The 144102-nt window shown below is 45.7% G+C and overlaps 1 protein-coding gene across 5 annotated transcripts; it reads left to right on the top strand.

Moving 5' to 3' along the window:
• Positions 1–25914: 25914 nt before the first annotated feature.
• Positions 25915–63998, top strand: BCL6 (BCL6 transcription repressor). Of its 5 annotated transcripts, XM_061637606.1 has the most exons (11): positions 35861–37384; positions 42379–42455; positions 43225–43263; positions 45074–45254; positions 46478–46699; positions 47687–48676; positions 51342–51523; positions 52846–53013; positions 56085–56215; positions 56364–56501; positions 62642–63998. In XM_061637606.1, exons 4-11 carry the CDS (start codon positions 45094–45096, stop codon positions 62783–62785), a joined length of 2136 nt encoding a protein of 711 aa, XP_061493590.1. In that variant the 5' UTR covers positions 35861–37384; positions 42379–42455; positions 43225–43263; positions 45074–45093; the 3' UTR covers positions 62786–63998. The 5 variants fall into 5 exon arrangements, with proteins under 5 accessions (XP_061493593.1, XP_061493589.1, XP_061493590.1 ...); XM_061637605.1 differs by lacking the exons at positions 35861–37384; positions 42379–42455 and adding an exon at positions 25916–26221; XM_061637607.1 differs by lacking the exon at positions 42379–42455.
• The last annotated feature ends 80104 nt before the right edge of the window (positions 63999–144102 follow it).

The following is a 144102-nucleotide window of genomic DNA, read 5'->3' as shown; positions in this document are numbered from 1 at the left end:
AGTTCCCCTTCCATGTGTTATTCTCACATGAACCTGAAGAATGGCCTAAAAGGTCTTAAGTGATTCTGTGTTGTGTGAAAAAAATGCTTTCTGTCCTGAATGCATTACATATCCCTGTGGAGCAACTCGGTCGATTTAAGTAATATTACTGGTAGAATTGTATATATGTATATTGCTTTTAGAAATGGTTTTATTGTTTTTGGAGTTTGTATCTTTTCTATTTTATCTTCTTGTACCCCGCTTCAATAGTTTCTGGCTGTGAAGTGGTTTATAAATCTGTACAATGATAAATAAATAAATAAATAAATTTAGAATTATGGGAGAGAGAGAAAAGCCTATTTTATTTTCACATAAGTGAAATGATTTGCTAATGAGAGGCACTTTGTTCAGGGCCTTCACAAGCCATGTACAAAATGTGTTCCTAGAAAGGCACATTTGTCCAAGTATCTAGGGCTGTCTATTGATGTATTCCAAAGCCATGGGGTACAATAGGGCACAGTTCGACCTTGTCTTTCCTCCCACGCCAATAGGGCACTTAGTTTTGCTCTATGGACTGCTTATTCATCATAAAAATCAGAGACTTTGCTCTGGAATGAGTTAAAAATTGATTTAGAAGGCAGGTCATTGAGAGAGATTAATTGCCTTTGATTGGCTTAACACCTGCTAAGAGCCGGGCTTGTTGCTTCCTTATTAAGTCTGCACACTCAGAGAATAGCAAGGACCAGTTAGCACTGTGATAAGACATGTTAATCCATATTTGTGGGCTTGCTGAGTGATATTTAAGACAATAGCCGCATGGAGCGATGAGCAAAGACGGGCAGGCAGACAGAAGGATGGATGGATGGAGCCTGTTTGTCAACAAGGACTAGAATTTGGTTACTGGAATGTTATTTATAATAATATTGATAAACTGCCCAATCATGTAAAACAGCTTAGTTCTGTACAACGGTGTCATGCAAGTACAATACAATGGAAGGCACTATAAACATGATACAGAAAAATGATCAGCAATGGCTTGTAACACTGGAATAGGCCTGTCAGCATGAAGAGATATGCTTGAAAGTTAACAGCAAGGAATGAATATGAAGCCCTTCAAACATTACAGATATAATGGGTAGAGCATACCCCATGTGCATTCCAGGGGCCATCCCATCAGGCTAGAGCAGGAGATATGGGTTTCCCCATCAGCTCAACTGAAAGACCACCAACGCTTGGCTCCGCCTCCTTCAATTCTTTCTATTACAGTTGCCCATGTCAAGAACTCTGTACCTGAACTGGCTTTTTTTCTCCTCCTCCCTTCCAGTCGCTTTTCCTTCTATGTTGTGTCTTTATTTATTTATTTATTTATTTATTTATTTATTACATTTATACCCTGCCTTATGGCCAAAAGGCCCTCAAGGCAGCTTACAAAAGAAAACGAACATAACAATACATCAATAGAACATAATACATCAATCAAATAATACAATTCTCAAAATTAAATGTTCTCAAAATTAGATAACAAATAACATTATTAAAAGCAAATTATTGAGCAAGTGTTACTTTAAATACTTATACATGTCCACAAGCCAAGAACAAGAATAACGCTGGCAACTGGGTTCTTCGTTATCAAATTACTCGTCATTTCCACAGTCAGCTGGGTTCTTCCTTTTCAGACATTCAAATTCTTCGGTCCCCCAGGAATAAATGAGATAGGCGATGATGAAGGGAGGGGCCACCCGGAAGACCTGGGAATTAAACTGTCTCCAAACATTGAGAAACTCGATATCGATGGCAAATCGCTTGGCTTTCTCCAGACTGTGGAAGATCTCGTCTGATGAGCCGGCATTTCTTTCACCTTCCTGTGTGATCCCCTTTATGTTTCCCTTCTATGCTATTGTTTCCTTCTATGTAGACTGGCCACATGTCCTACTTTACAGGGCACAGTCCTCCATCTGAAGGGCTGACAGAGGCAACTTCTGTATTTAAAGGCACCCTCCATTTGAGGGGCCAAGTCTGGCTTAGAATAAGGAACCCCTAGGCTCCTACTGGGAGCAAGGGCAGGATAGAATTCAAATAAATAAATAATCCTTAGAAGAAAATGAGGAGACATGAAGTTGCCCCTCAGCAGCTAGGTCCCATTCACATCATACATTTATTCCACTTTAAACAGTCATGGCTTCCCCCAAACAATCCTGGGAAGTGTAGTTTGTGAAGTGTGCTGAGAGCTGTTAGAAGACTCCTATTCTCCTCACAGAGCCACAATTGCCAGAGTCAGCCCCCTCTTGTAGCTCTGTGATGGGAACAGGGGTCTCCTAACAACTCTTGGCACCCTTCACAAACTACCTTCCCAGGATTCCTTGGGGGAAGCCATGACTGCTTAAAGTGAAATAATAGAGGAATAAATGTATGGTGTGAATGTGGCCCTAGCATCTCCTGGATAGCAGACTCAGAACACATGCCTTGCATGCAGAAGGTCCCAGTGTCAGTCAGCATCTCAAGGTAGAGCCGGATATGCCCCCTGCCTGAAACCCTGCAGAGCCACTGCCAATTGGTGCAGACAGAACTGAGCAGGATGGACCACGGGCCAGACTCTGTTTGAGGCAGCTTCCTGTGCTGATATTTAAACAGCTCTTCATTGAGGACCATGAGGACCAGAATCTTATTTTATTTTGGGGAAGGGCCATAGCTCAGTGGTAGAGTATCTACCTCCTTCCAAAACTCTGGGGAGCTCCTGCCAGGCAGCATAGACAATACTCAGCATAGATGGACCAATGGTCTGACTTATCAGAACAGGGGAAGTTGCCGTGTACCCAGTCCAACCGTTGGTCCATCTAGCTCAGTACTGTCTGCACCAGGGATGGAAGGCTCTGTCAGTTCCGTTTCTCTTAGCTTCTCATTTTCCAACTCTTAAAGTTAGTTCTCCACATTTCTACAGCAATTTGCAATTTAAAAAAAAAATCCTCATGAAAATTGTTTAGCATTTTCTCCTAAGAAACACATATTTTGTAGGCAGTTTTGATGAGGGCTGTGCACCAGATTTGGCCGAGACCCAGTACAAATTGTGCCCATTTGGACCTCTGTGAGCCGAGTCAGGTTCAGGCAGCCGCAGATCAGTATGGGTCAGATTGGATGACCCAGAACGACCTGGGGCTCCCAGGGGGCAGGGCCATGGCTGCTCTCCTTCCTGCCTGGGTGCTGCCCCACAGGTTTGCTCCCTGTGCCCATCAGCTGTTGAGCCCAAGGAGCAATGCTGTGCAGAATTGACTCTGCAGTCGGTCTAGGAGCATGAATGCATACAACGCATGCACTTTGGTTCCACGTAGTGGCTCCTCACAATCTGTCACACTGGCGGCAAGAACAAAAAGGGCCTCCTTTCCCAGCCCCCCTGATAGTATGTTTAATTAGGGATTTTTACTATCATTAAACATTAGTCCACCCCTGAACTTAGTCAGGAATGCCTCCAAGCTGGGGTGGGTGGTCCCTGGATCAACCCAGGCCAGGTTGGCAGGATGGCCCCCCCGGACTGGAGCCACAAGGTGGATCGGTGGGTGTCTGCACAGCCCTAGTTTTGACTAAGGCACATATTTTTGTAAGCAATATCTCCTAATATAATGCATTTTTGTATGTGTTTTACAAATATATTCATTTTTATGCACCCTTCCCTCTAACATACACATTTTTGTAAACCTTGCTGGTTGGAGGGCTACACTGCAAACTTTGGATAAGTGTGAACTTCAAGGGATGGCTGCATTTTGGTTCCCATAGTGTGAATTGGATAGATTTGGCCTTAAATGTGAACTGACTCCAATTTTCCCCCCATCCCTCGTCTACACCAACTGCCAGCAGCGGCTCACCTGGGCTTCAGGTAAGGGTTCTCTCCCAGCCTTACCTGGAGGTACCATTGGGGCTGCACCTGAGACTTTCTGCCTGCAAGCAGGTGCTCTACTGCTGAACTACGGCCCTTCCCCATTATAAGGCAACTTCCTTTATTCCTCCGTCTTTCTCACTAGGGTGAGATGTACTGTGTTTCTATTTAAGTTATTGCCATTATTTCTAAACGTGCATTGAGACATATAAATTAGCACATGCAAATTTTATGCATATTGGTGCCTCTTTCGTCTTCCTTTTTGTGTGTGTGTGATGCACAAGTGGCTGCCCAAGTTCTCAGCCTGCCAGTGGGGATGGCCTTATTATTATGGAACTTTGTAAGCTGGTCTGGGAACATGGGTGGGGGGAGATAGGGGGGAATGCTGCAAATAAATTAATGTATGCAATGCATGCACTTGGGTTCCATGTAGTGGCGGCTCCTACAATCTGTCACGTTGGGTGCAAGAATAAGAAATAATATCCCTTCAAGCAAGTGGCATGACATCCTTCCCATACCTGGAAACCATACAATCCTCTTCCTATTTATCCTTTTTACTGAGGAATGGAAACATGGACCGCAAACAGAGGATTTATTGTGTCTGAGCAAAAGGGGAGTTGGCATGTAGAGCTTTGGATAATGAAGGTTAATTTAAGGAGGTTTTTCAAGGGTAAACTTCTAAATTAAGGTCAAATGGCTTTACACTGATGAAAAACGATGTATGGGGAGTGAAAATTGCCCACAAAGATATAAAACGGAAGGTGGATTTTGGAAAAATTTTGTGGCGTGCTATATGGATTGTTGCTGTTAATCATCATCATCATCATCTGCCCTTCCTCCCAGAAGGAGCCCATGGCGGCAAACATACAATAAAACACTAAAAACGTCTTAAAAACAAAACATCTTTTTTAAAAAGCTTTAAAAACATTTTAAAAAGCAAGTCCAGTACGTAAGCAGACTGGGATAGGGTCTCTACTTAAAAGGCTTCTTGAAAGAGGAAGGTCTTCAATAGGGACTGAAAAGATAACGGAGATGGTGCTGTCTAATATTTAAGGGGAGGGAATTCCAAATGGCAGGTGCCACTACGCTAAAGGTCCACTTCCTATGTTGTGCAAAACGGACCTCCTGATAAGATGGTATCTGCTGGAGGCCCTCACCTGCAGGGCACAGTGATCAACCGGGTATATAAGGGGTAAGATAGTCTTTCAGGTATTCTGGTCCCAAGCTGCATAGGGCTTTTTTCACCAAACCAGGACTTTGAACTTAGTCTGGGTTGAATGGGGATTCTGTAGCTATTGGCATGACTCTAAAGGGATGGAGAAATGAGCTCATGTTAAACAGTGTGAACAGAGATCTGTACACAGTGCTCATCATCAAGTGATGTTGGAGGATGTGATGATTTCACACACTGATACTTAAACATGTCCAAGTGAAGAGTGTACAATGTTGCCAGGCTTAACTAGATGAGAGCAGAGATGTGAAGGCCCAGAAAAAATCAGAAAAATTGGGGGAAAATATTTTTCCAGGTTTTTCTGAATTTTTTTCTGGGAAAAAAGTAAAGAACTGGTCCTTCTCGCCCACAATTTTTCTGTTTTTTTCCTGGACCTTCACATCTCTAGAGCATGCTCTGGTAACCTCTAAATTAGACTACTGCAATGCACTCTACGTGGGGCTGCCCTTGAAGACGGTTCGGAAACTACAACTCGTGCAGAATGCAGCGGCCAGACTGATAACTGGGACCAGGCGGTCCGAACATATAACACCGATTCTGGCCCGCTTGCACTGGTTGCCTATATGTTTCTGGGCTCGATTCAAGGTGCTGGTTTTAACCTATAAAGCCTTGCACGGCACGGGGCCACAATACCTGATGGAACGTCTCTCCCGATACGAACCTACCCGTACACTCCACTCAGCATCGAAGGCCCTCCTCCAGGTGCCTACTCAGAGAGAAGCCTGGAAGGTGACAACAAGAAAAAGGGCCTTCTCAGTGGTGGCCCCCGAACTATGGAATATTCTTCCTGATGAGGTACGCCTGGCACCAACATTACTATCTTTTTGGCGCCAGGTAAAAACCTTCCTCTTCTCCCAGGCGTTTTAGTTTTAGTTTTTTAGCTCTTTAGCATTTTAGTATTTTAGTATTTCAGCTTTTAATACTTAATATGCATTTGTATCTGTATACATATGCTTTAATTTTTGATATCATTAATGTATGTTTAAATTGCTTGATATGTGGTTTTAATTGTATATCAGATGTTTTACTTGTTGTGAACCGCCCAGAGAGCTTCGGCTATGGGGCAGTATATAAATTGAATAAATAAATAAATAATGTATGAAAAATCAAGTTCATGCCGTTAAGATATCCACATTTCTCAACGTTCATTGGGAACTATGCACATTGACTGAGCAATGTACACAATATCCTCTTTGTGTTGATAATTGTGCACCTTCTCTGTGATATCCAGCGAATGTACAGAACAGCCAGTTTTTCACTAGACATTCTCCATTCAGTTCCTCCCAAGTGGAATTGGGCATCACAAGTGGTGAGAGTTCTGCTATGTTCGGGTCCTGCTTGTGGACTTCCCGTTGGCCACCGCGAGAACATCAATATGGATGGTGCTTTGGCCTGATCCACCGGGACTCTTATGTTCATTAACACCATCAGGTTGTGTGCCATAAGAACGTAAGAACAGCCTGGCTGTTTGATCAGGCCAGAGGCCTAGCCTCCTCTTCTCACAGTCAGTGGCAGCTGGTGGCACCATGTCAGTGCACAGCTCCTTGAAAGTTCAGACTAAAACTCAGAGCAGGTTCCACTGCCCCACTGACATAGAGCCACAGCTCAAAGCAGTCAACCAGATACCTACTGGAAGCCCCCAAGCAGGGCCTGAAGGCAACAGCACACTTCCCACTTGTGATTTCCAGCAACCGACACTACAGGTAGAACAAAACCATCATGGCTAGTAGCCTTTGATACCCTGATCCTCCATGAATTTGTCTAATCCTCTTTTAAAGCCATCAAGTTGGTGATCACTATATTGTCTTGCCCAGGGCCGGTTCTAAAGGGCGGCCAGTTGGGGCACTGGCTCAAGGGCCTCTGGAGCTACAGGGGGCCCTGAGGGGCCCCTCCGCTCACCTTCTGCGATCCGCGGCAGGAGCCACGGATCACAGGGCAGGAGCATCTGCCTGCCCGCCATTCCCTCGCTCCACCTACCTGTCTCCTGCCTTTTAGCATTGCCCTTAATGAAGATGGCGGCTGAGGTTTCCCTAAGGTGCTGAAGCCCCTGCCCCCATCTTGGTTGATGGCAGAGATGCATGCCTGTAGCACACATGTGTGCCATCAACCAAGATGGCAGTGGAGGCTTCATCCCCTTAGGGAAACCGTGGCCACCATCTTGGTTACTGGCAATGCTAAAAGACAGGTGACAGGTAGGTGTGGGGTGTGGGGGGGCTGTGCGTGCGGGCACACACACACACACCAGGGCCTGGGGAAAGCTGATGCCCAAGGACCCCGGCATGCCTGGGGCTGGCCCTGGTCTTGCCACAGTGTTTATAAATGTGGGCCTGCCCCATTCACATATGATATGAAGTGGTGGCGCAATTGAAACAGTCTACAGAGTATACAGGTGGGTTGGGGGCTAAACCGTCTCCTCGTCCACCGCTATGACTCCCACAGTCCTTCCTTCCACATGACTGGGGGGAGGGGCTGCAGAGGGAAAAGCAGGCGAAGGGTTCAAAACTCCCTCCCTATATGTTCCAATGGCCCTTGAAAAATCTTTTTTTCCGCACTGAATGCCTGAATGGGACACACCTATCTGAAGGTGCAAGTCACTGGCACCTTAGAGACAGAGTGGACGCTGGTGACCACCTAAAAGTTAACATCATCAGTCAGAAGAGTACAACAACTGGGGGATACATAGACAAGCACCCACATTTATAGAGGGGCAGGAGAGACCACATTCTCAAAGGAGAACGTTCAGTTGAATTGGGGGGGTGTTCAAAAGTGAAATGGGTGCAACCCCCCTCTTCATTGTTAGAGGCTGAGAGGGTGAAATTGTGGGCAATGACATATTCTGGTAGGGTCTTCAGTCACCAACATGGTGCCCATGGACACACATGCACCCACAGTGGCTTCCGTTGGCACCCATGGGTCCTCTGCCCCTCAACCCACTGAGATTAGGCTTCAAAGAAGCCAATAAAGTAGGCTGCAGTGTGTGCTTGGTTGCGGGCTGTGTGTGTGTGTATGTGGTGCCCACAGGCCTAAAAAGGTTGGTGACATCTGGCATGTAGGCTGCAATGTGATTTTAGGTGGTTTTAAATTATTTTTAATGACTTGTTTTAAAACTGTTGTGACCCATCCTGGGTAAAGAATGGGCATTTAATAATAATAATAATAATAATAATAAATTTAGTGTTCCTGTACCTGGGGTAATGGCAGTGGGGTAGTGGAATCCACTCCAGGTTTGAGTTCAAATTTTCAAGGAACTGTTCAATGTGCTGAGAACATTGGACAGTTCCTTGAAAGTTCAGACTAAAACCTGGAGTGGATTACACTGCTCCAGTGACATCGGAGCCACCAGCGCCACTGGCTAGTGGACACCATTCTTGTTCATATTTACCCAGAAACTACAATGAAAAATGTTGCTGCCTCATATAGCTTAATTCTCAGGAGTTGCTGAGAAGAAAATGGTGGCTGCCAATCAGCAGATTGGGGGGGGGGAATCCCCCCCTGGATTTTGCCTCCCATTCCTAAAAAAAAACCCCAAATCCCCCCCCCCACACTTTTATTTATTTATTTATTTATTTATTTATTTTATTTATTTATTAAATTTATATACCGCCCGACTAGCAATAGCTCTCTGGGCGGTGAACATAAAATAGCATAAAAATACAATGAATAACAAAATAATACTAAAATACAATCAACAATCCAATACAATAAACATTTTTAAAAGTAAATCAGTGTAACTTAAAATGCTTCAGAGAATAGGAAGGTTTTGACCTGGCGCCGGAAGGAAAGCAGAGTCGGCGCCAGGCGTACTTCCTCGGGGAGACTGTTCCATAGTTCGGGGGCCACCACTGAGAAGGCCCTAGATCTTGTCATCACCCTCCGGGCCTCCCTGTGAGTTGGAACCCGGAGGAGGGCCTTCGTAGCAGAACGTAGTGCACGGGCCGGTTCATATCGGAAGAGGTGTTCCGCAAGGTATCGTGGTCCCGCACCGTATAAGGCTTTATAGGTTAATACCAACACTTTGAATCTAGCCCGGAAACATATTGGCAACCAGTGCAAGCTGGCCAGAACAGGTGTTATATGCTCGGACCGCTTGGTCCTTGTCAGCAATCTGGCCGCCGCATTTTGCACTAGTTGTAGCTTCCGAACTGTCTTCAAAGGTAGCCCTACGTAAAGCGCATTACAGTAATCCAAACGTGAGGTTACCAGAGCATGTACCACTGATGTAAGGTCCTCTTTACTCAAATAGGGACGTAGCTGGGCTACCAACCGAAGTTGGTAAAACGCATTCCTAACCACCGAGGCTACTTGAGCCTCAAGTGAGAGGGAAGAGTCTAAAAAGACTCCCAGACTACGAACCCGGTCCTTTAGGGGGAGTGTAACCCCGTCCAGGACAGGGTATATATCCACCATCCGATCAGAGAACCCGTCCACCAACAGCATCTCAGTCTTGTCTGGATTGAGCTTCAGTTTGTTAACTCTCATCCAGTCCATTGTCGCGGCCAGGCAACGGTTCAGCAAATCGACAGCCTCACCTGAAGAAGATGAAAAGGAGAAGTAGAGCTGCGTGTCATCAGCATACTGATGACAACGCACTCCAAAACTCCTGATGACCTCTCCCAACGGCTTCATGTAGATATTAAAAAGCATGGGGGACAAAACTGACCCCTGCGGGACCCCATATTGGAGAGCCCACGGTGTCGAGCAATGTTCCCCAAGCACTACCTTCTGGAGACGACCCGCCAAGTAGGAGCGGAACCACTGCCAAGCAGTACCTCCAACTCCCAACTCCGCGAGCCTCTCCAGAAGGATACCATGGTCGATGGTATCAAAAGCCGCTGAGAGATCAAGGAGAATCAACAGAGTTACACTCCCTCTGTCTCTTTCCCGACATAGGTCATCGTACAGGGCAACCAAGGCTGTCTCAGTGCCAAAACCGGGCCTAAAACCCGATTGAAATGGATCTAGATAATCAGTTTCATCCAATAGCGCCTGGAGCTGGCCAGCAACCACCCGTTCCAAGACCTTGCCCAGGAATGGAACATTCGCCACTGGCCTGTAGCTGTTAAAATTGTCTGGGTCCAAGGAAGGCTTTTTCAGGAGTGGTCTCACCACTGCCTCTTTCAGACAGCCCGGGACCACTCCCTCTCGTAAAGAGGCATTTATCACTTCCTTGGCCCAGCTACCTGTTCCATTCCTGCTAGTTTTTATCAGCCAGGAGGGGCAAGGATCCAGTACCGAAGTGGTTGCACGTACCTGTCCAAGCACCTTGTCCACGTCCTCGAGTTGAACCAACTGAAGCTCATCCAACAAAACAGGACAAGACTGTGCTCTGGACATCTCACTAGGATCTACTGCTATAACTTGAGAGTCTAGGTCCTGGCGGATACATGAGATCTTATTCTGGAAGTGATCGGCAAACTGATTACAGCGGGCCTCCAATGATTCCACCGTGTCCGGAAGGTTTGAATGGAGAAGCCCCCGGACAACTTCAGATTGAAAAGCCCATTTCAGACGCACAGAATAATCTGATGTGGTGAGCCAGCAAACTGTTGAAAGCTGGGGATAGGCCAAATCATCCATGTAGCATGTGGCATCATTGGAACAGATCGCTGTTGCCCCCAAACCTCCTGCAGTCCTTTGTGAGCTTTGGAAACAAATTGCACACAATTCCAAAATTTGTAGAGACGGGGATCTATCGATTCTATTTTGAGTTTCAAATTTCAGGTTTGTTTTTTAAATGGCTTTAGATGTTATGCACAAATTAAATTAAATTAAATTAAATAAGCCCTAACACCCTGATCATATGCATGATGATTTCCTTTCCTTCCTTTATTTTATTTTTCCACATTTTATTTTATTTTTAGCCGGTTGTCAAGATGGAAATTTCACTTTAATCTTTGCCGTTCACTTGCTTGCCATTGGGGACGGCAATATTTTTCTTTGCTGGTCTGCTTTTTTATTTTTGGATCAAAGTCATTTAATGATGTTTTATGAATGTTACTGTATTGCATTTTATTGCTTGTAACTTGCTTGGGGGGGGGGGGGGCAGGACTGCTATTCCAGGGAAGGAGCCTGCTGATTTAGAAGGACAGAAATAAAGGCTTCTTTTGCATCTGCATCCCCCACTCTTCAGAATCCATCCATCCATCTGGTTGGGCCTATTTTCAAACCCTCCCTGCCCCTTACCCTCTTATCTCCATTTGAGTAAACTCAGCGCAGAGGACAGGGATACCATGACAGCCGCTCACCCTGTCTAAAGGTTCCTGCTCGGCATAAACAGGGAACTCTGCTGTGGGCTGTGCGAGTGGAAAAGTACCATCTCTCCCCAGTCCCCAAAGCATGTTGCTGGCCTCAGCGCAGTGTGGAGCCCGCTCTTTGTGCAGCCAGGTGTGTGCATAGCATAGGAAGGAGGGTGTGTTGCACACAAACAAGGCAGGCCAGTCTGGTTTGTCTGCTTCCCTCACTTAGGCTAGAATGGAAAGATCCAGACCAGACACACTACCAAAACACTCCAGTAGTAGAATAAATAGGAAAGGCTAATGAGCAGAGATTATGTCACTCCCCCCTTTCTGCCTCCTCCTCCTCCTTCCCCCTTCTTTAGTTTACAAACAGTGAAGTGTTGTTTCCCCACCACCACCACCATACATGTTCAGCTTCTTTGTCTCCTGAGCGATTGTGTGCTTGCAACTCAGATCTTCCAGATGGAGTCAGACGGCTGGAGCATTTGTTGGAGTTGCAAGGCCTTGCCTTCTGGCAATGAAAAGAGGCACTCCCACCCAGCACAATCGGAACATTTGCGGCTCGCTGTGCAAAGCATTAGAATCCCTCCCCCTTCCTCTCCTCTCATATAACTTATTAAACTGAATAATGCAGAAGCTGGCATTTTTAAAAAAAAAAAAAATCTAACAAAATTCACGAGGGTTGGCTGCCAGTTTCTTCCGGGGACGCTTCTAGGAGCAGCTGCTATGAGCACTGCCAAACTTTATCCCACTGCACATTCTCTTTCTTCTTCCCCCCACACTCCTGCAAAACAAAATGTGCCTAGAAGAAGCCTGTAAGATCCATCGGTACAAGCAATTTCATTAGCGTACTTTCATTGGCATACATGAGGTGGTCACACAAAAGCCCGCTTTTTTGTCCAGATGAATTGATCTGGAACACCTATTCTTTGCCCCAGTTGTTGCACAGTGTGAGTTTGAAAACTCCCCTCCATTATTTAAATCCATGTAGGTCATTGAGAACCCACAATCAAGGGGAGGGGATGTATGTGTGGCTGTGTGCACGGTGGTGGGGATAGGATTTGTGGGGAAGAGTCCTAAGTGCAGGCTGTCTACCAATTATTTATTTATTACATTTATATCCCACCTTTCCTCCAAGGAGCTCAAGGTGGCGCATATGGTTCTCCTCCCTCTCCATTTTATCCTCACAACAACCCTGTGAGGTAGGTTAGGTTGAGAGGCTGTGACTGGCACAAGGTCAATTACAAGACTGTCAGTTATTTTATCATTTGTGTGGATTAATCAATCAATCCCTTAAATCAAAATGAACATGCAGCCAAGTAGCAAAATTCTCAAGGGTGGGTGGGAGAGGGCTGTTTCACTAGCGGCTCCCTATCGATGGAATGCTATCCCCAATGAAGTCTCCTGTGTGTCTACCTTTCCTCCAAGGCTTTTGGTGGTCTGAGCTGACTTTGTTCTGCTGTTAGTCTACTGCAAAAGCTTCTTGTAGCTGTTGTAGCTGTGTGTGTGTGTGTGTGAATTTTGTTTGTATGAGAATGTTAATGTTGTAATGTGTTTATGTTTTTAAATGTATATCACTTGGAGACATTTTAGGTAACAAGCAACTAATCTCTAATTAATAACAATTTACAATCTGATGCACAAAATACTGGCTAGAACAAAACTGGTGCCTTTGTTTTCTTTTTCAGTCCTTGATAGAGTAAGAAACCTGAATCAAAACAAGCTCGGAAGAATAAACTAGAATTAAATTAAATTAACCGGTGATAGGTTTCTGAGTGATTTTAGCTGATTGAACTGATAACTGTTCTTTATTTACCACCATTCATCAAAAGGCCTCAGGGCAGTTTACAACATGGTAACATCATAAATAACATACTAAGATAACATAATATCCATAAAATGTAAAAAATTGAAAGTTACATTAATAACAAAAATAGTAATAGTAATAACTCTAATAATGATTTTAAGGATTTTTTTAAAAATTGTATACCACTTAATCTTCAAAATTTCTAATAGGTTTACATAAAATATAAAATATACATTAAAATTATTGATAGAAATCAGATGCTAAAAACAAGTTAGCCTATTTTCTTTAAATAAAATCAGCAGTTTTAAAATATACATTATCAAATGTGCATGTCTAGACAACCTTGCTTAAATAGCAAAAAAAAAAGCTATTGGAGGTTGCTGATTCATAGGGTCTCCATAAGACGTGATCGACATGAAGGCACATAACAACAACAAATTTCTAATTTTGCTTTTAAGTTTGTATCTTTAATTTTGCTTTTATGTTTGTGAACAACTTTAAGACCTTGGAAAAATCTGCATAGAAATGCATTAAACATAAAATTCTGTTTAAGGGATGTGTCATCTTCTGTTATCAAAAGCGTTGCAAAGTGCTTTTTTTATCACAATGCAATTCGGGGGGAAATGCTGCCAGTCTTCTAATTAAGGAACTACTTCATTTGTATTTATCTGGTGTGTAGTAATTTTCAGCAATTATATTTTATATATGTATTTTAATTTTTGTGGCTTTTTATACTGATTTTAATCTTTTGGTCTGTGACCATAATAAATGATTCATTCATAAAATACGTAGATAAATAACTCAGCCCTACAGATTAAAATTGGCTCTACCCATAAATCCACTAGGGTTTTAGCTGAGTAAATACCGATCAAACTGATTCAGGCTTGCAGTCTTAGTCTCATAAACAATCTAATATAAAAACACTGCTGGATCAAACCAAAGGGCTATTTCCTCCTGCATCCTGTTTCCCAGTGACCATCCAGATGTCTCAGAGGGAAGTCTATAAGCAGGACACAAACAAAGAGCCTTCTCCCACTTGTGATTCCTGATAACTGGAATCCAGAGATATAGGGTTGCAGCCAATGTTTATCATACTCAGAGCAAACCCACCAAAATTGATGGAGATGACTACTTAGGTCCATTAATTTAAGTGGGTCTACTCAGAGATGAGAACTTTATTAGATGTGACCCATGCATTCTCCACATAGCCATCGTGACTAGAAGCAGTTAGTGCGGGCCTCCCATCTATGGAATGCTCTCCCTAGGGAGACATGCCTGGCACCATCTTTGTTGGTTTTTAGATACCAGGCCAAAACCTCTCTATTCATGCAGGCCTTTTGTTAATTAACTGTTGCCTCCTGTTGTGTTTTAGTGGGTAGGGCTTGATCCTAATTAATGTGTCGCTAGATGAGCATTTTATGTACTGTATTTCCATTGTTTTTATGTGCTGTGTTTTATTTTGTCAAGTCACTTTGAGACTTTTTATTATATTAAGTGACTGATAAATGAAATTATTATTAATGTTATTATCAGTGCTTTTTTTTTTAATGAGGTGCCGGTACTTGTATATTGATAAAAGTGCCATGGGTGCCAGCACAAAATGGCTGCTATGGGCAGCAAGAAAAGAAGTGCCAGTAGTCGACACCAGGGCATACAGTCGCAAAAGAGCCACTGTTGTTGTTGTTAGCCTTATATTCCATGAATGCATCTAATCAACTTTTAGTAACAGAATAAGCAGAGCATTTGCCTCCTTTCGATCTTGGGGGATTATTAAATGGTTAATGATTAAATGATTAATGATTATTAAATGATTAAGGACTGGTTGGCAAAACAATTGCCACAACAAGAATAATCATGGTAAAAACTGGAAATAGCACCACATGCTGAACATTCTTCCAGTTACTGAAAACAGAGCCTGCAAAATAGCTGAATAAAATCTTTTTCAAGTTTGCATAATGAACTTGGGATCCATTTTTCTCCTCATAATAATCATTAAGTTATCAATGCTGTAATCAATACTGCTTTTTAAGATGTTTTTAAGCTTTTTAAAATATGTTTTTAAATATGTAGTGTTTTTGTTTGCTGCTCTGGGCTCCTACTGGGAGGGGAGGAAGGGCAGGATATAAATTATTATTATATAATAAATAGTTTAGTATGTGAAACTAATAAAATGCAAATAAGCAGATGGAGAAAAATAACCATTACAGACAATGGGTTCTATCCAATTAAGTTATACTCCAAAGTCAGGTGTGGGATCTTTGACCCACCAGATATTGTCAAACTAGAACTCCCTTCATCTCTGGCCATTAGACATGCTTGCTGGGCTGATGAGAACTGTAATTCAGCAACATATGGAGGTCCCAAGGTTTCCCACACCTTCTCACAGTAGACCCATTAAAATGAATTAACCTGTGTCATAGCCATTAATTTCAATGGGTGTACTCTGAATAGGAGTAACATTGGCTACAACCCACTGTGGGGGGGGGTGAGGGAGCTCTGGCAACCCCTATAGGGAACCTGGGAAAGCCAGGGAAAGGGCGACCCATGGGGGGGAGCTTTGGTGATGGTAGGTGGGATTGGTGAGCGGAGCAAGCAGGGGTGGCAGCCCCTAGTATATCAATGATTGTATTAAGATCAGATATTCAGAACAGAACAAGGGAGCTGTAATATGTCACTCTCCCATCCTCCACACTTTGTTTAAGAGAATGTAAAAACCATTTCTATACTCCACTTTAGAGGTATGGTGTAAGTTTAATTCCCAGCTCTGCAACCTGAGTTTATGTGTCTTGGTGTGTGCTTGTGTGTAACACAGACACACACGTGCGAAAGATTGAACCTGGGCCCTTCTCCATGTAACACATGGTTATTAGGTTATCAAGCAACACATAAATACAATTAATAAACAAACATAGCTTGTCAATGAGGTCTCCACTGTGTTCTTTCATTTTAAGTCAACACTTCTGACTCCAATCAGCAGGAAAGGACAAGGAAGCATGTTAGCAGACTCTTCTCAGTGGCCAAAACACTCCCCTTTTTTACTGATTGGCTCATAGGATGCTGGAGACCTGTTTCCTCCAAAAGTAAGGGGTCTAAAACCCCTTGTGACCCAGACAAGTACACCCCTAGTTAAATATTTACCTCCTTTATGTCTCTGAGAATCATTAAATGACAAGGATATTACTTCTCATGAAGGACTGGCCAGTGTGTCAATTACTGCAAAAACTAAATAAATAAAAATTGAAACTTCCTTTCCCCACCTGCTGGATAGGCAATATGGTATAGGAGGAGTCAAGGATGTATTTCAAAAACCTCATTGCTTAATCAGTTATCAATTAATTACACATTTTATGAGAGGAGGGGGAAAACCCTGTTGATTTCAGTAATTTGAATATGGAGATCACCTTAATGATAGAACAGGAAACAAGATAGTACTCGTCTTTTTAACTGAATATGATTATTATCAGTGGTAAAGAATTCAAAGGGGTATGATCAAAGATTTATTCTCATAGGTGGTACATACATCAGTATCTGTCTCGAAATAATGTCAAGCAAAATAGGACATTGTGAGGAGGAGGGCTTACTGTGGAATCTGAGCGGCGCAGAATCTTTATGAAGGATTACTATCAAAGAGAAACCACTACAGGATGCTTTACAAATGATCTTTCATATCCCATATATTGGATAAAATATACAGAGACATCTCTAATCAATCCTGGTAATGCAACTACTTCTCTGCAGGTTCCTTACATATCTGAAGCACCATCTCATTAAATTTAGAAATTAACAGAGCAATGCATTTTTATTTGAGCATCCCACGGAGGTCAATAGGACTTACTCCTAGATAAGTGTGAGTAGGATTGCCGACAAAAGGAAATAAAACAAATGCCCCTGTAGGACTTCTCATCATATCCACTAGTTGTGTTATTTAGATCTATTAGACAGAGCGATAAGGGCTGAATACTCTTTTACTGATTTTCCAACCTTAAGACAGCAGCTGAGATAACAATTGCAAAGAACTAGTGTTGTGCTACATTTCCATCAAACTCAGAGAAAGAAGGCAAGAGGCAGAGAATTCTGTCAATATATCTCATATCCATTTATTTAAGTTTGGAATTCTAACCATAATATTTTGATTTCCACACATTTCTATTTTAATTTCATCATATTTTATCTTGAATATTCTCTTAAAGAAAAAATGTGTCTGTGACAATAATGTTGACAATATCTTCCCCCTTGCAAGGCTTAAAGCACAGGGTATGTAGAAAAAGTGGTTGACCAGCTCTAACACAGCAATTTATTTCTGTGAATTTGTCCATATCCTCCTAGGTTGCAATATTCTGTGCGGAGAGCTTTATTTCACCCAGACTTTATCAATAATGAGGTTAGCCAAAAAATGAAGGAGAGAGTGCCTTTCCTTCACAGGGACAGAACACTGGGCACACTGGATCAGGCCATGTGTCCATCTAATCCAACATCTTCTGCCCAAATGGATTCCCCACAATAGGATGTGAAGTCCCCAGTGCTCCCCTGTTGTTTGTGCCCAGCATTTGGTATTTGGAGGTATACTGCCCCTGAAGACGGAGTTTCTTTTTTTAAAAAAAACCTGTCATACCCAATAATAGCTATTACTAGATTGTCACCATTAAGCAGCCACAATTAGCCTCCACATCCCTGCAATACAGAAGGATTTTCAGATCTGGGAAAAAAACTAACTTCCAGGAATGCTCAAACCACCTTTCCTGTTTTTAGAAATGGATTTGCCATGTTTTCATGCATTTCCTTAGGAGAAAGTTATCACAAATGGTGGGGTTTGCTCACAGAAAGGGGAGAAGGGTGCATTGGATGGGCAAAGTTCTGCATGCATTGTCCTAAATTCAGCACTAATTTCTCCCGAGAGCTTTAGATCAGGGGGTGGGCAGGATCTGTGGGGCCCCCAGATGTTCTTGGCCATGGATGATGGCAGCTGGAGTCCAACAACATCTAGAGAGCCATGGACCTCCACCACCTCAGCTCCACATGTTCAGCCCCTGGCCGAGTCCACTGGGTTTTGTAAAGCAGCCATGCATCACAAGGCAGCCCAGTCCAGTGGCTTAAAATGGCCTAAAATCTTTGTAGCTTCATTGGCATTATATCGTAAGAAGATGCACATTATGCTGTTGTTTTCAAGTTCAGCTTCAGTGCATTACCTAAACCAAAACAATTCTACCTTCACTGATATTATTGACTAGCATGCCGGTCTGGAGGTTAACAGGAGGGTTGCTCTTAGCTAATTATCTAAGCACATCCATAGAACATACAAGAAGCAAAACGGGGAGCACTCGCAGTTGGAGACATGCATCGCAGATGATATAAAACCAAATACACATAATTAAAGAAAAACCATGAGCCCACATGATGTTTATGCACATTAAGCAAACAGACAGTTAAGAACTGGATGTCCGGCAGATAAGTTCTTGAATTCCTCCTGCAGTCTGCTGTGGATTATATTGACACTGGAAACAAACAAATAAGAAGAAAGGTGTTAACGGAAGAAAATTATATATCAGGCCTGCAAACAGCACGATTACTGGATGGGAAGCAGACATCCAGCCCCACACTATTAAAAGGGGGGAAAGTGCTCACTCCCGGCACAGTGCACAGCCCTGCCCGGCTTAAGTAAAACTCAAAAAGAAAAAAAAAGCATTTAAGCTATGCTACCCAGGAGGGAGCTGTTGCAAAACTGGCTGTGTTACAGTTACATTCTTTTGACACCTCAAGGGATGAAGGCAGTTAACAAAGGTGTGCCCCCTCATTTGCATTTTATGGGCATGTGAAAAAGCAGAGGAGATGGGGTTTTTTTAAAACGTAGTCCATAATATTCTTCAGTGCAAGGACAGAAGCATACGGATTTTATATCCATTAGATTATTTATATATTTATTATTTGATTTATATCCCGCCCTTCCTCCCAGCAGAAGCCCAGGGCAGCAAACAAAAGCACTAAAAACTTTAAAACATCATAAAAACAAATTTTAAAACACATTAAAATAAAACATCTTTAAAAATGTTTCTTAAAAAAAGCTTTAAATATACACAGAATATGCCCACTGTTCTTAATCTGAAGTAATCAATTATCTGCTTCACAAGTGCACACATATCCATATTGTACATATGTTTAGATGACAACACCACAATATATAGGCCCCACTGCAGATGCTAAGCACATCTGGTCAGTATCTGGATGAGACTTTTTAGGAGCCAGATGTGCATTGCCTTGGTTTCTATGACTGAATAGAGGTGGGATATAAATTAAAATGTGTCTTTTTAAGAATACATGGATTAGAATTCCAAATGTAACTTTCCATAAATACTTGAGATGTGTGTGTGTGTATGGACACGCATACATACCACTTTCTGGGTCTATAAAGCACAATGTAAATGTACAACAGGGCAGTGTGTATAACCAGGTAGGAGACAGGATAGCTTTGGAGTTTCTGTGTTCCCTGAATGGGTTAATATTTTCCTCACTAAAATTGTTGTAGCTGAAGATGTAATTGGGTTATTAAAATATACTTTTTTTAAAAAAAGAGCAAGGAACCTAGGTGGAGATTAATCTGGAAAATAGGAAGGAGGGGGAAAAAAACCCATCACAACTTAAATTTTGATATGCCCTGAAAGGTAGGGTTGACTGCATGTAATGAAAGCTGACTTGTTAACCAATAGGCCTGGCTGTTCGGAGGGTGGAAGAAAGCCTTCGGACACGTTTTGCACAACATTCCACCTCTGAGAAAAGACAGCTGCCTCCTCGCAGGGCACGAGGAACCCTCACAGCCAAGGACAGGATGATAGCCAGCATGAAGATAGTCAGCATGAAGATGTAAATTTCCTGTGGGTTGTCATGCAGGACAAAAGGTCCATTTGGAATGGTTTTACTTGCTTTTATATAATTGCATCCCTTCCATTTGTTTCCATAACTGTATATTATATAGCTATAACCTAAAATCTTATTAATAAATTAATTAAATAATATAGCTTTCATTCAGAATCTCAGTGCTTATCATATCTGAGGCCAGAGTGGGAAAAAAGTTCCTCCTGGTTAAATCCAACTGTGAGCCTTCACCGGCAATTTGTGTGGGGTTGGAGACGGTTGAGCAGAAGTGAGCTCCTGTTTACAAGAGTACAGCCTCAACATGAAAGCTGCTAAACGTTCTCCAAATACTAAAATATTTGCCAAATAATATTCACCAAGCATTCTGTACCTGCATTTAACCTTCCCTTGATATTTGATTTCAAATCTTTTGACAGCCGACAGTTGACGCGGTTTGATGGTTGACAAGCAAGAATATTTGTTAGATGACATGGCCCGACATTTGCACTCGACAGCTGACAGTTTATGAGTTTTTATATTTCATGCTTGCCGATGTAGAAACACACAGGTCTACTGTTTCAGATGTGGAAAAGCTCCACATTCAAATTTCTAATGCCAAAGATTCTCATGCAGAACTTGACAGAAATTTGGACATTTGCAAACACTCCTTTAAGTTCTAGGTGGCTACATGATAGGTCTTAAGCTTCCGTGTCTCTGCTCTCAGATTTTGGGGCACTCTGGCATTACATGTGATGTTGATTGCATCGGTTGATCAGTTAGGGGCTGATCTAGCTAAAGATTTGGCCCCCTCATACTGAACAATTCTATGGGGGGGGAGTCATCACTCATCTTCTGCCTGTTTGGCAAACCAGGAAATGTAACAAAATAGAAATTCTTTGCACTAGTCGTAAAAGCATATCAGGATTATTCAGTAAGAATCAATGCATCAATCACAACTTTAAATTGTGGATTTTAATGTGTGCTTTGGTCCCCCTGGAAAAAGACCCAGTGATGGGTGCTACTGTTACAAAATATCTGTGCCTTTTTGGTGATTCGGGCACCATCTTTAAAATATGTCCAATGCCTCCAATCCAAAAACAAGTTTAGTGACAGGATGCCGACTTATTTAAAGTGATGAATTTGAGGATAAATCTGCTCAAAAGGCAGCAGTCCTGCCTCTTCCAAGATCCGTTAAAACCAATGGGACTTTCAAGTAAACATGCTCAAGGCTCGACTGAATATCTGAATTTTCTCATTTAATTCATTTCAAAACAAGGCTCTCGTATCTGAGGAAAGCTTTGTTAAAAAGGTATATTTTGAGGCTGCTTATCGGGATTCTGTTGCATGTGTTTCAATTTGACTGCCAATCGAACAAGTCACTTAAAAACACAGCAATTAAATGGCTAAAATGTTTTCCCTGCATGTAGTCCCAGCATAGAGCTTTTCCAAGAAGGGAAAACAGCAGGCTAACTTCTCCGAACTCAAGGCCAGGGAGTGGGCAGACAGGAATGAGCCATTTGGTCTCAGAGCCAAGGCTCAAATGTGCCATTCGATCAGAAATAGCAGCCTCGACCCAAATGGGAAGCAGATGCACACTTTGTTGTTGTTTTGGGTTTTGCTGAAGCAGGACCGACCCAACCCAACTGGCAACGCTGAAAGCTGTCCCCACCCTCCTGATCTCCGGATTGCTACTGAATGAAACAAAAACTCCTTACCTACACGCTCCATTCACTTATATGGAAGAGGGTAAATGAGTTGCAGTCAGGAAAAGCCAAGAGGTGGAAACAACTCCCTCAACAAAATTGATTGGGGTGGGGGTGGGGATGCAGGAAGATTGATGGTGGGAGCTAGATGAAACTGTATAGATGAGCCAGCTGGAGATAGATCCAAGATTAAAAAAATAACAGACATTATTGATTATGGGTTAGTGTCGGGATGGACAAAACTGTCCATTTTAGTTTTTCTCCATTTCTTAGTTTTGTAATCTTAAACTCAGTTCTCCACATCCGTTTGCAAATATATATATATATATATATTTTACAAGCTCTCATGAAAATTCATTAGCATTTTAGTGTGAATTTCCCCTAATATACACATTTTGGTATGCAATTTTGCCTAATAATGTTTTTGTAGGCTATTTTCACTAATATATGCATTCTCATGCATGCTTTTACCCTTGTACATGCATTTTTGCATATATTGCTTCATCAGAGAACTGCATTACAAAATTCAAAGAAGTGCCAATTTCAAAGACAGCTGTGTTTCATTTTGCTGACAGTTTCACCAAGTGCAAATTAGGGAGGTTTGCCTTTAAATGCAAACTGAATCAAAATTCTCCCCCATCCCTAGGACGCAGGGTGGGCAATCATTTCTGCGATCTCTACCAACCCCTTTATACATTTTCATCCAATTTAATTATTTATTATTATTATTTATTTAAGTTTACTTAGCATTTGTATTGTGCCTTTTGAGGGTACTAAATGCTATACAGATAGGTATTTTCCAAGTCCTCCTACAGGGAGGAAGGGTGGGTTATAAATCTAATAAATAAATATGTCAACTGTGCAAGGTGGGACAACGTTGTTGTCCCTATATTACAGATAAGGAGGGGGGAAGAGGCTGAGGCACTGTGGCTTGTCGAACAGCAATTCTCCTCCCAATGTGTGGATAGTAAAGGACGAAACGGCACCCAGATCCTTATGGGGATGATATATTACATGGATATTTGCAAACATTAGGACGTCAGAAGTTATGTGAGGCAAAATGATAAAAATCGGCTATAACTCCTCTCCACCTTTTTGATTGCATAGGGGGACTGTTACCATTTAAATAAATAAATAAAACATAGATCATCCTTTCTGCACATATCCTTATCTCAGGGTCTCTCTACTAAGGCTTAAAAAACATGGAAGCAGGGATGACAAAAGAGTGTGAACCTGCTAAAATGATGGACTGGAATGGAGGAAGAATTGGGCCTCTCTCTGGAGAATAATTCTTGAGAAATAGCTAGGAATTTGGTAGAGAAGGCATAACCTCTTGCTCTGCAGTGCTCCCTCTGGTCACTTTTGGAATTGTACCCCTGAGCTCTGAGGGGAATTGTGTTGAAGAGTACACACCTCCACCTGAAATCAGGACATAGGAAAGGAGGGTGTGTGTGTCTGTGTGTGTGCTGAAGGAGAGAAGGGAACTGGGAGGGGCAGGTGCAAAAATGAGAGCATTGCAACACGTGAAGTCTGTATTACCTGGGGTTGCAGGAATGGATCCAAGTAAATAAGTAAATTTTAGCCAATATATTTTGAGTAATATATGTTTGTGCGTATCTTTTTTGGCTCCCAAATTATACTAGCTGACATATGACTTGTAATCTAGTGGGTGGAAGCATGGTTTGTAATAAAGAGAGTGATACAGTTTTTTCATTTGCCAAGGAAACATAATGCAATTTTTTGCAAGGAAGATCCCTTTGAACTGTGATTATGGCAGAACAGAGGGTGCCCAACTTCATGGCAGTCGTTTGGGAGTATTGCCTTTCAAACAGTACATTTAGAGCCTCAAACTCAAATATTTAAATTTCAGAAAACAGATGTTTTTATTTTCAGCAAAATAATTACATGCAAGTATAGTTGTATTCATTTACACACAAACACCCTGGTATACAGTCCCACCAATGTCTGGCTATCTTCAGAGACATTCACAAAAACAATCTGCCCTTCCTTCGGTAATCCACAAATAAAGAGAAATCTAGGTTCCTGAATTACAGATTATTTTAAACTGCTTACAGAGACTGGTTTCTCTGCAAGGCACTAATCGTTGGAAGGAGCATAACCTTTACATCACACTCAATAGTTCCTTTTTGAAAGATCTGAGCACATCTGTGCAAGATTTCTACCAAGAATTAAAGTCACACACACACATACACACACAGAGAGAGAGAGAGAGCACATAACAGAGAACTTGAAGTTACGGCTGAGTGTATCAAACAATCTGCATGTCATTTAATCAGTTTCCCTAAGCAATTTGATTAGCCAGTGTGACTACGCTGTGATTCAAACTTGGAGAGATTAGTGTAAACAAATCCCCATTCATAGTTTATCAAGCTTCTTGATTCCCTCCCCCTTCTGCCAGGTGTGAGGGGGGAGTCACTGAGTTATTTTTAGATCCTCCCATAATCTCATAACAATTAGGGGGTTATTATCATTAAATAAACAAATAATAGAGAACTCATTTTGATATGAGGGCGTACAGACTAGGCCCAGCTATAGTGACAGTTTAAAAGTCACTTGCTTATTTTAATTTGAAGAAACAACACCTTTGATCCTAACACTTTGGCAAACTCTCTTCTCAACACCCCCCCAGTCTCTATCTCTCCCCTCCCCCCACAATCCCAACAGAACCACACATCTATTTACAATATCTGTTTACAGGCCACACACTTCCAGGTCTAAAAGTCTCCTTCCCCGGTAAAAGGGGAGCCTTTCCAAGCGACAGGATCAAAACTTAGGTTCTGGGTTGCTTTCAAGCAAGCGGTTAATACTAACAATCCCTAACAATTGCTGTAAACCGCCGGGAGAGCTTCGGCTATGGGGCGGTATATAAATGTAATAAATAAATAATATTCCATCTGGGACTTCAGACGATTTTGCACCGACGATGGCGCAGGCGGCATGCTCCGTGTAAACGGTTCGCTTCTGATCAAGCGCAAACATTCAGGGCAGGCAACGGTTTTTGACAGGCTGGGCTTCCCCAACGCTGGTTTCATTTTACATTTGCTCCAGACGGTCAGTCCCCCCTCGCCCTTCGACGCCACGGATGGAGAGGCCTCGTCCGCCAGCACTCCCCCTGCATGGCACAGGATGTCTCCTGCCTGCCACCGCGTCTGCATCCAGACACGGGTGCTTCAGGCTGCCATCCCACCCCTCCCCTTAAAAAGCCCAGGCTGCCCCGAACGGACTTCATCTGTAAGCTTCTTCCCACGTCCCGGTCCCAACAGAGGGCGCCGAGCCGTTCTGCGGAACCCCGCCGGCCCCCAGACCCGCCGCCCCGTCCGGATCCTTCCAGAGGCAGCCGAGTCTTCGCAGTCCTCCCTTCGGTCAGGAATACTCCTCAGTCTCCAACGTAACAACAACAAAAAGCCACTTGACGAAAACGACCGAAGTTGAAAAACATTTTGTACAAAAATCTGCAAAGGAAACAAACACACACCAACCCCAAACAAGCCACGGCCTTGTTCCACCAACAGCAAGTCCGGTTCTTGTTTCTCTTCTGGAATCACAGGAGCCCAGAGAAGGGGGTTTAGGGTCTTTGTAAAAAACAACAACCCAAGCCTGTCGCAGCTCGCTCTTTTAAAGAGAACGTCCCAATAATGCACTCGATAAATAACAATAAAAAACATTTGCAGGCGCACAGACACACACGGCAATCCCCAGGAAGGCGCCTTGATTTCGGCAGCGGCGGCACCTTCCTCCACGCTCTCAGTCCGAGAATTGCGGCTCTCGGTTTTGCCCTTATTCCTTGTTTCAAAAAAAAAAAAAAAAAAAAAGCGAACCTTACTCCAGCCCCCCCCGCCTACTGCGTAAAGAGCATTTCTCTTCTCCCCTCCCCCTCCTTCGCCTGCTGTTGCGAGGCTTCCCCCCCGCAGGAAAAAAATCCGGGGGGAGTCAAGTCAAGCCCCACCATCCCAATCCGCCTCCGGCGATTCCTCTCCCTCCGCTCGGGCTCTGGACAGCATCGGCGGCTTCCAGGGCGGGGGGGGGGGGGAGGACCGAAGCCGCGAAACGGAATTCGCTCCGGCCTCCCGGATTTCTCTGATGTCACCGAAGGGCAAATTAGTTCTCAGAATTCCAGGAGGGAGGGGGAGGGGAGGCGGCGAGCAGCTCCGCAACATTGTATTCAGGCAGAGCCCTGACGTCACAGAAGGCAAGGCCCCCACGTGACTCCGAGCGAGCGGAGCCTACCACTGGCGGCGGGGGTGCCCGCGCCCGCCGCCTACCGCTTCGCCCCTCTCCCGCGGTTTTCTTGGGGATCCCCGCCCCGATCTCCTCTGGACGCCCCCCGGCTGCCGGGGCGGCCGCGCCGGGCGGGCTTCGGCGGGGCCTGCGGGGTGCCGGGGGGAAAAGTCCTCCGCGGGCTCCTCCCCGGGCTCCTGGCAATGGTACAGCCGGCAGCTCAAATTCCGAGAATTGAGCCGTGTTGATTCTTAGAACTGGGGTTCTTAGAAGTGGTGATGCAAGGAGTTTCTAGGAAAGCGCCGAGACCAGGTGATTCGCGAGCGCTCGCTTTGCGCGGCTGCCGCTGTCGCGGCTGGGCAAGGGTCGCCCGCCGCCGCGCCACTTTGGAGGAGGAGGGCGATCATGGCAATAATGGCAATAATGGCAATGGCAGTAGCGGCGATGACGGCGGCGGCGGGGCTCCGGGGGCGCGTTGCCCGCTTGCTTTTATTCATTCCGTCGCGACCGGCCGCTCTTTGCACTCGGGGGTTTGGAACTGGTTCGGTGTGTGTGTTTTTAGAGAAGGGGGGGAGAGAGAGGCTCTGGCCCCGTCGGGCTCCGTCGCCTTTGCAGGGAGGGCGCGCGCGCACGCGTTGCTCCTCCGTTCCCCCCCCTCTCTCTCGCCCTGGCGTGGCAGGTGGAAGATCGGGGCTGTCTCGCTCCCTTTCTTTCCAATCCCCCCTCCGCTCGCCGCCTCCAAGCCCCATCCCCGAGCAAAAGGCCGCCGAGGCTTGTCAGTTTCCTGCGGCGCCGGCTCAGGGGCGGCTGGATCTCTGGAGCGCGTCAGTTTCTCCTCGCCCCGGGAGGAGCGTCGCGTTCCCCGCTCGTTTGCGCTTGTCAGTGTCATTTTGGGAGGCTAGGGACGCGGGCGTCTCTTCGCGCCTCACTTTGTGAAGGGCTGGAAGTACCCGAAGCGGGGCCGGGCGGCCAGAGGGAGGGAGATGTGGCGTTTGTGTGGCTCTGACAGCGGGGGCAGCGAAGGGGAGTCGCTGCAGATTCGTGCGCGGGGCTTGAGAGCCGGCAAGCGGAGCCGGGAATCTCGGCGTCTCCCTCGAGTTTTCTCTCGCTTCCCTCCCCCGGTGCGTGGAGCCGGCAGCCTTGTTTGTGCCCTGGTGATTGCGAAAGGGTCTCAGTTTTTTTGGGGGGGGGGGGAGGCGGCTCGGCCCAAGCGCAGAGGCGCGCTCCTTTCCATTGAAACAAACCACTTTGCACAACTGGGTCTCCCGTGGTGTGTGTGGGCTCGCGTGCTTTCCTTCTCCCGCTCCTTGCTCTTTCCTTTAGGGTTGGCCCAAGCCCGCGCTCTCTTCTCGTCTCCCTGTTGGCGCTGCTTCGCCGACCGGCCTCGCGCGGAGAAATCTACAAGGGCAGCCGCGGAGGGGAGAGGCTCCTGGCCTAGGACTCCTGCAGCCCGGGAGAACAGACGAGCACGTACGACGAAAGGGGCGCGCGGCTGCGCCCAGGAGTCCCTACCAGTGCCATGGGGTGCCTCTCTTTCCCCCCGCCAAGTGGGCATGCAGATCTAGAAACAACATACGGGATCGCGGGCCGGTGGGATTCGGAACCGCCTGCGTGCTTGGGCAAGCCAGCCGCGCCGCCCGATCCTGAGCGTGTTGCCTCGGAAGGAGCACCCCGCCGTAGTGTCCAAGTGGGGCTTACTCCCGAGGAAGCGTGTGTAGGATGACAATAACCTCCTTCCCCCTCCTTCTGTCCTCTCCCCGTGCGTGTGTTGAACCGTGTGGGAAGAGCCCCGGGGGCGCGTTGCCTCGCGCATGGTAACTCGCCCGGCTCGATCTTTGCGGGATCCCGGCGTGCGTGGCACCTACCCCGTGGGTCTCCCCAGCTCCGCCCGAGGAAAGGCAGGCAGGCGGGCTGGCTGGCGAGGCTGTCGCGTCTTGCTGCTGCTGCTGCGTGACTCCGGGTGGCCTCCCAATGGCTGGGCTCTTTTCCTCGGCCTCCTCCCCGGCAGGCTGTCATCCGGCGCGGCTGAAGCAGCCTCCAAACCGCGGCCGGCGCAGCAGCAGGCGGCGGCGAGGAGAGCGCCGTGACTCTTCTTACGCGGGGAGGGGGAGTTCCCTGGCCGGGCGCGCAAGATGCGCGCTCCAGTAAAATTCCGCACGGTACTGCGGAGTGGGGGAGGCCTGATCCAGCCGGCAACCTGCATTGCAGCCCCAAACCCGGGCAGGCGGTTACCGACCCCCCTCCATTCCCCCCTCTTATGTCATAGATGCCTCACGATATAGATGCTTTCTGGAATTTGCGTGTTTGCAACGGTGTTTCCCCCTTCTTTGAAGCGTGTTTGGGTTCAGGCCAAGAAATAATTGCCCCGCGACTCTATTTTGTTGTTGTGGGACGGGAGAGGGCGACGTTTACTGGAAGGGGGAGACATGCCTTTCTTTTTTTAAAAATGAAGAAAGCCTAAATCTTTCGTCTCCGATATTTTGGCGGGAGGGGGGCACTTTTGTCGTGAAGCGTGTATAATTTTGTAGGGTGTTGGGTTTTTTTTATTTATTAGATTTATATCTCGCCCTTCCACCCAGTAGGAGCCCAGTTAGAAAAGTTAGGGGAAACATCTCGAGACTTGCGGGGCGCCAGTGGGGGGGGATTTCGAGATTGTTTATTTTAGGGTCCCTGCTCCCGCGTAAAATGGATTTTTCCCTCATAGGCAAAAATAAACATAAACAAATAAATAAAATAGTCTGGTCTCTGCCCCTAGGAGCTTCCATTAATATAAAGGGGGCTGGGAGAACCAACCCGGTGTTGGCATCGCTGGGGAGAGCTGGAGGGTTTTTTTTGCAGGGCTGGCCGGCGGCCGGAGGGGTCAGCTCTCAGCTCCCCGGCGCGTGGGGGAAGCCGGCGGACCTGGGAACGGAAGCCGCGCGGTGAAAACAGAGTCTTAATCCCGGTTTCCTCTCTTCTCTCTCCCCCCCCCCAGCAAATGTGGCTGGTTTTTATTCTAGAATCCTTTTTTAAAAAAGAGCGTGGAACTTTTCTGAAGGATCTCTAAAACTTGAGTAGGTTTGTTAAAAAAAATGATGCATTGGCAATGATGAGCATCGTGCATTCGGTGGGGGAAACACCAGAAGGGAAAGCGAGCCGGAGAGGAGGGTGCGGGATCCGCGGGCTAGTGGCGGAGCTGTGGTGGCCATCACCCTTCTCCGGTACTTCGAGCCGCAAGTTGTCGCTGTATTACTCCGGAGTAAACTAACACGGAATAACGAGCCCCCCAAATTCCACGCTAGCCAACTCCACGCGCCTAGATAGGATGCCCTGAAATGGCTGCGGGGGGGGGGAGTGAGACCCCCCTTTCCTCTACCAAGAAACCCCGGCGGCTTTGGAAGCGGGGTAATTAACCCGCATTGAAGCAAAGCTGGTGGCTTAACTCTTCAGAAGGGCTCAGAGAGTCTCCCCCCTTGTCCGCTTAAAAAAAAAAAACTTTAACAGAGCTCCTGGAAGGGAAGGCCGAGGAATTAATACTAGCGAAGGAGGAGCGGCATCGAGTCGCCTTTGCTCCGCTGAGTACAAACGGAGCGCCTTCCTCTCTGGGCAGAGAAAGTGCCAAAATTCAGGGAACTCCCCGGCCCAGCCCCAAAGACCAGCGCAGTCTCTCTCTCTCTCTCTCCCGAGGCACGAGTCAATGTTGTGTTTACATGTTTTGCCACCCTTCCCTCCCCCAAAAATGTTAAAATGACGCGGGGGGGGAGGGAACGCGTGTTTGTTTGTTCGAGGGGGAGGAAGGCGGAGAGCAACTCCCCCCAGAGCGGGGCTGGTTCCCAACGCAGCCGCCCTCCCCTTTTTGGGAACTTCTCGAAGGGCTTGCCTAGAAAAAAGACACAAACCAATAACTAAGCAGCGCTTTCTCAGTTATGGATGGATTGGGGACGGGGGAGGGAGATCCGAGCCCTCTTGGGGACAAAGTTATCCGGGTGGAAGGGAAAGTACTAGGAATCTATCCACTCTCTTTCCTTTTTTAAATTTAAGATTTTCCAGTAGCAGTGCGTGTACACGACCGAGGGTGTCCACGCCGCGTCTTCTCCCCAACCAAAGTGGGTGCTGGCGGGTGAGGCCACTTCTGACTTAAAATCGCTGTGTTTGTGCGTGGGTCAAGACTGACCTCTGGTGGTTCAATGTGAAATAGCATAGCTGGTTCGCTTCTCTCTTCCCTTAGTTTCTCCCCCCCCCCCCCCGCCCCAATTTGGCAAATCTGTACCCTGTGCGTGTTTTGCAGTATTACAAAATAACCTGGGCATACTTGGAAAAGTGGTTGATGAGGACACGATTGGATTTGTCCTTGTGGTGTCAGAGCGGCTGCCGCTTATGAAAAAAAAACCCCACTTTCACAGTACTTCACCACACGCAAACTGCCTTGAGGTTTTTAAAAGTATTATTACTGTCTGCTCACTAGGTAACTCTTAACTTGTAAATGGGGAAACTGAGGCTTTAGAGACATGGGCTAATTCAGAATTGACCCCGGCAAATTTGATCTGCGCTGGCTTTTGCACTCCAGTTCCTGGGGCTGCTGGGGGTCGGAGTCCAAAACATCTCGAGGGCACCAGCTTAGCAAAGGCCACACGTTCCTAAAAGAAACTCCATTAGCAAGATCTGACCTTGTGGGAGTAAAATGCAAGGATGGTGTTTACACTGTGGTCAGTGGGTGACCAGCTTGTGTACCTTTCCGCATTCATCTCCCGCAAACTTTCACTTTGTTTTTTGGGGTCAGTATCAGTTGTGGTTGCTGGGAGGGGGAGGAGAAAGAGGTGGCTTTGGGGAAGCGGTTACGGCCACGGACTCCAGTTTTTACACGCTCTTCTTTTTTTTCATTTAGTGGCAGGGTATATAAAACCTCTGTGTTTCTTAGACCATTTCTTTTTCTCCCACACATACATTCAATGCAAGTCCCCTTCCACCACCTCTAATCTGTTCCCTCATTCACTGTGGGTATATAAACATCAACATCATTAAATATCTTGCATTTTTGGTTATTTATTTTCCTTGCCATTTGTTCAACGAATGATCCTGGGGAAACTTGCCTAGCCCATGCAAAGATATACAACTTCCACAATTTCAGATTTACTCCAGGGTTTTGCATCTTTGTTTGCGTGATGGTTCCAAGATGGGGCTTTGCTGAGCTAGTAGTAAGCGTCCATGATGCCTCCCCCAGTCTAAATATTCCCAGTGTTTATGCTACCAGGTTTGTTTGTTTGTTTGTTCTGGTGAGGGCCAGGTGAATCGGTTGCAGAAGGAGAAGACTGACATGTTGGGAGGGTCTGATGGGTGTGGGCTACTGCGGAAAGGTGTTTTAAGAAATCCTCCCTTTCTGAATTTGCTCCCAGACTTCAGGGTTCCAAATTATTTTGATGCTATTTGCATTGGCACAGATGTGATATTGATCTACCATTCTTCTGTGGTTTTGACTTCCAGACTTTAGTCAGGCTTAGAGCAAGCCCCATTGACTTCACTTGGTCTCCTTTAAGCATAACTAAGTTTGGAACCAGGTGTAGTATCGATCACCCTGACTGGCTACAAGTCATGGGAGCAGAGAGTCCAACAACATCTTGAAGGGCCACAGGTTCCCCATTCCTGATTTAAGCCTCCGGGCACGCACCGTTTTGCCGCAGTTTTCAGTTCCTGGCTTTTCCTTGCCAATGTGCATGAGTGCAAACGTGCATTGATTTTTAAATGGCAGCACAAAAAGTCATCCTGATGATTTCTCACCTTCTTTCGTTTGCACTATGGTTTAATGTTTATGGTTGTCAACATAAGAGAAAGATGTGAAGTGAACTGTAGCAAACTGCACACCCTCCAATTCCAAAATTAAATTTAGAACTGTTCTCAATCCTAGCTGAAGGCAGGCATGATAAGATGTGGGGCTGAACTAATTCATGGAGCAATGATGCTGCAGAACAGAGTTTTTATTTATTATTGAATGTATATCCTACCTTTCCTCCAAGGTGGCAGACCATGACATGGTGTGCATGGTTCCTTCCCATTTGTCCTCACAACAACCGTGTGAGGTAGGTTGGGCCGAGAGCCTGTGAGTGAGCTTCATAGCCAAGTGGCGATTTGAACCCTGGTCTCCCAGGTCCAACACTCTACCCATTTCTGACCACTATGCCACACTGGCTTTTCCTTCTACTAGGCTTCTCCAAAGCCTGATGTTAGAACCATTGCCATCATTCTGTATCTCTTCCCTGCCTTGGACTATAAGTTTGCTTTGTAAGTGACTAGTCTACTTATATGTTAAGGAAACACTCATCAACCCTAAGCCTGATTTTACCCTCTTTTGCCACACCTCTGCTGTTCCTCTTTTTCAGATGGCAACTGAGGCTGAGTGATAATACTTGCCCCAAGACCAGCCAATGACTTTGTAGAAGTGAGCTGGTATTTGAACCCAGGTCCATAGCTGATCCTGTCTCTCAGAACACTGGCGCTTGGGCTTCCACTCCTGGTTGAAAATAACTATAAAGTCAGTTTAAAAAGAGGGAGGATCCTCAAAGAAACTTCAGAAGTGGTGGAGGAGGGAGATTGCAAAATATTCCTCCCCTCCCCTCTTCTTTGCTTGGCTGATGGGCGCCTCCACCCATTTCACACTGGTGTATGCTGAATTTTTCCTCTGAAGCCACAGTGCCAAGAAGCTGCCTTCAACCCTTGGCTGCCTGCTGGTGTTGTTTTGTTCACATGCTAGATCTTTTGGGGGGATGTTCTCTCGGTCTTCATTCTGCCTTTTCTTTCACCAGGTAGGCAAGTTAAAGATGGCTAGTGTTAAAGAAACCAATGGCTGTAATTGGCTTTTGGAGGAAAGGGCTGTAGAGTTAGGTAATAACTCTTTTGCCAGCTGATTCAAGGCTGGTGGGCTGGTCCACTCCAAAGTGTGAGGAAGGGCCATAGCTCAGTGGTAGAGCACCTGATTTGCGTGCAAAAAGTACCAGGTTCAATCCCCGGTGCCGTCTCCAGGTAGGGTTGGAAAGGACCCCTGTCTGAAACCTCAGAGAGCCACTGTCAGTAGTTGGATGGATCCCAATGATCTGATTCAGGATAAGGGCGCTTCCTATGTTCCTGAGCTGAATGACACTGGAATAGAGTTGACAAGTGTGTTTGTGGGTCATTCCCACATCGGAGAACATCATACGTTCCGACATTACACCCTGTTCTGCAGATTCTGATTTGTTGTGTGTCTTTCGTTGCCTCCGCCGCCCCTCCCCACAATATGAATGTTCCCTAAACTTCTACCTTTTCCTGTTGATCAGGTGGATTCCAAATGTATTAGTGTCCATGCACTTCCTGTCGTGCATGTGATGGGGCTGTTGCACCTCTGGAAGAATGCATACCACAATAATGTCATCATACTGCCTTGGCGGACATTTGCATCTGTGCAGGAGAGGCGAATTTGTTGCATTGCGGAAGCTGACAGAATGACACCAGATTCCAGTGAGCCATTAGGACACTGATCCACCACAAATGGGACCTGAGGCAGCATCTCTCCTTATAGAAGGGGTCTGAAGGCCCACCCCCACTCCCAGAGGATTTTTTTGTGTGCTAATCATAGAGGATCTTCTTTCCTTCCTTGAATGGGGGGTGGGGGATTTTTTTTTTGTCCAAAGAACAACCCTGGGCTTGTTTCTGTTGTCATTTCAGATGAAATTCTGGTGGCAAGTTTCGGGTTTACCGCTACGTTTTCTGGCAACAGAACATATGGTTTAGCCCAGGGGGCTGATGGGAGTTGCAGTCCAAAACATCTGGAGGGTGGCAGATTGGCTAAGGCTGGGCTAAGCCATTGCACACAGATTGGATTCATATTTTATTTTTAACATTTCTTGTATACGTGCAGGTGCTTGTCAGGAAGGGATAGGAATCCCACCGATTCCTATCCTGTCAATGCATAGCATCTGGAGAAATGCTTATTACCATTGTTGTGGTGCTGGGGCACCATCTTTTTTAAGTCCCTCTAGAATTTTGGGAGTCTAAATTGTATGCGCTTTTGTAGGAAGCTGCCTTATATTGAATCAGACCATTGGTCTCCCTAAGCCAGGGCTGTGTGTCCCCCTCCCCCACTGGCAGTGGCTCTTCAAGGTTTTAGGCAGAGATCTTTCCCAGCCTTTAGATCAAGGGTTGGCAGACTTGAGGATTGCAAGATCTACTCTGTTCCTGTTTTTTGCCAGAACCCCAATATTCACCGACTGGTATCTGGTGCAAAAGGCGTAGTTGCAAGAATTAAAGAATTTTGAGTCCAGGATATTTTTCTCTTTGATTGTAAGACCAAACTGAGCTCACAGTCCTCCCATAGGAAAATCCGGTTCTGGTTACTCTCCCACTCCTCACTTTCCTTTTTTTTTTTTTTTTTGAGGGGGAAGTCTTGTTTTGTTGTTGTTATTGTTCAACAACTGGGAATCAGAAATCCTTGCTGATTGACTTCAAATCACTAAGAGATTCCCCAGGAGATTCCAATCTACCTTCTGCCGACCTCTGCTTTAGAGCACTTTAAGTGGCGATGTCAGAGACTGAACCTGGAACTTTCTGCATGTGCAAAGCAGGATTGCTTTGCACACAGCTAATTGGATCTATTAAGGAGTGTGTGTGTGTGTGTGTGTGTGTGTGTGTGTGATTTCATTGTAAACTGGCTTGTGTGTCTGCCAGACTAAAAAGCAGGGCATGGATTTAGTAAAATGTGCTGTACATCTGAGCTGGGTTGTGATATTTTAGAACATTGCAGCCTTGTTGTTGTTATGTGCCTTCAAGTTGATTACGACTTATGGCGACCCTATGAATCAGTGGCCTCCAACAGCATCTGTCATGAGCCACCTTGTTCAGATCTTGTAAGTTCAGGTCTGTGGCTTCCTTGCAGCCTTGGGGGATTTCAGTTCTCCTTCTCTACAATCTCCTTACTGGAGTCTTTGTAAGATACCCACACACACACCTTCTCCTTTAGGTGTTTTTAAGCAGAAACCACATGGGTTTTTTTTCCTGGTTAGAGGCTGACAATAACAAATCTGCCCCTCTTGGTGCTATTGTATTTCCTAGAAGCATTTGTCTGTTCTGGCAGGAAGTTGGGTTATGCAGGAACTTGGAACAAAATGCTCAGTATAGACTTGTGGTAACCTCTTCGCCACAATATGGGGGTGGGGAGGAGGGAGAGAGACAGCTGGCAGAACCAAAGTCTCTTTGATCTGCACTGACGGAGCCGCGGCAGACTTAGAAAGGCAGCTCAAGTCCCTCTCGCTAGGAGCGGGAAATCCCAACAGCCTCCTCACTCTTCTTCTCTCATTGTAAGAAGATCTGTGGTGAGGAGGAACGGTGGCTTCCAAGTCTTCTCTCTTCCGAGAACTCTGTCAGCCTCAACTGGCTTGCTGGGGATCGCTGGTGAGGGGTAGCAAAGGGTTCTGCTGTGTGTTCTTGGGGCACACTTGTCTTGTATGGGGTCCGAGCATCAGGAAGACCCACAGCTCAGGCATGGAGCATTTACTTTGCCTGCAGAGGGTTCCAGGTTCAGTCCCCGGCCTTTCCGGGGAGGGCTGCCGGTTAGTGTCGATTGCAGGCAATGCTGTGCTCGAGGGACCCAACGGTCTGCCTCTGGAGAAGGCCGTTTCAGTGTTTGGAAAAGGGACGTGCCTCACTGGGAGAGCATTTGCTATGCAATCAGAAGGTCCCGGCTCCATCCCCAGCATGTCTGGCTAGGACTGGGAAGCATTCCCCATCTGAAGCCCTGGAGAGCGGCTGCCAGTCAGTGCAGAGATGGAGCTAGATGGACCCGTGTTCTGACTCTGTTAAAGACACCTTCCTCTGTTCCTTTGCTGGCTGGGCCTTGAAGGTTTCAGCAGTGCACCGCGTGAGCCAAGAGCATAGCCAGGAATGCACCTGCTACTCCTGCAGGCCCCAGACTGTAGAGGGCGCTGTAAAGCCTGTCCTTCAGGGAGGCTTCTCCACCATTGCTAACCTGTTCCCAGATGGGAACCCATTGCAGCTATGGCTGGGTTCCTTCGGAGGAAGGCCAGGATCCCTTGGAACACAACTGGGAGATGGTGGTTCTTTCAATCGCTGCTTTGGTGGTCCTCAAGCATAAGAAATAAACTTTTTTTTAAAAAAAAACCCACAAATTTTCACCTTTTCTTCTTCTTGACCTTCTCAAAATGCTCAGCACTCCAAAAAGCAATTACAAAAGAAATGATGTGCCGGTGGTGTTCATTTGGAGCAAGTTGGCAACCTCCACGTAGTGGAATAATGGTGGTTTTCTTTCTCTTTTCTTTTTTGCGAACTATGCAAAGGCTTTCCGGACACTGTCTAAGGCAGCCTTCCCCAACCTGGTGCCCTTCAGATGTTTTGGACTACAACTCCCGTCAGCCCCAGCTAGAGAACATAGAGGGAGGTGACTATAACCCCCATTTTACAAAACATGAGGCTGAAGCTAGAGAATAGCTCTGTCGGTGAACGATAACCAAAGTGACCACTCAGTGGGCTTATTTTGGCGGGGCCCTCAGTACCAATTGCAGGGGAGCACCAGTGGGAGGGAGTTGTGGCAACCAGGCCCTGTTTTTGCAGCTTCCATGGATCAACTGGATAGTCCTTGTTGGAGATTCACTGAATCCAGCAAAACAGTTCTTACAGTGAGGCCAATTCAGTTGAGGCCACTTAATGCTTATTTTTTGCTAAGAACATTGAAAGCTACCTTGTACCAAGTCAGACCCTGGTCCCTCTAGCTCAGTATAACCTACACTGACTGGCAGCTCTTAGATTCCTGACCCTTGTCCCTGATGAGAAATCACATGGATATTTTTGCCCTCGCAAATGTTTTATTCTGTTAGTGTAAGAATATGTAGTGTAGGCAGGGCTGTGACGTTACATAGACTGGAAAGGCAAGACTCTGGTAGCTTTCCATTCTGTGTGACATGAAAGCTCAAGTCCTCTTGCACCAGCTGAGTGGCTGGCTGGCTACGATGGCAAGGTTGGCTTGTGATGGGCGTGCCTTCGGGAGAGGTACCGCAGGATGGAACCTGGCTGTTTTCTTGTGCAGGGGTGCCCTCTTGTGGAGCGATTGGTGCTTACAATTCTAGTGTGAAAAACGTGTCAGTTGTAAGAGGAAGAGTTACGTGGGATTATGATTACATTTAGCATGGCAGATTTTGACCTTAACGGGAAAATGTGACTTGAGATGGTGACAATCACAAGCGGTCCTTGTGTCTAAAAGTGAGAGCTGGTGTGGAGGATTAATGGCCAGCATGCTTTTCTTCGGCATGGGAAGCCGGCTAGTCAAATGGAATGAAATAAAGTAAATTCCCTATCCACAAATAATGAGACTGCACAAACTTGCTTTCCTTGATACCTTTTAACTAGAGGTCCTGATAAGCATCTGAATTGAGAATACAGTTGGAGATTGCATTCCTCTTCTAGACCTTCATGCAGCTGACCTGAGCAAGGGGAAATTTTCAAAGGCTAAAGGGAAAGGTCTGTAAATCAGGGGATTTCATTTGAGAGGAAAGAAAAGGGAGTGGCAGTTATGGGGGCACAATCCACTCCGGTTGGAAATCAAGTCACTCAAGAGGCACATCATTTGGCAGGGGGTGCAGGGTAGGTCAGTCTTGGGACATCCGCCAAACATCTCAGAAAAGCTGAATCTGCCCCTCCCTGAGGCTTGCTAGAATCTGGAGCCAGTCTTCTTCAAAAGCAGCAACGGGTCCCTCACCAATGGAACTTGAGAGATGGACTAAAATCCCCACTTGGCCCTCTGGGCAATGTTGGGCTGCTTCTGTGGTCTTGGCCTCAGCTTCCCCGTCTGTGAAATGGGAGTGTGTGACCTCCCTCTGTAGTTCTTGCTCTCAAGGATGCAATCAGGGTTGTGTACAGAGTGATACACAGACCGAATAAACCTGCTACCGCTGTCTGCCTTGTTTTTCAACGGTTTGCAAGAGAAATCAGGAGTGGCTTTCTCTCTCTCTCTCTTTGCCCAGAACTGAGTGAAGCAACACGTTCCAGGCTGCCTCGAGGCTTTGAGGAAAAAAGGGGTTCCAAGTGAAAGTGGATGATGGACAGAATATAGTCATCTGAGTCCTTGTCTATGAACTTGGGCTAGAGACCCAAATACATCCCAGGAGCAAAAAGATTAAAACTGTAGCACCAGGCTAATTTACTTCTCTCTCCCCCCGCCCCTTTCCATCTATTCACGCACTCTCATAAGAGCATCCAACTAGCCCCGTTGGATCAGAGCAAGGAGCCATCTAGTCCCCTTTCCCACAGTGGCCAACCTGCTGGTGATGATGGATTATTACTGTTTAATAATGCCAAAATAGGCTTCTAACCATCTTACAAAGCATAAAGTACAATTACGCAAGGATTGTAACATCCTTAATTAACAGGCGCAATCGACTGATTCCATTAACACTACACAGCACTTAAGACGGGAAACAGTGACTGAGAGGTCTAGAGGATCCAAGATGCCTCCGGGGAATTCGCAAGCAGGCAGAGAGGGCATATCCACAGGTGTTTGGAATCCTATTTACAGGTTTTAACCAGTAGGCAAATTCAGAACTGCAGGGTCCCTTCATGAAAGTCACACCACAGCCCCTCACATGCCATGCTCCCAGGATTCACTGTCTCTTTTGCAATTCCAGAAATATAGAATCAGAATAAAACTGCTGTGTGCATAGGCTACCCCCCCCCCCAATCTCTCTAAATGTTCTGGCTAAATGTTTCCAGAAATGTTTTGATTTTAAGAACTCTGAAATGAAGCCAAGTATGGAACTAGGATTTGGGCAATGTACTTTACCACACAGCTCACTTCTTATTTACCCTAGAAGCCAATCAGCATGAAATGGGAGGCATGTGTTAGCTACTGTGAAGAGTCTTGTCAGAGATTGACTCACATCCTTTCACACTGATTGGCTCCAATCAGCACAAAAGGACAAAGAAGCATGTTGTGACACAAGTGAGAAGACTCTTCTCAGTGGTTAACACACTCCCCTTTGATGCTAATTGGCTCATAGATAGGTGACCCTGCTCCCAAAAAAGTAAGAGGTCTATGACACACACATGCATCCTTGGACAACTGCACCCCTGGTTTTAGCAAAGCAGAAGTAGGCTTTGAGCGGGGGAGGGGATTCCCTTAGAAATGCCAGGAGAAACAATGAGTTGGGAAAGGGTGTAGGTATGTGTCTCTGCACCATTCATAAGGCAAGAGAACATTTCTGCCAATTTTACAGAAGCTGACCATCTTTCTCAGTCCACAGCAGTTATATCAAGTTGCTCTAAAATGCTTTTCCCCACTTGAACATCAGAAAGTGGAGGCAGACCCTGGGGCCATCTCCTTGTGGTAGTGCCTGTTCCAGTTGGTGGGGGCCCTCTGGGTGGATAGATGGTTGGAACTTCCTTTTCCAGACCTACTGGCTGAGATAATTTCCCTGGGGATGCTACATTCATCCAGCTAGGACAGCGTTTCCTCACTTGAAAGTCCTTCAGATGTGCCTGGACTGCAGCTCACATCAGCCCCAGCCAGCATGGCCAATCATTTGGGGGTGATGGGAATTGTAGTCAGACAACATCTGGAGGGCACCAGGCTGGGGGAGGTTGCCGTGGGATCTTGTGCACGTGACACATCACATGGGATCTTGGATCACAGCCTACGATCTGGGATCTTGTGCATGTGACCTGGGATTTTGGATCATGCCCTAGGATCTGGGATCTTGTGCATGTGAGCGAGGATCTTGTGCATGTGACACATCAATATATGCAGTGCTTGAGAAAGAGCAGGAGGATAGTCCCTTGCTCCAAGCCAACTTACAGTCAGTGGAGGCTGGTGGCCCCAATGTCAGTGGGGCAGTGAATCCGCTCCTGCTTTTAGTCTGAACTGTCAGCACCTTGGGCAACTCCTTGAAAGTTTGGAGCGGCTTCACTGCCCTAGTGACATTGGAGCCACCAGCCTCCACTCCTTACAGCGCACAATTTGAAATGGGGAGGGGGGAGAGCATGAATTGATTTCAGTCCTGCATTTGGTGGATTGGTGACACAGCCCATCCATGGGAAGATGCAAAAATAGTGGCTGGGAATGGGTGCATCTCTCCATTTGGGTTTCTCATTTTCCCCCAAACTTAAGTTCAGTTCTTTACAATTTCCGCATCAGTTTATATTAAAAACAAAAAAGCCCTGAAAATTCAGTAGCATTTTAGTATGAATTTCTCCTAATATACACATTTTTGTAGTCACTTTTACCTAACACACACTTTTTTTGCAAAGCAGATTTCCCGAATAAAATGCATTTTTGTATGTTATGGTTGCTAATATATGCATTTCAAAGGACATTTCACGCCACGAAATGCATTTTGGTACACATGACTTGGCTGGAGAAGTGCACTGCAAAATTCGGAGAAGTGAGACTTGAGGGTGGCTGTGCATCAGTTCTGCATTGCTTTGGAAAGTGTGAATTAGGTTGGTTTGCCTTTAAGTGTGAACTGAATCAAATTTCCACCCCATCCCTAATAGTGGCTTCAGCCAGGTAGTGAGGAGATATAAGAGCAAAATATCTGTCACTGCTAAACTGTGCAAAGTAAACAGCAGCATCTAAGATGGATAGATAACAATATGGAGAGAATTCAGCCATCAAAGCCACTCCTCAGCTTGTGGGTACAGGCCATGTTGTTCATGGAGCTCCAAGCATATGCAAGGCTGTGATCACAAGGGGTTCTGCTTTTCCTAGAGTGGCCTTCCGCAGCCTCGTGGCCTGGACCAACGTTTTGGTCATCAGCCCTAGCCAGCAGAACTGTAGCTGTAGTTCAAACTCTGGAGGGCATCAGGTGGGAGAAGAGTGTCTTGGGTGGAGGGGAACATCTTAATGTTGGACCAATGGACTGCTTTCATTTTGAGCCTCGTGCCTTCTCCCACCCCACCCTGGACCCCTCCCCTTGAGTCCATGGGTGGGACAGGATGGCTTGAGATGCGCTGTGTCAGAGAGGCTTCTCTGCAAACCCCAGAAGTTTGAAGCTGCAACTAAGCGAGATTCCAGGCAGCTTTGCCGGCTTGCAACGCTCCCTTTCATGTTCCCAAGTCGGAATCTTAATGGCACACGTTTTTATGCCACCAATTAGATCCTGCAGCACAATTCAACTCCCCCACTGGGAGTTTCTCCTGTGGGTGGGGGTCTGTTTTTATGGGCTAGATCACAAGAGCCACATAATAGAGATTTTACCGTGCAGTGTTTTTATTGAGACTTTAAAAGCAAATGCTGGGAAGAGAGAAGATTTGTCCCAAGGTAGATTTTTAAAAAAAAAGAAAAGAAAAAAGACCTGTGACTTAAAAAAAAAATGGAACGTGATGTGATGTTCTTAGTTCTCCAGCCTGTCTCCCACAGCATTCTGCAAGTTCTTAGGCTTCCCTCTCCCTGTGTGACCTATATCTCCCTGCTTGTGGGAACCTGAATTGCTAGGATTTTAGCATGCCAGGTGTATTCCCTTTAAAAAGAAAAAGGAAACCCCCCTGCAAATTCTGGGATCAGAATTCCCAGATCTTGGTACTGAAATACATTAGGCCAATTGTGCACCCTGTTTGCAGTTACACTTAAGCTCTAATTCTCACTGACTGTAACTTTTGCATCCCATTGCCAGTCAGCCCCCACCATTCAGTTTTCTCCTTGATATACCTGCCATCTAAAATTTCGCTTTCTGAATCTGACAAAGTGGGCTTGAGCTATGGATGGAGAAATCTGTCAATTCCCATTCTCTCCTTTTCTCATTGTTCCAGTCTTTTATCACATTTCTGCAGCAATTTGCTATTTTGCTTTAAATCCTCATGAAAATTCTTCAGCATTTTAGTGCGAATTTCTCCTAATAAACACATTTTTATAGGGAGGTTTGACTAATGCACACATTTTTGCAAGCAATTTATCCTAATAGAATTTATTATTTATTTATTCATTTATTTGTTGCATTTATGTCCCACCTTTTCCTCCAAGGAGCTCAAGGTGGTGTACATGGTTCTCCCCTCCTAATTTTATCCTCACAAACAACCCTGTGAGGCAGGTTAGGCTGAGAGGCAGTGACTGGTCCAAGGTCACCCAGTGAGCTTCATGGCCAAGCAGGGATTTGAACCCTGGTCTTCTAGGTCATAGACCAATATATTCATCTTTATGCACACTTTTCCCAACATGTGCCTTTTTGTAGACATTGTTTGGTTGGCAAACTGCATTGCAAAATTCAAATAAGTGTGAATTTTGAAGGATGGCTGCATTTCCGTTCTCATATTGTTTCGGAAAGTGTGAAATTGTTAGATATGGCCTGAAATGCGAACTGAATCGTATTTCTCGCCCATCCCTAACTTGCATCCGTGAAAGCTTTATGCCATAATAAATTACTTGGTCATTATGGTACTGCAACATCTTGTTTGTGTTTTGCTGTAAGAGTCTGACATGGATACCCCTTCATTAACATTACATATTGTTGTTATGTGCCTTCAAGTCGATCACAACTTATGGCCATCTTATGAATCAGCGACCTCCAACAGCATCTGTTGTGAACCACCCTGTTCAGATCTTGTAAGTTCAGGTCTGTGGCTTCCTTTATGGAGCCAATCCATCTCTTGTTTGGCCTTCCTCTTTTTCTACTCCCTTCTGTTTTTCCCAGCGTTATTGTCTTTTCTAGTGAAAGCATTACATATATATATATGTAATTTTGCAGAAGTCTGTGTTGTGTTTTGTTCTTGCTGCTTCTGCCCTCTCTGTGACTCTGTGGCTCAAATGCCTTTGCACACCTTTAAGGCAGAGGACATGAAAGAAAACTGCGACTGATCTTGCACTCAGCATCTTTGATAGCGTTCTCTGTTTCACACCGTGCGAGGGGCTACCTTAGCCCCAGTCCTCTCAATATCTGGCTAGCACAGTAGTGGCCTTTGTTGTGGCTCAGTTTGGTATTTTCCCAAACATCATACATTTAAAGCAGGATCATACCACTTTAAATAGCCATGGCTTCCTCCAGCGAATCCTGGGAAGTGTAGTTTGTTAAAGGGAGCTGAGAGTTAGGAGACACCCCTATTCCCCTCACAGAGCTATAATTTCCAGCATGGTTCAACGTACAATCCCTCTTTCCCAGGGAACTCTGGGAATTGCAGCTCTGTGAGGGGAATAGGGCGTCTCCTATTAGCTCTCAGCACCCTGAACAAACTACACTTCCCAGGATTCTTTGGGGGAAGCCACAATGGTTTAAACGTGGTGATTTCAAATGCATGTTGTGGATGAGAGATAAAGCTCTGATGTTTCATGGCACTTTGTCTCATCTTGACCATTTTTTTGTTTCTTTTTTCTTTAGGTCTGAAAGAAGCTCTTCGACTGTGAATTGAAGCAGGAGGTATGTCCATGTAATTTCATGCCTAGTTTCTTCAAGTGTATCAAATGGAATGTAAGCCTCAGCTGGAAACCATTTCCAGGAGGGCATCTTGCTGGAAACCATATTTCTCTCTCAGTGATGGGAACTGAGTGGGTGGGTGTAACAGATGCTGGTCATTGAGCAATTTGGTGTCAAAGACTTCTTTCATCTGCCCTGTTTGGAGGGATCTGGTGGACACTTTTGTGACCTGCTTGGCCAACTTTTCAGTCCTCAGAAACACAAACAGATAATAAGACCACCACGATGTGCTTTTAAAAAGCGGCAGGTTTCGAAACGCAATGGAAAGGCAATGGGAACCATTTCCAGCTTTTAGCCATCCAACCCTAAAGCTCAGACTGATATTTTGAACAACCTTCTCAGCTGGACAAAACAAGGCAGATCTGACAGGCTCCTTGAGGAAGGGAAGTCCACACTGAGGATCTCACTGGTGCAAAAGCTCAGCTCCCAGTAACTGCTAATCTGGTATCTTTCAAACCTGGAGTTGCCTTTTCTGGATCAGACCAGAGTCTGATCTAGCCAAATCCTCTGTTTCCAGATGCCCTTGGGAGCTTGCACAATGGGTACATTATCTGTTAGACTGAAAATAGTTAGTCAGGGATACACTGTATCTGGCTATGGAGGCTTTTCGTTAGGGTTTCACACATGGCTAGTCATAACTGAAAGGCCTGCTCCCCATGGGCTATCACTCCTTCGCAACAGCTTTGGAGTGTGTAGACAATCTTCTTCCTTCAGTGGTTGCAAGTGCCAAATAGGATATAGCTCTGTGACTGCTACATAATCTCAATCTACTTGGAAGGTTTTGGAATTGGGATGCCTTGAGACTTCAGGCCTGGCTGTGTGTGTAGCTTGCTGCCGCTGCGGTGTTTATTGTTATTAAAATTTATATCCCTCCCTTCCTCCCAAAGAGGGCCCAGGGCAGCTTCTAAAAGCTTCCAGTGACAAAAGGATTCCAGGTGGGCAGGGGCAGCGCCAGAGGGTGGCCAGGTCAGGCCCTGGCCAAGGGCCCCTGAAGGTCCCCTCCTTAGAGTGGGTCGGTAGTGCTCCCTTCTACGATTCACAGCAGCATCGTCTCCCGACCCTACCGCGGATTGCGAGAGGGACCTCCCACACACACCCCTGCTGCCACGCATGCCCGTGATGCCCACTTGCATGCCCCAACTACCTCTCCCTTGACGTAAATGCTCCTTGCGCTGTGGGCGCAAGCCAACCATCAGCCAAGATGGCGGCCGTGGTTTCCCTAAGGGGCTAATGCCCCTGCTGCCATCATGGTTGATGGCAGGGATGCACGCACGTAGCCTGCACGTGTGCCATCAACCAAGATGGCGGCGGAGGCATCAGCCCTGTAGGGAAGCCTCGGCCGCCATCTTGGTTGATGGCAGGGATGTGTGCACAGCACGGGCAGCATTCACCAAGGGAAAGGTAGGTAGGTGGAGTGTGCGTGCGTGTGCCGGGGCCTGGAGCAGGCTGGTGTGGGCCCTGCAGGTGGGTGTATACAGGGCATTACAAAGATAGGAGCTGTTCAAGCTTTCTCCAACCTGGTGCCCTCTAGGGGTTTTGGACTGGCTGTGGTTGATGGGGGTGGTATTCCAAAACATATGGAGGACCCCAAACTAGGGAAGGCTTGCCTTGTGCCTCAAAGGTGTGTTACTGTAGATCAGTTCACTCTGTTGAAATGAAGAATCCTCCTGACCATCGCTTCCTGACCAAGCCCATCTGTGACTGGGACTTCTCTGCAGAGCTCACGGCTTTCTGTCTTTGCTCCCTTTTGCAGGCCGACAGAGCGGACCCAGGATGGCTTCGCCGGCAGACAGTTGCATCCAGTTCACCCGACACGCCAGCGATGTCCTCCTCAACCTCAATCGTCTCAGGAGCAGGGACATCCTGACGGACGTTGTGATTATTGTCAATCGGGAACAGTTCCGAGCCCACAAAACAGTCCTGATGGCCTGCAGGTGAGGGTTGGTGTTCTCCTAGACGGCTGCAAAAATGGTGCTGATTCTTCCATCATGCGCTGCAGTGTACATGGGACCTGTTAATGGATGGTTCACTGTGAGCTAGAATGTGCCCAGTGTGCGTGGCATGTGTGAGTAGGAGACCTGTTCTGAACCTCCTAGTCCATGGTCTAAATTTTAAGCATATAGGTGTGACGTGAATGTGGCTGAACTCCAAGAAGAAACTTGAAATAAGCCTGCAAGAGGGAGGGGGTTAAATGTTTAAGACATTGGCTCATCAGGAATGAAGAACAGTGGAGCTTAATTGTATCTGTTGTCTGAGATCCTGAAACCCAGCTGCAATGAGCAGAGTAAGATTTCCCAGTCAAGCTGGCCATAAAAGAGGTGATGGCATTAGGGTTGTAACATTTATTTATTTATTATTTAAGTTATATCCCACCCTTCCTCCCAGCAGGAGCCCATCCAAGCTCTTTGGGTAGAACATTTATTTTATTTATTTATTATTTGACCTATATCCCGCCCTTCCTTCTGGCAGGAGCCCATAGTCAGCAACATAAGGCTGCTGACTATACAGTCCTCTGTAGGACTCACCTCAGAAGTACTCTTACTGGGTTTATTGAGGCTCACTCCTAAGCAGTGGCAGTTGGTGGCTTCATGTCAGTGGACAGTGGAATCCACTCCAGGTTTTAGTCCAGACTCCAGATGTGGTAAGCTCCCCCCTGCTTTAAGGCCATCCATTGCGAACACTACACAATGCAACATTTATCTTGGAAGGGGTTATGGCCCATGAGGAAGCGCCATAGCTCAGTCAGTGGCACCTTGGACACCTCCTTGAAAGTTCAGACTAAAACCTGGAGCAGATTCCACTGCCCCACTGACATGGAGCCATCAGCCGCCGCTGCTCCCAGGTGAGTGTGTGAAGGTAACCTTTTAGAACAGAGATGTGGACCCTCTGGCCCTCTAGATGATGTTGTTGGCTTCCCAACTCCAGTCATCCCCAGCCAACATGGCCAACGGTCAGGGATGATGGGAGTTGTAGTCCAACATCATCTGAAGAGCCACAAGGTGCCTACCCCATCTTATAAAATTTCCCAATGCAGAAAGTGCAACAGGGGATGCCGCTAGGACCACTCTGGGTCCCATCTTTTCAGGGATGCCCAATCCCTCTCTCTGTGTTTTGAAACCTAAACACCTCTCCATCTTATTTCTTCTCTTCCTCCCAGTGGCCTTTTCTACAGCATTTTCACTGATCAGCTGAAGTGCAATTTGAACGTCATCAACTTGGATCCTGAGATCAACCCTGAAGGATTTGGCATCCTCCTTGAGTTTATGTACACCTCCCGGCTCAACTTACGGGAGAGCAACATCATGGCCGTCATGACCACTGCCCTTTACCTGCAGATGGAGCATGTTGTAGACACCTGCCGGAGGCTAGTCAACACTAGGTGAGCCACATGTTTGCTCGTTCAGCCTGGGTAACTGGAGTGAGGCACTCCCTGGTCCCCATGGAGCTTTAATGCAGTTGATCCCAAGGATAAGCCATGGACTCAAGGCTGACTCCTCTGGGATCACAGAGAAAAACAGATAAACGTGCCTTTCTGCATTTACGACTCATGGACCAAGCTCATGCAGTGTTAATATTTGGAAAGGGCCAGGTGCAGTTAGCCCGAGACGGTCTCTGCTGCATCAGACCAGCTCCTGTTCTCAGAGTGCCCAACCAGATGCCCCTTCTGGGAAGCCTGCAAGCGGGACCTGAGCAAAACCGCAAGTCTCCCCATATGTGATTCCCAGGACCTGGCATTCAGGGGCATCCTGCCTCTGCCAGTGAAGGTAGGATAATAGCCATCATGGCTAGTAGCCAGCCATTGGTGGCCTTATCCTCCATTCCTTGCCTTTGCAAATTTGCTCGGGTCCAGTACAGACTCGGAAGTACCTCAGAAGAAAAGGGTGCAAAGGGTGTTTGGGATGGTTTGTGGATTTTGGTGAAACTTTGTCCTGTCGTGTGGCTAGTGTAATATTTTTTATTTTAAAAAGGGCTCAAATTTTGGGCTATCTGCAAGGGGAAACTATAAATCCATATAAACTGCAAGACGGCTGTTGATAGTTTAGAACTGAATATGTGTCCCAAAGTACACTACAGTGATTCAGCCCTCAGATCCTTCTTTATTTGTGAGAAGGGGAATTATACTTCCCCCCCTTTTTTTTTTAACATTTCATGCATTTTATGTAGCTCCAAGGAAGTTTTCTACCATCACCAGGTCCAGTTGAGGCTGACTAGTCCTCACTTTTTGCACTCTGCCATGTTAGCTTTCCCATTCCCCTGATCTCTGCCCAAAGTAGGGAGAGGAAAATACATGTTGTCACCATTATCTATAAATTATTCCAACATTCCTCTTTTCCCTCCTCTTCCCCCTCTGGCTTGCCATGCTCAGTGAATCAGAGATGGTATCTGCTGTGAAGACTCCGCGGGAAGACTTCCTAGGCAGCCGAATGGTGAGTCATCCGGATATGATGGCTTATAGGACCAGAGAAATGTCGGAAAACAGTCTGCCTCTTCGGAATGGGTCAATTTGTGATGGGAGAGCCTTTGTCCCCGGCTTGTACAGCAGCCTTTCTGGGTCTCCCATCTCCTACACTGGATATAACCCTATGCCTGTCGGCGGCTACCTCTTCTCAGACGAAGAGCTACGAGAGGCGCGGATGCCCATGTCGGACGTTTCGAGAGCCAACCCTTTCCCAAGGGAGAGAGCCATGCTCTGTGGCAGTTCCCGGACCAACGCCACCGAGTACACCAGATCCGTCGCTGACATCTCTCCCAACATGTGCCACACTGCCGTCTACTCTCCAAAAGAAGCTGCTGCTGACGAGGTCAAAAGTGACGTGCACTACACTGCCACCACTGGCCCAAAGCCTGCGGCCCCTTTGGTGGCTCGCAACGGTTCCTACTTTGCTTGCGACAAAGTGGGCAAAGAGGAGGAGAGGCCCTCCGCGGAAGAGGAGATGGGCCAGGGCTTTGAGCCGACCAACGTGCCGATGAACCGCAAGGTTCTCATCAGCCCCCAAAGCCCCCAGAAATCGGACTGCCAGCCCAATTCACCAACAGAGTCCAGCAGCAGCAAAAACGCCTGCATCGGCCAGGGCTCTGGGTCCCAGTCGGCCAAGAGTCCCACTGACCCCAAGGCTTGCAACTGGAAGAAGTACAAGTTCATTGTGCTCAATTCCCTCAACCAGAGTGCCAAGCAGGACGGCCCTGAGCGGAACGAGGCGGGGACCCGCTCCCCACGCTCCTACGTGCCCTCCTTGGCTTGCCAGCAGTCCATCGAGCCGGAGAGTTTAGACGTGCAATCCCCAACCAAAATGAGCGTCAATGGGGAAGACTCGACAATCCCTCAAGCAAGCAGGCTGAACAACATTGTTAACAGGTAGAAAGGGGAAAAAACGGCTCCTGGTTGTTGGGGCTTCTGATGAGGCTTGTCAAGTTTGAGAGGAGGTGGAGAGGGAAGGGATGGAGAGTTTCAGTTTTCTTCCTCTACCGCTCTATCCATCATTGAGGCCGTGTCCTTGGGCAGGGCAAGGGGTGAGGCCAGCCCTGCTTTTTCCTGAACCCTCGCCCTGCCCCTATGCTTTCCCCCCAACAAATGGGGGCATGCAGGCTCTGAGGGGGTAGTGAGGGGGAGCTTCTTTTCCTCCCACTGCCAGCACCCAAAGGCTTGCTTGGGTTCAGGATTGCTCTTCTCCCACCCCAATAAATGCTGCACCTGGTTTTGGAGGCAGGGCTTTGAAAATGTCCTCCTTCTCTTCCCTCCCACCCTGTTTCCTGGTGAACAGGTTTAGGAGGTTTTCTCTCTCTTTAAGGCAGAGAGAAAACCACTGAACCAGATTAAGTGTAACTTTTTTTCTTTTTCCAAATCCCCAAAAATGCACCTTATCAGCTCAGTTTGACGTTTTCACTAGAAATGCACAGCCTGAAACACCGCAAGTGACAATGACAAATTGTCACCACAAGAGGTTGCATGGTGGCAGGGCCTGGGAGGGGAAGGCAGGAGGGTAGTTAAGCCAAGCTCCAAGCAAGCAGGATGGAGCACCACCTCTCTTTGAGTACCCCCTAGTGAGGCAGCAGGTCCCCTTGAAAGGAAGTGCATTGACTGCATGTGCCAGAAGGGGGAGCTCCTACTGGTCTCTGGTAGAGATGGCTGTAACAATGGCTGTTACCTTGGCTGGCTGATATTGTGCTGGCTGGGGGTAGCCAATGTGGTGCCCTCCAGATGTTGTTGGATTACAGCTCCCATCATCCCTGACCATTGGCTATGCTGGCTTGGGCTGATGGGAGCTAGCTTTCCAACAACTTTTGGAGGACACAACGTTGGCTTCTCCTGGTGTTGTCCTTCGCATATCTTGGCTTAGTGTGGAAAACTTCAGCTTTCCAAATGGGCTTCCTCCTCTGTAATTTGAATCCTTAAATACGCATAGCACAAATCAGCAATTACCAAAGACACCCTGAAATTCCATGAACTGGTCAAAGGACTGGTTTTGATGAAGTTGCTTTTGCTTAGCTAGGGATCACCATGACCTCAGTGTTGTTCTAGATCTTGAAATTTAGTGAATTTCTCACATTCATTCTTCTAAGAGATCTCAAACTTTGCTGTCCTAATCTGATTTGGTCCCTGACATGCCAAAATTGTCTCCCAACATCCTGCGATTAAGGATTTCTGTATCATGCTAAGAAGGTTTTAAGGGAAAGGTTATAAACCTGGAACTTTGCAGTATTGATCTCTCTTCCAGTGTTGAGTATTTTAAGACTACTTCTAATGTAACATCTCCACCTGGAGTGCTTTTGAAATCTCTATAAGTCAAAACTGAATGTCAAGTGCCACCATCTGAAGCTTGTGTAGGTCTGGCTTGCACAAAACTCTAAGCCATGGTTTATTAAACCATGGTTTGCTTGACTGTCCAAAGCCTACTTGCTGGATTAACCATTATTTGCTTACTACCAATCAACCACGGAGCCACAATTAGTTGTTGATTTATGAACCTTTATTTGTTTTACTATGGCATGGCTTTATGTGCATACACAGCAACCTTCCTCAGACATGGTTTGTTTGGCCATCCAATCCAAATCCAATCCAAATGCTCATTAAGCTGCAAAGGCACAAGGCAACAGCAGATGGAAAATAAACCAAACTTTGGAGAAACAAGTCGTGGTTTGTTTGATCATCTATGGGACAACTTGTGACTAATTCATGGTTTGCTAAACAAGCCATGGTTTGTTTAAGCCAGCCTTCCCCAACCTGGTGTGAACCAGAGCGGGTTCAGAAGACGGCGACGAGGATGATACCCGGTATGGATGATAGCCGGTATGGAGAACAAGTCTTATGAGGAAAGGTTGAAGGAACTTGGCATGTTCAGTCTGGTGAAGAGAAGGCTGAGGGGTGATATGATTGCACTCTTTAAGTACCTGAAGGGCTGTCACATAGAGGAGGGTACAGATTTGTTCTCTGCTGCCCCAGAGGGTAGGACTAGGTCTAATGGTTTTAAGTTGCAGGAGCATAGATTCAGATTGGATATTAGAAGGAACTTCTTGACAGTAAGGGCGGTTCGGCAATGGAACCGACTGCCTAGGGAGGTGGTGGGATCCCCTTCACTGGATGTCTTCAAGCAGAGGCTGGACAGCTATCTGCGGGAGATGCTCTAGCTGCGGATTTCCTGCTGTGAGCAGGGGGTTGGACTCGATGGCTTACAAGGCCCCTTCCAACTCTATGATTCTATGATTCTATGTTTTACACTACAACTCCCATCAGCTGTGCCAGTTGTCATCCAAAACATCTGAAGGCCACCAAGTTGGGAGAAGCTGGCTTACACAAACTATGGCTTAGTGTTATATGTGGCCCAGGGCACAGTGTTCCACTCAGTAAAAAAGATGCGTGGCTTCTCAGTTTCAGTTAAAATTCCCCTATAGAAAGAGTCTTTAAATGCACTCCAGTGGCTGAAAATATGATGGCAGAACAGGGCAAGAATGCGGTGCCCTCTAGATGTTGGGAACTACAATTCCGACCTGCCTTAAGACGTCTTCTTTTTTCCCCTGCCTAGGTCATTAGACGGGTCTCCTCGGAGCAGCGAGGACCAGTCCCCGTTGTATCTGCACTCCTCCAAGTGCAGCTCCTGTGGTTCACAATCCCCCCAGCATTCTGAGATGTGCCTTCACACCCCCGGTTCAAACTTTGGAGAAGAGATGGGGGAAACACAGTCTGAATACTCTGATTCCAGTTGTGGTGAGTCTAGAACCACCCCGGGCAATCTCTTCTATGTTGTTTCAACAATGGGCATTCTTAGGGGAAGGGTCGTAGCTCAGTGGCGGAGCATCTGGTTGGCATGAAGAAGACCTCAGGATCAGTCCCTGATGACCTCTCCTGGAAGGGCTGGGAGAGAACTCTGCTTGAAAGCCTGGAGAGCCACTCCTAGTCAGTGTGGATAATCCCAAGCATGATAGATGAATGGCCTGGCTCACTAAAAAACACCTTCCTCTGTTTCCTAAGCACTCCGGTTTTCCCTGCTTGCTCCCTCTGCCCCTCCCCCAATTATATAGGCACCCCCAAACCAACCTCAGCCTCTTGAGATAAGCATGCACCAAACTGGAAACCCGTCTTCTGCAGTTGGCTCAGCTTGGCTAATGCGTTGGTGGCTTTTCCGATTCAGAGTTTTTGAAAAGCTGTCCTTTTCAAATGTCATCATCAAATGGTTTGTTTCTGGAATCCAGTCTTTCCCAGGCAGCCCCCCCTTCACCATTAAAAAAAAGAACACATCCAGGACCTCCTTTTTAAGTGTGTCATCCCCACAACCCAAATATTACAAATATTAACAAAGCAATCCAAGACACTGAAATTTTTCAGAATTGGGTTGAAAGTTTTCACAGCTGCTCAAAATAATTCAAAAATAAATAAATCTTGCTCTAGCTCCAGAAACATCTGGTTCATAACTTCCTTTGCTGCGGGGAGGATAGAACCATTTTTCCTCCAGTTGGATCACATAGTGCTGTACAAACCTCTTTGGCCAGGGCCAAGCACACATTTGCTAGGATCAGGCCTGGCTCCAGGTTTCAGTGGAACATTGGGGGCTACCCTGCTGGCACCCGCCCCCGTCACTTACTTGATGGTGGGGAGGCTGCGGTGTCAAGCAGAGTTCCTGGCTTGCATAGAAGCCTTGGCCACCATGTCAATGGGGCCAGCTGGTCCACCTGCATGCCTGGCATTTTGCTTGGGGACACCCCACCCCCTGCAAGCAAAACTGAATCAGCTCTGGTTGCAGTGCCAACAGTGTGTCAGCAGTAATGGTGGGCCTAGCATTTGCCCCTCTGTGCTGGTGGGGGGCTGGCGCTGGGTCTGTTTGGGTTAACCATGCAACCAGGGCAAGCAGCAGTTACCAGCGGGCAAGTGTTCCTTGTGGCGTTCCCTTGGAATTCTAGTTCAGTGCCCTCTTCTCCCCCCACTGCCCCACCTGGTCCAGAGCAATGGCGCAAGCAAACCCTTTGTGTGTGCGCTTCTGTGCTTGGCTCAACTCACAGACGGTCCCCTCTTCCTTTCTCGGTCTCCGACAGAAAACGGAACCTTTTTCTGCAATGAGTGTCACTGCCGGTTTTCGGAAGATGCTTTGCTGAAGAGACACTCCCTCCAAATGCACAGCGACAAGCCTTACAAGTGTGACCGTTGCCAGGCCTCCTTCCGCTACAAGGGGAACCTAGCCAGCCATAAAACCGTCCACACAGGTACGGCCTCTTGGAGGGCGCTTCAAAACTACCAAGGGGCTGGTGCAAAGCAGTGGTCCGTCAGGATTAGGGAAGGGGGAGGAATTTGATTCAGTTTGCATTGATAGCCCAGTCTTATCACATCTACACTTTTGAAAACAATGTGAGAAGTGAAGCACAGCCATCCTTCAAAATTTGCACATATCTGAATTTTGCAATGCAGTTCCCCAACCAAGCAAAATGCACGTATTAGGAGGAAGCATGCATACAAATGAATATATGAGTGAAAGTAACATACAAAAATGCATTATATTAGGAGAGGTTGCTTGTAAAAATATGTACCTTAGTCAAAACTGCATATAAAAATGTGTTTATTAGGAGAAATTCATACTAAAATGCTGAAGGATTTTCATTAGGATTTTTTAAAAAATTGCAAAAATGTGGAGAACTGAATTTAAGATTGGAAAAAATGAGCAACAGAGAGAACGAAAACTGACAGTTCTGTCCATCCCTAGTCAGGATGGACACTTGACCTGAAAAGCCATGCGGTCCCAGTCCTAGCTTTGAGTTGAAATTCCTGCTCAGCTATAGGCTTGCCAGGTGACCCCGGGTGACCTTAATCCTTTGGTCTCAAGCTTCTCCACTTGGAAATGAGGAACAGTTTTGTTCCATCTCGCAGGGTTGTAAAAGAGATGCTTTGGAGAGACTGTGAAGCACGTGGCAAATTCAAAAGAAAAGTTTATTTTGCTGAGTCACTTGGAAAGAAACTCTACCGTCAAAAGAACCGTGCATTCAAATGACCAGGAACCACATGTTAACAGTTTAAATGAAGGGTGGGGAACCTCAGGCCAAACGCATCCCTAAGTACTATCCTGAGGCCACACCCCTCACTGGCTCTGCTTTGCACGCTCCTTGACAGTTTTTGCCTGGCTGAAATGTTTCCTTGAACTCTGATCGTGCCTTTTGCTTGTCTAGATAGAGGATAGGGAGGGGTATCTATAGAAATAAAATCAATGTTTACAGCTATTGCTCTGCCCCCTTTTGCTGCTAGCCCTGCCCACCACCGGCATGTGGCCCCCAGATGGTTGTCCAGAAGGGGAAGTGGCCCTCAAGCTGAAAAAGGTTCCCCATCCCTAGTTCATAACATATTACAGGTGGAGTTGTCCGTAGTGTCAAATCACATGGTTGACTCGGTTGCTATGGCCCACAGCAGCCATTTTGAAATCCAGGAAGATGTCCATCTTTCCCTTTGTGGCTGGCTGAAATGAAAATACACCCGGAAAACCTTCCGTGAGGGCAAAGGTGAAAAGGTTACAGATTATGTTGGACTACAATGCCCATAGTCCTTTGTCCATCGCTGTGGATGATGGAAGCTGGAGTCCAGTAACATCTGGAGGGTCCCACTGGTTTCTCACCCCTGGATTACTGGAGCCATTTTGCAGCTGTTGTCACACCTCTCTCACCTTGAGCAGCGTGGAGGTGTCCTTGCTCAAGGCACTGAGCTTGGCTGTATGTTGGGTGGCAGGGAGAGGACAGCCGGCATTTCTGACATGCAAAGCTGTTTGTAGAGCACTCTGTGATCTGTGGTAGCAAAAGGATCTGAAACATCCAGTATCTTTTGGTTAGGAGTCAACTTTAAGCAAAGAAGCTGCCAGTTCAAACAATCTCACCTTGGCTGTGAACTTGGTGGCTGGTCTTGGCTCAGACACTGCCTTTTGGCCTTTGTTCCCCAGCTGTAATATGGGGGCTCTGCTGACCTACCTAGCAGGGCTGTGCTTGTTGTACAGATTACTAAGAGAATGGATGACGTGCTTTAGGACAAGCGTTACATAAATTTAAGGAGGAGCCCAAAACAGTGGTCAGCAGAGTATGCGAGACGTACTCTGTGTTTGTGCTTTTTCTCTCAGGGATTTGTTCTACAAGACCAGGGAAATCATTAAGACGGAGAAAACTTCAAGGCACGCCTGGCTGCTGGATTAGACCCATCCAGGCCACGTTCACACTATACATTTATTCCACTTTAAACCAACATGGCTTCCCCCAAGGAATCCTGTTAAGTGTAGTTTGTGAAGAGTGCTGAGAGGTGTTAGGAGACCCCTGTTCTCCTCACAAAACTACAATTGCCAGAGTTCTCTGGGAAGAGGGACTGACTGTCAAACTACTCTGGCAATAGTATCTCTGTGAGGAGAACAGGGGTCTCCGAATAACTCTCAACACCCTTCACAAACTACACTTGCCAGGATTCACTGGGGGAAGCCATTTATTTATTTATTTATTGCATTTGTATACCGCCCCATTGCCGAAGTGCTCTGGGCGGTTTACAACCATTAAAAACATTAAAAAAAACAAATATACAAATTTAAAAACACATTTTTTAAAAAGCAATTTAAAAACACATGCTAAAATGAATGTTTAAAGTGGAATCCAGTCTAGCGTCTTTTCCTCACAGGCCCCAACCAGATGCCCCAGTGGGAAGCCTGCAGGCAGGACCAGAGCGTAGGGTTGCCAGGCCCAGCCTCCAAGAGGTCTTCTGTATCTTTAAAAGTTGTGCAGTGGAGGAGGGAGAATTCCACCATGTGGTTTTTCCCGTTACAGGGTTGCCAGAACACCTGCACTTGGCTGGCTTTCTCTTCTCCTAAAGATACAGGATCAGTCTCAGGCCCTGAACCTGGCAACCCTACCAAAACGCCATAGTACTCTGCCTACTTGTGATTCCCAGCAACTGGTATTCAGAAGCATACTGCCTCCGACAGTGGAGAGAGAAGCATAGCCATTGTGACTAATAGCTGCTGATGGCCTTATCCTCCGTGAATTTGTCTAATCCTCTTGTATAAGCCATGCAAGTTGGTGGCCATCACTATGTCTCCTGGGCCACTCTGTTTAGGGCTATGGAGATACAACTTTTGTGGCTCTCTGTGTAGAAGATGAGGCAACAGAAATGTCTAGGCCTCTTAGTTATAAAAACCCAAGCCCCCCATTTTGGGCAAGCCACCCACAGCTTCATAGCAGGACATTTTCTTTTCAGGAGCTTCCGTTTGTCTTTTGCTTTTGATCATAATACTAAACCAGATCCTTTCTACTTGTTGAGACAGGTGAGAAACCTTATCGCTGCAGCATTTGTGGAGCACAGTTCAACCGGCCGGCCAACCTGAAAACTCACACGCGGATCCACTCTGGAGAAAAGCCTTACAAGTGCGAGACCTGCGGGGCAAGATTTGTCCAGGTTTGTAGCCACAATGACAAGGAAGCTTTTTGAACTAGCGTGGGGAAATATTCAGCCGTCTGGAGCTCCTTGCAGGCCTTGAAGGGTTTGTCTTGGCCCCCAAACACATGGAAACCACCCCTCTTGATGCACCTGTTCCTTTTGCTAGGTAGCACATCTGCGGGCTCATGTGCTGATCCATACTGGCGAGAAACCCTACCCATGTGAAATCTGTGGCACACGCTTCAGGCACCTGCAGACGCTCAAGAGTCACCTTCGGATCCATACCGGAGAGAAGCCGTACCATGTGAGTGAAATGCTCTGTGCGCTGCTGCAATATTGTAAACAAGCCTTCACCAGTCTGGTGCCTTCTGGATGTTTTGGACTACAACTCCCATCAGCCACAGCATCATATGGCCATGGCAGCTGCAGCTGATGGGAGTTGTAGTCCAAACCTTCTGGAGTGCACCAGGATAGCGAAAGCTGTTAACTGTAAGCTTCTCAGGGTAAGGACCTGTTCCCTTGTCACTCTGAAGATCATCATGCGCACATGGACAATGCTTCATTATTCCTGTTGTCTTGTTGTTATAACTACTACTTTTATATCCCACCTTTCCTCCAAGGAACTCAAGGTGGCATACAAACATAGCTCTCTCCCTTCCCGTTTTACCCTCACAACAGCCCTGTGAAGCAGGCTAGGCCAGGAGATAGTGACTGGCCCGAGGTCACCAGTGACCTTCACATTGAATGGGGTTTTTGAACCCTGGTCTCTCAGGTCCTAGTTCAACATTCACACACTGACTCTCAAATCTTCCCAGAGGCATTTGGCTGGTCCTCTTGGGAACAGAATGGTGTAGTAAACAGATCTTTTTTGACTGATTCAGCAAGGCCAGTCTTGCCACCTTGGCTCAGCAGAGACTCAGCTCATGTCCCCAATCCCCCCGCATGGCCACTGAGCTGAATCTTTGTGGCAACAGTTGTTAAGTCATAGGAGCCCCTCGGGATTTCCTGGAAACCATGGCTTCCTGGGAACTGTACCTAAGTAATACTGGGCCCACCCATGTAGCCGGTCATGCTCTCAACCTAGTATTTGTCCTGGGAGAGGAGAGAAGTGGTCTGAAGTTGGGAGTGATTCATGCCACTCCTGTGTCATGGTCAGACCACTACCTGGTAAATATGGACTTCTCGTTCCCATGCCCCCTCCGCAGGGGTGAAGGACCTACTAAAATGGTCCGCCCCAGACGCCTGATGGATCCGGATGGATTCCTGACTGCGCTTGGGGAATTGGAACCTGCTGAAGGTCGCCCGGTCGAAACCCTGGTGAAGGAGTGGAATGTGGGGATCACCAGGGCATTAGACCAGGTGGCTCCGAAACGTCCTCTTCCCCCTGAATAGAACTCAGCTAGCTCCATGGTATACACCGCGGTTGCGTAGCTTGAGACAGGAGGTGAGACGACTAGAGCGCCGGTGGCAGAAATCCCGCTCAGAAGATGTCCAGACACAGGTTAGAGCAGCAGTAGCTGCCTACCAAGTGGCAATAAAGGTAGGAAAGAAGGCTTTCTTTGCTGCCTCTATTGCGTCTGCAGAGTGTTGTCCCAGGAGGCTGTTCCAGGTGGTCCGAAGCCTGGTCAGTCCAGTTGCTCAGGAACCCTTGGAACAGTCAAAGGCCTCCTGTGACCTATTAGCAAAACACTTCGCTGATAAAATCGAACACTTACGGAGCTCGATCCCGCGCGCCGTGGACACAGTCGATGAACCAGAGTTGGCCAGTTGCAAGCCGGTAAATTGGGATCGGTTTCGGCTTCTCCCTTCTGAGGAAGTGGACAAGGTGCTTTCATCTGTGAAGCCAACCACTTGTCTTACTGATCCTTGCCCTTCGTGGCTCCTTGTGAGCTGCAGAGAGAAATTGGGCGAGGGGATCAAAGCGGTGGTAAACGCATCCTTGAAAGAGGGTGTGATGCCATCAGCCTTCAAGGAGGCAATTGTAAAGCCCATCTTAAAGAAGCCCTCCTTGGATCCCCAAGTGTTAGATAACTTCCGCCCAATTTCGAATCTACCATTTCTGGGCAAGGTCATTGAGCGAGTGGTGGCCAACCAGTTGTCAGCACACTTGGATGAAACGGATTATTTGGATCCATACCAATCGGGTTTCAGGACTGGTCACGGAACTGAAACAGCCTTGGTCGCTCTGGTAGATGATTTGAGGAGGGCATTAGATAGGGGAGAATCCACCTTTCTTGTCCTCCTCGATCTCTCAGCGGCTTTTGATACTGTTGACCACAGTATCCTTCTGCTTCGCCTGGAGGGATTGGGAATTGGAGGTACTGTATTGCAGTGGTTCCGTTCCTTTCTCTCCGACAGGTACCAACAGGTAGCATTGGGGGAGGAGGTATCAGACCCTTGGCCTCTCAATTGTGGTGTGCCACAGGGCTCTATCCTCTCTCCCATGCTATTTAATATTTATATGAAGCCGCTGGGAGCAATCATCAGGAGATTTGGGCTGCAGTGTCATCAATATGCGGATGACACTCAGCTCTATCTCTCGTTTAAATCTTCACCAGAGTTGGCTGTGGAGACCTTGTCCAACTGCCTGGAATCCGTGAGTGGATGGATGGGAAGGAACAAGCTGAAGTTGAACCCTGATAAAACCGAGGTACTACTTGTGGGGGACAAGAGAAGGTTGGGTGACATTGACCTGAAGTTCAATGGGGTGAGTTTACCCCTAAAGGACCAGGTCCACAGCCTTGGGGTTGTGCTTGATTCCAGGCTGTCCATGGAGGCTCAGATTTCGGCAGTGAGCCGGGCAGCCTGGTACCAACTACACCTCATACGAAGGCTGCAACCCTACCTTCCTGTTCATCAGCTCCCACTGGTGGTACACGCCCTGATCACCTCTCGTTTGGACTACTGTAATGCGCTCTATGTGGGGTTACCCTTGAAAACGGTCCGGAAATTACAACTGATACAAAATGCGGCGGCTCGACTACTTACGAATAGTCGCCGCCGAGATCACATCACACCAGTGTTGTTCGACCTACACTGGCTTCCAGTTGTTTTCCGAGCCCAATTCAAGGTGTTGGTATTGACCTTTAAATCCCTATACGGTTTCGGCCCAGTTTATCTCACGGAGCGCCTTCAACGCCACCAATTATGCCGCCCGACAAGATCGGCCACACAGGGCCTTCTCTCAATCCCGCCAACAAAAACAGCCAGATTGGCGGGTACAAGAGAGAGGGCATTCTCAGTGGCGGCCCCCACTCTTTGGAACTCCCTCCCACAAGATCTCCGGCATGCCTCTTCCCTAAATGTATTTCGGAAAGCCTTAAAGACCTGGCTTTTTCAGCAGGCCTTCGGGGTATCCGGGGAGGGTTAATCGATATAATTGTAATGCCTCCTACCCAGTTTTAATATTGTTGTTGTAGATCTATTGTTTTTATCGTATTACTGTATTTTATTAATTGTATTTTAATAATTTTGTAAGTCGCCTAGACTGACCATTGGCCAGATAGGCGACGAAGAAATTAAATTTATTATTATTATTATTATTATTATTAAGTGAGCATTTTGGGAAGACATAATTTCATTCTAACAATGTCACCTGGTTACAAGAAATCTTTCCCCTATTATATGCATTTTTGTAAACTTCGGTTGGAGAACTGCATTGCAGAATAAGTTCTAATTTCCAAGGCTGGCTGTGTTTCAGTTCTCATATTGCTTTGGAAAGCGCGGATTTGATAGATTTGGCTTGAAATGCAAACCAAATTGAATTGCTCCCCCCACCCCTGTCCCTAGTCTACACTAACTGGCAGCAACGGCTGTCCATGGTTTCAGTTGTGGTTTTCTCCCTGTTTGACCTGGAGATGATGGGGATGGAACCTGGAGCCTTCTGCATGCCAAGCAGGTGTTCTCCCACTGAACGGTGGTCCCTCCCCTAAGAAGCAGGTGTTGATTAGTCAATGTAAAAGCGGTATATGGGTTTAAAAAAATAGTTCTGAAGCAATACTTCATCTGCAGTTTTAAGATGTACTTGCATTACATATATTCCTTTTTCAAAACAATTAAATTAAAAATTAAATCCATTGTATGATAATGAAACCACTGACCTAGGAAGGTGGCGGGCTCTCCAACACTGGAGGCCTTCAAGAGGCAGCTGGACAGCCATCTGTCAGATATGCTTTCATTTGGATTCCTGCATTGAGCAGGGGGTGGACTTGATGGCCTTATAGGCCCCTTCCAACTCTACAGTTCTATTTCTATGAAAATAAACCAAATGCCTATCTTAGTCTGTTTTTTAATATATATATATATATATATATGAGTTCATCTCATTTGATTCCCCCCCTTTTAGTTTTTCCTTTTTAGTCCCCTTTTAATATCACCCCCTAGATTTCTTAACTGTGTTTTATGCATTTTTATCTATTTTAATTTTTGTGTCTGTGTTTTTCTGTGTATAATTCCATTGTGAGCTGCCCTGAGTGCCCTACTGTAGATGTCGAAGGGCGGGATAGGAATATTCTAAATAATTAATCAATAAATAAATAGAACCCTAATTAATTCATAAGAACATAAGAAGAGCCTGCTGGATCAGGCCAGTGGCCCATCTAGTCCAGCATCCTGTTCTCACAGTGGCCAACCAGGTGCCTGGGGGAAGCCCGCAAGCAGGACCCGAGTGCAAGAACACTCTCCCCTCCTGAGGCTTCCAGCAACTGGTTTTCAGAAGCATGCTGCCTCTGACTAGGGTGGCAGAGCACAGCCATCACGGCTAGTAGCCATTGATAGCCCTGTCCTCCATGAATTTGTCTAATCTTCTTTTAAAGCCATCCAAGCTGGTGGCCATTACTGCATCTTGTGGGAGCAAATTCCATAGTTTAACTATGCGCTGAGTAAAGAAGTACTTCCTTTTGTCTTTCCTGAATCTTCCAACATTCAGCTTCTTTGAATGTCCACGAGTTCTAGTATTATGAGAGAGGGAGAAGAACTTTTCTCTATCCACTTTCTCAATGCCATGCATAATTTTATACACTTCTATCATGTCTCCTCTGACCCGCTTTTTCTCTAAACTAAAAAGCCCCAAATGCTGCAACCTTTCCTCGTAAGGGAGTCGCTCCATCCCCTTGATCATTCTGCTTGCCCTCTTCTGAACCTTTTCCAACTCTAGAATATCCTTTTTGAGATGAGGCGACCAGAACTGTACACAGTATTCCAAATGCGGCCGCACCATAGATTTATACAATGGCATTATGATATCGGCTGTTTTATTTTCAATACCTTTCCTAATTATCGCTAGCATGGAATTTGCCTTTTTCACAGCTGCCGCACACTGGGTCGACATTTTCATCGTGCTGTCCACCACAACCCCGAGGTCTCTCTCCTGGTCGGTCACCGCCAGTTCAGACCCCATGAGCGTATATGTGAAATTCAGATTTTTTGCTCCAATATGCATAATTTTACACTTGTTTATATTGAATTGCATTTGCCATTTTTCTGCCCATTCACTCAGTTTGGAGAGGTCTTTTTGGAGCTCTTCGCAATCCCTTTTTGTTTTAACAACCCTGAACAATTTAGTGTCATCAGCAAACTTGGCCACTTCACTGCTCACTCCTAATTCTAGGTCATTAATGAACAAGTTGAAAAGTACAGGTCCCAATACCGATCCTTGAGGGACTCCACTTTCTACAGCCCTCCATTGGGAGAACTGTCCGTTTATTCCTACTCTCTGCTTTCTGCTTCTTAACCAATTTCTTATCCACAAGAGGACCTCTCCTCTTATTCCATGACTGCTAAGCTTCCTCAGAAGCCTTTGGTGAGGTACCTTGTCAAACGCTTTTTGAAAGTCTAAGTACACTATGTCCACTGGACATTAATAATACTTTCTACCAGTTTTCCAGGGACAGAAGTTAAGCTAACTGGCCTGTAATTTCCGGGATCCCCTCTGGATCCCTTTTTGAAGATTGGCGTTACATTTGCCACTTTCCAGTCCTCAGGCACGGAGGAGGACCCGAGGGACAAGTTACATATTTTAGTTAGCAGATCACCAATTTCACCTTTGAGTTCTTTGAGAACTCTCGGGTGGATGCCATCCGGGCCCGGTGATTTGTCAGTTTTTATATTGTCCATTAAGCTTAGAACTTCCTCTCTCGTTACCACTATTTGTCTCAGTTCCTCAGAATCCCTTCCTGCAAATGTTAGTTCAGGTTCAGGGATCTGCCCTATATCTTCCACTGTGAAGACAGATGCAAAGAATTCATTTAGCTTCTCTGCAATCTCCTTATCGTTCTTTAGTACACCTTTGACTCCCTTATCATCCAAGGGTCCAATTGTCTCCCTAGATGGTCTCCTGCTTTGAATGTATTTATAGAATTTTTTGTTGTTGGTTTTTATGTTCTTAGCAATGTGCTCCTCAAATTCTTCCTTCTTCTTCTTCTCTTTCCCCCACCCTCACTTCAGTGTGAAAAGTGCAACCTACATTTTCGCCACAAAAGCCAACTCCGCCTTCATCTTCGCCAGAAGCACGGTGCCATCACTAACACCAAGATGCAGTACCGCGTCTCAACAGTAGAAGGCGCACCCGAACTTCCAAAGGCTTGCTAAAGAAGGACATGTTTTTTTCTAGTGGGCGGCGGACAAAGACGGTCTGATTTGGGGGAAGGAAGGGGGCGATGTCCAAAGCATACTTGTAACACTTTAGGAAAACAAGCTTTCTTCTTCTTCTTTTTGTCACACAATGGAGTGCCTCTCGAAGCCCAGAGTGCAGGCAGTTGGAAAAGAGAGAGAAAGTGTATAATACACGGGTTTTATGTTTCTTTTTCTTTTTTTCTTTTGCTTCCCAATTATGTGAATTTTTAATAGTCAGATCGATTGTGTGTGTGCAAACGAGGCTGGGAAGAAAACCTTTCTTTAAAAGTCTGTGCAGTGGAATGTCTCAAGCTTGACCCTTCACAGCCAGAAGATGAGGAATGTATAACGTTTCACGGGAACAAATTTCTTTTCTTATTTTGCAAAATTATATGTTTTTTAACGAAAGAGGGGGGGAAAGAGATTGTATATGCTATCAGAATGGAGAGGGCTTTAACTTTTTAACCAAAGGTGAAGGAATCTATGGCAGAGCTGTAAATATATGAATATATATATATATATAAAATATAAACCTTCAGAAAAAAGATATATTAAATATATATATATATATATATATATATAATGCATTAAAGTATCTCGTTAGTCTCTGCAGGCGGATGGCTGATCAGGGAGTCTTTATTGTAACAAAGCACTTAACACGATATTTTAAAAGTATTGCATCTGTATTAGTGAGAAAATATTTTGTCTAAAAGCATTGAGTGTGTATTTGTATTTTTTTGCAAGTGAAGGTTTACAATTTACAAAAAAAAAGTGTGTATTAAACCAACAAAGCTGCAGAAGGAATTTAAAATAATATAAAAATGTAATTTTGTTTTTGTTTTGTTTTTTTCCAGTCTGTATATATATGTACAATGTTTGTTTGGGGTTTTATTTTTATTTTATTTTTTTCTTTTCTCACAGTGCCTTTCTTTTCAACTAAATTAGAGCCCAGTTTTGAGGTACGGTCTGGAGTTACTTAAAATGGGGGTCATTGCAGACTCTTGATGGAGAATGTGAGGTGGTGGTGTTTCTTTAAATAATAATAATAATTTGGTCTTGTTTTATACCCTTGTGTTACAATCAGTCAGTCTCGGGTGACAGGGTTTGGGGTGTATCAAACTGCATTAATGCATTCTGTAAAATATAGCTGTACAAATTCAGAAATAAAAACAGCAGAAAGCAACCGTGAGCAAGACTGTGTGGTGCCTATCTTTCCGACAGCCCCCTTCACACACAGTTGCTTCTTTTTAGGAAAAACCTCCTGGACGTGCCAGGTAAGGAGAACGCGGCCCAGACATGTAGTGGCTGTGCCGCGTTCTGGTCCTTCTCATACCCGCAGGGTTGTTGGTTGTCCTATCAGCCAACTCTCAGATCTCCAGTTGCTGCTTTTTAATGCCAGATCGGTACATAATAAAACCTCCCTCGTCCATGATTTGATTGTGGACGAGGTGGCCGATCTGGCATGTATAACCTAGACCTGGGTGGGCGAACAGGGAGGAGTTAGTTTCTCCCAGCTCTGCCCACCGGGGTATCTGGTTCAGCATCATGGTAGATCTGAGGGTCGGGGAGGTGGGGTTGCTGTGGTCTATAAGAGTTCCATCTCACTCACCAAGCACCATGTCCATGCAATCACTGGTCTGGAGTGTTTGCACCTTGTGCTGGGCCAGAGGGACAGACTGGGAATCCTTTTGGTGTACTGCCCACCTTGCTGCCCAATGGCTTCCCTAACTGAGATGACGGAAGTGGTCTCGGAGATACTGTTGAGATCCCCCAGACTATTAGTACTGGGAGATCTCAACATTCATGCTGAGGCTACTTTGTCTGGGGCAGCTCAGGACTTCATGGCCACCATGACAACCATGGGGCTGTCTCAATATGTTAGTGGCCCAACACATACATCGGGGCATACTCTTGACCTGGTCTTTGCTACTGGACATGGGGATAGTGATCTGGATGTGGGGAGTTTTACATCTCTCCCGTTGTCATGGACAGATCATTGCTTGCTGAAGTTTAGACTTTCAGTAGCCTTTTCCCTCTGCAAGGGTGGGGGACCTATTAAATTGGTCCGCCCCCGGAGACTAATGAATTCTGAAGGTTTTCAAAAGGCTCTGGGGGTTTTTCCGGCTGATAAGACTGGCGCTCCTGTCGAAACCCTGGTCGATCTGTGGAATACAGAGATGACCCGGGCTGTTGACACGATCGCTCCTGCGCGCCCTCTCCTATGTAGAGCTCATACAGCTCCTTGGTATACTCCGGAGCTGAGAGCGATGAAACAAGACAGGAGGCGGCTTGAGCGGAGATGGAGACGAACTCCCGACGAATGCAATTATGAGCTGGTTCGTGCTTCTACTAAGCTCTATGTAGGAGCGGTGAGGGCGGCAAAAAAACAACATTTCGCCGCCACTATTCAGTCATCTCTCTCACGCCCACGGGAGCTTTTTAAAGTGGTTCGTGGCCTACTTCATCCAGGCCTACAAGATACGGCAGATACATCGGTAGCTCGATGTAATAAATTTGCTGAACACTTCCAGCATAAGATCTCATGCATTCGCCGGGACTTAGACTCCTATTTAATAGCAGTTAATCCTACTGAGGTGTCTGGAGCACAGTCTTGTCATGTTTTGTTGGATGAGTTTCAGTTGGTTCAGTTCGAGGATGTGGACAAGGTGCTTGGACAGGTTCGTGCGACCACTTCGGTACTGGATCCTTGCCCCTCTTGGCTAATTAAAACTAGCAAGGAAGGAACAGTTGGCTGGGCCAAGGAAGTGATTAATGCCTCTTTACGAGAGGGAGTGGTCCCTGGCTGTCTGAAAGAGGCGGCAGTGAGACCACTCCTGAAAAAACCTTCCTTGGACCCAGAGGATTTCAGCAGCTACAGACCAGTAGCCAATGTTCCGTTCCTGGGCAAGATCTTGGAGCGAGTGGTTGCTGACCAGCTCCAGGCGCTATTAGATGAAACCGATTATCTAGATCCATTTCAATCGGGGTTCAGGCCTGGTTTTGGCACTGAGACTGCCTTGGTCGCCCTGTTTGATGACCTATGTCGGGAGAGAGACAGAGGGAGTGTAACTCTGTTGATTCTCCTTGACCTCTCAGCGGCTTTTGATACCATCGACCATGGTATCCTTCTGGAGAGGCTTGCGGAATTGGGAGTTGGAGGCACTGCTTGGCAGTGGTTCCGCTCCTACTTAGCGGGTCGTCTCCAGAAGATAGTGCTTGGGGAACATTGCTCGACACCGTGGGTTCTCCAATGTGGGGTCCCGCAGGGTTCGGTTCTGTCTCCCATGCTTTTTAACATTTATATGAAGCCGCTGGGGGCGGTCATCAGGAGTTTTGGAGTGCGTTGTCATCAGTATGCTGATGACACGCAGCTCTACTTCTCCTTTACATCTTCAGGTGAGGCAGTCGATGTGCTGAACCGTTGCCTGGCTGCGACAATGGATTGGATGAGAACTAACAAACTGAGACTCAATCCTGACAAGACTGAGATGCTGTTGGTGGATGGTTTCTCTGATCGGATGGTGGATATATACCCTGTCCTGGATGGGGTTACACTCCCCCTAAAGGAACAGGTGCGTAGTCTGGGAGTCATCTTAGACTCTTCCCTCACACTTGAGGCTCATGTAGCCTCGGTGGCCCGGAATGTGTTCTACCAACTTCGGTTGGTAGCCCAGCTACGTCCCTATCTGAGTAAGGAGGACCTCTCATCAGTGGTACATGCTATGGTAACCTCGCGTCTGGACTACTGCAATGCGCTTTACGTAGGGCTACCTTTGAAGACGATTCGGAAGCTACAGCTAGTGCAAAATGCGGCGGCCAGACTGCTAACAAGAACTAAGCGGTCTGAGCATATAACACCTGTGCTAGCCCGGTTGCACTGGCTTCCAATATGCTTCCGGGCCAGATTCAAAGTGTTGGTACTTACCTATAAAGCCTTATACAGCGCGGGACCACAATATCTGTCGGAACGCCTCTCCCGATATGAACCGGCCCGTACACTACGGTCTACTATGAAGGCCCTCCTCCGGGTTCCGACTCATAGGGAAGCCCGGAGAGTGGTGACAAGATCTAGGACCTTCTCAGTGGTGGCCCCCGAACTATGGAATGGTCTCCCCGAGGAGGTGCGCCTGGCGCCGACACTATCATCTTTTCGGCGCCAGGTTAAAACCTTTCTCTTCTCTGAGGCATTTTAATTCCTGTTAATTCTAAATTATTATATTTTGATTTTAGACTATACAGTTTTGTGTACAGTTTTGTGTTATTTTTATTGTATTTTTAATGTTCACCGCCCAGAGAGCTGTTGCTAGTCGGGCGGTATATAAGCTTAATTAAATAAATAAATAAATAAATAACTGTTAGAGCCATACCAGAATGGAGCCAATGACCTAGAGAGGTAGTGGGCTCTCCGACACTGGAGGCATTCAAGAGGCAGCTGGACAGCCATCTGTCGCGAATGCTTTGATTTGGATTCCTGCATTGAGCAGGGGGTTGGACTCGATGGCCTTATAGGCCCCTTCCAACTCTACTATTCTATGAGAGGGGTTCCTCTGTGCTGGGTCACTGTCTGATGCAGACTTCCCCAACTGGTGCCTTCCAGATGTTCGGAACGACAGCTCCCATCCACCCCCAGCCAGTACAGCCATCATCCTTACAGTCCCACGCTGGCTGGGGCTGATACAAGTTGGACTCCAAACCACATGGAGGGTGCCAGGTCAAAAGAAGTCTGTAGTCGAAACCACCTGGGCCATGTCAATCTCCTGCAAGAAAAACCAACAAAATCCTGTTCCATCTGAAAGACTTACCAACTGATTATTGCATAAGCTTTTGTGCACTACAGCATGACTGCATCCGATGACTTGGACCAGCCTTTGGGTCCCCAGATGTTACTGGACTGCAACTCCCATCAGCCCCAGCCAGCATATAGCCAACAGTCAGGAATGACAGGAATTGGAGTCCAGCAACATCTGGGGATCCAATGGCTGGAAAAGGCTGATGTGGACTGTAGTCCACAAAATATATACCATAATCAATTAGGTGCCATATTGTTTTATCTCAAGGTTAGATAGTTTAGTACATGATGTAATTGCTTTAGTATACCATGTTTTGAAAATGATGTGGCAGGGGCTGCCAACATAGCACCCACGGGGTGTCTGTGTGCCCTCCAGTGCCTCCTATAGCACTCACAGATTTATTTATTTATTTAAAATATTTCTATCCCGCCCTTCTACCCTATAATAGGGCACTCAGGACGGCTTACAAAAATAAAATCAAACGCGTACATAATAAAATTGCAAACAATAAAATCGCAAAAACATTAAAATAAATTAAAATACATAAAATAATATATATACACACACACACACACACACACACACACATACACACATATAAACATATATATATAGGGAATGGTACTAAAGGGAACTACAAGGGAAAAAATTAACGTAGAAGGCATAAAATCATAAAATCAGTGTCAGGCTCTCAGTAATGATCGCAGTAAATTTCCCCTAAAAAGTCCACACTGCACAATTGCTCTTCTTGCTCAGTTCCTGTTGGTACTGGCTCAGTCTCTGCTACATGCACCCTTAAATGTGCCCACATTTCATTGGATGCCAGGACTGGGCACTCACCCTCCCTTCCATTTTGAACAGAGGAGAGGTGCAAAGAGCTGCTCTCTGTGAGTTAAGGTGGCAGTGGCTGACGCGAGTGCTTTCCCCCCACTTATTAGGTGGGCGCTGATAGGATGGAGTTTGCACCATTTTGTGGCTTGTCTGTTTTTCTGCTATGCGCCCCCAGCTGCTGTTTTACATAATACCATGCACCCCGCAACAACTGTTTTGTGACTAGCATCTACAGCACTTCCTCAACCTTCCAAATGTGCCCGCTGGTCTAGAAAGGTTGCCAACCCTTTACATTGTGTCCAGAGGCTGAAGCTGCTTCCACACTGCACTTTATTCCATCATTCCGATGATTTCTTAGCTGGTAATTTACACATTTTATTTGCTCTTTCACTCGACGTAAAAGCTAGTTCCATATATCTAGTGGAATATAATGGAAGTTTAGAGCTCATTTCTGTGACAAATATTCCAGAATTGATACTTTTGCAAGCTTGGGAACCTGGAAAATTGCGGGAGTTTTGTGCTAGCTGAAGCTGCTCACGTGTCAGGCATCCCAGCACGCAATGTGTTCCTGCATTTCGGTGTGCGACAATAATTTTTTTGCCTTTTTTTTCCTGACAAAAATGGTACCAGTATTCCGGCATAGGTACAGCTAGCTTCGCCTTCTTCCTTTTCCCACACTTGCTTTTCCCCGTGTCCAGACACATAGTGAATGATTGGAAACGAATGCTGATGAAAGTTAAAGGGGAAAGCACAAAAGCAGGACTATAGCTGAACATCAAAAAGACTAAAGTGATGACAACAGAAGATTTATGCAAATTTAAAGTCAACAATGAGGACATTGAACTTGTCAAGGATTATCAATACCTCGGCACAGTCATTAACCAAAATGGAGACAATAGTGAAGAAATTAGAAGACGGCTAGGACTGGGGAGAGCAGCTGTGAGAGAACTAGCAAAGGTCCTCAAATGCAAAGATGTATCACTGAACACTAAAGTCAGGATCATTCAGACCATGGTGTTCCCGATCTCTATGTATGGATGTGAAAGTTGGACAGTGAAAAAAGCGGATAAGAGAAAAATCAACTCATTTGAAATGTGGTGTTGGAGGAGAGCTTTGCGCATACCATGGACCACGAAAAAGACAAATAATTGGGTGTTAGAACAAATTAAACCAGAACTATCACTAGAAGCTAAAATGATGAAACTGAGGTTATCATACTTTGGAGACATCATGAGAAGACCTGATTCACTAGAAAAGACAATAATGCTGGGGAAAACAGAAGGGAGTAGAAAAAGAGGAAGGCCAAACAATAGATGGATTGATTCCATAATGGAAGCCACGGTCCTGAACTTACAAGATCTGAATAGGGTGGCTTATAACAGATGCTCTTGGAGGTCACTGATTCATAGGGTCGCCATAAGTTGCAATCGACTTGAAGGCACATAACAACAAAACCTATTCTAAAGAGAGAGCAGATAGAAGAGACGCCGCTGCGACTGATGCATGGGCTGCTAAAGTGTTACACTCCCTTGCCATCAAAAGTGCCTTGAACGTCTTGAGAATTTCTTCACCCACTCAGGATTTTCATGCCCCCTCCCCAATTTTACCCTCCCCACACCCCCACAAACATCCAGAAACGGGGTGCAGGTGCTAGGAGTGTCCCCTGGTCTGAAACTCAAGGAAGACACTGTAGATCTTCCTGAGCTCAGTGGACCCATGAAGACACATAACACACACACACTACATGTGTATAATGGGTGAGGGATGAAAACAAGGCACTGTTCATTGCAGCTGTGTGAAAGGCATTTGCATGAAATGCCGGTATATCAGCTCGAGCAAGCCATGGCTCCTTAGAGAAACAGGTACTGCAGCGTGAAAGGAATTTTCAAAATCAGAAGTGCTACCATTTTAATCCACAAAACTGATGCAATAAGCACCATGTGTGAAAGCAGCCTTAGAATTGTATATCACACCAAAAACTACACAGATTTACACTAAGCAACAGTAAATTAGTGTCTTCTGAGTATTTTATAGTTTGGAAGGTAATTATTCCCAAATTATTTTCTGTGAGGGACATTCCAGTTACAACATCCATTAAAACAAATTCATTTGTTCAAGGTGTTCTTTGTCCACTTTCCAGCCCTTTATACACAGCTGCTACAGCGAAGAATATACAGGAATGTTGAAAAACATCCAGTGCAGTCTAGTGGTTAGAGTGTTTGACTAAGAGCAGGGAGGCCCAGTTTGAAATCTTTACTCAGACGTGAAGCTCACTGGGTAACCTTTAGTCAGTCTGTTTCTCTCTCTGAGTCCACCTTGCAGGGTCGATGTGAGGGTAATGTGTGGAGAAGAACCATGTACACCTTCTTGAGCTCCTTGTAAGAAAAGTGGGGTGTGATTATTTTATTTAATAAAATGCACACCATGCTTTTTGAGAAACCTTATGCACAAAGTGGCTTGCAACAAGATTTACAATCTCAGCAGTGTTATGAAATAATAATGTCTGAAATCTTGCCTTAATCTGCCGGCTTTGTGCTTATTATGACTGGACATGATATAAAGTCAACCAAGTTTCCAAGAACTTTTGAGTTTTAAAAACTGACCAGTCAAAAGCAGTTTACAGCAATAATGATAATTTCAATTGCAACCACAAGGTGGCAAATTGAAACAAGATTTAAGTATCCGATGAATGGTAAATAAATGTTGGGATAGTTTTAATTTGTATGGTCCTGGGGGGAAAGATAGCTGTTCATCAATGGGTGGCTTGGGTGGGTTCTATTTACTTATTAATTAAATTTATATTCCGCCCTTTCTCCCAGGAGGAGCCTGGGGTGGCAAACAAATGATAAAACACTAAAAACATCTTTAAAATATCTTTGAAACAAAACAGCTTAAATTGTTTTAAATTGTTTTTAATTGTGTTTTTAAATTGTTTTTTGTGTTTTAAAATTTGTATATTTGTTTTTATTGTTTTTAATTGTTGTAAACCACCCAGAGAGCTTTGGCTATGGGGCGGTATATAAATGCAATAAATAAATAAATAAATAAGATAAATATTTGAAAACAATTCCAACACAGATGCAGACTGGAATAAGGTCTTTCAAGGCTTGTAGGAGCCAAAAAGGCAGCAGAAATGGTGCCTTAGACACAATTTGGGCAAAGTGAAAGTCATATCATAGAACCACAGAACTGTAGAGTTGGAAGGAGCCTGTGAGGCCATCAAGTCCATCCCCTGCTCAGTTCAGGAATCCACCTTAAAGCATACCCAACAGGTGGTTGTCACAGCATCTTGCATCAAGGGTGATGGTGTGGACTGACACATTTCTCATGAGCCACTTTGCCGGCATCTGATAATCCAGGCCTTTGTCAGAAGCTAGGGTGGTCCAAAACCAATTCAGAAACCTGCCCATAATTTACAAAAGGTGATGCATTTTTCAGCTTTTCCATACCTTCCCAGCAAAGCCATTCTCTATTTTTGATCTTTATTTGTCGATTGATTGCATTTCTTGGTCATGCTTTCTTTCCCCACAGAAAGTGGCCCAAAGCAACTTACAGAATCAAACAAACATTAAAACCACGTATCCAAAATGTATCTAAAAAGGCAGGCCTGGTGTGACACAAGCCGCCTCACTAAAAAATCGCAAAGAGTAAAAGGAGCCATGTTGGCCCATCAGAAAAAGTCCAAAGTCCAGATTTGGGCAATATCTGTGTTAGGCCAACTCAAACGACATAAAAGAGCATGCAGAATTACAGGTTCTCCAGAACGCTTAATCAGGTTACATTTTTTTAAAGATGGCAGAGGAAGAGAGGAGGAAGCAAGTGTTGGTGTTAGTCAAGTAGCCGTCGGTACGGTGGAGCACAGCTGCCCTCCTGGTGCTGGCATCGTTCCTGCTCTCCTGAATGGGGCAGACACCACCCACCCACCCTAGAGCCGTCCAAGAAAGCTGCAGTAATGATGGTGTAAGGAGAGCATCTCTGCCCCTACGACACCAGCCGCCATTGCAGCCATCCATGTCTGCCTCTGGTACGTTTTAAGATGGGTGAGAGAAATTAACAGACGTTCAGTGGAGCCGCTTTCAAGTGCTTGCAGGTTTCTTGTTGCGTCACGGCCTCTTGGGAGGAGGAGGAGGAGGCACATAATAGCTGAGCCATCCCATCTCCGCAAACACAGCTGCCATCCGTGGCTCAGTTCTGCCCCCATCCTGAATCTTGCTGTGGTTTTGTTTCCAGGATGGATGAGAGTTGGGAGATGCTCCCTTAAAAAATTTAAAAGGCAGCAGTTATCTGGATCGGGCTCCAGCACTAACTGGGGTCCCTTTTGAGACCAAGAGCCCAAGTCGGCATGGCAGTCCTTTTATTAGCAAAGCAAGTGCTGAATGTTGGGTGGCACACTACAGCAGGGCTGCCAAACCTTTTAAGCCTGTGGGCAGATTTGCATGTTTGCCACGTTTCCCCCTCCCCAGGTCACCTCCATGCCTGAGAGAGAGAGTGTGTGTGTGCAAGTAAGTGCAGGCACACACATCTCGCTTTTCCAAGGGATCTGGAAGTCAGATCTAGTGAAATTAACGTGAACCTGGAAAAGGATATAGAGCTGAGAGGAAGTGGAAAAGAGCAGCACATTTCCCACTTCCTCCTCCAACTCTATGAACTTTTCAAGGGAGAAAAAGGTAATAACCCTCACCACCTCTTGCACAAGGGGGCAGTGAGGGAGAGGGTGGGTCGGTGGGGGAGCTCAGAGACATTGTGGGTGCCAGGGAAAGACCTCAAGAGCGCTGTCTCACCCACAGGCACCACATTGTGACCTCTGAACTACAGAGACAATAAAAGCCAAACTGGGTAGTGTTGTATAGTTGTTGGAGGGTGTCTACCCACCTCTCCCCTAAGGCAAAGTCCTAGTACTATGTTGCAGAATGATTATTTTCATCCACTTCTAGAACCTCCACACCCAAATGTTCAGAAACAGCTACATTTGGTGGTTCTCGAAGGCAAACATTGTATGTAACCATATCAGTCTAGGGATTTAGAATTCCATGTTTTGGGACGAAGAATGCCAAGGCAGCAGTAGCAGCAAACATTTACAATGGGACCAATTAAAGTGTCACAAATTAGTGAGCAAGCAGCCAAAGTTGCTCCAAGTTCAACTCAATATTTTTTAGACGAGGAAAAAACTGGAACCCCTGCTATAGAGCCTGATGGCCAGTAGAGGACAGTGCAGTACCTGATTTCTTCAGCATCAGAGAAGAAATTCAAGATATGCTACATACTTAATAAAAGAATTGTCAGCTGTTCTAAATATTTCTGCACTGTCCTAATTCAGTAGGATGCAAGACAAAAGGCACCCTTGATTCAGAATGCTCCTTACTTTGCTCTTAAAGCTGATCCAGGTGATTTGGCCAGGATATAAAACAGCAGCAAGTGGTGTGCAGAATGATCTAGCAATACGCAACAGAAGAGCTGGCAATCTTGGGGGTTCTCAAAGGGTGCAGTCAGCACAGAGCACCAAGTGGAAAACTCCCATGGATTTCAAAAGGGATTCAATGCTGGATTGATGCTTGTGTTTTTGTTTTTATTTATTCAATTTATTTACCAAGTTGATGTTCTACCATTCTTCCAACAGGAGCACAGGGCTGCTAGCAAGAGATAATATGTGTAAAACACATTCATATCCGGGGAGCAGATCCTTCTAGGGAGAGTAAGACAGACAGAACCACCACTAACATTGGCAATGGAGAAGGCTAACCCCATCACGCCTGCTCCTGTGAGGATTCTAAACTGCCACCAACTGCCACCAAAATTCAGACTGGGTATCAGGAGCCTTCTTTTCCTTCTGGCCTGGACACTGTCACCTGATTTAAGAGGAAGTGTGCTTCCAAGGAAGGGGTGCTCTTTATCAAGGGCAAGACACCCACAGATGCCTCTGACGTTGGTGAGGAGGTGCACCTCTTAACTGCTTGATAAGAATGGCAACTTGAGAACTTGGACTTGAGCTTGCTTTTTCCTCTTCCCTCCCATTCTGTTTTCCTTATCTGTCATGTCTTTTTAGACCACAAGCCTGACAAGGACCATATTAGTACTGATTTTTGTAAGCTGCTTTTTGGCTAAAGGGCAGGGAATAAATGCTGAAAATAAATATGTAAAGGATGTAACAGTAAAACAATTTAAACCATATCAAATTACAACAGAATACTATAATTCTGGTCCTGCAAAAATCAAATTCAAGACCTTAATATGAGCCATTGCTCGACTTCAGAATGGAAAACCATCAATTGTGAAGTATTATCATGTGTATGATGAAGATTTGCCATTTTTGATATAATTTCTCTGCCTCACTGAAGCTTATTTACATTTCACATGTAGCTTTCATTTGGATTATTTTTTAAAGGAGAAGATGCAATTTTGAAAAAATAAAATATTTATGCAATAATAACTCTCGCTTATCATTTGGATATGGCAGAAAGCCTGCATTTAGAAATTGATCTTGACACTGAAACAAGAACTTTTATGTCTCCAGAAATCTATTTAGGAACAGGCATGTAGTATAGCTAACTACTCACCCTAGTCACCTATGATGTGTAGGGTCTGTATCGAGGTGACCAGGTGGGGGGAAATGTTGTAAATAAGGATAGAAAGGATTCCTGCATGGAGCAGGGGGTGGACTCGATGGCTTTATAGGACCCTTCCAACTCTACTGTTCTAAGATTCTATGATCTGCCAATTGTGGTTCCCTCTCTCATTCTTCCAATTTTAATTTCAGTTCCCCACATTTCTACATCGGTTTACGGTTTTTTTAAAAAAATCTTCATGAAAAATCTTCAGCATTTGAGTGTGCATTTCTCCTGATAAACACATTTTTATCTGCAGTTTTGACTAAGGTATACATTTTTGCAAGCAATTTCTCTTAAAATAATGCATTTTGTATGTTATTTTCACTCATATATTTATCTTCCATCCCTAGTTGCAAATTAGTATTGATGTAAATAATACTAAGCTAGATGGTCCAATGGTCTGACTGAGTGCAAGACCACTTCCCCTGCATGCAGAACATGAGCTCTGGCACATAGCTGTGGTTCAGTGATAAACTGGGAGAGTGGACACATACCCATTTAACAGGCCTTTTCCAGACATTTTCTGCATAGCAGTTACGAACTTAAGATAAAAAATTAAGTAAAATGTGACCGAATGTGACTTAATGAAGTTTGGTGATGATCTTTTTACAGGGGCTGTAGCATTTGCTGTCGAGATCGAGGTGTCATGGAATTTTCACGGGTTCAGACAAATAGCAATTAGATCTTTCCAGAGCTTGCCGAATTTCTGAGCTTCAGACCAGAGATCAAAGGGGAGAGCAATGTGTTTTCCCAGTTTGGGTGATCATTAATCCCCCAGTTCCCCTTCCATGTCAACAGGAGGAGAGAGAATACAGTTTGAAAACACTAATGAGCTCAACTAACATCCTCCTAATGATGTAGTAAAATTCTAAAAGTGCTAAATTAAAAGAAAGAAGCCAACCCCCCGTTGTTTCTTTTCATGCGTTCCTTTGCAGAGGTAGAAAGGCTCATTTCCATACAATGAAACCCCCCCAGCGAGGAAACCGACTTCCTCCATCACTTGTGACTGCACCATTTGGACTGCACACATTTCTCCAATTGCCACAATTCATTTGTTCCCAGCAGAAGTGGGCATCTGACAAAAAAGCTCAGTGCATGAAGTGGCCCCAAGTTTCTCAGAAGGGAATTTGCAGACCTCAGCCATGTTCTTCCTTGCTGTTCTCCTTGCCTGAATAAATCCCAGTTTCACAACATCCAGGACCAGGCCCTGTTTTTCTGTTTGCTCGATGCAGCGTTCATCCTTAGTTAATATTCATTATGATGAAGAAACCACATCTATTCACATTTAATTACATCCTACTCGGTACACAAGTCAAGAACAATGAAAGAGTTATTGCCCACCCAAACAAGCCACACTTGAAGAAAGTCAAGGCTGAATTTTACATTCCCCAAACGTGAATTAGCAAAAATAAACCAGGCTCATTGGAAAAACTGACACTTGTAAATTAACAATAGTGCCAAACTTTGGAACTGCTGGGGTTTGGAAGTACTCTCACAGTTCCCATCTCAGCCTCTGGGCTGAAATTGCTCCAAAGTTTAGGCCTGATTCAGAAGGGCTCCTCACTGCTGTGAGTCCTCCATATAGCCAGGGACATTCCTCCCTTCTATTCCCCATCCAAATCTATCTATCTATCTATCTATCTATCTATCTATCTATCTATCTATCTATCTATCTATCTATCTATCTATCTATCTATCTATCTATCTATCTAATTAAATTTTATATCCCACCCCCTCCCAGAAGGAGCCCAGGGTGGCAAACAGAAACACTAAAAACATCTTGGAAAATGGAAATGGACTGCCTTCAAGTTGATCCAACCTACGAATAGGGTTTTCATGGTAAGCGGTATTCAGAGGGGTTTACCATTGCCTCCCTCTGAGGCTAGTCCTCCCCAGCTGGCGAGGGCCTGCTCAGCTTGCCACAGCTGCACAAGCCAGCCCCTTCCTTGTCCACAACTGCCAGCTGGGGGGCAGCTGGGCTCCTTGGGACTCTGCAGCTTGCCCACGGCTGAACAGGTGGCAGGGCACATAACCCCTGAGCCACTCACTGTGGGGTGATCTTTAGCTGGCCCTTGACACCCAGGAGACACAAGCAGGGACACAGACTCTGGACTCCCAGCCAGGCTCTCCTCCCCACTGTGCTATACCAGCTACTTTAAAACATCTTTAAAATATCTTAAAAATAAAACATCTTTAAAAACATTTTAAAAACATCTTTGAAAATAAATCTTTAAAACATATTTAAAAAAAAAAAAACCCTAAAAATAATTCCAGCACAGATGCAGCCTGGGATAAGGTCTTCAGCAGGAGCTGAAAAGATAATGACGCCTGCCTAATATTTAAGGGGAGGGAATTCCACAGGGCAAGTGCCGCTACACTAAAGGTCCATTTCCAATGTTGTGTGGAACGGACCTCCTGATAAGATGGGATCTGCAGGAGGCCCTCACCTGCAGAGTGCAGTGATTGACTGGGTATATAAGGGGTGAGATGATGTATCACGTATCCTGATCCCAAACTGTATAGGGCTTTATACACCAAAAGCAGCACCAGACTGGTAACTAGTGGGCAGCCAGTGGGAAACTATGGGAAATATAACATTTAAGAGCCTAAGAGCCCTGCTGAATCAGCCCAAAGGGAGCCCATCTTGCTCTCATAGTGCCCAATCAGATGCTCTCATGGGAAGCTCACAAACAGCCCTCTCCCCACCTGTGATGGTACTGGTACTGAAATGCATACTGCTTTCGACAGTGGAGGTAGAACATAGCCATTGTGGCTAATAAGCATCGATAGCCTTCTCCGTGAATTTGTCTAATCTCTTTTTAAAGCCATCCAAGTTGGTGGCCACCATTACCTCTTGTGAGAGCGAATTCCATGTATTCTTCACTGTGGGAGCAAATTCAATACCCCCATGGAAAAGCATGCATAACCATGTTTAGAGAGCCAGTGTGGTATAGTGGTTAAGGTGCTGGATTACGATCTGGGAGACCTGGGTTCGAATCCCCACACAGCCATGAAGCTCACTGGGTGACCTTGGGCCAGTCACTGCCTCTCAGCCTCATAGGGAGGCAGTGGTAAACCACCTCTGAATACTGCTTACCATGAAAACCCTCTTCATAGGGTCGCCATAAGTCGGGCTTGACTTGAAGGCAGTCCATCATCACCAACCATGCTAGAAGCTCTGAGTATGTGTTCTTCCCTGTGTGGAGAAGCACTTAGAATAATAGAATCATAGAATTTAAATCATAGATTCTATCTTCTAAATCATAGATTCTATCTATGAGCATAGATTCTATCAAAAGGAAAGCACTTCCTTTTGTCTGTTCTGGATCTTCCAACGTTCAGCTTCAACTGATGTCCACGAGTTCTAGTGTTATGAGAGAGGGAGAAAAACTTTTCTCTGTCCACTCTTTCCATGCCATGCATAATTTTATGTACTACTATCATGTCTCCTGTTACTCACATTTTCTCTAAACGAAAACACCCCAAATGTTGTAACCTTTCCTTGTAAGGGAAGTTGCTCCACCCCTTTCATCATTTTGGTTGCCCTTTTCTGAAAATGATGTTCAAAGGCCTCTGAATCTGGGGGTAGCAAACAGAGGCTTTATACTGAATCTGACCATTGGCCCAAACATTTCGCTGCCTGAGGTGAAGGACAAGATGGTGTCCCGGCGTTCCATGTACTGAACTAGACTGGTAGTTGAATCTTAGTTCAGTTCTGGTAATGGAACCAGGGACACACCTGAGGTCATTAGGCTAGTTTAGGGGTGCAGGAGAGGCTACAGGGTGTCCACAGCTCTGTTCTAATATCCTCTGCTTGAGATGCTACCAATATGAGAACATCAGGAAAAAACTGCTGGATCAGGCCAGTGGCCCATCTAGTCCAGCATCCTGTTCTCACAGTGGCCAACCAGATGCCTCTTATGGGAAGCCCACAAGCAGGACCTGAGCGCAAGGGCACCCTCCCCTCCTGTGGTTTCCACCAACTTATATAAACTTTATTTTATCTCTGTTATTAGCTGTATTTTATTGCCATGATTTTATTGTATATACTGACTTTGAGAATTGCTGCCACTCTTATAGTTTAAAGGTGGGTCAGAACCTTTTTTTAAAAAAAAATACAAAAATAGAAATAGCACTGACAAAATGTGCATTTCAGCCCAAAAAGTGTTATCAAAGCTTTAGTACTGATAATACAAATATGCTCCCAAGGAATGGGACTTCATTTACACTTTTGGGCTTTACTTCCTGATGAGGACTAGAGACTTGTTCATTGTGTTTGCTGGCACACCATCAGTCCCAAAATGAGACTGAGCAGCATCTCAGCTGCGATGTTTCCAAAGCATTCCATTTTCATGTCATAAAATATACTGTATATTGTCAGGTTTCCTGTTCAGTGAGACTCAGGCGGATTCTTTGAGTCTGTTCCCCTCCCTCTTATTTTTCATCTTCTCTTTTTTTCCCCCTTAAGTTTGACAAATTATCCGGCCTGCATGAATTCATTATTCCCCCTTAGTGCCTACACATGTGCTAGGGAAGCCATAAAAAATTAAATAACGGAGTCTCAGACCTCAATGAAAAATTAACAGCCCTCTTGTCGGGGGAAGATATTGGCACATTCATAACGGATGAAGACTCCCCAGTGGGTGGATTGATACATGTTACTTCCTTCATCCAGCACTTAACCTGTTCACAACCAGCCAAACAAACAGCCCCTTCCTCTCCTGCCTCCCAGCGCAGTATTTGAGGAGGGGTCTGTCTCCTCCTGTTGGCACTTCATCTTCCATCTTCTCCCCAGGTGGAAGAATAAAAAACCTGATGGTGCCTAAATCCCCAGCAGAATCTTGAACCTTGAATTGGTATGGGGAGAGATTTAATTCAGTTCAAGTTTAAAGGCAAACCGATGTGCAAACAGAAACACAGCCAGCCTTTGACATTCTCACTTCTTCAAATTTTGCCGTGTGGTTCTCCAGCCAAGTAATGTGTACAAAAATGCATACACTAGGGAAGAGTATGCATGCAAATGTTTATATTTGTGAAACTGACAATATAAAAATAAGTTATATTGGGGGAAGCCGCTTTGAAGAAATGTGTATATTAGGCCCACTGTGAATTGTTTGCAAGGCACTTTGAGTGCAAAAGTTGCTCGCCTCTGTAGCAATCTTGATGCCCCTTCCGCATCTCCTGGAGTCCTCAGTGAGGTGTCCAGTGCAATGTCTGCTGCAAGTTCTTGGGAACAGTTTCAGTTGATGTGGCCTGATGACGTAGACAAGGTGCTTGCGATGATGTGTCCTCTCCACCCTTGCCCTTCTTGGCTTATTAAAGTACGACCTAGAGGATCTAGGGTATGGACAATGTGTCTTTGCAGGACAGATTGGTCCCAGCCACCCTGAAAGAGGTGGTGATCCGCTACTGAAAAAGCCCACCCTGGACTTATTGGTTTGTGACAACTACTGCCAAGTCACAAATAATCCCTTCTTAGGGAAGGTGATTGAGAGGGTTGTGGCACAGCAATTGCAAGTACTATTGGATGAAACATCTTGACCCATTCCAATCTGCTTCAGGCCTGGATATGGGATTGAATCAGACTTGGTTGCCCTGATGGATGACCTTTATCAGAAGAAGGACAGGGGGAGTGTGACCATGTTATTCTTATTTGATCTCTCGGCGGCTTTTGATACCATTGACTTTGGTATCCTTTTGAGCCGACTTAGTGAGATGGATATTGCAAATGTAAATCATAACAAATTAATAATAATAAATCTTATTTGTTGGTCGCCTATCTGTCCAGGTTAGTGGACACCCTAGGCGACTTACAATAATAGAGAGCAGTACATAATACAAAATAAAATACAAGCAAACACAATCATAATCCATTTAAAACCAATTTCTATTTAAAACCTTATAAAATCAATCCTCCCCAATCCCATAGGCCCGCCTGAACAGCCAGGTTTTTAAGGCTTGGCGAAAACCCATCAGGGAGGGAGCATGTCGGAGATCAAAAGGAAGGGAATTCCAGAGGGTGGGGGCCACGACCGAGAAGGCCCTCTCTCTGGTCCGCACCAGCCGAGCTGTTTTAACCGGTGGGACCGAGAGAAGGTCTTGTGAGGCTGATCTTGTCAGGCGGCATAATTGGTGATTCTGTAGGCGCTCCTTCAGATAGACTGGGCCGAAACCGTATAGGGTTTTAAAGGTCAGCACCAACACCTTGAATTGGGCCCAGTAAACAACTGGTAACCAGTGAAGATCTATTAACACTGCCGTGATATGATCACGGCGACGGCTGTGCTTAATCAAGCGTGCCGCCGCATTCTGTACCAGCTGTAACTTCCGGACCGTGTTCAAGAGTAACCCCATGTAGAGCGCATTACAGTAGTCTAAGCGAGATGAAACCAGGGCATGTATCACCCGTGGGAGCAGATGAACAGGAAGGTAGGGTCGCAGCCTCCGTATCAGATGTAACTGATACCAAGCTGCCCGACTCACCGCCGAGACCTGAGCCTCCATGGACAGCCTGGAGTCAAGAATGACCCCGAGGCTGCGGTCCTGGTCCTTCAGGGGTAATCTCACCCCATTAAGCATCAGGTCCGTAATACCCAGCCTTCCTCTGTCTCCCACAAGCAACACCTCGGTCTTGTCGGGATTCAGCTTCAGCCTGTTCTCTCCCATCCACCCACTTACGGATTCCAGGCACTTGGACATGGTATCCACAGCCAACTCTGGTGAGGACTTAAATGAGAGATAGAGCTGAGTGTCATCCGCATATTGGTGACACTTCAGCCCCAAACTCCTGATGATGGCTCCCAGCGGTTTCACATAGATGTTAAACAGCATGGGAGAGAGGATAGAGCCCTGTGGCACCCCACAATTAAAAGGCCAAGGGTCTGATACCTCATCTCCCAAAGCTACCCGTTGGTGCCTATCTGAGAGATAGGAATGGAACCACTGTAAAACAGTGCCCCCTATTCCTAATCCCCCTAGGCGATCCAACAGGATACCGTGGTCAACGGTATCGAAAGCCGCTGAGAGATCTAGGAGGACGAGGAAGGTATATTCTCCCCTATCCAACGCCCTCCTCATATCATCCACCAGAGCAACCAAGGCTGTTTCAGTTCCATGTCCAGTCCTGAAACCCGATTGGAATGGATCTAAATAATCCGTTTCCTCCAAGTGTGTCTGTAACTGTCTGGCCACCACTCGCTCAATTACCTTGCCTAAGAATGGTAAATTAGAAACTGGGCGGAAGTTATTCAGCTCTTGGGGATCCAAGGAGGGTTTTTTTTAAGATGGGCTTTATGACTGCCTCCTTGAGGGCTGATGGCATTGCACCCTCTTTCAAGGATGCATTTACCACTGCCTTGATCCCTTCGCTCAGCCTCTCTTTGCAACTCGTGACGAGCCACGAAGGGCAAGGATCAAGCAGACAGGTGGTGGGCTTCACAGTACTGAGCACCTTGTCCACTTCCTCAGAGGGAAGAGGCTGAAACCGATCCCACCAGACCAGAATGCAACTGGCCGACCCTGGCCCACTACCTGTATCCACGGCGAACGGAATCATGCTCTTCAGGCGCTCGATTTTACCAGCAAAGTGTTTAGCAAAAATGTCACAGGAGATTTTAGATTGCTCCATGGGTTCCTGAGCAACTGGACCGACCAGGCTTCGGACCACCTGGAACAACTCCTGGGACAACACTCTGCTGACGCAATGTACTGCCTTCAAGTCGATTCCAACTTATGGCGACCCTATGAATAGGGTTTTCATGAGGATGAGAGGCAGTGACTGGCCCAAGGTCACCCTGGGAGCTTCATGGCTGTGTGGGGATTCGAACCCTGGTCTCCCAGGTCATAGTCCAACATCTTAACCACTACACCACACTGGCTCTCTAATGGGCATTGCAGGCACTGTTTTACAGTGGTTCCAATCCTACCTCCAGGGTTGTTTTCAGAGAAAGGCATTGGGTGATTGTCTTTCAGCCCCCTGGCAGTTGTGCGGTGCGGTGCCACAGGGTACCATCTTGTCCCCAATGCTGTTTAACATCTATATGAAACTCCTTCATATATATGAGGCGCCATCTGTTATCTGTTTGGCACCTACTGAAGACCTTCCTCTTCCAACAAGCCTTTTAAGCAGAGACCTTATCCCAGTCTGTGTCTGTGTTGGACCTGCATTTTTAGAAGTTTTTAAAGCTTTTTTTTTAAAGTTGTTTTTTAAGATTTTTGTTTTTAAGATGTTTTAGAGTGTTTTTAGTGTTTTTGTTTGCCACCCTGGGCTCCTTCTAGGAGGAAGAGTGGGATATAAATTTAATAAATAAATAAAAACAAACAGGCAAAATTGCATACAAAAATGTGCATATTAGGAGAAATTATCACTAAAATGCTAATGAATTTTCACAAGGACTTTAAAAAAAATCACAACTGATCTAGAAACGTGAAATACTAAACCTAAGATTGGGAAAATGAGAAGTTATTTGTTATTATTTATATCCCACCCTTCTTCCCAGTAGGAGCCCAGGACGACAAACAAAACCACAAAAAATACTCTAAAACATCTTTTAAAAAATAGACTTTAAAATATATTTAAAAAAACATATTTTAAAAGATATTTAAAACATTTTAAAAAGTAATTCCAATACAGACACAGCAATGTGGTAGTAATGGGTGACTTCAACTACCCGGACATAGACTGGCCACATATGTGTTCCAGTCATGACAAAGAAGCAAAGTTTCTAGATATTCTAAATGACTATTCCCTAGATCAGTTGGTCATGGAACCGACCAGAGGGACGGCAACCCTGGACTTAATCCTCAGTGGGGACCGGGACCTGGTGCGAGATGTAAGTGTTGTTGAACCGATTGGGAGCAGTGACCACAGTGCTATTAAATTAAACATACATGTAACTGGCCAATTGCCAAGAAAATCCAACACGGTCACATTTGACTTCAAAAGAGGAAACTTCACAAAAATGAGGGGATTGGTAAAAAGAAAGCTGAAAAACAAAGTCCAGAGGGTCACATCACTCGAACATGCTTGGAAGTTGTTTAAAAACACTATATTAGAAGCTCAACTGGAGTGCATACCACAGATCAGAAAAGGTACCGCCAGGGCCAAGAAGATGCCAGCATGGTTAACGAGCAAAGTCAAGGAAGCTCTTAGAGGCAAAAAGTCTTCCTTCAGAAAATGGAAGTCTTGTCCGAATGAAGAAAATAAAAAAGAACACAAACTCTGGCAAAAGAAATGCAAGAAGACAATAAGGGATGCTAAACAAGAATTTGAGGAGCACATTGCTAAGAACATAAAAACCAACAACAAAACATTCTATAAATACATTCAAAGCAGGACACCATCTAGGGAGACAATTGGACCCTTGGATGATAAGGGAGTCAAAGGTGTCCTAAAGAACGATAAGGAGATTGCAGAGAAGCTAAATGAATTCTTTGCATCTGTCTTCACAGTGGAAGATATAGGGCAGATCCCTGAACCTGAACTAACATTTGCAGGAAGGGATTCTGAGGAACTGAGACAAATAGTGGTAACGAGAGAGGAAGTTCTAAGCTTAATGGACAATATAAAAACTGACAAATCACCGGGCCCGGATGGCATCCACCCGAGAGTTCTCAAAGAACTCAAAGGTGAAATTGCTGATCTGCTAACTAAAATATGTAACTTGTCCCTTGGGTCCTCCTCCGTGCCTGAGGACTGGAAAGTGGCAAATGTAACGCCAATCTTCAAAAAGGGATCCAGAGGGGATCCCGGAAATTACAGGCCAGTTAGCTTAACTTCTGTCCCTGGAAAACTGGTAGAAAGTATTATTAAAGCTAGATTAACTAAGCACATAGAAGAACAAGCCTTGCTGAAGCAGAGCCAGCATGGCTTCTGCAAGGGAAAGTCCTGTCTCAGTAACCTATTAGAATTCTTTGAGAGTGTCAACAAGCATATAGATAGAGGTGATCCAGTGGACATAGTGTACTTAGACTTTCAAAAAGCGTTTGACAAGGTACCTCACCAAAGGCTTCTGAGGAAGCTTAGCAGTCATGGAATAAGAGGAGAGGTCCTCTTGTGGATAAGAAATTGGTTAAGAAGCAGAAAGCAGAGAGTAGGAATAAATGGACAGTTCTCCCAATGGAGGGCTGTAGAAAGTGGAGTCCCTCAAGGATCGGTATTGGGACCTGTACTTTTCAACTTGTTCATTAATGACCTAGAATTAGGAGTGAGCAGTGAAGTGGCCAAGTTTGCTGACGACACTAAATTGTTCAGGGTTGTTAAAACAAAAAGGGATTGCGAAGAGCTCCAAAAAGATCTCTCCAAACTGAGTGAATGGGTGGAAAAATGGCAAATGCAATTCAATATAAACAAGTGTAAAATTATGCATATTGGAGCAAAAAATGATAGAAGTGTATAAAATTATGCATGGCATTGAGAAAGTGGATAGAGAAAAGTTCTTCTCCCTCTCTCATAATACTAGAACTCGTGGACATTCAAAGAAGCTGAATGTTGGAAGATTCAGGACAGACAAAAGGAAGTACTTCTTTACTCAGCGCATAGTTAAACTATGGAATTTGCTCCCACAAGATGCAGTAATGGCCACCAGCTTGGATGGCTTTAAAAGAAGATTAGACAAATTCATGGAGGACAGGGCTATCAATGGCTACTAGCCGTGATGGCTGTGCTCTGCCACCCTAGTCAGAGGCAGCATGCGTCTGAAAACCAGTTGCTGGAAGCCTCAGGAGGGGAGAGTGTTCTTGCACTCGGGTCCTGCTTGCGGGCTTCCCCCAGGCACCTGGTTGGCCACTGTGAGAACAGGATGCTGGACTAGATGGGCCACTGGCCTGATCCAGCAGGCTCTTCTTATGTTCTTAAGGCCTTCAGTAGGCACCGAAAAGATAACAGAGATGGCGTCCGTCTAATATTTAAGGGGAGGGAATTCCAAAGTGTAGGTGTCACCACACTAAAGGTCTGTTTCCTATGTTGTACGAATCAGACCTCCTGATAACCAGTTGCCATTACCTGATAACCTTCGAAAACCAGTTGCCGGAAGTCTGAAAACCAGTTGCCAGAAGCCTCAGGAGGGGAGAGTGCTATTGTGCTCAGGTCCTGCTTGTGGGCTTCCCCCAGGCACCTGGTTGGCCACTGTGAGAACAGGATGCTGGACTAGATGGGCCACTGGCCTGATCCATTAGGGTCTTCATATGTTCTTATGTTCTTATGGTAACTGCAGGAGGCCCTCACCTGCAGAGCACAGTGATTGACTGGGTATATAAGGGCTAAGATGATCTTTCAGGTATCCTGGTCCCAAGCTGTATAAGGCTTTGTATACCAAAAGCAGCCCCTTGAACTTAGCCCGGTAGCTAATTGGCAGCCAGAGATAAATTGAATTTGACAGATTCACCCATCCCTACTTTGATGGTTATGGGTTTGCTCTGAACCTGCTCTAAGCTGAGAGAACACGACCTAGACCTAGATATCTCAGCTGCCCCCTTCTTGTGTTATGTGCACGATCAAGGGGCAGTGGGATATGGCATGGGCCCACCGCACCGGCTTTCCTACTCTCAATACCCTCTGGTGTTGTAAAGGCTCAAATATTTCATTAAAAAAACAGTCCCTGCATCTCTGCAAAATCCTTTGCGTATCTTCTCATCCCCTAGTAAAGAGGCTAACATTTTGCTTAGAAAAACAGTAATTTCATATTTGAGAGCTGAAAGAACTCTTAGAGGGTTAGTGCCTGGACCCAGTGACTCGTTTTTTAAATTAGACCTAGAGCTCCATGTACTATTTCAGCTTGTTTTGATTTAGTACTTCACATGCTTTTGGAGCACAGGAACCATTATAGTCAGACCACTGGTCCATCCGGCGCAATGGTTGGCACAGACTCCCCCACTGTTTCAGGCAGGGAACATAAGGCAGATGTTCCACTACTGTGCAAAGGTGGCTTGGGTAGGGATATTTGTCCAGTACCTTTGCAGTGAAGACCGGCACAAATAATGTGTTCACCTCCTTGTGGTCAGGACCGGTCCCACCATTAGGCACTGTAGGGTTGCCAGGTTCCTAGCCTGAGACTGATCCTGTATCTTTAGGAGAAGAGAAAGTCAGCCAAGTGCAGGTGTTCTTGCAACGCTGTAATGGGAAAAACCACAAGGTGGAATTCTCCCTTTCCCCTACACAACTTTTGCAGAAGACCTCTTGGTTGCCAGGCCTTTTTCTTTAAAAGTTGTGCAGGGGGAAGGGAGAATTCCACCTTGTGGTTTTTCCCATTAGAGTGTTGCAAGAACACCTGCACTTGGCTGACTTTCTCTTCTCCTAAAGATACAGGATCAGTTTCAGGCCAGGAACCTGGCAACCCTATTAGGCAGAGTGAGGCAACCACTTCAGGCAACAGTGGTTGATGCTGTCCCGTCACCAATGTTGAAGATTCAATTGCCAGTGTGGTCAGCATCCATACACAGAGTGGAATGAACAAAGCGCCATCTTGTCTTTTGCCTCAGGCAGCAAAAGTCCAGCCCTGTATGCAGTCTCACACACCTCCTTCAGTTATCCTTGCACTTCTTTGTCATTTTACGGTTCAGTTGCCTCCATCATTGATTCTCTTTGTTGTAGTATTTTCAGCAATAGGCACCTCTGTTTCAGCTTTTGCTTGCCTTATTATTAGCATAACAGTTTTGCCAGAGTTTGCTTGTATTCCTTCTTTTCCTTCTCATTTGGGCAAGACTTCCCATATTCTGAAGGAAGACTTCTTGCCTCTAATAGCTTCCTTTGTTCATTAACCATGCTGGCATCCTTGTGGTTTTGTGGTACTTATTCTGATTTGTGCTATACACTCTTACTCAATTTATTTATTTATCTCAGCTATTTATATACGGCTTAACATAGTCTCTGAGCAGCATACAGTAAGGTTGCAAAAGATACAATAAAGATAAATGCAGTTATAATTAACCATGAAATCAGAAAACTTACTTAAGATGCCTGCTAAAATAAAAAGGCCTTCACCAAGCACCAGTTCACCAGGAAGGAGGCCTGTCTGATCTCAGCTGGGAGAGAATTCCAAGGAATTGGGCCCACAACACTGAAGACGTGGCTCCTGGTGCATAAGAGCCAAGTGTTCAAACCATGGGGGACCACTAACAGTGCCTCCCCGCAAAGACCTCAGTGCTCAGGCAGGGACAGAAGGAATCAGGCACTCCTTAAAGCATCCTGGACCCAAGTTGTTCAAAGTCTTGTAAATACAAGAACCTTGAACCTGCCCTGCTAGCACATGAGCAGCCAGTGGAAGCTTTTGAGCACCAAAGTTATGTGCTGGTGGTAGCTTCTCCCCACCAACAGTCTAGCCGTGGCATGTTGCACCAGCTGCGGCTTCCAAACCAGGCCCAAAGGAAGTCCCACATACGGCACACAGCTTGACGAGATTCTGTTATTTTAATTAGCCCCCCAAAGTCTCAGGAAGATCTGACTGGCCCCTCCTCGACTTTTCCTTTCAATTTGCTTTTAACAAACCCTCTCAATTTTAAGAAATTTAGCCTTTTGAAATCAAACATGATGACTGTGTTGGACCTTCCAGGTCAATTTTACACTGACATATTTGTTGAATTTGATAGCACTGTGGTTCCTGTACCTGACTTCACAACATTTGACACCACATACCTGTTCCTGTGCATCAGAGAAGCATCTCCCCTGCAGATGGCTTCCTCATTAACTTAGAAATTCTGTCTCTAAACATATCATTTATTATTATTATTATTATTATTAATTATTCCACCCTTCCTCCCCAAAGAACCTAGAGTGGCAAGCGACAACACAGCAAAAACATCTGGAAAACAATTCCAGTAGAGATGCAGAGTACACTGGGATAACGTTGTCTATTTAAAAGGCTCATTGAAAGAGGAGAGTCTCCAGCACTGAGTCAATATGAAGTCTCCCACTATCACAACACTTCCTTCTTTGGTCGTCTTCCTGATTTCATAGAATTATTGAGCTGGAAGGGACTTTGGAGGCCACCCACTCTAAGCCTCAGTGAAGGGTCTGCAATGCAGGAGGCAACTACGGCTTCCCTGGCATCTAGTGTTTGCTTAAATAGTTCCTGAGGCAGGTCTGTTCCACTCAGGACCGGCACCAAGCATGACTGGGCCCTTGGCTACCAGCCTGCCCTGGTCCCATGGCGCCCGCCCGCACCTACCTCTTCTGCTGCAGTAAATGCTGGCCAGGCTGCACGCGCATGCCTACCATCAACCAAGATGGCGACCGAGGCCTCAGCCCCTTAGGGAAGTTTCGGCTGCGATATTGGTTGATGGCAGGCATGCGTGGGGCGCAGCCAGCATTCATCCCAATGGGAGAGGAAGGTGGGGCATGCAGGCAGGTGTCGTGGGCCTGCACAGTTGTCGGGGGAGACTGGGAGCTCCCTCTCTGCGATCCACGGCAGGGTCAGGAGCCAAACAGGAGCACTATCCTTCAGAGGCCCCTCTGGGACCCAGGGGCCCTCAACCAGGGCCCAACCTGGCCACCCTCTGGTGCCGGCCCTGGTTCCACTGTTAAGCACCAGTGACTGTTATGAAGCTTCACCTGATCTTTAGCCAAAATCGGCTTCCTTGCAATATCCATCCAATGGGTCCAGTCCTGCTCTCTGTTAGAGAGCTCCATTCTGTGAGAGCCCTTCAGATATCTGAATATCGCCATCGTGTCTCCCTTTAATCTGCTCTTCTCTATCTTTCTCCCTCCGTGTAAAGAGTTTTAGCCAGGGAGGCAACAGTATTCAGCCCTCAGTACTAAATTACTTTTCAGGCCTGATCTTTCCACCCACAGGGATTCAGGGGAGGAACTGATTCCTCTGAAATTTTCAAGTTTATTAGTTTCTTTGCCCTCTTTGACATATTGAACAACGCCATCTGCAAAACACCTCTCCCCTCCACCCCCGGCTTTCCCTAGAGAATTGCTACATCCTACAGATTCTCATTGTTGCACCTCAAGCCTTTACTTGGAGAGATAGCAAGGCAAGGATAACAATTAATGCTGCACAATTTGCTGCTAAGCGACCTTTTCATGGGATGGAAGATGCATGGAGAAGCTGGGGGGGGGGGGCTACCCAGTTGTTTAAAGCTCTCTGGGCAAAATGCAGCCAATAATCTGCACAAGTTGGTGTGATGATGACTCGGGTTGTTGTGTGGAACTGCTCTATTGGTGACAAGGTTTATCCAGTTTTATCTATACAACAACCCTGTGAGGTAGACCAGGATGTGAGAGAGTGACTGGTCACATTCACCTAGGGGTTTAATTCAGCTAAAAGTAAGATTCAACTGCCAGTCTGGTCAGCGCCCACATGCAGAATGAAGTGCCACCCTTTTCAGGCAGCAAAATATCTTAGGCCAGCCCTGTTTGCAATTTCCCTAAGCAACTTAAGTAATCCTTGCACATCTTTCCTATTTTACAGTTCAGTTGCTTCCATTTGTTCTTTGTTTTAATATTTCAACAATATGCATGTCAAATTCTGCAAAGCAGATGCTCTACTACTGAGCTCTGTGCATGTGTATGTGTTGAAATTAACTAAAACAACAGCATTAAACTAACCTTCCAGTGAGGTGCTCCTGCTAGCGCATGGATTTCTTTCCCTCACTCTCCTCTCCCCGCACATCCCCTAAACCTGTTCTGGGGTTTCCCCCAAACCCTTTGGGGCAGATTAGGGTAGAATGTGGGGGCATGCAGAGGGAGGAGATGGAGAAGTTCCATTGCACAAGTGAAAGTTCTTGTGTGAGCAAAAGACTTCTTTGAATGCCGCTCATTGGTAACACTTAAAACCATAACCAGCAAATATAAAATCTGAAACCAGCTTCAGTTAAAAGCAGACTGAAACATCTGGGCTTTTAAGGCCAGTTTAAAAACTGTCAGGGAGGGAGCCAGCCATACCTCCCATGGAGGGGCATTCCACAAGGATGGGGCCACCACAGAAAAAGCCCCTGTCTCTTGCGTTTGCCAAACCTGATGGACCTTAGTGGCAGGCACATGAGCAGGATCCCAGGGGCTGATCTGAGGACCTGGGGAGGTTCATGCAGGTGACAATGGTCCTTTAAAAAACATGATCCCAAGCCATATACAGCTCTAAAGCTAAGCACTAGCACTTTATATTGTGTGGCTGGTATGGAACTGGTGTTATATGCTGTGCTTACCGGGTCACCACACCACGGGTGCAGTGATGGGGGGGATGCGGGCATTGCCCCCCCAAGTATACTTCTGCCCTCTCCAAATGAATTTATCCTTCAGCCCCCAAATTTCTAGCATTGCAGTAACTTAAAACTTCAGCTGAGCTTTTAAAAATACAGCTTAGGCATCCAAAGAGAGGGGCAGGGCAAAATCACCAAGGGAATGCAAACTCAATGTTGTATTTTGTTAGTAATAAGTTTAAGACATTTGTCTTGGGCAGGGCCCCAGCGTTGTGGGCAAGAGCTGGGAGGAGAGGAAAAGGGGGCCGGAGGGATTCTGTCAAGAATGGAGCTGGATGTGATCAATAAAGATCTCCTCAAGAATCCACAGTATCTTTGTCTCATGGATAAAAGGGGGTAGATACCAAACACAGCAAATATAAGAATTAAAACAGTGAATGAAGAGAACACAAATCTTGATGGATGAGGGAGTGAGTTGGCAAACCTTGGGATTTGCAACTGGAGGAAGGAAAAGTGGGAAGGGCAGTACTGCTATGCACTGCAGGGGATTTCCTCCATTGTTGCCAATTTAATGATTCCCCCACTAAAATCTAGTGTTTTTAGGTGCATTTCTGGTGGTAAATTTCAGATCAGAGGCTCCTGATCACATCCTAAGGTACATTTTGCGGTCACAAGGGAAATGAGGAAGTGTGTGCTCTGCTGGTGGAAAGGGAAGTTGTGGGCAGTAGAGGTATGTGAAATCTTTTGGCTCAGAGGTTTAGATCTGTCTGGGTACAAAGGATGAGTACATACAGTCACTTCCAACTTCTTGAAAGATTCCACCAATGCTGCCTCTGGAAAATCCTGCAAATTACTTGGGAAGATAGGCGGACTAATGTTAGTGTATTGGAAGAAGCAAAGACCACCAGTGTTGAAACAATGATCCTCCAACATCAACTTTGCTGGACCGGCCATGTTGTTCAAATGCCTGATCACCGTCTTCCAAAGCAGCTACTTAAGGATGGAAAATGGAATATTGGTGGACGGCAAAAGAGGTTTACAGATGTTCTCAAAGCTAATCTAAAAAAATGTAACATGAGCATCGAGAGCTGGGAAATCTTGGCCCATGAGCGTCCCAATTGGAGGTTGGCCATTATCAAAGGTGCTATGGACTTTGAAGAAGCACGAGTCCAGGGCGAAAGGGACAAACGAGCTAAGCGGAAGGCACGTCAAACAAATCCTCATCGTAACCATCTTCCATCTGGAAACCTATGTCCTCACTGTGGGAGGCTGTGTGGATCCAGAATTGGCCTCCACAGTCACTTATGGACCCACTGTTAAAGACCATACCCTGGAAGACAATCTTACTCAGCCACGAGTGATCGCCAATGAATGAATAAATGAATGAATGAATGACATACAGTCAGCACAAGGGGTACATGCACTCACCATATGCTCTGAAAATCCCTGTTTGCTCCTACGTCAATTTCCATACATGGTAATCTTGCTGATGCTTGCCATGCCTATTTAACTGTGTGTGTCCATGTCACAGAGGGGGAGACTCTCTGATTCTCTCTTCCCTCATGTACATCAGTGCTTTCCTTTATGGCAAAAAAGCTTGTCTAAGGGACTGCTGCTCCTAAATTTGACTGGAAAGTTGTTTTTCTTTCCACACTGTCACTAGTGGCTAGTGGGAAATCTAAAATGTCAAAGATATTCTTGTTTGAATCTGGCTGTTTTTACAGATACTTCCATTTCTTCCCCACCCCAGACCTCTTATGTATTTCATTTATTTATTTATTTATTATTTCAATTTATATACCGCCCTTAGCGAAATAGCTCTCAGGGCGGTGAACAAACAAAATAAAATACAATATATCATAATAAAAATACAAAACATATACAAACAAACAACGAAAAGCTCAGCAAAAACAAAATAAATACTACAAAAATTAAAATACAGATTAAAAGATTAAAAAAGTTAAGAAGATTAAAATGCCTGGGAGCATAAAAAGGTCTTTACCTGGTGCCGAAAAGATGGAAGTGTAGGCGCCAGGCGTACCTCTTCGGGGAGGCTGTTCCACAACTCAGGGGCCACCACAGAAAAGGCCCTAGATCTTGTAACCACCCTCCGGGCTTCCCGATGGGTTGGTACCCGGAGGAGGGCCTTAGATTCTGAACGAAGTGAACGGGTAGGTTCATAGCGAGAGAGGCGTTCCACAAGGTATTGAGGTCCCACGCCGTGTAAGGCTTTATAGGTCAAAACCAGCACCTTGAATCTCGCCCGGAAGCAAATAGGAAGCCAGTGCAGATGCGCCAGGACAGGTGTTATATGCGAAGACCGACTGGTCCTCGTCACTAATCTGGCAGCTGCGTTCTGCACCAGCTGAAGCTTCCAAACTGTCTTCGAGGGCAGCCCTACGTAGAGCGCATTACAGTAATCCAATCTTGAAGTTACCAGAGCGTGGACAACGGAGGCGAGGTCGTCCCTGTCCAGATAGGGGCGTAGTTGGGCTACCAGACGAAGATGGTAAAACGTATTCCGTGCCACCGAGGCCACTTGGGCCTCGAGAGACAAGGAAGAGTCGAGAAGAACCCCCAAACTACGTACCTGTTCTTTCAGGGGGAGTGTAACCCCATCCAGAACAGGGTAAGCATCCACCATCTGAGCAGGGAAGGCGTTCACCAACAATGTCTCGGTCTTGTCTGGATTGAGTCTCAGTTTATTAGCTCTCATTCAGTCCATTATCACAGTCAGGCAACGGTTCAGCACATCAACAGACTCACCTGAGGAAGATGAAAAGGAGAAATAGAGCTGCGTGTCATCAGCGTACTGATGGCAACGCACTCCAAAACTCCTGATGACCACACCCAGCGGCTGCATGTAGATGTTGAAAAGCATGGGGGACAAGACCGATCCCTGGGGGACTCCACAATGGAGAGTCCAGGGTGTCGAGTGATGTTCCCCAAGCACTACCTTCTGGTGACGATCCGCGAAGTAGGAGCGGAACCACTGCCAAGCAGTGCCCCCGACACCCAACTCCGCGAGTCTCCCCAGAAGGATACCATGGTCGATGGTATCAAACGCCGCTGAGAGATCAAGGAGAATCAACAGAGTCACACTCCCCCTGTCCCTCTCCCGACAAAGGTCATCATACAGGGCGACCAAGGCTGTTTCGGTGCCAAAACCGGGCCTGAAACCGGATTGAAACGGATCTAGATAATCGGTTTCATCCAAGAGCGCCTGGAGTTGGCTGGCAACCACCCGCTCCAAAACCTTGCCCAAAAAAGGGACATTCGCCACTGGTCTATAGTTATTCAGATTATCTGGGTCCAAGGAGGGTTTCTTTAAAAGAGGTCTCACTACTGCCTCCTTGAGGTTACCAGGGACTACTCCCTCCCTCAAGGAGGCGTTAACCACTTCCTTGGCCCAACCGGTGGTCCCAGCCCTGCTAGCTTTCACTAGCCAAGATGGGCAAGGATCCAGAACAGACGTGGTTGCCCGAACCATTCCAAGCACCTTGTCCACTTCCTCGAGCTGCACCAACTGAAACTCATCCAATAAAGAAGGACAAGGCCGTGCTCCGGACACTTCAATGGATTCATCTGTCACAACATCAGAGTCAAGGTCCCTGCGGATACATGCGATCTTATCTTGAAAGTGTCCAGCAATTTCGTTGCAGCGGGTCTCAGATGTTTCCATAGTATCGTGGGGGCCAGAGTGTAAGAGCCCTCACACGACTTTAAAAAGCTCCGCTGGGCGGCATAAAGATGATCTAATAGAGGCAGCAAAATAGAGCTTCTTTGCTGTCCTTACCGCTTTTGTATACAACTTATTGGTGGCACTTACCAAAGCATAGTTGTATCCACTGGGAGTTTTCCTCTATCTGCACTCCAGCCTCCTCCTCTCTTGTTTCATCGCTCTCAGCTCCGGAGTATACCACGGAGCGGTGTGAGCTCTACACCGGAGGGGGCGCGCGGGAGCGATCATGTCAATAGCCCGGGTCATTTCTGTATTCCACAGTGCGACCAGGGCCTCGACAGGAGCACCGGTCCTATCAGCCGGAAAATCTCCCAGAGCCCTCTGAAAACCTACGGGATCCATCCGGCTCCGGGAGCGGATCAACTTAATAGATCCTCCACCTTTGCAGAGGGAAAGAGCCGCTGTGAGTCTAAATCTCAACAAGCGGTGATCTGTCCATGACAATGGGGTAGATGAAAAACACCCCACCACCAGATCAGCATCTCCATGTCCAGTGGCGAAGATCAGATCAAGAGTATGTCCCGACACATGCGTTGGGCCAGTAGAAAATTGAGACAGCCCCATTGTTGTCATGGAGGCAATGAAGTCCTGAGCTGCGCCAGATAAGACAGCCTCGGCATGGACGTTGAAATCCCCCAGTACCAAAAGTCTAGGGGATCTCAACAGCAGCTCCGAGACTATCTCTGTCAGCTCAGCTAAGGAAGCTGTTGGGCAGCAAGGTGGACGGTACACCAACAGTATTCCTAGTCTGTCTCCCTGGCCCAATACAAGGTGGAGACATTCCAGACCAGTCGCCGTCTGGACAGGGTGCTTGGTGAGAAGAAAAGAACTCCTATAGACCACGGCGACCCCCCCTCCCTGGCCCTCAGATCTACCACAGTGCTGAACCAAATACCCGGGTGGACAAAGCTGGGAAAGAGCAACTCCTCCCTGATCAGCCACCCAGGTCTCGGTTATACATGCCAGGTCGGCACCCTCCTCCAGGATTAAATCATGGACAAGTGAGGATTTATTATGTACCGATCTGGCATTCAAAAGCAGCACTTGGAGATCCGAGAGCTGGCTGATAGGACAACCAGCAATCCTGTGGATATGAGGAGAACCGGAACAAGGCACAGACACAATTTGTCTGGGACGAGTTCCCCTTACCTGGCCTGTTCTCCTCCTAACACCATACCTCCCATTACCCATCACTACGTTAATTGGGGCCCCCGAAAGCTCCCCCAAGAAGGATGGAATCTTTTCTCCCAGGCACATGTTAAAAATACACAAATCCACACAGACAAGCAAACATACAAAACATTCACCCCACATTTAACCCACACACACCCCCCAACAAACAACATTAAAAATTAGTTAATCCTCTTCAAGCAGCGATGGCAATCTCGAGCCCCCCATCCAAAAGCAAACCGCAGTAACGGCACCAGGACAGCAGCACAGCACCAAGCAGTAACAGCAGCACCCACATGCGAACAAAAAGCGGCGAAGGTAGCAAAGATGTAAGCCGCAATGGTAGTGTCCTGTGCAGCAGCACGTCCGTCAGCGATAACAAAAACCCCTGCAACCCGCGGCGGCGACGGCGGCGACAACAGGCCGCAGCGACGAAGTCCACCGGCAGCAGCACGGCCCCCCCCGGCGACGACAACGCTCCGCGCGCAAGCGGGCGGCGGCAGCAATGGCAGCAGGACGGGTCACAGCGGAGTCCCCAGCAGCAACACGCCCCTCAGCAACAGCGACAACATCCGCATGCAAGCTGGCCGACAGCGGCAGCACGGGCCGTGGCGACAGAGTCCCCAGCAGCGACACGCCCCCTAGCAGCAGCGACAGCATACAAGCGGGCAGACGACGGCAATGACGGTGCGGGCTGCGGCAACGGAGTCCTCAGCGGCGGCGCGCCCCCCGGCAACGACGACAACGCCCGCACGCAAGCGGGCCGGCGATGACAACGACGGTGGCACAACGATGGCGGGCGGGCGAACAGGCAGCAGCAACGGCGGCAACGCAACAGCGCCGGCAGCAGGGCCCAAACAGGCCGCAACAATGCACACACACACACAACAACAGCAGCGGCGAAGGCCGAAATGACGTTGAATTGCTTTGGAATAATTACAGTTGCTGAGTGCCCAGCTGCCTGTAGCTTTCCCTCAGTGCTCACTAGCAGCAATTCTAGGGGGAATTCTAGGGGGAGATTCCCAGTCTGTTACATGCATTCCTGGTAAGCACCATTCTTATTTCTAATCATTTTGAAATTCTTCTGTAGGAGGCGTTTAGTTGTCTTAGTGTTCTTTTAGTCAGAGTGATAAAGTATTTTAAGACTCTATCTCTGCCTTCTCGACCTTGAAGTACTTACTTTTAAAGGGATGTTTTCACTACAGCAGCTCAGCGTCATGAAACTGTCTAGCCAAAATCTAGCCTTTAAAAAAAACTACTTTTGGATATTTTCTTGTAATTTTCAGTGCTTGCATTTCTGTTCCTATGTACAGTCTCTAAAGTGCTGCTTCACTATCGTTTCATTTCTGCTGTAAGCCACGGCTGGTTGGCTACCCATTTGATTGAAAGGATATCAGAGTAATTTACCCAACACAACACCATGAGCCAGTGACAGAGAGGAGGATTTTTAAGTTCTCCAGATCCTCTGGTGTGCTTGTTTTTTAAACATATAGAGACAAGGAGGTGCTTGCCAACTGGCTGACTGAGAAGGAAAATATGCAGGCAATATTCTACCCAATCAAAGTGTGATGCAGCCTAAGCACCACCAAAGGAGACATGATAATTAGGAACTATAAACCTCAGAAATAAATGGCCTGAGCATGGATAGAGTGCACTTGCCTCACCAATGAGGAGCCTCTGTTTGTATTTAATAAGGTTCCACAATGCCTATCCTTTGTGTAAACCGTACATCTTATACATCACAGGAAGAGCCTGCCAGATCAACCAAAGGCTCATCTAGTCCAGCAACCTGTTCTCAGGGTAGCCAACCAAACACGCACACACACATTCGCACACACACACACACACACACAGAGTGCACGCGCGAGAGAGGGCATTTTTTAAACCTAAAGAACCCAGTAATATAAAACCTTCCTATTTCTGTCAGATCTAAAAGACACACACACACATTTATATCTGCAGTTCCAAACACACCAATGGTTGCGAGGACTTTTAAATTCTATTATCCACCTCGTTAAGCAATTCCTCACAATGGTGTTTCACCATAACACAAAAATGTTATCAAACACGGTGTCTAGTGTAGGCATGGGTGATAATGTTGATCCCGTTCGCATTTCAAGCAGAATTTATCAAATTCACAGTTTCCAAAACAATATGAGGACCGAAACACAGCCATCCTTTGAAATTTGCATTTATTAGAATTTTGGGATGGAGTTCGCCAACTAAACAATATTTACAAAAATGCATATATTAGGGGAAAGTGTGCATAAAAGTGAATACATGCGTGAAAATAACATGCAAAAGGCATGATATGATGAGAAATGGCTTGCAAAAATGTGTACCTTTGCCAAAACTGCCTACAAAAATGTGTTTATTTGGAGAAATCTGCACTAAAATGGTGGAGAATTTTCATGAGGATTTTTTTTTAAAAAAAATTGCAGATTGCTGAAGAAATGTAGAGGACTGAATTTAACATTAGAAAAGTGAGAAACTGAGTGAACTGAAATTGACAGATCTTTCCATCCCTAGTCTAGTGGGTTAAGGTCAGATTTTGACAGCTTTGGAGCATGGGTCTGGTGGGGGGGGAAATCTTGTGGGCAACCTTGATCTCCCCCTCCCCTATAGTGCTCACGCAGCCTCTGTAGGTGGTGGGTGCTATTAGTGTGTCTGGTGGGTATGCCTAAAGTTTGAGGCATAGACTGTGCAGCAGCCCAGCCAAGTCCAGGGCAGAACCTGAGAAGAAGCAGAGAGGTGAGTGAGCTGGCTCTCCAAGGCCCAGGAAGCCGAACGAGACCTTACTAACTTAGCGCAGGAAATGGGGAGCTGGAATATTGTGGGTGCACGTGTGGCTAGGGGCATTTCTTCCCTAGTTTGTTAAAACAAAGTTGAGAAAGATATCCTTTCAATCCTTTCAAGCTGTTTCCAATACGATATGTGTGTGTGGGAGGGTGCTTTTTGAAAAGTGCAAATGTGCAAATAAACAAATTAAAATTAATTAATTGGAAAGAATCCAACTATGCAGAGTCTTACTTTCAGATGGGGAGGGGGGAGGGGGTTTTCATCGCCTCTCAGCTCGGTGGATTCCACTGAGCAAACAAGTCTTACCGCAGGATCTTGTTTGGCAATAGTTAATCATGTCTTAGCCACATCATATTTACACTACTGCAGTGCACTCTGCATGGGGCTACCCTTGAAGAGCATTCCAGAAACGCCGATTGGTGCAAACATGGCAACTAGGCTGCTAAACTGTGTAGGTTTCAGAATAAACTTCTCCAATACGTACTGAAAGATCTACACAGGTTGCCAATGGTTTTCCAGGGTTCATTCTAGTTGGTTTTAACCAGACTGCTGGGAGCCTGGCTATCTAAGGAACTGCCTGCCTCAGTGTGAACCAGCCCGCTGGTTAGGATGTGCATGAGACGTCCCTTTCAGGATATGGCCATCTGCCGAACCTCACTTGCTAACCTCTCTCCCTTCCAGATTCAGAGCTACCATAGGCTCCCGCTCTCTCTGCTTTTAGAAGAGGGGCCATGCTCAACTTTCTACTGTGACCTTTTACATTATCGTTAGGCATGCTGCTGCTTGTAATGTTTTTAATTGTGTTTTATAGTTTATATGCTTCTATTGATTTGGCATGTTTTGCACCACCTTGGTTGGGTTACAGAAGGTTGGTATAGAATTATCAATAAATGAATAAATCTAGCCCCCAAAGCCCTGCAATTCTAAGCGTTTGGGGATGAACCTAACAATATAAAGATACCTATAAAATGGAACTTGGTCAAGTGGATGGTGATTTAATTCCAACAGTGTTTTGTCCTTTTGCGGAAGAAAACCAGAATCTTAGCCTTATCATAGTTAACATCTAGCTTTTCTAGAGTGCAACAAGAAGATAGCGCTCTCCGAAGGCAGCGCAACCCCACCTTAGTGGAAGATAAAAAGGCCACATCATCTGCATAAAGCAGGGCAGAGAGAGATCTGTCTGCCAACTTGAGGGGATGAGAATTCACCATCGTCAGATATTTGGGTAAGGAATTAATATAAAAATTAAAAAGGGATGGAGCCAAAATACAGCCCTGCTTGACTCCATTGTGAGTTGGAATTGGGGGTGGGATAAGTGACCATCATGGTTGCATCTGACCCTCAGGTATGTTTTATCATATAAGCTGCTGATTAAGAATAAAAGCCGCCTGTCAATACTGGATTCTTTGAGTTTTTTCCAAAGTCTCTCCCTAGGGATCGAATCGAATGCAGACTTAAAATCTATAAAGGCCACATAGAGAGCACCACCAGGGGATACCGTATACTTTTCCACCAGATGGAGGAGTACGAGACCCTGGTCGATAGCGGAACGACCGGCTCTAAAACCGGCTTGTTCTTCTGCTAGAATTTTTTCGTCCTCTAGCCATTCAGAGAACTTCATAAGAAGATGGCTAGCATAAAGCTTGCTGCTGATGCTCAGCAAGCGAATAGGACGGTAATTTGCAGGATCTGCTCTTTTCCCCTGCGGCCTATCTGTCCAACCTTAGTATTCCTAAGTACAGAAGGGCGCTCATACTTGCAAGATTTAATGTACTTCCCTCAGCGCTCTTAGATGGTAGATTCAAGAGAGTTCCTTATGACGTAACGGCTCTGCCCCTGTGGCTCTGGGGCAGTCGAATCAGTAGACCATGTTATCTTATACTGCCCCCTATATCAAGACCTCTGTGACACCTTCATTTATCCTCCTATGTATAACATGTGCAGATGCCCAGAGACAATTGTCGTTTACCAACTCGTGGATGATTGGGATCCACAGGTTACTAATATGGTGGCCAAGTTCTGTGTAGCTGCCATTGCACACAGGAAAAAGTGGGCCTAAAGATTTAAAAAGTTTTTATAATAATGTATTTTATGATTACGTCGTCTATCTGTACTGGCTGGTCCTTGACCGAAATAAATTTATTTACGACTTCCTTAATATAAAGAGAGCCCTGTTGCCGGATCAGGCCAGTGGCCCAACTAGTCCAGCATCCTGTTCTTACAGTTGCCAACCAGGTGCCTAGTATGGGAAGCCAGCGAGCAGGACCTGAGCCAAAGAGCATACTGCCTCTGACCATGGAGGTAGAACCCATCCATCAGAGTTAGGATGCAGTGATAGCTTTATCCTCCATGAATTTGTCTAACCCTCTTTTAAAGCCATCCAAGTTGTTGGCCGTCAGTGCTGTCATGAACCTGTATATGTTCATGAGTTATTAAAAATCTCATAAGTAATATCTTGGCTCAAGCAAGGGGCTATGGGAGATTCTACAGTTAGGAAAAGTCAGGCCTCTGACAAAGCAAAATCCTGAGTTTCACTTTCCAGCTGAGGACGGTTAAGAAGAAGCCTAAACACGAACACCTGGCTATCTGTGCTGATTAGCAAGTGCATAGCACTCAAGGTCATTCTTGGCTGGGAAGTTTGAAACACAGTTGGGAGGGGGGCCTGAAGGCGCGCAAAAGGGAGAAACATCTAGAAAAGGGGTTACATCAGCCCATTCCTGATTGGATAATTAATCTGGGACCGTTAGGATCCTTTCCCTTAAGTATAGGGCTGGAATCCCAAAGCTTTTGTTCCCTGAAGTTGACCTAAAGGGTTCCTGGTTCCCTAAGAGTTGCCTATGGGAGGCAACTATGCAGTGTTCCATTCTTCTTGTTCTGATGCCAACCTCTCTTAGGAGAGTAGTCATTGCAACCATCTACCTCATGTGTAAGTATTAGGCTAGAAAAGGTTGTTATTTTCTTGTTGTGTCTGTGAATCCTCTTGTTTGTACCAAAACCCCTGTTTGGGTGTATGGTCTTAAAGGATTACTTGCTGCTATATATTTGATGTGCACTTATATATTTTAATAAAGCTACTTCTATTTAACCTGGTGTGTTCATTGAGAGAAAGGGTGGTTCTAAATTCAGCACCTTAACCATCTCAGTCACATAACTACCAAAGAGGGAGAAAGAAGTTAAAAGCTTAACTCTAAATTGAGGTATTAAACCAGAGGTTCCTGGCAAGGAGTGTAACTGTGGCTCTTGCCTCATAGGATCTTGGTTTTACCTATTGCCTGGGCTCAGAGATCCCCTGGCTCTGAGTGGACCAGTAACAGGGGTGGTGGCAGCCTACCTTCTACGTTGCAGGGTTGGTGTTGGATTGCACAGCCTTGGCAGGGGTGAATTGATATTTTTCGGTTCCAGTCCCATTTCCTTAAGGGTGGGGGTTTGGGTCTGACGCATGGTCCCTGTGCCTTGACGGTAGGGATTCATGACAAGTGCCTCTTGTGGGAGATAATTCCATGGTTTAACTTTTGACTGGCTGAAGAACACAAAATGTGCAATGTGGGCACATTGCGGGAGGGATAGCACTATATAACACTACAGCTGTGTAGAACCTCTGGTTTAATCCTGTTCCCAGCTGATGATAGGAGGACAATGGCTCAATGGTGCTAAAGGGCCCTGGTGTGCGTATGGGCTCTTAGCCCCAACCACAGATGCAAGGGGTTGTAAGGTGAACTCAGTCAGTCAGCATTTAGTGATGCTGACAGGTGTGGAGGTGTTCTCTTAGCATGTCCAAACCATTCAGGGCATCATGTAATTCTTTTTCCACCCAAAAGTTGGGGGCCCATTAATTTGAACAAACGAGTGCCTGGATTGCTCTGTTGATCTCGGGGTATTTTGAGCCAGAGGGCCCTGATAGACCATTATTGTGACACTGCATGGATCATTTAACTGAATTGTAATTGCTGCCGTGTTGGAATTAATCATCTGTGCCTACAAGAAATTGGTCCCGTCGCTGTACTGGGAGCTGCCGACCACATACGTTGACAGTATTTGAGTCAAATCTTGTGGGCCTCTCTGTGTTTATGACGCTGTTCGATTGGCTGCATTCGCCTTCTGAATCCAGCTAACCAATTTTCTCCCCTTTATCACACTCAATCAAAGTTGTGTCAAAGAAATCGAGAGCTGCTTCCACGTCTAATGCAATTTGGCCGGTATGAGTGGGAGAGCCAGAAACTAGCACCGTGCCACCTTGTCTCAGCAGCAGTCACCATCCTGGCATCCGTGTATGCCTGCCGGCATCTCTCATGACACCCATGAAAGGTCTCAGTAACCATCCCCTCAAAAATCCACGAGGCACAAGAGACTGTTTGCTCTTCCTGGCCAGTTCCTGTTTGCACTGGCTTGGCTGCTCCTCCATGGGCCTCACCCCCTTAAATATGCCCACATTTCATTGGATGCCCATCGTCTCTTCAGTTCTGGACAGAGGAGAGATGCAAACAGCTTATCTGTGTCAGGGAGTGCAGTGGTGGCTGATGTAGACGCCTTCCCCCCAATGATAGGGGGATGATGGGGAACATGCCCACACCATTTTGTGGTCCTGTGTCTTTTTATTCTTTTAGACACGGCAGCAATTTTGTCTAATGCCACATCCCCAGGGCAGCCATTTTGTGACTGACACTCACAACATTTTCTCAAAAGTCCAAACATGAAAGATCGACTCACTCCTTACATACCCAATCGATCACTGCGCTCTGTAGGTGAGGGCCTCCTACAGATACCACCTTATCAGGAGGTTCATTCCACACAACATGGGAACTGAGCCTTTAGTGTGGTGGCACCGACACTTTGGAATTTCTTCCCCTTAAATACTACACAGTATTGTCTTGTTATCTTTTCGGTGCCTACTGAAGACCTTCCTCTTTCAACAAGCCTTTTAAGTAGAGACCTTATCCCAGTCTTCATTAGAATTGCTTTTAAGAGGTTTTATTTTTAAGATGTTTTTAGTGCTTTGTGATGTCGTCTGCTGCCCTGGGCTCCTTTTAGGAGGAAGGGTGGGATATAAATCTAATGAATAAATATTAGCATGTGGAGAAGAGGGCAGCAAGAGCAGCTGCAGACCAAGTAATGTCACCAGGAGGTCGTGGTGGGCTTGGCAGATGGTGGGCAGCACCCTCAGGCAGAGCTTGGAAGTAACTCGTTATGTTTAATGAGTTACTTGTAATTCGTTACAATTTTAAATAATGAGTGGGTAATTCCATTACATTTGGCAAGTAACGGAATGACTAGTAATTTCCCTACTTGTCAGCTGCAACTTTAACGTTTCCACATTAGGTTGCACGTTACTTGGGGGCGGGAACAAGGGGAAGACAGCTCCTGGCTGTGATTGGTTAACACAAGACATGTGCCTCACACTGATTGGACCTCTGCGCAGACTCTCTCTTCCCTCGTGATCTGTGTTAGGATGCACGAGGGAAGAGGTGAATAGGCAGGGCCTGCTAGCGTCTGAGAGGACAAAATGGACGCCAGAGGAAAAAGCCAGGGCAAGGACAACAGAGGAGAAGGCAGCAGCAGAATGGCGAAGAGCTGTGGAGGTGAGTGACGATGATTTGTGTGTGTGTGTGTGTGTGTGTGTGTGTGTGTGTGCCCCCCACGGCACCGTTCTGCCCCCCCTGCCCCCCCACAGCACCGTTCTGCCCCCCCACTGCCTCTCCTTGCCTCGTTGCCACCCCCTCCATCAATCACAAGGAACTTCCGAAACTTCGGCCTACTCAGAGCTTGGAAAAGTTACTTTTTTGAACTACAACTCCCATCAGCCCTAGGCAACATGGCCACTGGATTAGGCTGATGGGAGCTGTAGTTCAAAAAAGTAACTTTTCCAAGCTCTGGCCTACTTCTGTTCCTTCCCCCCCTTTTTGAACTCTCCCCCTTGTTCCCATGCCTACCTGTGTGCTGTATTTATCCAGACAGAGCACTCCTGCCTTTTAAAATGCCGGCTAGTCCTGTTTAATCACAAGACTGAATTGTATGTGGGACAAAAACTGTCTCAGTAATAATAATAATAATAATAATAATAATAATAATAATAATAATAAATCATTAGGCGTATAATAAATGGCTTAAGGCTGATTTTTTTGTTCTTGGCAGAGATGAGGTGAGAAATAGGGTCCTTGCAGCTCCTCCTCTCAGTCCCCCAGCTCTCAAACTCATGTTCTGTGAGAGAGAGATTCCCAGTCCCAGAGAGAGATAGACTGTTGACAATCTCTGCTAATATCTATACAAATGTACATAACATGTATCACCTGAACTCACATGATCTAGAGTTACCTTAGATCTTGCAAGATTTGCAAATGAGAAGCAATAGGGTTTTATATTAGTTCTGATTGTCTATTGGGATATCATAGGTTATATGTTTTTTTCATTTTCTATGGCAAAATCTCCAACTTCAGTGGAATTTATGTGATGTGTTCTAATCATTTGAATTTGGCTAATGAATGCTTTATTCTTTCATCAGAACTTTAGCAGTAGTACTAAAATATTAATAAAAAAGAAAAGGGAAAGAAAAAATACTTTACATACATCATTCAGCTGTATTGCTAATTATAGATATAGATATAAAAGATAGACGGCATTTTGTCAAAAGTATTTTTGTCTACATTTTATACCTCATCCTTGGTTTTCCAAGCTTGGCATGGAATGCTTCTCATACAGAATTAATTTGAAATGCTGCATATTTATTATCATAATCATCATATTCAAAATAAAAAATATATGTACCACCTTCAAGTTGATTCCAACTTATGGTGATCCTATGAATAGGGTTTTCATGAGGCTGAGAGGCAGTGACTGGCCCAAGGTCACCCAGTGAGCTTCACGGCTATGTGGGGATTTGAACCCTAGTCTCATTTGGTTCTCACAACAACCCTGTGAGATAGTAGGTTAGACTGGCCCAGGCAGGGTTATTCAGTGAGCAAAAATGATGCAAATAGGATCTCTTTTAATTGTGCTATCGACCTGCTTACTTCCACTCTGACTGGGGGATCTTGCAGCATGGGGAAGAGATGGGGGCACATCACAGCTGAAGTTCACCCATATAGGAGCATTATCTTTTGTTTATTACAGAGACGCCTGTTGTAGGTTTTGCTGCTGAGAGCAGCAGTCAGTTAGTGCGGCCACTTGAGTCACAGCTTGTTGATCCTGAGGAGGCAAAACTAGAAAGTGAAGTTCAGAAAGGAGGCCCTGTGCACGAGGAGGAGGAGGGCATGAAGCAGTGCCAGTTGCCCACAGCCACATCTGCAGAACAGCAAGTACCATGGTTTGGCTTTGAGAAAGCTTGTACATTTGTGAGCCAGAGTGGGAAAAATGTTGTTGTACGATGCAATTACTGCCTTCCAAGGATCAAAAATCTGAGATCAGCTGTTTCCTCCTCATCCAATGTGAAGAAACATTTTGAGGTAAGCCTTTGTCATGCTGGTCCTCAAAGAGTGTCCATTGTCTATTTATGTTTAAATTGTGAAGTTCCTCTTCCATTTTTTCTTGGATTCATGCTTTGTTCTTCTTCCTCGGAGGGCACACCCTGAGAAGCTGAGAGCAATTGAAGAAGCAATAAAGGCAAGGAGACGTGGCCTTCCTGAACCAATGCATGACACCCCTCCTCCCAAAATGCTGAAGCAGCAGCAGACAACCCTTGAGAGGTGGGGATCTGGCAGGGAGCCTGTCACCCAGAGCAATCTCGACAGGAGAATCATTGATTTCATTGTAGAGGAGACATTACCACTTCAGACTGTGGACAAACCATCATTCATTAATCTGGTTCACATTGGACTCCCCAAAGATCTCACCATCATATGTGCCAAGACTCTGAGAGACAGAATTGAGAAGAGAGCATGCCACATGAGAGAAACTCTTGCAAACCAAATGGGTGCTGTGGCATATATAGCAACCACTGCAGATTGTTGGACCAATGGCAAGAAGAGTTACTTTGGGGTAACAGCCCACTGGATCAACCCAACTGGATCAACATGAAACATGAGGTCGGGGCCTTGGCTTGTAAGCGTCTGAAGGGGCGCCATACATACGATGTCCTTTCAAAAGCACTGCATGATGTACATGTGCAGTACAGGATCCACAACAAAGTTATGTGCACTACTACAGACAATGGCTCCAACTTTGTGAAAGCGTTCAGAGTTTTCATGGCCAAAGAACCAGTGGAAGCTGCAGGCACCAGTGACGATGATGGTGATAACCAGGAGGAGGAGGAGGCTGATGTGGAGTTTGTGCCTATCTGTGAGATCCTGGACACAGGACCTGAGGCAGAGGAAGAAGTTGCAGACTCAGGAGAGGATTTTGTTTTACCACCACACCAGAGATGTGCTAGCCACACCCTCAACCTTGTGGCAACACAAGACATAGAGGCCATGCTTTCTGACTCCTCCAAAAGTAGTCTTCTTGGTCCTTTCAAGAAACAGTTTCGTTCCTTAATGGGAAAGTGCAGCAAGTTGTGGTCCAAGCAGAACCAGTCAGCCCAGATTGCTGAGTATATCCGTGCGCAATGTGGTGTGTATCTGAAGGTACCGAATAAGACCAGGTGGAATTCCACCTTTGATGCGTTGAAGCAACTACATGAGCTCCTGTCAACTGTGCCACTAAAAATGCATGCCATAATGGACCGCTGCTCCTTGTCCAGGATCACAGCTGCTGAGATTGAAGTGGTACAGGAATACACAGAGATTATGGAGCCACTAGCCCAGTCCCTAGATATCCTGCAACGGGAGAACGGCATGTTCATGGGGTATTTGCTACCAACGCTCTGCAATCTGGACCGCAAGTTAGAAGGACTGGAAAACAAACCTGAGAGGTACACATACTGTTTTCAGCTGCTGAGAGGTGTGCGCGAAGCCCTAAGAAAGCGGTTTGCAGCTATCTGGGAGGACAAGAGACTTCTTCTGGCAGCCTGCCTACACCCTCGCTTCAAACTAGATTGGCTGGAATCGTGTCAGGCCGCCACCCATACCAACAAGTAAGAACATTAGGGAAGCCCTTTGGGTGGATTACTCCAAGGGAAATGTTGTCTCAAGGGAGGCATCAGAGGGCTTAAGGTGGTAGGCAGGGGCTGGGCCTTTTCTTCCTGGGGCTCCTCATCACAACCTTGGGTTGCTGCAGGTAATCCTTAAGGGTCTGCTGTGCTGCCCCATGAGTGTGGTGACTTGGTCACCTTCCTACCTTCCATGTCATCATCCACAGGCTCAGGCTGGACCCTGAACCAGGGGACATGACAAGCATCAGGAAATGAAGAGCAGATGATGGTTTCCTAACATATATGTGTTAACATATCCTCTCTCTTTCTTAGATACACAATGGAAGCCTTGTTGAAAGCTGAAATAAAGATGGGTGTACTTAATGAGGACAGTGATCAGTCTTCAGATAAAGACCAGGAAGGAGATGACTTAGAAGATGACTTCTTTAACTTTCTGCCCCAGGGCAAGAAGTCAGCAGTGGACACTGCTGAGGAGGAACTGGTGGGGTACCTGAGGTCTCCCAGCAGGGAAGTGTCATCACTCCATGGCTTTCCACGTGTGCTGCGGTGTTTTTTGCAGCACAACACAGGCATGCCTTGAAGCACCGCGGTAGAACGCCTGTTCAGTACTGGTGGCAACGTAATGACTGTAAAAAGACATTCCTTGTCTGACATGCTCTTTGAGCATCTTGTTCTTTTGAGACATAACAGAAACATATTATAAAAGCATTTCAAGTGTAAAATTTGATTTCAAGAGTTGGGGTATCTTCATTGCTTGGGGGGATGTGAGATTCTGTTATGCCATTATGTTAATCTTATGGATAATTTTTTTTATTCTACTACCCCCTGTGTGTGTGTGTTTATTTTTAATATTGTTTTAGGCTGCTTAGATGTGCAGCAGCCAAGGCCAGCACCTTGTAGGAGTTTTTTTAAAAAAGTAACTGAAATGTAATTGTAGTGATTATTTTTGAGAAAAAGTAAAGTAATCAGTTACTTTCAGAGCAATCGTAATTGTAACGGTAATTACTACTTTTTTGGGCCAAGTTATTGTAACTGTAATTTATTACTTTTTAAAAGTAATCTTCCAAGCTCTGCCCTCAGAAGAGAACAGCCCCACTTCTCCAGTGGCTACTTCATTCCTGCCTCCAGCTGGGTGGCAGTGGTGGACTTCAGATCACTAGGGAAGGGCCATAGTTCAGGGGTAGAGCATATGCTTTCAGTGCAGAAAATCCCAGGTTCAGTTTCCGGCATCTCCAGATAGGGCTGGGAGAGAACCCAGTCTGGAAGCCGCTGCCAGTCAGTGTAGGTGATACTGAGCCAAATGGACCATTGGTATGGCTTACCAATAATGCGGCTTCATACGCTTCTCTGTTCAGGCTGGTGGAACAAGCCACCTCCAGCTCAGCTCATCGAATCGATACGAGCCTGTTATGGCAACGGGATGCTTTCGAACAGGCACCGGCCAGCAGATCCCATCCCTAGTCCCTGGCAGCATCTCCAGGCAGGGCTGAGAAAGATTCCCTGCCTGAAACCCTCAAGAGCATCTGCCAGTGGACTTCCGGGAAGGGTGACTTCGCTTGTGCCTGCTTTTGAGACGGGCTCCCGCCTCAGAAGAAGCTTATTCAGATATAAATCAGTCAGAACATTTTTTTTTTGACTGATGAAATTTCTCCCGGGCAGGGAGAAACGTAGAGATCAACCTCAAAAGCCTGTTTTTGTTGGGAGGACTGGATTTCATTAATTTATGAGAAAAGGTCCAGCCAGCAATGCCGGATGGACTTCCGAACAAGCTCTATCCGATTAATGCGATACGTTTATCTTTTCTTCAAAGAGAAAACGGACTAACAGGCAAGCACCCTTCTTTCTATTTTTTTTTTACTTGGTTTAAATTGTTGCAGCAAAAAGAGATTTGTCAAATGAATCAGCTTTAAAGAACTTCTGGGTGAGCTATAACTCTTCTCTGTTATTCACGAAATTAACAGCTTATCTCTGTTTCTATTGCAAAAAGCTGTCCTGGAAGTGCATTCTAAAGATATAAACAGAAGAGGGATTTCTATTCCGAGGAGAAAAAAAATAAAAAATATGAACTTTGGAACATTATATTGTCTGGGACTATTCTCTTTTTGGTCTATTTTATTTTGACGAATCTGCTTCTTCACGACGCCACTAACTGTTTTGATGCTGGGAACTAAATTTGTTTTGTATTCTTGAACATAGAGAGATAAGGCAGGCTGCTCTGTTTATACTGTGATGTCATCAAGCCTGGAATATTAACCCAATTGTTGCTGAAATAAGAAGTGGTTCTTCTTTATTTTTGTTTTGTTTTGTTTTGGTGGTTTTAAAAATGGCAATCAAGAAAGTGGCTGAGAATCTGGAAGTAATTATGTTTCAGAAAATAATGGATGAGATTGAGATAACGAAACAAACCCTGCGACAGGGCAGTAAGGAGCTGAAAATTGAACTGAGCAAAATGACGCAGGAGCTTAAAGAAATAGGGGATCCTGTGAGAGAGGAGAATGAGATCAGAGATGAGAAAAGAAAAAATAAAGGGAAGATACAAGCCCTGGAGATTGGAACAAATGTGGAATTGGAAAAAGATCTGGAGTTTATGGATATTAGAAATAAAACCTACTGTTTGGAATTTAACGTTATCTCTGAAGAAATTAATGAAGATATTAGAGATAAAGTTATCAATGGCTTGGATAATTTTCTGGACTGGAATGACGTGATGGAGCTTGATATAGAGAAAATCTATGGAATTAACTGCAGCCATGTGACAATGGAAAAATTATATTTATTTATTTATTTATTTAATTTAATTTCTATACCGCCCAAAGCCAAAAGGCTCTCTGGGCGGTGTACATAAGAGTAAAACAGCATAAAATACAAAAACAGAAATAAATAGCAAACTCAACAGAACAAGTAATTAAATAGTATTAAAACACAATAAAATACAATAGCAGCAGTCCAGCAGGAAGGGTGGTGGTGGTGACAGCCAGGGGAAGCAGCACAGCAGCAGCAGATGACAAGGGGCTCTCCCTCCCTGGCAGCGCAATGTTCCTCTTCCTGCAGGCATAAAATACAAAAACAGAAATAAATAGCAAATTCAACAGAACAAGTAATTAAATAGTATTAAAATACAATAAAATACAATAGCGGCAGAGCCAGTGCATTTTGTAAAAAAGAAGAACACAGATATGACTTTACAACAATACTTCAGCAACTTATTCAGAATCGATGGCAAGAAAATATTTGGGATAGAGGAAATTCCCATCAGACTCTTATTATATGACTATGGCTATGACAGCAAGATTATTATGGAATACTGATAATGGAAGATTGGACGCTGAAATTACTGGACTTAACAGGACTATTGAAGATGGAAGATGGAATTAATATGGATAATGGAATAATGGCTATTGAAATTATTGGACTTAACAGATTTGATGAGATGGATTAATCGATATGTTTATTTGGACTATGGTTATGACAATAAGATTATTATTATTATTAAAGAGATGGATTAATCGACATGTTTATTTGGAGAAAAATTGATAGATATATTTCTTAAAGAATTGAAACCTCTCTTTGACTTTTTGTGGAAAGAATAAAGTAATGTCTATGAGATTTGATGATTAATTAAGATAACTACTGGAGGAAAGTGATTTTATAATATAATTTAACAGACAGGATTGTTATATATTGTAGACCTATAACTGATCTGCGACAAATGGGAAGTCAACATTTTATTTTTTTGTTTAATCACTTTTGTTTTGTTTTTTGTCTTTGAATGTTTTATGATTTTGTTTTGTTTGTTTTATGAAAATTTGAATAAAAATTATTGTAAAAAAAAAAAAAGAGCATCTGCCAGTCAGTGTGGGCCATATTGAGCCAGATGCACCAAGCGTCTGAGTCAGCAGGTGTTCCAGTCTTCCTGCGTGCCACCAGCCTACCCACTTACCTGCTCCTAGATTCTTCATGCCAGCGTTTCAGCCTGAGCCCCGGAGAGCAAGGATGGAAAGTGCTGCACTTGACGGGTCATTAGTTCATCCCTGGGAGTCAATTCTGCTGCTTTCATATGACCAACCCTGGTTGACGGCCCCAACAGAGAGAGCAAGATGTAAATTGGCCATGGATGATTATCCCCTTCCAGTCGACGAAGTCTTTTCAGGGCATTATGGGGGGGAGATATCCCTGATATGCCACCCACGCTGCACTTAACTTGGTGAATAATCATGTCCATCCTCCAGGGAGCTGTCAATCAGACTAATTCACCATCAAGACACTCTCTGAAAACTTACGTGTGCACCTTTCCCACCCACCCCCTCCACTTCCCCCTAACCCATCAAATATACATTCTGTTTTCTTTCCTGCCAGAGTATATATACTGATGAAGAATCATAAAGCTGGAAGGAACCTCAAAGGTCATCTAGTCCAGCCCCTAGGCAATGCAGGAAAATCATTCCAAGAGCATCCCTGGTATGTGCTGTCAAACAGCTTGTACCATCAGGACGTTCTTCCTAAATTGTTGTCTACACCTTCTTTTCTTGTAACTTGAACCCTTTGCTTTGGCTCCTACTCATTGGAGGGACGGAAAATAAACTTGCTCCATCTATGTGTCCGGTATTTGACCATGGCTACCATATTGTCTCTTAGGGAGCAACCCAAACCCAAGATCCGCCAGCATGAGCGGAGTCTGGAATAGGTGGACTTAGCCAGCTGAGCTGAGGCTGGGGCGAGTTCCATGGCTGGGGCAGGGAGACTTATTGCAAACAGGCATGTGACCTAGCAATCCAGCAGAAGAGGTACCTACCCTGTGGAATTCCCTCCCCTTAAATATCAGGCAGGCGCCATCTCTGCTATCTTTTCGGTGCCTTTTGAAGACTTTCCTCTTTCAACAAGCCTTTTAGGTTGAGACCTATCCCAGTCTGCGTCTGTGTTAGAATTGCTTGCTAATTTTTTTTTTTAATAAGATGCTTTTCACCCATTTTTTAAAGATGTTTTTAAAGCTTTTAAAAATGTTTTTAACGTTTTATTTTAATGTATTTTAAGGATATTATAGAGTTGGAAAAGGTTCAGAAGAGGGCAAGCAGAATGATCAAGGGGATGGAGCGACTCCCTTACGAGGAAAGGTTGCAGCATTTGGGGCTTTTTAGTTTAGAGAAAAGGCGGGTCAGAGGAGACATGATAGAAGTGTATAAAATTATGCATGGCATTGAGAAAGTGGATAGAGAAAAGTTCTTCTCCCTCTCTCATAATACTAGAATTCGTGGACATTCAAAGAAGCTGAATGTTGGAAGATTCAGGACAGACAAAAGGAAGTACTTCTTTACTCAGCGCATAGTTAAACTATGGAATTTGCTCCCACAAGATGCAGTAATGGCCACCAGCTTGGATGGCTTTAAAAGAAGATTAGACAAATTCATGGAGGACAGGGCTATCAATGGCTACTAGCCATGATGGCTGTGCTCTGCCACCCTAGTCAGAGGCAGCATGCTTCTGAAAACCAGTTGCCGGAAGCCTCAGGAGGGGAGAGTGTTCTTGCACTCGGGTCCTGCTTGTGGGCTTCCCCCAGGCACCTGGTTGGCCACTGTGAGAACAGGATGCTGGACTAGATGGGCCACTGGCCTGATCCAGCAGGCTCTTCTTATGTTCTTATGTTCTTAAGCCAGGGAAAAGAGATTCGCACAGAAGACATCACCTCTTCCAGGTCTGAGCGCTGGCATTAGAGAGAGGTCCTAAGGCTGTTCTTTTGATTTTTGTCCGTGATTCTCTTACCCACTTCTTTCTGTTTGCAAAATTAGAAGTTTTCAGTCTCAGAGTTTGGCTTTGCTATTTTAGTCATTTCCAGAACAAAATATAACTAGGCTGCCTTTATATTTTGTTATTTTTCACTTCACTCAATTTTTTTTAAAAAAATATGTTTTAATAGTTCCTGTCAGAATAACTGAATTAATGTTTGCCCTGTATTCTGTTTTGCTATGATTAAGAGGTTTTCACAAGCGTACATTAAGAACCAAACTACATAACCCTCAGCATGAAAAATAATTACAGTGTCAGACTATCTAACCCATTTTGAACTCAAGAAGCAGAAGTAAGGTCTGCAACTTGGATTCTCTTCCAAGAAGATGCCATTGTCAACATCACAGAACAATGCCCCCTGTTGTTAGGCCCAACCACAGGCAAGAACATAGAAAGCCCTGCTGCATCAGACCAAAGGTCCATCCAGAGCAACCTGCTGTCTCCGTCAGGGGACAGCTGGATCCAATTCCAAATTCAACCAAAGGACACCGTTTCTAAGAGAAAACAGTGAGTCTCATTTGCCCATTTCTTCATTAGACCATTTGTTTATCCATTTGTTCAGATCTCAGATGAATTTAATAACCACTCTTTTTATGGTACTTGCAGCAGCAGCAGCAGCAGGTTTACAGCACTGAGCCAACACATTTCCTCTGTAGTATCCTACAGACTACATGAACCTCATTCCCCATATAGTTTAGGACAGGGCTGGGGAAACGTCTGGTGAGCTAAATGCTGTTGGACTCCGGCTGCCATCAGCCCTGGCCACAATGGCCAATGGGCAGGGGATGGAGTTAGGTACGTAGGAAACTGGCTACTTATACCAAATCAGACCATCTGGCTGAGTGTTGCCTTCCCTGGCTGTCAGAGTGGCTCTCCAGGGTTACGGGCAGGAGGCATCCCCCGCTCTAGCTGGAGATGCCAGGGATTGAACCCAGGTTCTTCTGCATGCAAAGCAGATGCTCTGCCCACTGAGCTAAGCAGCCAAGAATATCCAGAAGGCCACAGGTCCTTCATCCCTGGTTTAAAACTAGTGATAAAGCATCGAACATTAGCCTGTCCCCAGTTGTCTGCTCACTTCTCCAAATGAGGTGCCACCAGTAAATTTGCATCCAAGGAGGGCCTTGGATGTTGAGCATTGTGTACGGGTGGGTTCATGTTGGAAGCTTCTGTCTGCCTGGGTTTGTTTGTCTAGCCTGACATTGCAGAGTGGCATGTATTCTATTCATTACACATGAGCAGGGGTGGGGAAGAAATGCGATTCAGTTCACATTTAAAAGTGAGCCTACCTAACTCACACTCTCCGCAACAATACGCCAACAGAAAGAGAAACGTCCTCCAAATTCTGCAGTGCAGTTCTGCAGCCAAGTGATGTGCATCTAAATATATGTGTATTAGTAAAAATAAAATACAACAGGAGTGTCCAGCCTTTCTGGACCCAAGGGCAAATTTCAAATGTTGAGAGTGCAGGGGGTTCCATTCACAAAATAGCTGGGTGGTGTGGCATACACAAAACTAGAGAGTAGTCATGGCGAACCTTTCCTCGTAATTGTATTTCCATGCTAAAATGGCTTGACCTGCTGAATCTCTGCCTGCCATACAGCTGTTAAAGGCACAAGAACTCTGGTTTCCCCCCAATGCCAAACCTAAACCAAAGCATAGGCTGCCATCCTGTACCCACTTACCTGGAAGTAAGCCCCATTAAACACAAAGAGACTTACTTATAGACATTCCTCTTTCAACAAGCCTTTCAGCAGAGCAATCCTACACTGAGGCAGCCAGTGTAACTAACTTAAGCTGGCTGAAGTTGCACCAGTTTAAAGTATGCCAGATCTGAACTCCATTCAGGAGTCCTTGAAAGGGGAGAATGCTGGCTCAGCTGGGAACCTTTTTCCTGGCTTAATTTACACTGGGACTGGAGATCACATGGCCGAGCTGAATGGATTTAGGATACAGCATAAATCCCCCTCCTCTCAATCCCACCCCCAGAATGTCTCTTTTGGGGGATGTACACTGCCTTCACTTACACCGGTCTCAGCTGAACCAGCTGAGCCCTGGCTGAGCCAGGAGGGGCAGGGTTTTGCTGGCTGAGCCATGGCTGAGCCGGGATGAGGGGTTTACACCAGCATAGCCTGGCTGAGCTGGGACCCAGCTGACTCAGCCAGAGATCTGCTGTATCCTAACCCCCCTTAGTCCAGGGTAAATACCTGTGGGATTGCACCCTCATCCCAGTCTGCATCTGTACTGGAATTGTTTTTAATATATTTTAAATGTTTTTTTAAAGATTTTTTTTAAAAAAGATATTTAAAGATGTTTTATTTTAAAGATCTTTTTAAAAGATTTTTGCTTTGAAGATATTTTCAATTTTATTTAAAATGAAAGCTCAGATTCTGGGCTACCTGCTGGGGGCACCAGTGAATGCCTTTGTAGGCATCATGGCGCCCATGGGCAATGGGTTGGTGACCCTTGCCATATAAAAATGCATTATATTAGGGAAAATTGCTTTACACAAATATGTATTTTAGGCAAAATTGCATAATTGCATAAAAATGCATAAAACATGTGAATGTTAGGAGATATTCACACTGATGTGAGATATTCACGCTGATGATGTTTTATGAGGACATTTTTTAAAAAAAAAATCACAAACTGATGCGGAAATGTGGAGAAGAGAACTTATAATTGGAAAAACAAGAAATGGAGGGAAACCGAAATTGACAGAGTCGCCCCTCCCTACACACGAGTGACAAATGCTGTGGATATGGAATCCTTATACCTTCATTTCCTTCCCAGTTTGTGCTTGGAAGGTTTGTCTCTGGAGCAGCCTTTGCCAACCTGCTGACTTCCAGATGTTTTGGACTAGAAATGGGGAATGGGGAGAAATTCAGCTCACATTTTAACATGAAACTATCCAGTTCACACTTTCTGAAACAATACACAAACCTAAATACAGCTTTCCCTCAAAATCCAGATGTTGTTAGGCAGTTCTCCGTTCAAACGACATGTACAAAAATGCATATAATGGAAAGATGTGTATAAAAACGCATATATTTGTGAAAATAAAACACCAAAATGCATTATAGTAGGCGAAATTGCTTGCGAAACTGTATGCATTTATGCAAAGTTCCATACAGAAATAGTTATATTTTGAGAAATGAGCACTAAAATGCTGACAAATTTTCATGAGGTCTTTCTTTAAAAAAAAAAAAAAAAAAGGATACTGATTCGGAGAACTGAATTTAAGACTGGGAAAATGAGGAACGGAGAGAAGTTGAAATTGGCAGATTCAGCCATCCCTAACTGCAACTCCCATCAGCCCCGGCCAGCATGGCTAGTGGTCAGAGACGATGGAAGCTGTAGTCCAAGGCATCTGGGGGGCATCAGGCTGGCAATGGCTGCCCGAGAGGTTCCCAGCAGGAAGAAAGGAAGAATAGAGACAAAAAGTGCAGGCCCTTATGCAAATTTATGGCTCCGTCGGCATTATGCCTTTAAAGTGGTATCACAACCACTTTAAACAGCTATGGCTTCTCCCCAAAGAATCCTGGGAAGTGTAGTTTGTGAAGGGTGCTGAGAGTTGTTAGGCGTCCCCTATTTCTCTTAGACTAGGGTTGCCATATTGCCCGGTTAGCCGGGTTTTACCCGGATTCTATGCATGCCACTCAGTGCCTGGCTAGCCCCTTAGGTGTCCTGGATTCTCAGCTTTAATTTTTAAAAAAAATTAAGTTTCTAGGTGGTCCGGTTCTCGAGATATGCATAAAAACGTCAGCCGCCCCCCCGACTGTTAAATCTTTCTTTAAACAGTACTGTACTATAGTACTATAGCGCTTCCTAGCTTTAACCCCGCCCGTTCAGGATTGCAGCCAATCAGGGATTGTGTTTCAGTTTCATTGACCTGAGGCAGTAAAATCTCATAAATTGGGTAAGTATATACATTTCAGTTTTTTTTCCTCTTGTGTGCAGGAGTCAGATCATGGGCAGTGTTTTGAAATCCTTCCCAATGCTTGCTTTTTGTAAAAGCAATGCCAATCCCATATGCCCAGAGTAAATCCCATTGAATTCAATAGGACTTACTTTTGAGTAGACATGGTTATGAATGTGCTGAAAATCAATGGGACTTTGGAGTGAATGTAAAAAAGAATTGTGTTTGTGTTCTAACTCTTTCTGCCCCCTTCTCCAGTCCTATTTTAAAGCAAGTAGGCAGGGCTTACTTAGGTATTACAGTTTTTATTCTGTAGGAAAGTAATACTGATTTTTTTTAAACTAATACTGATTTTTCTGCAATGACCAGCTAGTTTGAGAATAAACTATTATATGGGCTGTATGTATTTATACATCTGCAGTGTGTGTGTGTGTGTGTGTGTGTGTGTGTGTGTGTGTGTGTGTGTGTAGTCTTTCCAACAACCCTGTGAGGTAGGGTTGGAAACCAAGGCAGCTCACAACAAGAAATAAAGCTATTTAAAATCCAATAACCATAAAAACAAGTATAAACAGCTGCAAAACAGCGTAAAGTGGCATGATTCGGAATTTTGGGTTGTGTGAATGAAGTTGCTTATCACTTGAGGTTGCATTTCTGTCCCTGTTTGAGTAAGCCCCACTGAATACACTGGGACTTGCTTCTGAATAAATAAACCTAGCATTGCACTATAAATATCTTTACAGTTTGTGTAAATAATAAATATATTTGATAGTCATGCTTATATAAATATTTCTTCATTTATCATATTTTTGGTTTTTGGTTAGGAATCCTGACTGGTTGTGAGATGCTTAGTTTTTTGCCTTACTCATAGGAATCTTGTTGTAGTTGGTATGGTATTACATTTAGGAAAGCGTTACTGCCTTCTGTGTTTTTTTTTCCTGTTTGCATTTCACTTATCTTTAACCTCACTCCGTTACAGCCATAGAAGCAACAGCAGCATATGCAAGATAATTAACTCCCATTAGTGATAAGAACAAGAATTTATAATTATTTATTTCAATTAAAACAAGAGGCTTATCAATACTTTGAAGAGGACCAGATATTTATTTTGTTTCTGAGCCCAGGACTGGGTCTTTCATGATGCCTGGGGGGGGGGGAGCAGGAGAGTAGTCGATAAGACAGACATCCTGGCATTGGTAATCTAATTAGCAAGGCATGTGTGGGGTTGTTGCACACTTCCAGACCCAGTTTCATTTTGAGTATGGAGGTGGAACTTGTGTAGATGTGGTTGATCAAAGGGAGAAGAAATTTTGAGTTAAGCAAAGCTCTGCTTTTATAAAACCTAAGAAACATACAGAATGTCTGAGTGCCTGCACCAGTGGAATACTGGAGGAACTTGTAAAGCTTGCTGCAACAGTATTTAGAACTGAGCATGTGGTGTGAAAGACTCCTTTTCCTAACATTTTGGCTTCTTGTTTTTCTCCACCCACCACATCTTTGAAATATATCGTATATGGTTAACCGTACTGCTGCCCTGACTTACTTTATGTTTGTTGCTATTTTGTGTTTTTATTATGTTTTTATATTGATTGTGTATTTTATTGTTTTTATTATATTTGTAAGCTGTGCTGAGCTCTGTTTTTAACAGCAAAAGGGCAGGATATAAATTCTCTTAATCAATCAATAAATACTCCCTAGTGTTGGAAACTAGAGTCTAGGCATTTAAGGCTGAAAATGTTGCTTTTAAAAAAAAGATTTCTCACATCTTTCCCCAGCTTTTGGTGGTAATTCCTAGGCACAAAAACAAAACAACTGGACAATCCAAATATTAATATGCAAATAGTTGCATAATATGCAAATAATATGCAAATACTTTACATGATATGCAAATTAACCTGCCCAGATTTGTCGAACTGGAATATGGCAACCCTATCTTAGACAGCCACAGTTCCCAGAGTTCCTTGGGAAGAGGGATTGACTGCTGAGCCACTCTGAGCATTATAGTTCTGCCAGGGGAACAGGGAATTAGGTGCTATGCAGGTATCAGGTTGCATGAAGGCAGCTGGAATTCCCCAACCTGCTGCCCTCCAGTTGTTTGGGACTCTCAGTTCCCATTAGCCCCAGCCAGCATGGCCAATGAGCAGGGATGATAGGTCCAGCAACATCTAGAGGGCCACAGGTGCCCCATCTCAGGTTTAGGTGATCATCCAAACTGGGCCTTTGTTTGGGAACACCTCGAAGCTCTTAGCCAGCACTTTCAGACCCTTGATGTCAACAAAGTGCAAGGGATAGCTTTGTGAAGTCCCTCTGCAATTCATTCATTCATTGGCGATCACTCGTGGCCAAGTAAGATTGTCTTTCAAGATAAGGTCTTTAACGGTGGGTCCGTAATTGACTGTGGAGGCCAATTCTGGATCCACACAGCCTCCCACAGTGAGGACATAGGTTTCTAGATGGAAGACGGTCGTGATGAGGATTTGCTTGACGTGCCTTCCACTTAGCTCATTTGTCCCTTTCACCCTGTATTCGTGCTTCTTCCATAGCACCTTTCAGAGCTTGCAAAAGTTACTTTTTTTAAACTACAACTCCCATCAGCCCCACCCAGCATGGCCACTGGATTGGGCTGATGGGAGTTGTAGTTCAAAAAAGTAACTTTTCCATGCTCTGCCTTTGATAATAGCCGACCTCCATTTGGGACGTTCATGGGCCAAGACTTCCTAATTCTCAATGCTCATGTTACATTTTTTTAGATTCGCTTTAAGAACTTCTGCAATGCAGCCCCAGACTGAGAGGGCTGAGTCCTCAGGCAATCCACTCTCTGCCCCCTAACCTCAAGTAAATGCCAGGATGTTTAGAAAGAAAAGTGAACAAGCCTGGAGATCAGTGGCAGCTAAGGATGGGGTAGAATATTAGCTAAATCGGACTTAGTACCAGATTCCTACTGAATCCAACACTCTGCTGACTTTTTGGACTGGCACTGATTTCTTGCGGCAGGCCGTGACTGTAATCAGCACAGATTTTGTTCCCCGTAACCCCCCCCTGATTTTATGTAATTATCTTTGTAATTACAATCGCTATTATCCATTAATTTCCATGGATATGCCTAAGCATTTATGTTAAAAATTACTTAATTTTTCCTGGCCACCAAAACAACAGCAGATGGGATCGGCAAGTGCAAAAGCAAGGGGGAACAAAAAAAAAGACAAACTGGGATCGAACAACAGACTATCGGAATACAAGCAGATGGGAATTAGGCAGCGAACCCCATCCCTAATGGCAGCTGACAGCTCCATGTCAGTGGGGCAGCGGAATCTGCTCTGGGTTTTAAACTGGACTAAAACTTTCCTTGACAGTTTGGATTAAAGCCGAGAGCGGATTCCACTGCCCCACTGGCATGGAGTCCCCCACCAGCCGCCACTGCTGGAGATTGCACCAGCCCCCTCTTTATTCATTCATTATTCCTGCAAGTAGACCACCACCTGCAGACGCTGTCAAGCAGGCATATCCACAGCCAAAATACAATGAATCAGCCATAGTTGGCTTCATAGTTCGCAGTTCCCTCATTTGGTCCCTCAAAAATGGGAACCTACAAAAAGCAACTGGAACCCCCCCCCCAAAAAATAATGTGGTACAGTTTCGTATCTTGCTGGTCCTTCTTCAGAGAAATCTAAAATAACTTTTTAAAAAATACATTATTACAGAACTGAGCGATATATTAAAAAATGAGGTTATATTCAGCCAAGTCCTACGCAGAATAGGCCCATTCAAATCAATAAACCTAAGTTGCTGATGTCCATTAACTTCAATGGGTCTACTACTCCGAGTAGGACTATCTTTGAATACCACCCAATATATCCCCTTGTGGTGGTGTTGCTTTTGCTTTCCAGTTCTCTAATTAGGTGAGAGCTCAGTTTTAGCACACAGGATGCCTTTCTGCCTAATACCCCAAAGGCTTCCAGATCAGGGGCCCGTGAGCTCAGACAGGCTCTGATGTTGCCTTCGCCAGCTAGCTGCCTTCCAGATGTTTTGGACAACAATTCCCGTCAGCCCCAGCCAGTGCTGGGGTAGTACTACAAAATATCTGGAGGGCACCACATTGGCAAAAGCTGCCCTGATGCCTCTGTTGTAAGAAATAGACCTCTCTTCCTGTATTTTTGAGAACAGCAAAGGACAGAACAAATGCTGTCCTCTGACTTTGAGCACTTAATATGTGGACACTGAAGCACAGGGCTGCTCAAAATTGATCACTCAAGACTAGGAGAGGGATATTTTAAACAGGCAAGACACCTCACCCATGCATCAGAGCAGGCCTTGTTTGCAGGAAGCCCACTTGACCTGGAAGGTCTGAACTGAAGAGGCTGAGTGGGTAGGAGGACACTCACACAAGGGAAAGAACAGCTTTCTAAATTCTGGAACTGGTGCAAGTGTTCGGATGCAGAGGAAAGACCAGCAGTGAAGTGGCAAATTCGGACATCACAGCCACCATTTCCCTTTTTTGCTGCTGGGTTGAGAATTAGATCCTTGCAAATGCCTTCTCCCACAACAACAGAAGTCCCTATGAGTCAATAGGCATGAAATGAGAGTGTTAGCTACTGAGAAGAGTCTTCTGAGTGGCTGACTCACCTCCTTTCACTCTGGTTGGCTCCAATCAGCAGGAAATGACCAGGAAGCATGTTAGAAGACTCTTCTCAGTGGCTAACATACTCCCCTTTCATGTTGGTTGGCTCATAGGATGATGGAGACATAGGGACCCTGCTAGGACCCTGCTCCCAAAAAACTAAGGGGTCTAAGACACACATCCCTGAAACCCTGGACAACTACGCCCCTCGGCAAGACTCAAAGCTCCTTTCATACATGCCAACAACTGAAGATGCCAGAAATGGTGACGAATTCCCCTCCCCCTCCAAATCCAGTACCACCACTTCCCTCCAGGTGCCATGTCTCATTCCCAACAGGCCTTAGTGCTGCCTTCACCAACCTGGTGCCCCCCAGATGTTTTGGACTACAACTCCTGTCAGTGCCAGTTTGGAGTCCAAAACATCTGGCGGGCACCAGAATGACAAAGGTTGATCTAGGTGAGGGCCTTTGGCCCTAGGGCAGGGGTGGGGCCCTCCAGAAGTTACAGGGCTCCATTATCCCTGATCATTGGCAAGGATGGTTGATGGGAACTGGAGTCCAAAAAAACCTTGGAGGGCACCGGGTTGGCAAAGGCTGCCTTCATGCAACCTGATACCTGCATAGCACCTAAAAGACTTCATTTGAATGTCTGAGACCTCTCTCGTTCCATCTTAAGACTCTTACCGGATGCAAACAGAAATGGCTTTAGTACCACCAGCCATCTTACACACACACACACACACGCACACACACTTGTTGCTGTGTTCACCGACTAGCCTGACAAAGAGCTCTGGAGAACTCGAAAGCATACACATTAGTTCGTGATATTTTGGTTGGCCTCATAAAGGTATTGCATTAATATGTACTGTGGCACATTTCCCATCTCCGCTTGTTCCCAGCATGCTGTGCGCACATGCCCAGTGGAGGGGAGAGGTATCTCACTGCCACCCACCACCAGCCGGGCAAGCGAGCAGGAGGGTGAAGGCGAGGGGGCTTGGAGGGCTATGGGAAGCTGCCGTATACGGAGGCGGACCATTGATCTACCTAGCCCAGTTTTGCTCTGCAGTGACTGACAGGGGCAGTCTAGGGGTTCAGGCCTATGTGGAGATGCTGGGGGTTGCACCTGGACCTCCTGCATTCAGAGCAGATGCTCTGCCACGGAGCTATAGCCCTTCCCCAATTGTGAATTGAGGATTGGGCGTGGGAGAGACAGGGCTTGGGGATTAGGTGGGCCAGGGTGGTTAGAAGTTCTTCTTCAGCTCACCGAACAATAACCCGGCCACTTTCCATCAGATAATAATACGAAGAAGGACTTATAAAACGTTACTTAAAACGAAAAAGCAATCCTTCTACCAGGCAAATTGGAGGGCTCTAACAAAAGCTGCCCGTCCGGGAAACGAATCAGAATTTTGGAGAATTTTGCAGGGGAAACTAGATCCAGCAACCTATACATCTATTCTTTCTATTACTCAAGAGGAGTGGGTGGCCCATTTTAGTATGACCTTTGGTAGCCTGCTCCCCCTAAGACCAGTGGTAATAGCAAAAGAGTTGGCCGGCCTTCCATCTTGGCCACCAATTACTCCAGAGGAGGTCGGAAAGCTTATATCTTCCCTGAGACTAGAGAAAGCCCCCGGAGAAGATATGATACCCTCAGATTTTCTAGTACCAGATTCATCATGGTGGGTGCCCCTACTGGCTGCCCTTTTCACCTATATAAACAACACAGGAAGGATCCCGCAGGGCTGGTTAACTAGTATTGTGGTCCCTATTTTCAAAAAAGGAGACCCCACTAAACCAGTAAATTATCGTCCCATAAGCCTCCTTAATACATCCTCGAAGCTGTATAGCCGACTGCTTCTAAATAAACTAAAGGACTGGGATCAGTCAAATCTGATAATATGTGAAGAACAAGCTGGTTTTAGACCTAAAAAGAGCACAATTGACCAGGTCTTCACATTACACCATCTTATGAATAAATCAAGATCTAAAGCTTATCCATCACTATATCTAGCCTTTGTTGATTTTAGTGCGGCTTTCAATTCAGTGGATAGGAGGCTCCTTTGGCAGAAATTGACCCAAACAAATATAGATAAAAGATTGTATTGGCTGATTAGGGCTCTCTATCAATCTAATGTAGCCCAGATACGTCAAGGGATTAAAGGTCCACTGTCAACTAAAATCCCAATCTTTAGGGGGGTTAAACAAGGGTGCCTTTTGGCCCCTTTCTTATTTAACTTCTTTATAAATGATATTGTAGAAGCACTAACATCGCCAGCCCTTTCCCCCCCCCAATTGGAGACAAGAAAATCGCTACCCTCCTATAGGCTGATGATGTGGTTCTATGTTCCTTAACAAAAATTGGACTTAGACGTATGATCCACATACTGGAGGAATACTGCATCTCCCAGAACTTAACAATCAATCAGTCCAACTCCAAAGTTATGATTTGCGGGAAATTTATGAAAATTAAGAATAGCTGGCCGTTAAACGGGGTCCAAATAGAACAGGTTTCAACCTTTAAATATCTGGGCATCGATCTGTCTAATAGACTTTCCTGGGCCCCACAAATCAAAGAAGCGGCCGTAGCTGGTTCCCGAGCTCTGGGCTCAGCTAAAAAGTTTTTTTTCACCCGTGGAGGACAGCTTGTTCTCCCGATGATAAAAATATTGAAAGCAAAAATTCTTCCAAAGATCCTATATGGAGTTGAACTCTGGGGAGCTTCAGCTAGACTAAAACTGGAGTCTATCCAAAATGTATTTATGAGGCAAGTGCTAGGCCTTCCTCAGGGGACCCCGGCTGCCCATCTTAGAGCCGAATTGGGCCTGCCTTCAATAAATGCCCGCATAGATTTAGCCCTTCTTAGATTCTGGATTCGGCTCATTAATATGGACGATAGCACTCTCGCTAAGCAATGCTGGCAAGAACAAATGCAGTCAGCTAGAGGGCCCGCAGAATGGCAAGCAATACTTTCTAAGTATGATCTTTCCCCTTCCAAACTGATGGAATTAAGTAACATCGCTCTCCGTAATTGGATCTTTGATTATGATGCAGCACAAGATCGAGCATCCATAGTGACGGCCCCCTTCTCAAGATGGTACCCCTGCTTTAAACTCAATCACTATATGTCAAATTATTTAGTAGCCATAGATAGAGCCCCCATCAGAAGAGCTTTTTCAGCTCTCCGTTTTCAAGTTATGCCTACGGCCTACCTTGAAGGGCGATTTTGTAGTATACCAATGGCCCAGCGTCAATGCATCTATGGATGTAAGGCCATTGAAGAGATTGCTCACTATTTGCTCCACTGTCCGCTTTATGCTGATCCTAGACAAAAAAAATTATCCCCTTTCCTCAACTCTTTAAGACATAGCTCTGACAGTGAGATGGTGAATATGTTTTTATCTGATGATTTTAATTTAATGACTATCGCTACTGCCAATTTTGCAGTTGCGGCTCAAAAACTAAGAAAAACCTTCGTAACAAAATTGGCTGATATGCCAATCCCTACACAAGATGTTTTAACTTTGGATATATCAATTGAATTCTAAAGTACGATTGAATCTTGTATATTGTATATACAAGACATCCTAATTTATGTTATGTTATCCAATTCTAAATGTTTGCTTGTCTTTTGCAGATGGCTTATGGCTAAGCTGGCAATAAAGTTATTCTATTCTATTCTATTCTATTCTTCAGCTCAGATGAAAATCAGAGCAAAGGAAGGATTATGGGGTCATAATACTCACCTTGTATTTGAGGCACACAGTCCTGGGGCCAAGGTTTGTGTTTCCAAGGAAGGGTTTCAGCAGACTCACTACTTTAAGGGCCTTTCTCTGAGGGAGGGGAGAGGGCTGTTTGCACACAGGTCCTGCTTGTGGGCTTCCCATTAGGGCAACTGGTTGGCCACTGGGAGAACAGGATGCTGGACTAGATGGGCCCCTTTGGCCTGATCCAGCAGGCTCTTCTTCTGACTTAGGGTACCCCACACTCTGTGTTTGTTCATCCTTTCAATTGCAGATGGGGTCAGTAACTGTCAGGGTGGAGGGCATCCTTCTCCCCCCCAGTCTCTCTCTCTCTTTCTCTCTCACACACACACATACATTCGGAGTGAGAGAGCACATCCATCCCTTCAAGTGCAGCTCACAAAGCAAGCAAACGAGTGCATTCAAACCTTTTTCAAATACCTTTTCAGATCAATAAACAATGACGGCAATTAGCTGGAATAACAAGTCCTATGAGTTACTAACTGCTACTGGCCTGATAGCATCTTTGTCTGCAGGTGGGGAGAGATGGGGGGTGATGGTGTTCCCATCCATGCTAATGAGCTCCACAAGCAGATTCCGTGGCCTTTCGCCCGAGCTCCAGCTCAAAGCTCTCCCATCACCTTCTTTGTGCAAAAGGGCAAAACAAGGCTTATGTCAGAATTAGGGAGCATCCAGACATGGCAGGCAAGATTAAGAACATAAGAAAGGCCTGGCTGCTGGATCAGGCCTGTGGTCCATCTAGTCCAGCATCCTTTTGCACAGTGGCCAGCCGGATGCACCAATGGGAAGCCAACAAGCAGGACTGGAGCACTCTCCCCTCCTGCAGTTTCCAGCAATGGGTATTGGGAGGCACACTGCCTCTGACTGGATCGTCACCTTGTACACTAGTGGTGAGTAGGCTTGCGTGTTCCAATGAACCCTGTGAGCGATGCCGTCGGGAGTCATGTACTCCCAGCAGCGTCACCTGTGGCGGTAAGGTCAAAGGAGAGGAACCAGACAAAGAACGATCCAAGAAAGTCCTCAACGGCAGAACAGGAGGGGGATAACAATGTGTACATTACAACGGCTGTGAAGGCGGATGAAGGCTGCAGCAGATAAAAGGCTTCCAATCGTGGTGGTATCCATGCCACTGGATCAAAGCCTTTTTCTGTCAAGATTGTGTGTTGATCGTCGTGCGCTGATATCCCCACATAAAACAAATTCAGGCACAGGCATCTTCCATAACAAAAGTCCCATGGCAATTGGCGAATGGCAAAGGGGGAAGGACTGTGAAATCCAGAAGCCCCTAGTCGTGGTCTGGCACATTGGTGGTGGATACAGAATCAGACGGATCCACTTTATTTTGGAAGACAATCTTACTCGGTCACGAGTGATCGCCAAGAAGAAGAAGCCTCTGACTAGAGCAGGGTTGAGATTATGGAGTATTTCATCTCCCATGTGACATGGAGCAGAGGTGCAAACTACACATTACATGCAATGTTGATTTTAAAAAACCCTGGGTTTGGAAGGGTAAATCCCCATCTGTGCTATACATTTAAAGCAGTATTTTATAAACAGTCATGAGTTCCACCATAGAATCCTCGGAACTTTAGTTTGTTAAGGCTGCTGAGAATTACTGGGAGACCCTTATTCCCCTTCCAGAGCTACAATTCCCTGGGGAAAGGGATTGATTGTTAAACCACTCTGGGAATTGTAGCTCTGTGAGGGGAATGGGGTCTGCTAACAACTCTCAGCACGCTTCACAATGATGAGAGGGGCAAGATCCTAAGAGGAGGCATTAATCTCTCTTTCTCTACACACACACACAGAGAGAGAGGGAGAGAGAGAGAGAGAGAGATGCTGGGGAAAGTGTGCATACCAATGCATATGTTTTTTATTTTATTTACATCCCGCCCTTCCTCCCAATAGGAGCCCATATGTTAGCAAATGTAACATACAAACTGCATACTAAAATACGTATGTTCAATGAAATTTCCACTAAAATGGTAATGAATTTTCAAGAGGGCTTCAAGACAAACTGCAAAATCGACGTGGAATGTGGAGCACTGAAGTTACGACTGGAAAAATGAGGAAGAGAAACTGGAATGGTCAGATCCATCCATTCCTGCCTCTGAGAATGCCAGCGATCAGTTAATCGGATGGAAAATAAAGTAGTGCACAGGATGAGCTGGCAGAAATGCAGCACCTTGTAGTATCTGAAAATATTGGAAAGGTGACATTTTGTAGCATTTGAGAACTGGCTCTGGGGAGAGGAACAATTAAGAACCAATCAAATGAATCTAAAGTCCCCATGAAATTTAAATTCAAAATCTGAATTTTAGCTCTTTGGGGGCAGGGATCTATCAGATTCTGGGTGCCCCCGTATCAGGGATCAGCTCTTTTAGGGGAAGGGCCATAGCTGAGTGGCAGAGCATCTTTGCATGCAGAAGGTCCCAGTGCAATCCGTCCCAGGCATCTCCGGGTAGGGCTGGGAGGGATTCCCTGCCTGGGACCCTGGAGAGCTGCTGCCAGTCAGTGTATGCAATGCTAAGCTAGATGGACTAGTGATCTGACTCAATATAAAGCAGCTTCCTATGTTCTACAGTGTGGTGCAGTGGTTAGAGTGTTGGACTAGAACCTGGGGAGACCGTGGTTCAAATCCCCACTCAGCCATGAAGCTTGATAGGTGACCTACCTTACAGGGTTGTTGCGAGGGTCAAATCAGGAGGGGGAGAACCCTATTAGTATGACACCTTGAGCTCCTTGGAGGAAAGGAGGGATATAAATGTAATAAATAAATAATGCTCTCGGTAAATCATCTCTACAGCACAGGACAGGACAACCTGTCAGCTTGCTGGAACTTCACTAAGCAAAACAAAGGCACAGGGTTTCTCCAGGCAAGGATTTGGCCTGTTTCTTCTTTTTTTAAAAAAATATCCAGATTCTTAATCTTTTTAATTTCAAAGAGCATCGGAGTGGGCATGTTGCTCGCATAGTCTTCTTCTGCCTCCCAGCCCAGAGCCCCCAGGGACATTTGCCAGTAAAGAACCCCCCCCCCCCGTATTTTTCATTACACTCCCCACCCCACCCCACTCATGGCTGGATGCCTCTCTGACCTCCTCATACCCATTCACGTCTTCTCTCACTGGGGTCTTTCATTCCTGGAAAGCGATAAATGCATATAAAGGCAGCATCAATGAGAAAAAATAAACACAGCAATTAGATGCTTCCACATTACCATGCTTCATGTCCTCCAAGGTTATGGGCTTCCTGCTGTCTTTGAAAGGGGAGAAGGGCACATAACGGAGTCCAACTGACGGTCTGTTTATGTGGATACCTTCAAGCGGTGTTCTTCAGTCTTCCTTCCCCAGATGTTGCTGGACTCCAACTCCCATAATACCCAGCCAGCTTAACCAATGGTGAGGGATGATGGGAGATGTAGTCCAACAAACGTCTGGGGACCCAAGGTTCAAGAACACTGTCATCGAACATGCAATTACTAGCCATTGCATCTATTCCTGTAGGCTGGGACTGGGGAACCGTTGGTCTTCTAGAGGTTGCTGAACGACAGCCTCCCATCAGCCCCAGAAAGCAAGGCCAATGGCCAGGGATGATGGCAGGTGTAGTTTAGCAACATCTGGAGGGCCAAAGGGTCCCCACCCTTGCTGTAGCCTTTTCCATGTTGCTCCCCAGATCCCACATTTTCCTAACTCTCCTCCAACTGCTCAGCACAATTTTCTATCATGACCTGGGTCTCAAGCAATGACCAGGGTGCTAGTTTCACGGAGGAGCCACCACAAAGCCAATAGAGACTATGGGGCCCAGGAGACCTGTGGATGGATCTCATTACTGGAGAACGTCCGTTACCCAAACGTGGTGGATATCCTCTGTGCACCCTGGGGAACTGCCTCGCCATTGTCCCAAAACTACACAAGTCTCCCAGCCCAGAGATGAGAGAGAAGCCAGAGGCAGGCAGCAGGGCTGGTGTGGAGGGCCTGAAGGTTCAGTTGGGACCAGCAGCTGGTTGGAGCGAGTTTTCTCCTATGTGGGAGCTGCCCTTGATTCTGGGGAGCCTGCCTATGACCCTGACCTCATATCTGAGGGTGTGTTAGTCCGGTGAGGGTGCCATACCTTAAGGGCAGAACAGCACATGATGGCCCCAGATTCCTCCAAAAAGATTCTGGTAGGTGGATCTCTTCTGGAGCGCTGTGGTCAGTGAAGGTCTACTGTGCTGGGTAAGATAGACACATACTGACCCGGTGTTAGGCATCTCACTGTGTTCAGGCCTCGTTGGGTGCCTCCCATCTTGTAGGGTACTCACCTGCGCACCAGGTGGGCTACCTTTGGCCTCTGCCTTCTGCTCACACACCCAGACGCTGGCCAGGTAGGACTGGTGGCTTATTTATTTATTTAGATGATTTATGTGCCACCCTTTGCACAAGCCACAGGTCAGTTCACAGCAAAAATCGAAACATGATAAAACCACCTAGCGGTTTTCACAGTGAAATGGTAGACACATGCTGTTGAACAAACGATGCATTAAATCAATGCAACACCACAACCCCTACATGCAAAACACAACTCACAGCAATTCACAAATAGCAGCAGCAACAAACCAATTAGTGTATCCAATCAGGTTTCTCCTCCTCCTCCAAACACCTGCCCCTCCAAAAGTGTGCCTTAGCCAACTGCCCAAAACGATATCCAGATGAGGCCAGGTGCACCTCAGCAGGGAAGGAGTTGCACATTCAAGGAGGCACGACTGAAAAGGCCCCCAGAATGTGTGCTTCATCCCACTGAAATGACCCTCCCCAATTTTACCACTCAGTCATCATTTCAATGAAATTGGGGGAGAGAGATATTTCAGACGTAGGGATGAAACAAGGGCAAAGGGGGCTCTGACTGGTTGCTCTTCCTGACGACTAGCAGCTATTATGCCATCCAGAAACCCCTGTTCACACCAAGAGTGAACAGTGTTCCCCTTCTGTGTTAAGTCAGCATGTGGGGGGGGGATCGGAAAGGGAGGATTAGTGCACTAGCTCTGCCCCCTGTCCGCCTAGATTTTCTCCATGAGTTGGAGGGATAACTTCTGCAGTGGAGAGTCTTTTATTTATTTATTTATTTAATTAATTAATTACATTTCTAGACCGCCCTATAGCAGAAAGCTCTCAGGGCGGTATACAACAAATAAAATCACAATTAAAATATGAGCAAGTGTGAAAAATATAGTACAATTATAAAAACATTAAACATGATAAAAATCTGAAATAGAATTGCCATTGAGTTTATAAATTAAGATCCATATTAGGTTTAAAATATTAAATTTAAAATGTTTAAAATGCCTGGGCGAAAAGGTAGGTTTTTACCTGGCGCCGAAAAGATAACAGAGAAGGCGCCAGGCGTATCTCGTCTGGGAGGGCATTCCATAGTTCGGGGGCCACCACTGAGAAGGCCCTAGATCTAGTTGTTGATCTCCGGGCCTCTTTATGAGTTGGGACCCGGAGAAGGGCCTTCGACGTCGAGCGTAGTGAACGGGTAGGTACATAGCGAGAGAGGCGTTCCACCAGGTATTGCGGTCCGATGCCGTTTAGGGCTTTATAGGTAAGAACCAACACTTTGAATCTGGCCCGGAAACATATCGGTAGCCAGTGCAGCTGCGCCAGGACAGGTGTTATATGGTCAAATTTCTTTGTCCCAGTGAGAACTCTGGCCGCAGCATTTTGCACTAGCTGAAGTTTCCGAACCGTCTTCACAGGTAGCCCCACGTAGAGTGCATTACAGTAGTCCAATCTAGAGGTTACCATAGCATGGATAACTGAGGCAAGATGCTCCTTGCTCAGATAGGGTCGTAGTTGGGTCCCTGCAGGATTTAGAGCCCTGATTTTCCATGAGTAAAGCTCCCCACGTTCAGAGTTATTCTTCCAACCTGTGGATGGTGATTGGGGTGGAGTGAGGGCTGAAACTAGCATGCTTATCCTTGCTCCCCTGCCCACTTGTATGTTGACTGAACACAGATGTGGAACACCTGGGTAGGGCTGTAATGTTATTGTGGTAGGGAGTTCTGGAACCAGGAGTACGAGTTAGACTATAGCAAAAAAAACACGGTTTTCTGGGTGGGTGGGTGTCAGTTTCAAGATGAAACTTCTCTTCCGTTAGGTTTTGGCTCTGCCATCGTAGAAACAGTGACTTCTCTTTCACCCGATGAGCAGACAGTGGGAACTCCCAGCTATATTAAGAAGGAGCTTGCATTTCCCAAGGTTTTTTACTCAGATATTTAATTAAAATAACACTGGAACTAGTAAGCTACATCAAGCACACGGTTCACATTTCCTCCCTACAGCTCGTTTTGTGGTGGCTCTATGAAGGCTAATTATTTTTTAATCAAGTTCTGCTAGTCTGTTAACGCAAATGGTCCTTAATTTTAGTGCACGGACAGGGCGGGATCTCCTGCTGCAATCCGGCCGAGTGTTCCTGCCTGTGCTCAGCTCCGCAGTGCTGATGACACTTTTATTTTAGCTCATAATGACAAGCTCTGGCCTCCTAAGGCCTCTTGGAGTTTCAGTAACTGCCTTGGCAAGTCTTGGAGAACTTCTACACTGCAATGTCTAGCAGCAAACCAAAGAAATGTGGTTGAATGAGAGCGGTGGGATTGCTGGGGTGATCTCTCTCCGTTCAGGACTGGGGAGGGATTCAGGGCAGTTCACATGTTAATGCTAACCTTCCAAATTTGCACTTCATGAAACAATTGGTGAACAGAAATGTGCCCTTCTCTGAATTTTGCAGTGCAGTAGTCCAATGAAAAATGCACAAAGATGCATAAGTGAGGGGAAAGTTTGCACCGAAATGCATTTAGTGGCAAAATAACATACAATAGTATATTTAAAATGTAAATGTACTGCCTTCAAGTCGATTCTGACTTATGGCGACCCTCTGAATAGGGTTTTCATGAGGCTGAGAGGCACTGACTGGCCCAAGGTCACCCAGTGAGCTTCATGGCTGTGTGGGGATTCAAACCCTAGTTCAATACCTTAACCACTACACCACATAATAGATTAGGGAAAATTGCATGCAAAAAACTATGTATTAAGATAAATGTGCACTAAAATTCTGATGGATTTTCAGGAGGATTTTGGGGGGGGGCACAACCCTGAATTTCCCCACCCATGCTCCAGGTCCTTGGACATCTCTTTGAAAGGTCAGACTAAAACCCGGAGCGGATTCCACAGCCCCACTGACAAGGAGCCACTGGAGATGCGGGGAGAAAGCTCCTATTGCCACCAATAAAAGATTCTCTTTCAGGGCTAATCACAGATTTGGAGGAGAGGAGAGTGATTTTCAGTGCGACCACAGAGGGGACGAAAGACTGACGTCTCCTCTCCTTGCATGCTGCACCCCACTTCAATGAAGATGTGAACAGTAAAACTGGAAAAGGAACTTCTATTGATGTGTTTAACATCACGTCTAGTTGGTCCCTGACAGGGAAAGCACAGCAAATGAAATGTTCTAGAATTATTATTATTATTATTATTATTATTATTATTATTATTATTATTATTATTATTATTATTATTATTATTATTATTATTGCATTTCTGTTCCTTCGTCCACTCCCACACTGATCCACAGCTGAGAGAGTCAAGACTGCCTGCGGCATGTACCTGCCCATGTTGAAAACCCTTGTCAGGAGCACCTCTTTTGCAATGGTTGCCCAAGTACCTTCAAATATTAATAATTCCATTTGCGGCAAAAAATGTAGAGTGGGTGCCATGAAAATTAATGAACAGGCTCACATGAAATCTATTTTCTGATAACACAAAATGCTCAGCAGAGAAGGATGCCCCCCCCTTTTTTTGCTGAGAGGCAACATGGATTTTTTCTCTATGGGATAATATATCCTTGCTGACGAGGTATGTTTTCATTATATTTATAGCACTGAAAAGTTGCTTTTGTATAATCAGTGTAGCCTGCTCTGTCTTGCTAACCAGGAGCTTACTGATGCTGCTTACTGGGAAGGAGAGGGGGCAGGCATTGGCAAGGTTGGGGCAGTGCAAACGCACCGGCCTGAGTCAATCCAGCCTTCCTGCTGGTACATTTGCACTGTGCCTCCTTGCCCCTCTCCCTCCTGGTAAGCAGCAGTGCCTCGCCTGCTGGGAGGTCAGGTCAGCAAGCGCCTCCGCCCACCACATCCTCCACCACTGAGAAGAGCCCTGTGGATGGATCCAGCCAATAGTCTGCCATCCTGTAATCACAGTGGCCAACCAGATGCCCCAACGGGAAGAAGCCCTCAAGCAGGACATGAGCGCAACAGCCCCATTCCTCTCTGTGGTTTCCAACAGCTGGTATTCGGATCCAGCAGGCTCTTCTTGTGTTCTTATCAGCAAAGAGTGCTTGGCCAGGCTCCTGGTAAATGGCATTCCCTGACTAGAGGGTGATTGGAGAGGAAGCCCTGCCCCCAAGAGAAATCAGCCTCAGCTATTATTCTGTCTCAGCCTTTCCCGTTAACCTCGGGGTGGTGGGAAGGGGCTGCCGCTCAGTCGCAGGACATCTGCTTTGTGTGCAGAAGGCTCTAGGGTTAATCCCTGATAGATGACCTTTGTCAGTGGCTCCACTCTGTGTCTGTTATTGTGCCTGGCTGTATCTGCCCATCTGAGCCTGGGATGAGGGTTTGCATAAAATGTGCATGTGCTAATTTATATTTACAGGTTCACATTTAGAAATAATTATTCTAATTTAAACAGGAACACATTGCATCTCACCATAGTGGTAAAGAGTTTGACAGTGACCTGTGTATCTGTGGGTGGACAACACAGATGGAATCTGTGCTTCGCTCCCATTCAGGAGCAACATCACCACCCACCCACCACTAAAACGTCTATACCCCAGACCTACTAGGGAGGGCCCTCCTGAGCTTCCAGGGCCCTCAGCCAGTGCCCAACATGTCCGACTGCTGGTGCTGGGCCTGTTTGTACCTCTTACTGATTGAGACACTGTCGTCCATTTTTTATTTGCGTTGTCCTTTTCCAAGAAGACTCACAGGACCGGACCAGGCTCCAATCTTCTCTTGAAGTTCTGTGTACCCTGGAAGATGCTTCAGCTTAGCTCACTGTGTTCTCATCAGATAGCAGAGGCATATCCCCATCTCTTCTTTCCGTCTGACTGATTTATTTCATTAACTTAACGAAATTACTGCTGACACTTTCCTCCTACAGTTGATCTACATGATGGGGTTTTTTTTCCTTTTTCTTTTGGGGGGCGATGAAGTTGGGAGTATGCAAAGAAATTACTTGTCACACAACCCAAAGCTCAATGACTGTAATTTTCTCATCAATGCAAAATGTGCTCACTGCTTGTAATTCTGCTTCTCGATTTCTGCCTCCCAGTTAGTAACAAGAAAACTTTATAGTCACTGAGAACGGGTTGTCTCCCCTACTGAGATGACAAGGACAGTGGGGCAAAGGAAGGTGAGCCATTTTTTTTATTTCAATGCACAGAATTTAGAGATCCGGTATGAAGGGCCACCTTCGCCCCACCGGGGGCACCTAACATTTGTGACAGTTTCCATTTCAAGCAGGGTTGGGGAACCTGCAGCCCTCTTACAGATATTACTGGACTCACTTCCACGCTGCTGATTGCAGCTTTTGAAGCTTTTTAGTTTCCCTGTCCAAGTGCCTGGAGTCGGTGAGTGGCTGGATGGGAAGGAATAAGCTGAAGCTGAACCCTGACAAAACTAAGGTACTGTTTGTGGGAGACAAGGGAAGGTTGGGGGAAGTTGACCTGGTGCTCAATGGGGTACAATTGCCCCTGAAAGACCAGGTCCGCAGCCTGGGGGTCATTCTTGACTCCCAGCTGTCCATGGAGGCTCAGTTCTTGGCTGTGAGACGGGAGGCACTATATCAACTCCATCTGATACTGAGGCTACGCCCCTACCTCCCCAACCATCTGCTCCCAACTGTGGTACATGCCCTGGTCTCCTCTTGCCTAGACTACTGTAATGCGCTCTACTTGGGGTTACCCTTGAAAACGGTCCGGAAGCTGCAACTGGTACAGAATGCGGCGGCTCGCCTGATTAAAGGCAGCTGCCGGCGAGATCACATCACTCCAGTGCTGAAGGAGTTGCACTGGTTACCGTTTGTTTTCCGGGCCCAATTCAAGGTGTTGGTTCTGACCTTTAAAACCCTATATGGTTTCGGCCCAGTCTATCTGAAGGAGCGCCTCCAGCATCGTCAGGGATGCCGCTCAACAAGATCAGCCTCAAAAGGCCTTCTCTCTATCCCACCAGTTAAAACAGCTAGACTGGTGAGAACTAGGGAGAGGGCTTTTCAATTGTGGCCCCCACTTTGTGGAATTCCCTCCCAAATGATCTCTGCCATGCCCCCTCTATGATGAGCTTCCACCGGGCCTTGAAGACCTGGCTCTTCAGGCAGGCTTTTGGGGTGGGTTAGGTTTTATTATTATTGTTGAGATTGTTAATGTTTTCATGTATTTGTATGTTTTTATTTTGTACGTTGCCCAGAGTGGCTGGACAGCCAGCCAGATGGGCGACTAATAAATTTAATAAATAATGAATAAATAAAATAGTTTAGAGAAAAGGTGAGTCAGAGGTGACATGACCAAAGTTTATAAAATTGTGCATGGCATGGAGAAAGTGGATACAGCAACGTTTTTCTCCCTCTCTTATAACACTAGAACTCGTGGACATCCAATGAAGCTGAATGTTGGAAGATTCAGGCCAGATAAAAGGAAGGACTTCTTCACACAGTGCAGAGTTAAACTATGGAACTCACTCTGAGAGGAGGCAGTGGTGGCCACCAACTTGGATGGCTTTAAATGAGGATTAGACACATTCATGGAGGATAAGGCTATCAAAGGCTATTAGCCACGCAGTCAGAAGTAGTATGCTTCCGAAAACTAGTTGCTGGAAGCCACAGGAGGGGAGAGTGCTCCTGTGCTCGAATCATAGAATTGTAGCGTTGGAAGGGGCCTATAAGGCCATCGAGCCCAACCCCCTGCTCAGTACAGGAATCCAAATTAAAGCATACCCAACAGGTGACTTTTCCAGCTGCCTCTTGAATGCCTCCAGTGTTGGAGAGCCCACCACCTCCCTAGGTCATGGGTTCCATTGTCATACCTCTCTAACAGGCTTCCCAGAAGAGGCATCTGGTTGGCCACTGTGAGAACAGGATGCTAGTCTAGACGGGCCACTGGCCTGATCCAGCAGGGCTCTTCTTATGTTCTTAAGATTGGGGCTGATGGAAATTGGAATCTAAGAACATCTGGAGGGCCACAGGTCTTCCCCACCCCTAATTTAAAGAAAGCTATCATAAGAACAGAAGAAGATGCTGCTGCATGAGGCCCAAGGTCCATCTAGTCCAGCATCCTGTTCTCACAATGGCCAACCAGACACCCTAATGGGAAGCTCACAAGCATGCAAGGCAAACACTTTACCACTGAGCAACTACCCTTCAAAATGTGCCTTCTGGGGAAGGGCAGTGATGGCCACTAACTTGGATGGATTTAGAAGAGGATTAGACAAGTTCATGAAGGCTATCAATGGCTGCTAGCCATGATGGCTGTACTCTGCCTCCACAGTCAGAGGCGGTCTGCTTCCGAATACCCGTTGCTGGAAACCACAAAAGGAGAGAGTGCTCTTTGCATTCAGGTTCTGCTTGTGGGCTTCCCATAATGGGCAACTGGTTGGCCACTGTGAGAACATGATTCTGGACTAGACGGGCCATTGGCCTCATCCAGCATCCAGGCTCTTCTTATGTTCTTATGAGTTCTATTCTGCTCCATGTCCCCTTCTGGAGAACCCAGAACAAGGTTATAATGGTTGGTTACCTCAACAGCTTTCAACATTTCTACTTGCAGGCTCAGCAGGGAATATTTTCCACATCAACCGACATGCAAAGGAATCCCAGTGCACTGCAGAGGATTCTGGGGGATCATGTAGTTCATGTGAGGTCCTGGCAAGACTTGGCGGCTCCACAGTTGCCCCATGAGGACTGCAGACCTGACTCAGAAGTCCCCGAACACTCTCCTGCGTGTCCACTTCTTAAGGTGTGATGAGCAAGTTGTCTTGTAGGAATGTTTATCTATTATTGCAGGCTTTCTCATGAAGGAACCCTCATTAGGCTTCTGCTGGTTTGCTGAAACACCCTTTTATTAATTGCTAAACTGCGTCCTGTGTCCAGATGACAGACTCCTATCTACATTGCGAGAGCTAGCACATGGATGCTTTTGCCTTGCAGTTAGCCTAGATGGCTTTTTCCATTTTGATGAATTAACTTCTTCCTTTCCCCCAAAACATCCAAAACATAAACAAGCATCTATCTATAGACTGTCTCACAGCCCACTTTTCCCATCGCAAGAGAGATGACTAAGTGGAATGTGATCGAGCCGGACATCTGTTTTTCCCCTATGTGGGTCTTTTTCATTTCAAAAGCACCATCTCCATCTCGCAGAGGGGTGAACGCATGTGGAAAGAATGACACAAATGATAATGAAAGGCCTGGCTTTAATTCTGAAGTGGAATGTGATGTCTGATTGGCACACTCTCCTGCAATCTCCACTTTGGGTCCACTTTCCTCCTCTCCGGTTGATCATCAGAAGCCCTTTTTTAGACCAGGCAGAAGCGTTGACTCAGTCTGGTACTTCAGTAAGGCACAAGTGTAGAGGACTAAAGAGCATTGCATTATTTGAACGTGGCTAATGGAGGGGGGCATCTCAAGTTTGCTCCAAAGTATGCTTTCAGAATCAACTCTTCTGCGAGGAGAAAGAGGTCCTCACCGTGCTTGGCAATACTTGTGCTGGAAAGGTTCACATGGCAACTCATTCTACCTGCACTTAGAGATTTAAGAAGGCATCATTCTTTGTTCTGCCCTATATCCGTCACCTGTAGCACTGATTCTGTTCTGCTGCAGTTTGTCTTCTGCCAAAAAATAAATTATTCACCTCACTGTCCGCTGTTGCAAAACTATGTAACCTACATAATTTTTTCATTATTTATTTGCTTATGTATTTCATTTGTTCATCACCTAATATCAAGCGGCCTCTAGGTGACTTATAGCACATGAATTAGTTACGTAAATTATATCAGCGACATTGACATCACATTATTCCACCCCATTTCTTTCCATGCAAAGGAAGCACATTGCAGCTGGGAGGAAAACATATCCTGTATCTGCTGCACACTGAAAGCAGCAGCGAATATCAGTCGTATTTGCTGGAAGGGTTTCCATTCCGGACAGGGGATGAATAAGGGAACATCAGCAATTTCCGCTCCCGTTTCTCTATTTCATCAGAATCGTCTCACATCACATCCAAACTCAGAATAGCTCAATTGGTCAGTTTCAGATTCGCTCCATTTCTTATTCTCCAGTTTTAAATTCTGTTCTCCACATTTCCACAGCAATAAAAAAAGTCATGAAAATTAACCTGCATTTTTGTGCATTTTTTCCTTAACAAACCTGCACTTTTTTGTATGTTAGTCTCACTAATATATCCATTTTTATGCACACTTTCCCCTAATATATGCATTTTTGTACACATTGGTTGGTTGGGGAACTGCATTGCAAAACTGAGATAAGTGTGAATTTCACATGATGGCTGCATTTCAGTTCTCATATTCATCGGAGAACTGCAGGATGAAATTTAGACAAGGCAAAAGTGTGCAGGGTAGTAGATGTGACTCTTACCTTTCTATAGTACGCTACATCCCGGCCACAGAAAAATAAAGAGGTTTCTAAACACGAAACACACACCTCAGTCCAGGCAAGAAGAGGCATTATCACAGTTCAAGGGTACATGCCAGCTAGTCAAAGGCAATTGAGGAAAATGTAGAGCAGGGTGGATGAGGGGTGTGGTCTAGGGAAGGGACATGACCTTGGGGAATCCCAAGGGTCAGAAAGAAAAGCCTGGATGGCTGCATTGGGCCCTTAAGCCTGAAGTTCCTCACTCTTGGGGAACAGGACTATAGTCTTCTTGGGCTTATCCACATGGGAGCAAAACATCGTATGAAAGATGCTGCTTTTACCTCCGTTTTCTGTTTGCACAGTCCACATAAAGGGGTTCAAAGCCAGCTGCAAACATGGTGCTTTTCATTCACACCAAAGGGACAGGATCAATCACACAGCTTCCCAATGATCATGCCCTCTTAAGGTCATCCAGCTGGAATGCAAATATTTGTTTGAACAGTGTTATGCTTTTGTGCACAAATTAGGGGAGAAAGAAAAACAAAGCACCGTTTGCAGCAGGCTTGCAGAACGGGAGCCAGCAGCCAAACAGGAAATGAAATGAAAGAAGGGAGGAGGAGGGAGTGGGCATGGAGAGGGGAGCGATTGACACACCTACCTAAAGCATCGGAGTAAAGCGTCTACAAACACAAGAGATACGAATTGGAGACATTTTTTCCTTACCCTTTTCAGATTAAAAGAGCATTGATATACAACAGACTTAAAGGGGAAAACTGCGTTCTAGCTGCTGATTGCCTGCAACGTCATGTGATCCTTGAAAATTAAAAGGGGCTGTGAGTAGCAACAGATCAGCACTAAACCTCTGTGTGAACTAGCCCCTTACGTAGCTCAGTGAATGAGGACATCCTCTGCATGTAGAAGGTCCCGGTTTCATCCTTGGCATCTTCAAACAGGGCTGGGAAAGACTCCTGTTGGTGCTGAAATCCGTGGACCAACTGCTTGACTCAGCCTAACACAGCTCTTAAAGGGAGGGCCACAGGTCAGGGGCAGAGTGCCTGCTTTGCATGGAAGAAGCCCCAGGTTCATCCGTCCCCAACATCTCCAGGCAGAGGTGGGAAAGACTCCTTTGAAAATCTGCCTAGCCTCTGCCAGTTAGTGTAGGCAATACTGATCTGGATGAACGAATGCTCTGACTTGGTATGAAGCAGCATCTTCTATGGTTGGTTGGTTGGCTAGTTTATAGAACCTCTTACCTGCCCTTTATAAGGCCCCAGCGTGGAGTACAACTGTCTTCTTTTATCGATATTTTTCATGGTGGCAGGTGGGCTGGGCATGGTGGGGGGCAAGCAGGAGTAGGCAAGCAGGGTGTCAGTGCTGGAGGTGAGCAAGCCAGCGGCAGCGGGCAATCAAGGTGGTGGCAGGGGGCAAGCAAGACAGCAGGGGGGCAAGTGAGGCAGCAGAGGCAATGTTGTGGGGCTGTGGTGGGCAGCAGGCATGGCAGGCGAATGACTGAGGGAGCGGCAACTGGGCAAGCCATGGAGGGCCAGTCAGGACTGGCAGGGGCCGCTTTTCCTGTGCAGCCCACCTCAGCTGCCTGCCTCCCTCCACGGCTTCCCTGCTTCTCGCAGGAGAAGGTCTAAAGGGAGCAGTAGGGTTGCCGATCTGTGGTGGAGAAACTTGGCCAGGTCTAAGGGGAGGGGGAGTTTAGCAAGGCCTGGCGGGGTTGGCATTCCTGGGGTTAGGTGCTGGGGTTGGTGTGCAAAGCACACAGAGGCAGAAGCCCCTAGTATAATATACAATTATTTAAAAATGGGTAACAATCGTTGCAACAACAATAGCAACAAGTGAAACCATTCTAACCAAAACAGAACAGTACAGATTCGGCATAAAGGAATTGGTCCCACAAAACAACAGTCCAGGGTGGAGGTGTGTGTCTTCAGCATACGGTAAAAGCTGTGCAGTGAAGATGCCAGAGGCCATAGCTCTGTGGGGCGGGAGTTCCACAAGTGAGGGGCTGCCTCAGAGAAAGCCCTGTTCCCCTACGTTGCCATTCCCTGCGCTCCCGAGGACGGTGGAACTGCCAAGAGAGTTACCTCATGGGCATTAGGTGGCCTTGGGTAAGCTACTTTTTCTTCGCTTCAGCCCAGTTTGCAATAATCAGGATAATATTGGCTTGCTTTGCAGGGTTATTGGAAGGACCGTAACGAGATATTACCTTTCTGAACACTTGAAAGTGCACTTTTACATTTTAAAACTTTTATATTAAATGCTATTATACTAGCTGACAAACCTATGGCTGCGCCTTCCATTTGGAACACACATGCAGAGCCATTTACCTCTTCCCTAAAGCCCCCCTTGCCTAAATCCCCAAGCTTCTTCCCCCACTGAAAATGTGTCCTACCTCCTTATAATCCCAGATGTTCCCTTTCATTCACCCTCATACCCCGGCCTCCTCCTTCCTCCCTGCAGATACAAATATTGTCAGACTTTAGACTGTATGCTGCTCGGGGCAGGGACCTGCCTTTTTGCTTATGCTCTAATGAGCCGTGTCCATGGACGGTGCTGTATAAATAAAGAAATGATGTCTATAACCTTTAAATGTCATCATATTTCAGATTGTTAAAGATGCTCTGTCTCCTATGTCCGACACAGCAAGCTTCCAACAGTGTCTGGTGTTCTAACAACAATTGCTGTAAACACATACACACTTCTTCCTGGAGAGACAGTGAAAGCGTGTTTGTTCATCCATGATTTACACCCTGCCCACCTTGTCTGCATTTCAAAGATGCATAATTGTCCTAGATTTTCCCCCTCTTCTCCCCCACTGCCTGCCTCATCTCATAAATAGATTACATGCCAGGAAAACTCAATGCATTCTATGAAGGATTTTTTTTCCTCCAGGAAAAAAAAAGGGAAGTTGAGATAATATTGAACTAATTCCTGTCAAAGGAAGATACAGTTTTCAGACAAATCCTTGTGACGCAGCGTGAGGAGATAACAGCCTCTTTTCTAAACATAATGATACCTTGCCATATAGGGTGCTTGTTCCTTTCTTGATTATTTTAATTTGAGAAAGAGCTTAGCATGGTTAAATGTGGGCTGAGCACCAGTACTGAAACATGCCGCAGCCCTGGGGTTCAAAGACTTGGGGATGAATGGCAGGTTGTTACAATTTCAAATCGCCCTTCCTTTCCCCTCTTGTCTAAATATGGATGTCACCATGCTGGCCTAATGTTGGCCTAATGTGGCAGGCACAGCACAGAAAACCTGTGGAATGTGGCACCGGACATAGAATTCGGTGCCCTGAGAGTGAACCTCATGTTTCCATTTCTGCAAAAAGGAATTAAAAAGCAAGCTGCAAGCCCTCATTACAGTTTGAAGATATGCTTGGAAGAGGGTGAGTAGATTTCCATTGTTCTGTCCCCTTTATCATCTGTGGTTTCATCTCGCCCTGTGTTTGATTTTTCCAGAATTCTACTGTAACGTGGAAAATTTCCAAAATTAATTCTGGAATTACAATATTAGCTTTCAGGTCCTTCTCTTCGTTTCCATCTCTGCCCACTCCCTCGCTCCTTACCGGTGCCATAAGAAGAGCCAAGCTGAAGCAGACCAAAGGCCTATCTGAGCTTGGCACTTTTTTTTTTTTAAAGCCCTCTTGAAATTTCCACAGTGCACCTTGGGAAGGCAGAAGAGCAATGTGGGCCCCCCCACACACACACACGCTGTCCCACTGGCCGCTATCAGAGAAACACCTGCAGGATGCTAACAACAAAGCGACAATCCATCGAAAAGCCTGGGGGGAAAGGTGAGACTTTGCCTGATGCCAAAAAAAAAGTCAGCAATGGAGCCATGCAGACCTCAATGGGGAGAGCATCCAATGAATGGCGAGTAGCAACTGAAACGGTCCTCCATGTCACTACCCTCCCAGCATCCCTCAGACATGCATGTAACATAATATAAAATGCCACAAAAACAATACAGCCAGTGGAAAGACCCAATGTTGAATTTTGGGGGGGGGGGGCTGAGCCGGCCTCACAGCCATCATGTGACAGCATTGGTCTGGGCCTGATTGCTGCAGTTGCTCACAATCCACCTTCCTGTTTCCTCCCACATTGTCTACTCCTGCCCCTTTGTGTGGCAGGGCTGCAGATGCAGTGGTGGCCCCACCACTCTGTAAGGCCCTGCTGGGCTATGGGGGGGTGTTTGGATTGCACCCTCATTCATAGGCCCCTGGTCCTGAGCCTCCTTCTCCGGCCATGCAGGCCGAACAGGGCAGCTACTGAAGGTTGGTTTTAGGTTGTTCCCCACAGTTAGGGGTGGAACGATCTGTCCATTTTGGTTCACTCAGTTTCTCATTGTTCCAGTCTTAAATTCTGTTCTCCACATTACTGCCGCAATTTACAATTTTTAAAAAATCATTGTGAAAATTAGTGTGAATTTCTCTTGATGAATATTTTG

This window comes from Rhineura floridana, chromosome 7 (genome assembly GCF_030035675.1).
Source record: "Rhineura floridana isolate rRhiFlo1 chromosome 7, rRhiFlo1.hap2, whole genome shotgun sequence".
NCBI lineage: Eukaryota > Metazoa > Chordata > Lepidosauria > Squamata > Rhineuridae > Rhineura > Rhineura floridana.
This window is presented reverse-complemented; position numbering and strand designations above follow the sequence as displayed.

Excerpts from the sequence above, each read along its gene's own strand:
- BCL6 (XM_061637605.1), top strand. The coding sequence starts at position 45,094 with ATGGCTTCGCCGGCAGACAGTTGCATCCAGTTCACCCGACACGCCAGC. Across the intron at positions 45,255-46,477 it reads ACAGTCCTGATGGCCTGCAG|TGGCCTTTTCTACAGCATTT; the intron begins GTGAGGGTTGGT and ends TCTTCCTCCCAG. Across the intron at positions 46,700-47,686 it reads CGGAGGCTAGTCAACACTAG|TGAATCAGAGATGGTATCTG; the intron begins GTGAGCCACATG and ends TGCCATGCTCAG.